This window comes from Pyrus communis, chromosome 11, assembly GCF_041283825.1.
Source record: "Pyrus communis isolate YQ-2024b chromosome 11, ASM4128382v1, whole genome shotgun sequence".
Classification (NCBI taxonomy): Eukaryota; Viridiplantae; Streptophyta; class Magnoliopsida; order Rosales; family Rosaceae; genus Pyrus; species Pyrus communis.
Genome location: NC_142575.1, coordinates 25,663,422 through 25,777,330, shown reverse-complemented (window position 1 = coordinate 25,777,330; position 113,909 = coordinate 25,663,422). Strand labels below are relative to the sequence as shown.

At 37.2% G+C, this 113,909-nt stretch overlaps 7 protein-coding genes, 2 long non-coding RNA genes, 1 other non-coding gene and 1 pseudogene across 14 annotated transcripts in view; 7 read left to right on the top strand and 4 right to left on the bottom strand.

The window, feature by feature from the left end:
• Positions 1 to 26,552: 26,552 nt before the first annotated feature.
• Positions 26,553 to 27,483, top strand: LOC137741919 (umecyanin-like). Its single transcript, XM_088680323.1, has 2 exons — positions 26,553 to 26,736; positions 27,167 to 27,483. The coding sequence occupies exons 1-2, from the start codon at positions 26,553 to 26,555 to the stop codon at positions 27,481 to 27,483; spliced, it is 501 nt and encodes a 166-aa protein (XP_088536449.1).
• Positions 27,484 to 30,778: 3,295 nt separating this feature from the next.
• On the bottom strand, positions 30,779 to 33,042 carry LOC137743638 (protein ACCELERATED CELL DEATH 6). Its single transcript, XM_068483566.2, has 3 exons — positions 32,253 to 33,042; positions 31,563 to 32,095; positions 30,779 to 31,468 (listed from the first exon to the last, which is right to left on the bottom strand). The coding sequence occupies exons 1-3, from the start codon at positions 32,845 to 32,847 to the stop codon at positions 30,872 to 30,874; spliced, it is 1,725 nt and encodes a 574-aa protein (XP_068339667.2). The 5' UTR covers positions 32,848 to 33,042; the 3' UTR covers positions 30,779 to 30,871.
• A 3,265-nt stretch (positions 33,043 to 36,307) lies between these two features.
• On the top strand, positions 36,308 to 41,163 carry LOC137743415 (putative F-box protein At2g02030). The gene is given in 5 exon segments (XM_088680505.1): positions 36,308 to 36,559; positions 36,898 to 39,936; positions 39,938 to 40,389; positions 40,391 to 40,608; positions 40,856 to 41,163. Coding segments are annotated over 4 exon segments (1,107 nt in total). The 5' UTR covers positions 36,308 to 36,559; positions 36,898 to 39,507; the 3' UTR covers positions 40,864 to 41,163.
• A 1,961-nt stretch (positions 41,164 to 43,124) lies between these two features.
• On the top strand, positions 43,125 to 48,942 carry LOC137741622 (polyubiquitin). Its single transcript, XM_068481319.2, has 4 exons — positions 43,125 to 43,265; positions 44,062 to 44,972; positions 47,315 to 48,031; positions 48,547 to 48,942. The coding sequence occupies exons 2-4, from the start codon at positions 44,062 to 44,064 to the stop codon at positions 48,749 to 48,751; spliced, it is 1,833 nt and encodes a 610-aa protein (XP_068337420.1). The 5' UTR covers positions 43,125 to 43,265; the 3' UTR covers positions 48,752 to 48,942.
• LOC137743946 (small nucleolar RNA SNORD14) lies at positions 43,621 to 43,745 on the top strand. The gene has a single exon (XR_011069552.1). It is a non-coding gene; the product is annotated as a small nucleolar RNA SNORD14 (small nucleolar RNA).
• A 971-nt stretch (positions 48,943 to 49,913) lies between the features above and the next one.
• LOC148693171 (uncharacterized) lies at positions 49,914 to 51,574 on the top strand. Its single transcript, XR_015953148.1, has 3 exons — positions 49,914 to 49,998; positions 50,518 to 50,584; positions 51,421 to 51,574. It is a non-coding gene; the product is annotated as an uncharacterized LOC148693171 (long non-coding RNA).
• A 5,521-nt stretch (positions 51,575 to 57,095) lies between these two features.
• LOC148693170 (uncharacterized) lies at positions 57,096 to 58,756 on the top strand. Its single transcript, XR_015953149.1, has 3 exons — positions 57,096 to 57,180; positions 57,700 to 57,766; positions 58,603 to 58,756. It is a non-coding gene; the product is annotated as an uncharacterized LOC148693170 (long non-coding RNA).
• Positions 58,757 to 60,923: 2,167 nt separating this feature from the next.
• Positions 60,924 to 65,930, top strand: LOC137741587 (putative multidrug resistance protein; annotated as a pseudogene). Its single transcript, XR_015953501.1, has 7 exons — positions 60,924 to 61,207; positions 61,317 to 61,371; positions 61,517 to 61,704; positions 61,839 to 62,296; positions 62,376 to 62,916; positions 63,461 to 65,387; positions 65,486 to 65,930. The product of XR_015953501.1 is annotated as a putative multidrug resistance protein (transcript).
• Positions 65,931 to 68,141: 2,211 nt separating this feature from the next.
• Positions 68,142 to 72,166, bottom strand: LOC137742578 (protein NDR1). The gene is made up of 3 exons (XM_068482488.2): positions 72,119 to 72,166; positions 69,879 to 70,120; positions 68,142 to 68,942 (listed from the first exon to the last, which is right to left on the bottom strand). The coding sequence occupies exon 3, from the start codon at positions 68,926 to 68,928 to the stop codon at positions 68,284 to 68,286; it is 645 nt and encodes a 214-aa protein (XP_068338589.1). The 5' UTR covers positions 68,929 to 68,942; positions 69,879 to 70,120; positions 72,119 to 72,166; the 3' UTR covers positions 68,142 to 68,283.
• Positions 72,167 to 90,526: 18,360 nt separating this feature from the next.
• LOC137741660 (gibberellin 2-beta-dioxygenase 8-like) lies at positions 90,527 to 98,364 on the bottom strand. The gene is made up of 3 exons (XM_068481356.2): positions 97,889 to 98,364; positions 91,374 to 91,695; positions 90,527 to 90,830 (listed from the first exon to the last, which is right to left on the bottom strand). Exons 1-3 carry the CDS (start codon positions 98,344 to 98,346, stop codon positions 90,597 to 90,599), a joined length of 1,014 nt encoding a protein of 337 aa, XP_068337457.2. The 5' UTR covers positions 98,347 to 98,364; the 3' UTR covers positions 90,527 to 90,596.
• A 14,587-nt stretch (positions 98,365 to 112,951) lies between these two features.
• LOC137742237 (uncharacterized) overlaps positions 112,952 to 113,909 on the bottom strand; it is a 5,410-nt gene continuing 4,452 nt past the window's right edge. For all 4 annotated transcript variants that reach the window (XM_068482051.2, XM_068482050.2, XM_088680390.1 and 1 more), the window contains one exon: positions 112,952 to 113,380. In XM_068482051.2, coding sequence (XP_068338152.1) covers positions 113,258 to 113,380 — 123 coding nt within the window. In that variant the 3' untranslated portion in view covers positions 112,952 to 113,257. The remainder of the gene's footprint in view (positions 113,381 to 113,909) is intronic.

Below are 113,909 nucleotides of genomic sequence, written 5' to 3'. Positions count from 1 at the left end.
AAAATAAAAAGCTAAAAACTACAACTTTGGGTTTGGAAGGAAACGTTTTAGGTTTTTCCCTCGTCTCAACCGTCTTGGGGGATAGATTTGCTTATGTTGTTCTTCCTAGAGGACAACGATGGCAACACCACCGCCGTTGTTGACGAACCCACTGAGCTCTTCTCTTCTTCCACTTCTTCACCGTTGTCCTCCCCCACCCCTTCTTCCTCCTCCAAAATATGCACAAGTTGTATCTCCTAGCACCTCTGCAACACCAATCAGTGTGCTAAAAGTAAGATTCTAAGATGATAGGCGTTAATCGGGCGGCGAGCTGGGATCTAGCGCCTAGGCGGCTAGGCGGGAATTAGACAGGTTAGGCAGATTTGAGTAAATTATTATATCTCATATAAATAGTGTCTATTTTTACTTAGAAAAAAACCCATACTAGTATTGGATGACATCACATATAATATTTCTTTATTTTTCTTGAAGTTACTATAAAACATATGAATAATTACATTCTTATACTTGAAATTTTCAAATATTAAAAACTTAATGTAGGTCCACTAAGTCTAATAAAAAACTAGAAATGAAAAAGCCCATTAACTTTCTTTTGTTATATTGTTGTTTTGGACGTTTTTGGTTGGGTCAAGAGGGCCATTCAATTTTAAAGTCCATTTAGCTTTGGAAAACGAAAAGTTGCGGATCCACTTAAATAGGCTACAACAAACGACGACGTATAATACAGGTCATTTAAACTATTCATCGTCTTCATCTTTTCACCCGCTGCTCCTGCTAATGCATCTTCTTGTCGGTGGCCACCAGACTTCACGCTTTTAATTCTGGATGCAATTCTTTTTCAGACAAACTCAATCGCCCAGGCAGATCTCCCAGCCGCCCAACCCCGCCTGCTCCGCCTAGCTCACTTAGACCCTCGCTTAGATGCCACTAAATGGGTTTTTCGACTTATCAAATGATTTGACCTTAATCGGAACGGTTGGCCACCACCCACCGCCTAGGCTGATTTTTAGAACACTGGCTAAAAGCCCTTAGAAATTTCTAAAAAGATTAAATCTTTGATTTTTATACAAAAATGCCTATTCATGAGTTGGGTGGGAGCTTCATGGGTCTCGATCTCCACTTTCTCTCTTTAATCCTCTTCTCTCTTCTCCACACCTCAGCCTCTTTCACTCCCTCCGGCTACTACCTCATCAACTGCGGCTTACCCTCCAACGCCTCCATTTCAATCGTGTCTTTCAACGGACCTGTACTGACCCGGGTCAGGATCCATTTCGATCGCCGACCAAAACCCACCTCCCAATTCGCCCGCCCTCTACCGCACGGCCAAAACCCATCATCCTTTTTCTCTTCTCTCGCTTCGACACCGTCACCAAGCTCGCCCTCAAATGTGACCGCAGATCCGTTAGCGTCGACGATGAGGAAATGTGGGTTTGGTTCATTGGATGCTCACGGTGGTAATTTGACAAGGGGGAAGGCTCAATTGCGATTGCATTTTTCTATAGTTCGCGCTCGATGATCCATCTTCCCCATAACAAAGACAGAAGATAAGGTAATTTTCTAGGGTTTTGCACGGACAATGATCTGTCTAGCTCAAAGTTCCATAACTCAAGATGATGGGTGGGGTGTGGAGGATATAAGGGATGAGGGGATTGGGGAGGGAATGAGGGGTGGATCGAAGTAACAAAAAAGGGTTTTTTTTTTTTATATGATTTTTTTTTTAATTTTTTAATGTTAAAGTGTGCCCAGATTGACACGTGGTGTCGGCGCCACGTCATCAGTTAACGGTTGACTTAATAGTAACCTTAACGAATGTATGAAATTGTCCCAAAATTTTGACTTCAGGTACCACTCTGGGATAAAAAAAACTTGATATACCAAATGTTGAAAACCAAAAAACTTGAGGGTAATAAACTGAGATTAACCCTAGTTATTTTATGTGTCACTTAGTAAATGAGAGGTATTAAGTTTGATTCCACATTATTGTTAGCACATTATGAGGCTTAGCCACTCTCTCACATGTAAATAATACTATTTGTTTAGAAAAAAATTTTTTTATGTAGATTTAAAGGGTGATTTGGTAAAGAATCAATAAAAAGTTACAATATTAATAATATATCAATAATATTTATATTAATTGTAAATAGGTCAATTATGTATTGGGATACTTAAATGCATTTAAGATAAACAAAAATTAATCTATCATTACAGCTGACACCCACTTTAAATGACACCCTTTTCTCATATTTTTTATATTTTGGAATAGGTCAACATGGATTTAGACATTGCAATGCAATGTCTGTTTTCTTATTCTAGTTTTATCAGATTTAGATGTTTTGTTGCAGTGTTTGTTTTCTGGTTTTATTTTTTTATTTTTTTTTATTTTTTATCACTCATGCGCCTCCTATGCTTCACACCTCTTGCAACTCATGATTTTTGCATTTGGGTTCGAACATTGCAACACAATGTTCCTTTACTGTTTATGAGAACATTGAATCTTTATTCTAGGGACATTTACTCAAGTTAGCATACATCAATCCCTATTGTACATTGACTCGCGCCAACATAAATTGACTCGCGCCAACATAAATTTACTCACGCCAACACTCACCCTCAAGATGGTTCGTAGATGTTTCCTACGACTAACTTGTCAAGTGAGTCATGAAACACTTTTGTGGACACCATATGTATTAAAACATATGTTGTTGTTCTGTCCCCATGTATGGAATGTTTGCTAACTGAATATCCAACTTCTCCTCCATAAAATGAAGATCCACTTTAACATGTTTATTCTGATCATATTGTACCAGATATTAGCTATCTCTCGTGCTGCTTAATTATCACAACATAAAAGCATAGGCTCATTGGGCTTGAAACCTATCTCCGTCATACCATGTCCCAATAAGCCTCCAAGAATGCAAGATGCTACAATGACTTTTCCCAGCGATGGCGGCTTTGCCCTAGCAACTTCAGCTTTTGTTATGGATGGTTACCAGGTTTTAAAGGTTTAGATGGTGGTGTTGGTGAAAACGCTGCAAAAGGACTCGAGGGAGGAGAAGCCGGATAGGTTGAGTCAGCAACAAAGGGTTCCATGGACAGTGGTTTATTGGCCAAAAACCTGGACTTGTTGGTGATTCCTGGCATGGGGCTAACTTGAGAATGCCGGTGGAAATGGGTATTGGGGGAGTTGCCCAGCTCAAGCAATTACATACATACATACATACATACATACATACATACATACATACATACATATATATATATATACACAAGAATGTCTGATACATTGAATCTCTATTTTAGGTACATTGACTTAAACTAGCATATATTGAGTCCCTATGGTACATTGACTCATGCTAACACTTACCCGTAATTTGGTGCGTAGATCCCTCATAAGCCTAACTTGTCAAGTGAGTCAAGAAACACTTTTGCAGACATGTATTAAAACATATGCAGATGTTCTATCCCACAATATGAATGTCTACTAACTGAACATCCAACTTCTCCTTGATAAAATGTCGATTCACTTCAACATATTTAATCCACTCATATTGTACCGGATTATTGGCTATCTCTCATGCTACTTGATTATCACAACATATGGTTATAGGCTCATGGGCTTGAAACCCATCTCTGTAATACCATGTACCAATAAACCTCCAAGAATGCACGCTGCTGCAATTGCATCTTTTTCTGGATGCGGTGGCTTGGCGCTGGTAACTGCAGCTTTTGCCATGGAGGGTTTGCAAGGTTTTAGAGGAAGGTTTTGAGGGTTTAGGCGATGGTGTTGGTGAAAACACTGAAAAAGGGTTCAGGGGAGGAAAAACCGAATAGGTTAAGTCGAGGACAAAGGGTTCCATGGACGATGGTTTGTCGGTCGGAAGCCCGAACTTGTTGGTGATTCCTTACGTAGGGCCTACTTGAGAAAGTTAGTGGAATATGGTATTGAGGGAGTTGCCCTGCTCAAGCAAGTGTATAAAGATAAGGTGGGTAGGGCTGGAATGGAAGCTAAACCCGCGCGAAAAATATTTTTGGTTTTTTAATTTTTTATGTTGTTTGTTTATTTATTTATTTTTTAAATTGTCTATTTGCAACCATAATGCCACGTAGATGCACAATCATCGTTTAGTCAAGCAGTCACATCAGCAGTTAAGTTAACAGAACTTTTGACAGAAAAACTAACAGAAGTATGAAAGTGTCACAAAAACAAAGATCATTTTAGAATAATAATGTTGAGAGAGAGAAAGTTATAGGTGAGACAGAGAAAGGTGAGAGATAGTGAACCAAAGCAAGATCCTTCGGTGGGAGAAAGAGTTACAGACACTTATCTTGAGATTTCAAGGTTGAACAAAATTTATTCTACAAGTGAAAGATGAATCTTTTGGAGAAAAGGTGAGACTAATAGAGATTACCAAACTCAAGGGTTACCAGATTTCTTTTGACTTGGGTTGTGCTTCCTGGCTCATAATCTAGTTGAAGGCAACGTTAGAATCATAAGGTCAGAGGTTTTTTAGATAGTATAGAAGGCACAATTACAGTTTGGGATGGAAAGTTTCAACAACAAAAATGGGGTCTTCTTAAGTATTTCCAAAAGTGAGGCATATGGTTTTGTAAGGAACATCATTGTTCCCAAAAGGATTAATTTTTTCGGCTGGAAGAGGTTAGTTGAATTTCTATTTAAAATTCTATGTGGAGGAAAGAAAGTGGAGAAATTTTGTTGCCGTTCTTCTCAGGTGAATAGGAATTTGTTGGAGTTGTGAAAGAAACCACAGAGAAGTAAGTCGAAAGTTGTCTCTAAGATTTCATTTAAAGATGCAACTCTAAGGGGAAAACTTTTAGCTGAATTTTATCTTAATTTGAATGAGAAAGAGAAATTGTGTGTAAAGAACAACTAGAATAAGAGAAGCAATCCTCTAGAAGATTTTAAATGGGGGTGCGTGATTGTTTGTGAGAGACAACTAGTGCATCAGCCTTGGAAAGAGATGGAGAAAACACTTCTGAATTTTCATGGAAGGGAGATTCGTTTGTCTCATTTTCAATGCCATAAAGCTTTATTTGTTTACCATAATTTAGATAAAGCAATGAAGATCGCAGAATTGGGTTTTTTTTTACTATGAGTGAGTATCCATATGTGTTGTTGTCTGGATGGTGGCAAGGCCTCAATACAGATGATCAAAATGTAGTGAGTTATGGTGGCTGGATTGCTGTTGAGGGATTACCGCCTCATCTCGAGACTAACTTTTGGTTTCAAAAGATTGGTGAAGTTTGCGGTGGTCTGGTGGAACTTGATCGTAGAACTGCAAAATTTGGTTTATCTGTTTGAAGCAAGGTTAAAAATTCAACATAATTTTACTGGTTTCATACCAGAGTTTGTTAATGTTGTTGATGGAAATCCCACTTTTAGAGTTAAAATCAGACAACTCTCACCAACAAGAAGACCTAAACCTTTGGTTTTCAAGCGTGGAGAATCTTTGAAATTTAAGTATTTCCGAAGGCTTGAGAATGGTGATCGAAATTTGCAGAGGGTGATTGGACATATTTCTCTGGCAAGTCCAGCTAGAGAGACAGTTCAAAAGTCAACATGGAATATATGGATACCTTATTATTCTCGAAATAGGGAGCTTGATTGTCAGATTATTATAGATTCTCAAAGAAAGGAAAGGGTGCTATCGGAGAATGAGCCTTTAGTGGATGGGGAAATTTGTCGAGAAAGATTAATTGGGGATAATTGTCAAAATTTTTGCCTTTAGTGGAAGTGGAAGAGGATGTTTCTCTCAATGAGATTGTCAAAATTTTTGCCTTTTGCAATCCTTGTGTAGATGGTAAGCTTATTCCTGAAGAGAAGAATGAGAGGATGACTGTCCCAAATAAGAGGGGTTCTAGAGGGATTTCTAAGAAGGGAAAAATGTTGGTGTTGTAAAACTCGTCCCGAATTGTGTATTTTGTCATATTTATGGAAGTATGAAATGACCATTTTGCCCCTATCACTTACCCAATCAAGTTTCCTTATTTGGATTTCCTCCAAATTCCCATCCTCTCTCTACCTGCCACGTGGTAGTCTCTCATCTCCCTTTCTCTTCTTCTCTCTTCTTTCCCCAAGACACACACACACACACACTCTTTCAGACCCCTCTGCCATTTCACCTTCCCGGCAACACACACACTCACCCGTACACCCAAATGACCACGACACCACCACCACCATCGAGTGGATATTCTCTTTTTCTTTCTCCATTTTCCTCTGTGGAGCACTGAGACACCTAGATGCCACCCCACTTTCTTCACGAGTGTGACGGCTTCAAATTAACTTCTAGGCCACGATGAGGGACCACAAAGGTATGAAACTCTCCCTTTTGTCTCTATCTTCATTTTTGGTAGTTAGATTGTACCTGAGGCCCTAACCGGGTCCTCTAGACCAGAGCATCGGGCCGGGCTTCCAAGCCCAAAACCCTTTTGAACTAAGGCCCTTAGGTCGTTTAACCATGGGCCTTCAGCCCGTTGAACCTCAAACCCAAAACCATATTTATGACCCATTGGACTCAACCCAAAACCCAAAACCCCAAAGCCTAAACTCCAAATCCATTCCAAACCCAGCCCAAGCCTTTGGGCCACAGAACCCGGCCCAATCATGGAGTCCATGCCTAATTGCCTCAGCCCAACCCAGAGAACCTTGGAACGCAGCCGCGCGTAAAGGGATGCCGCTGCCGGCGCGTGAAGCATACACATCGCTGACGACTTTTCTTGCCAACTTTCCGGCTACCCACAGCGGGGCATGGCGATGTGTGGCCGTCGGTCGCCACCTTATGGCGGCGTGTGGGGGTACTCAAGGTCCTCCCTCAAGTTTTTGACGTCCATTTCCTAAAATTCAATCGTTATGATAGATTTTTATTAATTGGACTCTTTATGTGCTTAGGTGCGACTATTAACAGTGATTCCGTCCTTTCTATTTCACACGGTTCATCGGCGACAAAGTATTTATAAGTAGACCCCTTCTAAAATGCATGTTTTAATAGTAGAAATGCATACATGAAAAACATGATTTAATGGAAACGTTTTATGAGTAAATTAGATTTACACTTTATGATTTATCATGCTTTACTGAGAATATTTTGGAATACCATACTTTATCGAATTTATGTTCTTTATAGTATATATGATGGATGACTATATACTATTTATGAACTTGTTTTTACACTCTTTGTAGTATATATGATGGATGACTATATACTATGAAGATGCTTTGAGATATATGTACTTATGTTGGAAAAATTATATTCAATGATTTTGTGCTTATCTAGTGGTTACTATATATGCCTTTGGGTGGGTGCTGTAGAAGCCTACGGGCAATTGATACTATATATGCCTTCGGGTGCCTTCGGGCGATTGATACTATATATGCCTTCGGGTGAGTGTTGTAGGAGCCTACAAGCGATTGATCTGTAAAGTGTTCTAAGTGAAGGCCTTCGGGCGAATGAAGAGTTCTATATGCCTTCGGGCGATACTGATACCACAGTTTAGCACACTATCTACGATATATGTTTTACGAAGGTTTTATGGCATACTAGGGTTTTCGAAAAACCTATCACATATTATGCTATTAGTTTTCATAAACTTTGGGGGTTAGTACGTTATTGAATGACTGTGTTTGTACTACTTATATATCAACTTGGTCCACTCATGTTTGTTTTGCGCCCCTTCAGGACATAGGAACGATGCTTACGATCCGAGCTACAAGACATTCCCCTACCAGTGACATCGTGCCATCCTTTCTACTTTGACATCATTGTAATCACACCTTCCGCTTGTATTATGAATTAGATGTATGTACTGAACATGTCATACATCATCACTATCATGATCATTGTTGGCAGTTGAATACTATTATATTATTTTATAAGGTTTATGTGGGAACATTACATTGCGTAGTTCGCGCGAAATTTACATGCATGTTTCACATGTTCTCAGCATATGCATTCATTAAATGGCTTGTGTCACCTTCGAGTGTCGGTTAGCACGTGACCATCCCAATGTTCCCCAGACATCGGGTTCGGGGTGTGTCAGGTGTTAGGAGTAGATGCCAAGAAGGGACCAAAGTCTTTAAGTGCGACTCTCAAGCCTTCCGTGTTAGGTTCCAAACCAAATATTGGTGATTCTGAGCAAAATCTGGAGCATGTGGGGAAGTTTTTGGTGAAACTAAAATTGTCACTAATTCCTTGGAAAAGGAACTTGTCACAAAAAAAATAAAAAATAAAAAAAATAAATTATAGGCAAAATTGTTAACAAGAAAAAGGAATCTGGAAGTGGTTCTACCTTAATCATGTACCAGAAGAAAAAGGTTAGAAGTGATTTGGGGGTTAACCTTCCAAAATGAAGATATTTTCTTGGAATGTCAGATGGCTATGGAGGAGAAATAAAAGAAGAGTTGTTAAAGAGCAGATATAAATAGTGGGGCTGACATTGTCGTTCTACAAGAAAAAAAAAAAAAAACTGAAATTTGCAAAAGACTTGTTGGAAGCATCTGAAGGTTTCGTTACATAGAATGGGTGTCATTGCCTTCTTTTAGGAAGGTCTGGGGGAATTCTTTTTTGTGGAATACTAAGTGTATCTTAGTTTTGGAATTTGTGGTAGGTGAGTTTTCTGTTTCAATCAAAATAAAGTTCTAACGGCTTAGATTGGTGGCTTTCGGGGGTTTACGGCCCCAACAAAGTGAGGGAAAGAAACAATTTTTGGGAAGAGCTGGCTGGATTGTTTGGCTTATTTGGACCTAGATGTTGTCATACAAGAGACTTTAATGTGGAATGGTTTGTGTCAGAAAAATCCAACAGCGATAGATTTATAAGAAGTATGAGGGCAGATGTGGTATGTTGAAGGCTTGATAGGTTTCTATGTTGTGCTAGGATAGCACCAAAATCTTTTGGAACCAACTCAAGCTAGCCCACAGGAAATATATCAAATAAAATGCAAGAACAAAATATAAAAGACACAAAGATTTTAACGAGGTTCCTCCACAGTCAGTGTAACTGGAGTACGTCCTCGGAGCAGTAGGAGCTCACCCAATAAACCACTATCAACCAAATGGGAGTTTACAAAGTGTTGGCAATCTCACAACCCAAAAGCCCAATACACCCAATAGCTCTCACACACCAAAGAAACAAATAGAGAAAGAAATATAATGAATAATTTCTTCTCTATACATATAGCTCAAAGCTATTACAACAACAACTACTTTGGTGGATGATTACTAACCAATTGAAGCAACAACTTTCTTCTTCTGTTTTAGGCTCTCTGCAACTCTCCCTTTTTCTCTGCAACTCTCCCTTGCTCTCTGAAGAAAAGCTCTTTTTTCTCTCTTCTTTCTTCTCTACCGAAATAAGCTCTCCTCTCTCTCTTCTTCAAACCGAAATAATGAGCACTCATCACAACTTTTCCAAAAGCAACAAACACCTTCCCTTTTTTTCTCCTTAAAACAAGGAAGGTGTTTCCCACCTTCTTTTGTTTATAATTTTTTATAGCCAAAGTTGTTTGGATTGTTGTGTAGCCGAAAGCAATGTTGGCCACTATCCAACAATCTCCACCTTGGCCAAATTCCGAAAAACGCCATGACAAGACAACCAACACAATTGATACACAACATTCCCAATCACTAGCAAGAGAACAACTCATACCGAGCCAAATGCTCCAAAACTCCTACTGCTCAACGCCTTCTTTATATAGGCAAAATGTGAGCCAAGTTCAAGCAATGAACAAACTTGGCTACACCAACAACCTTAGTCAACATATCAGCGGGGTTGTCTTTAGTTGGAATCTTCTGGAGAATGATTTCTCCTTCACCAACAACTTCACGAACAAAGTGATAACGCACATCTATGTGCTTGGTCCTCGCATGATGAACCTGATACTTAGCCAAATAAATGGCACTCTGACTATCACAATGCACCTCCACCTGCTTCTGATCAACCCCCAAATCTCTAATCAGCCCATGTATCCAAATGGCTTCCTTTATAGCTTCAGCAACTGCCATATATTCAGCCTCTGTAGTAGACAAGGCAACAGACGACTGCAAAATGGACCTCCAACAAACTGGCCCTTTAGCCATAGTAAATACATAGCCTGTAGTAGACTTCCTTCCATCCAGATCACCTGCATAATCTGAATCAACATAACCAACAGCAAAATGACCAATACCATAGTCATCTCTCTCAAAGCATAAACCAACATCTCGAGTACCATGGAGATACCTCAATATCCACTTAGTTGCATTCCAATGCTCTTTACCAGGATTATGCATATATCGACTCACCATGCCAACTGCATGAGCAATATCCGGTCTAGAGCATACCATTGCATACATCAAACTACCAACCAAATTTACATATGGTATATTTTTCATTTGCAGCTTCTCCTTATCAGCTTTAGGACATTGTAGAGAACTCAATTTAAAATGAGGAGCCAAAGGGGTACTAACCGGTTTGGTTGAGTCATGAACTCCAAACTTCTGAATCAACTTCTCAAGGTAGTGTCTTTGATTCAAGCATACCAAACCTTTCTCTCTGTCTCTAGTGATCTCCATGCCAATGATCTTCTTTGCTTCACCAAGATCCTTCATCTCGAACTCATTTTTCATTTGCTTCTTCAATTTCTCAATCTCTTCAACATTCTTTGAGGCAATCAACATATCATCAACATATATCAACAAATAAATGAAAGACCCATCTTGCAACTTCTTGAAGTACACACAATGATCATATTGACTTCTAGAATAATTTTGGCCTCTCATAAATTTATCAAACCTCAAATACCATTGTCTTGGAGATTGCTTCAAACCATAAAGTGATTTCTTCAACTTGCAAAACAAATTTTCTTTCCCTTTCACTTTATACCCATCCGGTTGACACATATAAATCTCTTCATTCAAATCACCATGTAGGAAAGTCGTCTTCACATCAAGTTGCACAAGTTCAAGATCATATTGTGCAACAAGAGCTAACATAATGCGAATTGAGGAGTGCTTCACAACTGGAGAAAAGATTTCATTGTAGTCAATGCCCTCCTTTTGTGCATACCCTTTAGCAACTAATCTTGCTTTGAATCTGACATTGCGTTTCTCATCAGCATCTTCCTTCTTGGCATACACCCATTTGCAACCAATAGCTTTCTTACCCTTAGGCAATTTAGCTAACTCCCAAGTCTTGTTTTTCATGAGAGAATTCATCTCGTCACCCATGGCATTGCACCACTTCTCATTTTCCTCACTCTCAATGGCTTCCTCAAAATTGGATGGAATCTCATCAGTGATAATAGGAAGAGCAAAAGCAACATAGTCACTATACCGAGCTGGCTTGGTAATTTGTCTTTTTCCTCTGTTCTTAGCAATAGACTCTTGAGGTGAAACTTGTTCTTCAACTTGAATAGAATCTTCAAGTTCAACTTCTTCAACATCCTCATGGTCTCCCACTTCTTCACTTGTAGTGGCTTCGACATCAGCGGAAATATGATTTGAAGTACTAGAGGCAACTTTCTCAAGCTCCACCTGTTGGACATTTTTCACATTCTTTTCAGAGTCTCTGAACATATTTTCTTCATCAAATGTCACATCTCTGCTGATTACAAGTTTCTTCATCTCCGGGCACCATAACCTGTAACCTTTGACACCACTACTAAAACCAAGAAAGATAGCCTTTTTGGCTCTAGGATCAAGTTTATTTTCAGTTACATGAAAATAAGCAGGTGAACCAAAAATACGAATATAATCATAATCAGTAGAAGGTTTTCCAGTCCATACCTCCATTGGCGTCTTACCCTGAACAGCAGCTGAGGGTAATCGGTTGATGATGTGACATGCATAAGTAACTGCCTCTGCCCAAAATGACTTGCTCAAACCCGACTGAGACAACATGCATCTAACCTTCTCAAGCAAGGTTCGATTCAATCTTTCTGCAACTCCATTTTGTTGTGGAGTTCCCCGGACACTAAAATGTCTCACAATCCCTTCCTCTTTGCAAACTTTAAAGAAAGGGTCGGATGTGTATTCACCACCATTATCCGATCTCAAAATCTTAATCTTTCTCCCAGTCTGGTTCTCAACCATTTTCTTCCAACCCAAGAAAATGCTCAACACCTCACTCTTGTGCTTCATAGTGTAGACCCAAGACCTTCTTGAATAATCATCAACAAAGGTCACGAACCAATGTCTACCACTCAAAGAGGGAGTCTTTGTAGGACCCCAAACATCCGAATGCACATAATCAAGAATGCCCTTCGTCTGATGTACAGCAGTACCAAACTTCACTCTAGTTTGCTTCCCCAAGACACAATGCTCACAGAAATCAAGCTTACAAGTCGTGGCACCTTTTAGAAGACCTTGTTTCACAAGCCCTTGTAGAGCTTTCTCACCGGCATGGCCTAATCTCGTATGCCACAATCTAGTAGTATCAGAATCGGATGTGCCCATATTTTCTGAGACTACAGACGCTTCACCTGTCACAGTGCTACCTTGCAATAAATACAAATGGCCACATCGAGGAGCTTTCATCACAACAAGTGCACCATAAGTCACTTTCAATGTCTGCCCATCTGAATGAAACCTAAAGCCCTTGGCTTCCAAAGTTCCCAAAGAAATAAGATTTTTCTTCAAATTCGGTACATACCGAACACCTGTCAACTCTTTAACCATGCCATCATGCAACTTCAAACGAACTGTACCAATTCCTTTTGTTGTGCAAGGATTGTCATCTCCCATGAACACAACACCACCATCAAACTCTTTCAAGCTTGAAAACCAATCCTTGTGAGGAGTCATATGATGAGTACAACCCGTATCCAACACCCACTTAGTAGCACAATCAAATGATGAGGAAGTGGTTAAAGCAAAATCAGAAAAATCTGTTTCAACCTCAGCAACATTAGCTTCAGAACTTTCTTTGCCTTTGGTCTTCAATCTAGGACAATCTTTCTTCCAATGGCCCTTATTACGACAAAAGGCACATTCATCCCTTTCCAAAGGTTTTATACCTTTAGAGTTTCCTCTAGGTCGAGACTGTGATTTTTTCCTGCTAGAAGAGGATCTCCTCTCCGATGATCTACCTCTAACAAATAAAGCTTCAGAGGTACTATCATGATTTTTATCTTTATGCCTCATTTCATAATTCATCAAGGCATTTGATACATCTTCAAATTTCATAGTTTCTTTACCATGCATAATAGTGGTAACAAAATGCTCATAAGAGTCCGGCAAGGAATTCAACAATATTAAGGCCTTATCTTCATCCTTAATATCCTCATCTAAATTTAACAAGTCGGCAATCAACTTATTAAAAGCATCAAGGTGTCTAATCATTTTTGTACCTTCTTTGTATTGGAAGCGGTAGAGCTTTTTCTTCAAGTGTAGCCGGTTCTCTGCACTCTTCGTCATATACTTGTCTTCCAATTTTTGCCACAACACACTTGCCAAAGTCTCCCGCATCACAAAATACTTCTGAGTTTTTGCAAGGCACAACCGAATTGAAGAGCAAGCCCACAAATTTTATTTCTCCCATTCCAGTTTCGACATAGCTTCAGGCTTCTCTCCCAAGGCGGCAAGAAGATCTTGTTGAGCCAACACATCTTTAACCTCACATTGCCACATCCCGAAGGTGTTTGTGCCATCAAACTTTTCCACTTCGAACTTTGCATTTTGCACCGTAGTTCTTGCAAACCCGGAGCTGCTTCCAAAAGGATTCTCATCTTGCCTGTCTGACATCTTTGGCAACTAGACAGTACCCAAGAGCAACCAGTGCTCTGATACCAATTGTTGTGCTAGGATAGCACCAAAATCTTTTGGAACCAACTCAAGCTAGCCCACAGGAAATATATCAAATAAAATGCAAGAACAAAATATAAAAGACACAAAGATTTTAACGAGGTTCCTCCACAGTCAGTGTAACTGGAGTACGTCCTCGGAGCAGTAGGAGCTCACCCAATAAACCACTATCAACCAAATGGGAGTTTACAAAGTGTTGGCAATCTCACAACCCAAAAGCCCAATACACCCAATAGCTCTCACACACCAAAGAAACAAATAGAGAAAGAAATATAATGAATAATTTCTTCTCTATACATATAGCTCAAAGCTATTACAACAACAACTACTTTGGTGGATGATTACTAACCAATTGAAGCAACAACTTTCTTCTTCTGTTTTAGGCTCTCTGCAACTCTCCCTTTTTCTCTGCAACTCTCCCTTGCTCTCTGAAGAAAAGCTCTTTTTTCTCTCTTCTTTCTTCTCTACCGAAATAAGCTATCCTCTCTCTCTTCTTCAAACCGAAATAATGAGCACTCATCACAACTTTTCCAAAAGCAACAAACACCTTCCCTTTTTTTCTCCTTAAAACAAGGAAGGTGTTTCCCACCTTCTTTTGTTTATAATTTTTTATAGCCAAAGTTGTTTGGATTGTTGTGTAGCCGAAAGCAATGTTGGCCACTATCCAACATTCTATTCATAAATGAGTGGGAAGTGTGCTTTCCTAACTCTCGCAGAGAGCTACTACCCGGTTAACTTCAAATCATTACCTAATTGAATTGGATACAAGTTTTGTAAAGTGGGGACCTACACCGTTCAGATTCGAGAATTCTTGGTTGGACCATCCGTCTTTTAGGGATGGGTTCAAGTTCATGAGGAAACTTAAAGAGTTGAAACCTAAAGTAAAGGAGTAGAGCAAGGAAGTTTTTGGCAATGTTGGTCAAGAAAAGAAGCAAGTGGAGGCTAAACTATTAGAGCTTGATGCAACGGAAATAAGGGAGGGTCTTGATCTCTTCTTGAAACTGGAAAAGGATGGTATACGGGCAAAACTTGAGAAGTTGTTGCTTAAAGAGAAAAGTCATTGGAGAATTAGAGCCAAAGTTGAATGGGCTCAAAAATGAGATAGTAACATTAATTTCTTTCACAAAATTGCAAACGGGAGAAGGAAAAAGAATTTATTGATACATTGGAGCTGGAAGGGGGAGGTATTGTGGAAGATATTGAAGTCATCGAACAAGAATTGATTCAATTCTTTGAAAAACTTTATTCCAGAAATTTGAAGGTGAGGTGGGGCTTAAAAGGCATTTATTGGAGCCTAATCAGGGAAGGGGAAGCAATATGGCTGTAGAGGGCTTTTGAAGAAGAGGAAATAAAAAAGGCAATGTTCGATTGTGGGGGTGATAAATCACCAAGTCCTAATGGTTTTACTGTGGAATTATTTCAGCAACATTGGGAGGTGGTAAAATCAAATATTCTGAAGGTTTTCAATGAATTTCATAGCAGCGGAATCATCATCACAATCACAAATGAAACATACATTTGTCTCATACCAAAGAAAGCAAATTCAATTGGTGTTGCCTATTATAAGTGATGCGAGATTTATACGCGCACAAATTAAACCCTCTTTTCGTCAAATTGTAGTATATGTATAAGTAGGGATCGTTCTGGACCGGGGATTAGGAGGGATTGTTAATCACTTGGATTTGACTCAAAAACGTAAAAACGTAATATAAAACACTAAACTAGACTCAAAGAATGTAAAACTAAACTTTAAAACACTAAAACAAACCAAAAGACTCAAACAGTACCCAAAGCACTCGAAACTGCCTTAAAAACACTTTCTGGGCAGTTTTGAGCACCTTGAGTACTTTGGACGAATTTTGGGAAACAAAATGAATGAAAACACTTATAAACACAAACTAAATGTAATTCTAACTAATCTAACACTTTAAAATAAATGGGGGATTGGTTTTGACGAATTTAAAACTAAAACAGAAACTTGGAAACAAAACAGATTGTACAAACGAAATTGATAGAATAGAATGATGAAAAACTAGTTAGAGGGTTCCTTATCCACACATGAACATAAGCATATAATTTGACTCCCAGTTATGACTTCAACGAACGATGAATGACAATGCTCCAAGTTAATTAGGTTCGCTTAAATTAACTTTCAGATTTCCCTAGATCATTGGATTGGATGATTGCATACGACAATCCAAAGCATTCCTAATCAAAGTCCCTAACCATGGAATATGCATGATAGAGACATTCAACAAAGATCATTAAGTTCAACGGAAATCATAAATATCGACTAGGCATTCATAACTATGGAATACGCATGTTAATCCAGCCTAGAGTTTACTAAACACAATCGTGACTAGCGATCTTTACTACTCATGAATATAAGTTCATAACGATTAGGTGAAATTCCCTTATATCCTAGCATCAAGTTTAGGCATGCAAATTAAGTGTCGACCCTCAACCCACATACATAAACAAGTTCTTAATCAAAACAGAAAAGTAACCCACATCTAAAGTTCATGAGTTCATAACTGGAGTAAATCAAATCATAACCAACATATGTCCATGGCTTCAAATTCGCCTCTAACTAAAAAGAAATTAGTTCCACATGTTTAACATAATTGAACGACAAGTTAAATTAAACATGAAAACAGAAACAAGAAAAGAAAGAACAAATGGATGGAAAGTTAGCTACGGGGTTCATCTCCACATATGTTATACTTGCATAATAAAATGATTTCCAATTGCGTTTCAATAAATCATTAATTCTCAATTCCCCAAGTTAACCGTGATGCACTAATTAACCTTCAAATCTTCCTAACGTTATTGAATTGGATGATTGCATACGACAACCCAAAACATTCCCCACAAGTCCCCTACATGATTGCATAATAGAGATACAAGCAAGAATCATTACGCTCTATGAAAATTATAAGTATTGACGAGGCAATTGTAACTATGAATGCATGATACTCTTGCCAAGAATTCATTTAACGCGATTGTTTATAAGCAACCTCCACTACTTGTGAATATAAGTTCGTAATATTCATGCATGAAAATTAAGTGTGCACTCTTAATAAACATACATAAATAAGTTATCAATCAAATAGTTAAACAAATTGAATCCACAACTTATGAAACGCAATTAGAAGTAATCAAATCAAAACGCAAGCATAAACATATATTTCGAATCCCCCCTAGCCAAGGGGGGTTTAGTTCCTCATGGTACAAAACAAAGAGAATGAAAGAAACAACTAAACATTCCAACAACTCAAACTTGAATTGTATGAACGTTTAGGCACTCTTCTCTTCCATGCCTCATTCGTACAAAACAAAGAGTATTGAAATTAAACATAGAAATCAAAGAAACACCTAAACATTCCAAGAACTCAAACTTGAATTGTATGAACGTTTAGGCACTCTTCTCTTCCTCTTCGTTGTAGCACAAGGTCTAAGGATAGTTTGATGGTGTGAATGGTTTGGGGAGTGGTGGAGGAATGGAAGAGGAGTTGTGGAGATGGAAGGATGGTGTTTGGATTGTAAGGGAGAGTCACGGCAAGGGTGGTTTATGGTCTACATTTCTGCAATGGATGAGTGAATATGGAAGAGTGTATGAATGAGTGAATGAGAATGAATGAGAATGCAAGGGTTTTTATAGGAGGAATGGAGGTGTAAATGGCTGTTTGTTTAAGCATGCATGTGGATGGTTAATGATGAAAAACAGCTAGGAAAGCATGTGAAAGCTGGAATTGCATGTGTGTGCATGTGAAATCTGCCAAGATGGGGGAAAATATGGAAAATGGAAGTGTATGAATGTGCACGGCTAGGTGGAGTGTGTAAGGGAATATGTGGTGGATGATTAAAGTGCATGTGTTGGCTGAATTGTTTGTAGATGCATGTGCAATGATGGAGAGTTTGCATGTGGAATAATGATCAAATAGTGAGGGGATCTCACGGCAAGGATGTGGATTTTCTGTAAATGCAAGGCATGGCTGGAATGATTGTGTTTGTTTGAATGTGCATGTGATTAAATTAAAGGATGCAAAGTAAATGAGTAATGAATGCATGTGTTGAATTATGAAGATGCATGTGCAATGAAGTGGAATGACAATCTGAAATGGGATAGGTACCCACGGCAAGGATGAAGAAATGATTATGGATGCATGTGTTGAATGATTTCTTGGTGAGGGATGTGGAAGATTGCATGTGGATTAAAGGGGTGTGAATGATTATGGGATGCTGGAAATCTGGAGGAGGAGCCACGGCAATGATGATTTCTGGTGGTGTTTGGGTGTATGTTTGAATGGTGCATGTGGGTGAAGGTGTGGCTGCATGTTTGAATGATTAAAGGGACATGTGGGGGTGGAAATGATGAATGAAATGCATGTGAATGACAGTTAGATATGTTGATGAATGCATGTGACTTGTTTGTGGTGAGTGAATGCATGTGCAAAGCTGGAAATGCAATGGGAACTCACGGCATGGATGTGTTTTGGGTGCATGTGTGTGTTGAATGGTGTCCTTTAATTATGCACGGGTTAGGGCTGTTAAGGGGAGAGAAATGGGAGTGAATGTGGCTTAATGATGAAGGGGGAAAGGTGGATGAATGATTAGGGTCTTGTAAGGGTGGAAATGCATGTGGAGTGCATGGTTGAATGATTATGTGTGAGGTGTGGCTGAGATGAAGGAGTGAAGTCACGGCACAAAGGTGAATGGGTGATGTGTGAATGTGTTGATGGTTTATGGAGATGCATGTGCAATGGATAAAGGAAAGGTTTAAATGTCCTAGAACTAAAGGGAACAAGGTTCCAACACTTTGGTCTTCAATTAGGTCTTCAATTTCGTCCAACACTTTGGCTCCAAGCATAGGCTATCCATCCTTAGCCCAAAAGTGCTCCAAAAGTCTCCAAAATGCATCTTTTTGCTCCTTTAGCCCTTTGGACCTACAAACACACGAAAATAGCTTAAAGTACTAAAATAACTAAAGAAACATAACGTAAATGCACGAGAACAAGCCATTGAAGTCGCATGAATATGCTCCTATTAATAAGCCTATAAGCTTGACAATGAGTTTATACAAGATTTTGTCAAAAGTGTTGGCCTCTAGACTAAAGGAGGTAATTAGTGGCATAATCTCACAGGTTGAAGGAGCTTTTGTGAAAGGAAGGCATATTCTTGGTACAATTCTACTGGCCAACAAAGTGGTTGAGGAAACAAGGGTGAAAGAGAAGGAAGGTATTGTGTTCAAAATTAATTTTGAAAAAGCTTATGATCACATTGATAGGGATTTCTTAGTTAATGTGTTGGAAATAAAAGGGTTTGGTGATAGGTGGAGAAAATGGATATTGGGCTGCTTGAAATCTACCAACTTTTCCATCATAATAAATGGCCGACCAAGGGGTAAGTTTGGAGCATCAAGAGGACTTGGACAAGGTGATTCTCTTTCTCCTTTATTATTTAATATTGTAGTAGACATCCTCAATAGATTACTGGGAATAACCATCGAGGGTGGCCTGATTGAGGGGTTGGGTGTTGGTAATAAGGGTGTGGAAGTTACTCACTTGCAATTTGCCGATGACACATTTCTTTTAATCTGGAAGTGAGTAAGGTTGGACTAATCTTTTATCAGTAATTGATTGTTTTTGTTCTATCTATGGATCGAAGTTGAATAAGGGCAAATGCTCTTTAATGGGTATTAATGCGGAGCAAGAAAAATTAGAGAGATTGGATGGTTTATGGGGATGCAAAGTAGGCTCTTGGCTTGTCAAGTATTTGGGTCTTCCTTTAGGAGGTAATCCTAGAGCTATCTCCTTTTGGAACCCGATTGTGGAAAAAGTTGAAAAGAGATTGCAAAGTTAAAAGTGTGCCTTTCTTTCAACAAGGGGAATATTAACTTTAATTCAATTAGTGTTAGGAAGTTTACCTATTTATTTTCTATCTTTGTTCAAGATTCCTAAAGGAGTAGTCAGGACTCTAGAAAGCTTAATGCCGAAATTCTTATAGGCTGGTGTTGGTGAAGATAAGAAAGATCAGCTCATTAATTGGCAGACAGTTTCAAAATCGAAAGAAGAAAGGGGTTTATGTATTGGCAATCTATTGGTAATAAACAAAGCTTTGTTAGCTAAATGGTTATGACGTTTTCGTCGAAAGTGATTCCATCTGGCATAAAGTGATTAGCAGCAATTATGGTCTTAGTGACAATGGTTGGGATTCCAAGATAGTTCAGTTTGGAACAAGTAGAAGTCCTTGGAAGGATATTTCCAAAGGGTATAGTTCTTTTCTGGAGTGCTGACGTTTTGTTCTTGGTAAAGGATATGAAATTAGATTTTGGGAAGACATTTGGCTAAGCGAAAGATCTTTACAAGTCTCATTTCCTAGGTTGTTCAACTTATCCATATTTCATAACAAGAGTATTTCTAGTGTTGCTAGTATTGCTAAACATTCTTTGAATTGGGACTTTGGGTTTCGAAGGAATTTACATGACGTGGAATTAGACGAATTGTCATATTTCTTGACAAGTTTGTATCGGGTTCACATTCACCCTTCAAGGGTTGATCCAAGAAATTGAATACTTGATTCTTCAAGAAGGTTCTATGTTAAATCTTACTGCGATTATCTTCTCAAAAGCTATGCTGATAGGCTATTTCAAGCTTATGGCTTGGTTTGGAAATCTAAAGTTCCTAATAAAGTGAAAGTCTTTACTTGGTTAATAGCTTATGGGAAAATTAACACTTGTGAGTTGTGACATGCTCCAAAAACGGCGACCAAGCTCGTGTCTATAACCTGATTGGGGTGCATTTTATGCAAGAAATGTTTAGAGTCTGTTGACCATCTATTTCTTCACTGTCCGGTGGTTTTAAATCTCTGATTGAAGTTGTTTAAGGAGTTTGGTATCAATTGGGTTTTACCCAGGTATTGTTATTCTCTTATGGTAGAGGAACATAAATTATCAGGAAAATGGAAGAAAATCAAGGTCTTATGGTGATGTATAGTTTCATCTATTTTTTGGGTCATTTGGATGGAAAGAAACAAGAAGATTTTCTAGGACAACGAAGGCAGTATAACGGAGGATATGTGGGATAATGTTTGGTTATTGTCATCTATGTGGGCTTCAATTACTATAGAATTTAGAGATTTATCTTCTTTTTTTTCTTCAGAAATTTGCATAACTGGAATGTGGCTATTAGTTAGTTTTGTGTTGTTTTTAGAGTTTCTTAATGTTTGGGTGATTGTGCTTTTATCTTGTTTTGTTTGTGCCTTTGTGGACTTCTTGTCTGCTTTTGTATTTTTATTGTTTCTTTGCAATAAAAATTAAAAAGTGTCACAAAATTCAACTTTAAGTACGAAAGTTTAAATTTCTCAATATTGGGGTAGTAAAGTGAGAATAACCCAAAAAAATGATAAAAATCCTTCTTTATGTTTGGCTTAAAACTGCAATTAAAGCCACTTAGTATGATTTAGAGAACTTCTACTGTAGGAAGGCCCTTAGACCATCTCCAATGGTGACCTAAAACCTAAAAATATTTAGCCCAGAAAATTTAGGTTTTAGCCCAGAAACAGCTTTTCTACTCCAACCCTTTTGGCTTAAAATTTTAACCCTAGATTATCAAAGAATGAATTAAGGCTATTTTTTTTTAAATTAACTTTTTTTAAAAAAAAAATTTTATGTAGACTATCCTAAATTAATTTTATGAACATTTTAACCTAAAAATATTTAAATTTTGATAAATTTTGAAAAATCACTAAATCAATACATGAAAATCAAGATAAACCACATAAACTTAATACCAACGACATTTAATAAACCATTCAATTATTCTAAAATTATTCTAGCCGTTGGATTTAAATTTGGACCGTTAGATCTTTTTTTTTTACAGTTATATTTAATTATATTTGATCTAAGCCGTTGGATTCAATAAATACATAAATATAAAACTAAAAAAAAAAAAAAAGTTGTCGTTGGATCCATTTAACATCACCATTCAATTACAAAAAGTAGCCGTTAGGCTGTTTTTTTCTTTGAAACATGAGGGAACAACCCCACGTGGGGTTGTTGTTTGGCAGACAGTCCTAGCGCGTGCAGCGCGTGCGTGCGTCCCAAAGTGGAAACTGGGCTTCACAGCCCCAGTTTCAATCTCAGTTGGTGGGGCCCATTTTGGTTTGTGGCTTAAATCTGGGCTGGTATTTGACCCTCAAATGAGTTTTAGGTTTTAGGTTAATTTTAGGTCATGGGTTGGAGTAGATTTTAGGGGGGGAAAAAAAGGGAAATTTTAGGTTTTAGGTCATTGTTGGAGATGGTCTTAGGGCAACTGCCTATTGAATCCCCTCTACTAAATAGTAACTACCTTTAATTAACAGTAATCACCTTTTGCATCTTCATCTCTAACTGAATAGCTATGGAAATAGGCAATAAAATATTAGTATTTTTTTATTTTATAAAATAATACAAAATAATTTTATTTGTAATTTTGGATAAGATTTTTAATCGTTCTCGTTGCGCTATATGTCATTATCCGAAAAGACAATTTTTGGTGATAGATTTCGATAAGATTTTTAGCCAATGCCGTCGCGCCACGTGTCGTTACCTTTTCGGAATCGTTAATGATAGATTTCCGATAAGATTTTTAACCAATCACGACGCACCACGTGTCACAATTGTTTACAATCTTTGAGGATAGATTTCGATAAGATTTTTAATAAATGACGGCGTGCCACATGACATTATCTACAACCTAATCCTTTCTTTTTCCTCCCTATAACCCACCATCCATCTTAAGAAATCACACACCAAAATCAAAATCTCTATCCTTATTCATAGTTTTTGCTTTCTTTTTACAATGTCTTCTTCAAGGATGTTGTGGGAAATCGATGAGCAAGAGAAAGATTTGTTTAAGCAAGGGGAAGAAATGTTCAATCTCTAGGGGGCGAAAATGAGATGGAAGAGGATGAAGATGATAAGCGTAAGAGGAGAGATGACGAAGCAAGAAGCTAAAGAGCCTCACATTCCCATCGAGTCATCCAAGTTGTGGCTGAGATCTCCAGGCCCAACCGTTCCGCAAACATTGATAGAAGCAGGCAACGATGAGGTAAGGATCTCTTAGACGATTATTTTGTCTGTAACAGTGTATTCCCTGATACGTACTTCAAATGTCATTTTAGAATGGAACGACATTTGTTCAACAAAATCATGATTGCTGTTTGCAACCATGATTCTTACCTTGTGCAAAAGAATGATGATTTTGGTGTCATGGGTCTCTTTCCTGAGCAAAAAGTTATTGCTACCTTGCAAATGCTTGCATATAGAGCATTTCAGACCAAGTGGAAGAGATAGCGAGGATGGGGAAATTAACCATTCTGGAGTCCCTGATGAGGTTTTGCTCCTTAGTCGAATCTATCTACACCATAGAGTACCTTCGGAGACCTACAACAATGGATTTGCAAAGGCTTCTGAAGAAGAGTGAGATGCGAGATTTTCTTGGCATGATTGGAAGCATCAACTGTATGCACTGGACCTGGAAAAATTGTCCAAGTGCATGACAATGAGCTTATGGGGACAGAAAATGAGCAAAAAATATCATTTTGGAGGCGGTGACATCATTTGATACATGGATTTGGCATGTTTTTTTTGGTGTTGTGGGAGCTCAAAATGACCTCAATGTTCTTACCAAGAGTCACGTATTGGGTCAACGGACATAAGTACCATGAACCATACTACCTAGCAGACGACATTTACTCAAGGTGGACATCGTTTGTCAAAACAGTGCCACATTCGTGAAGTGAAAAGGAAAAGCAATTCGCAAGCTGTCAAGAGGGGTGTAGAATGGATGTGGAGCGTTGTTTTGGTATCCTCCAAGCTCATTGGGCAATTATCATGGGTGCTGCTAGATTGTTTGATTTGGAGTCACTTCGATCCATCATGATGATGTGTATCATTCTTCACAACATGATTATGGAAGATGAGTATGATTATGATGTCATTGATGAATATGAGCCAAACACGATGAATAATCCCAAAACACAAATATATTGTGCTCATGACGCCACCGAATAACCTGTGCAACACGAGTCATTAGAAAGGGATAGACATTACAATGAAAGGCTCATTCAACGATATACTTCAATTCAATCCTCATATATTCACAAAGCCCGGCAAATTGACTTGATAGAACACCGGTGGAATTGAAACATGCTCAAGAAACTTAAGTTCATTTAGTGTTTTTTTTTTTTTAATTTTTAATTTTTTATTTGGTGTGATTTTTAAGTTCATTTGGTGGGTTTTTTTTTTTATTTTTTTATTTTTTTTATTTTGTGTGTTTGTAATTTTATTTGGTATGTTTATGTAATTTTATTTGGTGTGCTTATGTCCTTTGAATAAAGATTCTCTTAGATTAAATAAAGTACCAAATTAAATAAATATACTCTTAGTTTGAATAAATAACTAAATTCAATAAATCGGAAATTACATAAGGTACTCTATTCAATAAATAAGAAATTACAACCCAAAGTGATTGGAAAATTATGGGCTCTGATTAAAAACAAATTCTCTAGTCCCTCATGAATGGAAAATCATTACCTAATCAATTTGTGGTGCTAGGACCATCTCCTCTTGCTCTCGCTTCTCTTGCACGCCTCCTTCGCACCACGTCCGCTTTCTCTGAATTCCAAAAATATTTAGAATTCGGAGACATCGCCTCTACAGGCTCCTTCATAATGTCACGATCTTGTTGAGCCATTCTTTCGTCTTTAAGCTCTTCTCTTTCTTGCCTAAGTAGCTCTTTTTCTTTCTCATTAGCTTGAAATAATCTCTCAGCAGCTGCAACTTTTGCCTCATCTCTTGCCTTATCAGCCTCAAATTTAGCCATTTCCCGCGCCAAAGTCAATTCACCTTGGCGAGCAAGTTCTTCCATATATTTTGCATAAGCAATTCCTTTTCTCTTTGAAGCCTTCTTACCTTGAAGCCTAATTGGATCTTGTTCAGGGGTCGCTTCCGGCACTTGTTCTGTGTTGCTCCATGAACATGCAAGCCATGATCGGGCGTAGAGTGTAAAGGGGTGTTGTTCATGACAACTTCTAGACCGACAGGCACAACTTTGAATTTAGGACAATCTTTGACAATATTCCAACATTCTCACGGGGTGAATGATTTATTTTTGTTTTTGGCATTATACCAAGCTTGTGCTTGAAGTGTCTACACAATGCAGGAGAAGAAATAATTATAATCAAAGTAACTAATGTAAATTTGGGTATAGTACAAACAAATAAATAATATATAGTTACATGATCCACGAAATTTTCCCCACTTCGAATATTACTACTAGCTTGTGCCAAGGCATTTCTCCAATGAGTAAACAATTGGCTGAGTATTCTCCAACGAGTGGAGAGTGATTGTTCCGTTCTTTTCCTGCTAATTTTCTCAAGAAAAAGGGTATGAATATTGCTCCACATTTCTCGCAATTGCATCTCATTACCCGTAATTGGATCATGAATAACTTCGACCCAGCTAGAACACAACGTAACATCTTCAATAAGCGTCCAATTCGTACCTGCATCATTAGCCATTTTGTTGGAAACAAAAGTACATAGAAACTTTGAGAGAAAGATTGGAATGTGGTTGAAAGTACTTAAGAAAATATAAAATTGTAGTGTAAGGAAGAAGATAATAAGAATGTATTTATAGAAAAGTAAAATCAATTTTATTTTTAATTTTTTAAAAAAAATTCGGATTTTTTATTAACTTAATTAATTTTTGCTGTTGGATTAAAAAAAAATTGAAATCCAACCCTCCAAATTATGCCACGTGGCACAATGATAACATATGTGATTTTTTTTCCTTTTTTCTTTTTTCTTTTAATTTTTAAAGGCGAATAGCGTGGACTGTTGATCTGGAATTCAACAGCTGATATTGTGCCACGTCATTTAGCCGTTGGGGGAGGTTTGAAGATTTTTTTGATCGTTGGAAATTCAACGGTCCAAAAAAAAAATCCGTTGAAATCCAAAGGCCGAGAAGGTGCCACAAGCCCCGAGAAACGGTAACATTTCAAAAATCAAACTGTGGGCCCCATCGACTGAAAAGCTGTCGGTGATGCGCCCTTACACACACATGTTATGCACGCGCCTGACGCCAATGTTGTTGTAACGTGGTTGACGTTAGCCTTGCATCAGTGCGCCCTCAGGCGCTCGGGCCTTTGATTCATGCCTCCCCTCTCACACGAGCCCCCCTTAGCCCAATTGCCCGCATGGGCTAAAGCAAAGAAGGGAGGCAATTGGATTGAAAAGGTCCCTGGTCCACCGAGCATTTGCTGCCACTGGACTTGCTCTTAGTGGTAATCATTTTCACTTGCAATTGAGAGGTCTTAAATTCGAATCTCATGGATGATAAGTTCACAACTAATTTACTTGCACTCCCTTTAATATAAATATATCGGTTGTATTAAAAAAATCTGCCATTAAAGAATTATACTACTTTGGCATAATTTGTATCGACAGTCATTGACCCCATCATATATATAAAACAAAATGCTAAGTGCCTGCAAATAATCAATTCGTTTTGACGATGTCAACGTATCTATGATAATCTGCGCCAGTACTAATATAGACTAATTAAGCTTACAATTGCCGGAACTTGTACACAATGCTCGTAACATTTAGTTCTATAAATTGAGACACTTCAGGACCCCCAATATTGTATCGATCTCCTTCTTTACAAGAAGAACACAATTATTTAAGAGAGGGGAGTTGAAAAATGAGTATAAGCATGGATGTGAACGTGATGTTTCTAATCGTCATCGCAGTGGCAGCAACAGAAGCGACGTTACGTAGCGCAGAAGCTGCAGAATATGTAGTAGGAGACGACTTAGGCTGGACTATCCCTCCGGATGGCGCTGCCACTTATGCTGCATGGGCTTCTAACCATAGCTTGTTTGTTGGTGACATTCTTGGTAATCAACTACTGTGAAATTTTTCTTACTTTACGTTCTGTCTTTTCATTGTAGTTCGAAAATTTGTATTGGAATTTCATGGATCATATGCATAAGAAAATATTCTCGACAGTAGTGTAGAAATGTCACTATGTGTAGACATGCATGTAGCTATATTGCCTTGAGCAGTGACCTCTTATGCACTCAAATTTGGAATCTCCTTCTCATAGTTTAGATGAGAATATCGTTTCTCTCAGCATAAAAGAAAAAATTGTAGAAAAGCCACTCCCCTTTTTTATCTTCCGCATCCTAATTTTCATCCTGTAACTTTCATTAGCATTTGTATTTATAGGATGAATTCGCATTGAATGCAAAGACAATCCAATGGCTTGATTTTGATCTATACTCTATGGTAGGTGCTGATTTCTACATGGTTGTGTTGGCTTTGCAGTGTTTAAGTTTGCAGCAGGAGAACAAGACTTGGCATTCGTAACCAAGGAAGATTTGGGCACTTGTAACACCGCAGATCCCTTGCATGTATTTGAGAATGCAACCACAATAAAATTTCTTGGAACCGACACATATTATGTAACGTCAACTTTTGCCGGGCACTGCAGCAAAGGGCAAAAGATGACTTTTGACATCGCTCCCTCTTCAACCACCAGTACCATTTCACTAGCCAGTCCAAGTCCAAGTCCAAGTGCGGATAAAAAGCCCCTCCAGCAGTCTCTCAACTTTGTGTCTCAGATCTCCGGGCTGGTTTTCTAGTTTGTTTCTCCTTGTGCCTCGTCATACGATCCTAGCACATGTCTATTAACTACATTGAGAAAGATTCAAAGAGCAATAAGGAATGGAGAAAAAAAAGGAACTTGAGAGAGAAACAACGGAGAGAAAGAGAGAAAGAGTAAACTGCATGAATTGTATTTCAAACTTAATGAATTGGATCCTCACAATTACAGAGCTTCTACACACATATATCTAGCTTAAAACTTCCTTCTTACACTTCTAAGAGACTAACCTTTTTTAACAACCTAACAACTTTAGTATGACATGACATCCTCACTAACTAACCAATGTTAAGCTGCCATTTATTGATACTCTACAATGTCATGCCAATATCTTTTACGAGGATCCGTTTATTGACAAAAAAATAAACACCATGTACGTAGTGTGTGACTGTGAACTAGAAATCAAAATTAATGCACGTTTTAATACTTGGATCGTACACCTTTTTTTTATCAAATGAATTTTTGTTTCAAATTGAACTGATCTAATCAACTAGATCTATTAATTTCATCTTCGATAATTAAAGTCAGTTATTAGCTCTTGGTATAAGAATTTATAAATTACTATTTCATGATCGTGCAATAAAGATAGGTCTTGTCGTGAAGCTGTTACACATGCATGCAAGATGCAACCAAAAGAATGCTACAATTATTCTTGGGAGAAAAAGGAAAAACACGAAAACGGAATTCAAGTGGTTTGAGTCATTGATTCATGTGAAGTAGATTGTTACCCCGAAAGTATAGAAGCAGAAAACCGATGGATCGATAGGGATGAAAGGCTAAATACCGGAAGTAAACTTAAAGAGAGCAGGAAATGATGGATGAAGCACTGACCAAATTTACCAAGCCTGATCTTTTGGAGACTCGATAGAACTTGGGAAGATCCATACCCATTCAATTGACGGCTCTTGGATAACACCTGTGGCAAGAGGATTATGATAATATGCGTATGTGCTCATGCCCACATCAATGTCGTCTTAAGGGCTGTTTGCGATTATTGTGCTAATTTAAAAATAATCAATTGTAAATTAAAACAGCTGAACCTTTGATAAATTATATTTTAAAAGTGTCGTGAGTATGAAACCAAGTGTAAAACCGTTAGGTACATTCTAAGATTAGTAATATTATTGTACATAATGACAAAAATAGACATGGTAGTGGGGGGTGACTACGATAGTTGTGGCTGCGGCAGTGGTTGCATTTGTGGTGGTTGCATTTGTGGTGGTAGTGGTAGAGGCGTTGTTGGCGGTGGCGGTTGAAACGTTGTTAGTGGTGATGTCGACAGTGGTATAAGGTTGGTGGTTGCAGTTGTAGATGGTACATATGGCAGACGTGATGGAGGCGGTGGGGGCAACTTTTGTGATGGCAGCGGCAATGGTAGGAGTTTAGTGGGTGCCAATAGTGGTGTTAGGGGTGGCGACATTGGCAATAGTGGTAGCGTTTGTGGTTGTGGTGGCGGTGGTTGGCGACAACGATGGTAGTGGCAATGACAGTAGTGGAGATTGTTATGGTGGCAGTAGTCACAATTGTGGTTGTGGCGGTGGTGGTTGCTGTGGTAGTTGTGGTGGCGACGATTATGGTGGCATCGATGATGCCAACGATGGTGGTGTAAGGTTAGTGGTTGTAGTGGTAGATAGTGGTAAGTAGTTACGGTCACTCTGCTCTCAAATGGATAAAATGCGTTTTAAAGAATAAATAATGTCATCTTAAAAAACTAATGAAGGTATTACATGATTAAAATTATTCATTAATAGATTAATGGCTCAACTCCACTTTTTATAAAGCAACTTTTAAAAGCAACATGATGTCTGGAGACCACTGTTCTTCTTGTTCTTGTTCTTGTTTTTGTTCTCCTTCTTCTCACTTAGCTCTTTGAACACCGGATTCTTGGACGTCGTAAACACTTCGTCTCCATAATAAGGGTACACATATAACCAGAGTTCTTGGTATGGGATTTTGGCGACCATGTTGGACGGATAAAAAGCGGCCAATGAAACGAGGTTTGGAGATGACTCGGAGCCAACGCTTGGAAACACACTTGCATTGAACAATCAATATTTTGCAAGGAACTCGACAGAGGATTTCAACGAAATTAGGTCACTGTGTAAATGGTCAGGAAGATTGTCAATGAAATTAGGTCCGGGTTGGCCTCTTGGAAGCTGATCTCCTAAACCCTATCCGGTACAGAGGGATGGAAGAGAGTTTGGTTTATGCGTCTTGTGGGAAAACTAACCTACATATTTTTAAGAAGAAAGCTACACACTCAGTATTATGATCTAATGATATTCCTCTTCGCTTAAAAGTGAGAGGTTTTAGGTTCGAATCTTGTGAATGCAAATTTGATACCAAATTATTGTTCATTGTGTGGCTTAGCCAAACTTCTCATCCTACTATGTAAAAATATATCGATGTATTCATAAAAAGAAGAAAGGAAACAGTAAGAGGAAATCAACTAGGAGATAACATTCCGATTTATCAGAGGAAATTGATCACCTAAACTAAAACCGGAAAGTAAATAATATTGTAAAAAATGGATCACAAAAACTAGATCAATAAATATCTTTTCTCACCCCAGCATCAACGTTCAGCAGAAACCTACTGAAACAATGGGCATTCGGGGGACATCTGCCGAACCCATCAAAGTCGAATGTTTTCACTCTATCTCAACTCCAAACCTTACATTATCGATCCAAAAAGTACATTTGTACCCAACCCAGTCTCTAAACCAATGGATATGAATTTAAATCCAAGTTTTTTGATGTACTATCTCAGAACTAAACTACCAATCGCTTGAGGAAATCAATGAAATCAAGGGCAGGAGGGATGAATTAGAGCAACTTACATGTTCGGTAGCTTTGTCCCTAAATTATTGACCCAAAATTCTCGACATTGTTGATATATTCCACTTTAGGGATGTAAAATCACTACCAGCACCAGGTCAGAGTTCTCTTACTTTTGGTTTGTCTTACTGCTACATATATTAATCCTTGGCATTACTTCTTTGATTATCTTTGCTTGGTTCATAGAGTAAGGGCTTTCATGTCTTTCATTACATGGTTTTGGAATTTCGGTCGGTAATTTGGTAGGAGTCCTTTTTAGCAAACATAATGCAGCGGTGAAAACATTTTGTTTTCGGTATGAGGGGACCAGTCATCTGTATTTTTTGCTACACTGCTGCCATCAACATTCGTTGAAAGACGAAGTTTTGGATTTGGATACGATCAGATTCTATTATGGTAGACCGGATTGACCATGTTAAGAGATCACGAGACAATTGATACAACACTAAACGCTTATTTATCAATACAAAAAAGACATACATTGACAATGGGCACCCAAATGAATGCAAGTACCAAGTACTGTAGTTTTTTTCAATGTTTGTTCCTTATTTTGCAATTGAGCTTCCTGTAGAGATGCGAAAACAATAATCTACAGGCTTCGAGGTTGGAAAATATTTTCACCAATTGTGAAAGAAACAAGAGGGTACTAACATGAAAAGTGATTCCAACTATCAGTCCCAAGGTTTTGGCAAATTGCTGATGGGGCAGGACAGCCAGAATCCCGTGTGTGAATGCTGCTGCAGTACACTGCAGAGCAATATATGTAAGAGCACCAGCACCTGTTAAATAGTAAATATACACCGACTCATTGCTGTTAACAGCTCCCCCAAATAAAAGGCAAGCTGCATTTATTGAGCAAGTCATCGCAATGGTGTCTGAGATTATGAACCACTTGAAATATTTATTTGACTGCAGAAGAGCCACTCCTTGGTGTGGACCGACATCATTGTTATAGCCTCCGGGCATTGTGAATGCAGCTGTAAATGTTATAGTTGTAATAAGTGTTGCAACCACCAAAAGGGTCTGGCCCATTTCCCTGTAAGTTTGCACTGCACTGGCTTCTGCCCGTTCTGCTTTTTGGTAAAATTTGATGTTGCCTATCCAAGCATGAGGCTTACGGATTATATTCTGCACGTTAGCAGTTTACAGCAGATGAACTGTTGTAGTTAAGCATTTAGATCAATCATAAATAAAGGAGATTAGTTATGTTTTTGGTACTTACCATGGGAAATCTAAGACTGCATTCTTTGATTGATCTATCAACATCAGATGCTGTTTGGCCATATTTGTTCTTAGATCTTTGATTTACTCTTCCATCCCACGTCAAGTAGTACAAAATCCATGTTTTTCTCTCTATGGTTGCGAGATGCAAAGGCGTGTTTCCATCAACATCCGGCTGATTTATGAGCCCCTCCAGATCGGGTGTTTCCAGTATATACCTGACAACATTTACTTGCCCACCTTGGATGGCAATATGAAGAGTGTTTCGCCCAAAAGGGTCAACAAGTTCTCCCGAATCTGGGCAATGTTGAATAATTTCCCTAATGACACTGCCACGCCCTTCCCTTGCTGCAACATGAATTGGTGACTGGCCCTCTTTATCCAGAACATACGCAGTAGAAGTATCGATTTCTAGTAATCGTCGAACTGTTTTGTGATCTTCAAGGGATGCTGCATAGTGGAGAGGAGTCCTGCCTTGGTGATCAGTTTCTTTGACAAGTTGCTGTTTGAACCTTAGGAGTACTTCCATGATATCTACAATAACGAAATTAAGTTTTTATAAGAAAATACTGAACTTGAGCAACTAAAATAAAAGAGGAATTATGCTAGTACCGACTGTTTGATGATGAATAATTAAACCGTTAAGTGTAAAGCGAAGCTAAAACATAAAGGGAGCCAAAGTATGACGTACCAAAATGCTTCTCAATTACAGCAGCATGCAAAGCCGTTTCGCCTTCTGGTCCGCCATGAGCTGATGATGGAGTTGATCTTAAAATTTGATTCACGATCTCTACCACGTCCCCTCTTGCAGCCACGTACAAGGGAGATTCGCCGTTGTCATTTTCAAAACAGGCCAATTTGGGATCAACTTTGAGCAAGAACTCAACAATTTTTACATGACCATTCCTTGCAGCTTCGTGCAAGACCGTGTTGTTCCCCTTGTTTCCAATTCTCAGCGTCTCAAACACGCCAATGTTCGTGTTCACGAAATCTTCCTGTGACATTAATTGAATTTCACGAACCAGATAATACACTATAGAGAAGGAACCAACCCTTGCAGCCACATGTAAAGGAGTATCTCCATCCAAATTTGGCCGTGTGAGAAGGGACCTGCATCTGCTATAAATTTCAGTGACAACATTTTTATGTCCGAACTGAACTGCGACATGGAGGGCTGTGTTTCCTCGAGGTGTAAGTTGATACAGCAGGCTCCGATTGTCGTTAAGAAGTTGCTTGAGGATGTAAACATCCCCGGATTTTGCAGATTTGTAGAGCCTTGGATCCATGAAAGTTTATCAGGAATTAGCTTAAGCTAGTAGTGGTAAATAAGTATCACGTAACTATGGTCTAAAGTTCATTGGTTCAACTTCGTTGACGATATATATATGAACTACAGCAGAAGCCTTGCTAGATCTGACCATCACAATCCATTTGGAAAATCAAACTTTCAAAATCATGACCTGCATTAACTTTGTGACGTTAATAGTCAGAATTGCCAACGCGCTTGTGGGAGTCATCAAAGAAAGGAAAACGCCAAAAGAAACCTAAATTGTACGCTCATCAATTATAGGTTGTGAATGAATTCCACATTAATGGAAGGAGAAACCTTACAAAATGGTTTTACGGTAAAATCTCGACTTTCTTCATCATAATCACTATTTGATGTAATTGTAGTTTTTGTTTATTTCTTTTGATACAAGCTATATTCTAACTAAATTCATCAAAACTACAGGAATGAGGATTTGAACAGGTGTGCAAAGAAGATAACACACTGTTTTAGTTTACCTGGCTAAATCCATGTATTAATTTAGTTGTAAGTTTTATATTTTTTTTTTCTCGACATTCATATTAACAACATATATATCAAATAATAATAATCCGATTGAAGATAAATGGATCTATTAAAATAATGGGTTTATTATAGTTTATGTGATCAAGTAATCTTTTTGTGTTCTGGAGTCGTTACGGTGATTAGGTATTATGATTATACACATAAGTGTCGTATTTTTTTGTGTGAATATGATTTTGAGAGTCTTTCATGTTCGTTTTTCATGTTGTTCTTGTTTTAAATTCTCTGTGTTTGTTCTGCTTCTATCACATGAGTAGTCAGCTTGCGACTTCCAAGCCTGCTTCTCATTTTCTTCTTCTTTTGAATACCAACAGGATCCTCTTTGGATTCTTTTGGTAATCATCCCAGATATTCGTAAATTGTGTCTGTTTATCATACATCGTACGGTCAGTTTTTATCAGCTAGTGTTTGTATTTAATTTAAAATAAAATATTTAAAATGATTTATGATCGTACAATGTATGAACGAATATGATTCACAGATTCCTAGAATCCCCGTAAAGAAGATCAAGTGAGAATCCGGATTCTTTCAAATAAGCAGATCTTTCCCCCTTTAACTGTTATTTTCTCCTTTTTCACTCTGGTTCTTCTCCTATTTCTATTTGACTGCTTCTTCTCCTTCTCCACGATTTGCGTATTCCATGAACTACACTAGAAGCCTTGCTAGATCTAACCATCACAATCCATTTGGAAAATCAGACTTTCAAAGTCATGAGCTGCATTAACTTTGTGATGTTGATAGTCAGAATTGCTAACGCGTTTGTGGGAGTAATCAAAGAAAGGAAAACACCAAAATAAGCCTGAATTGTACGCCCATCAATCATGACCACTATTTGATGCAAGGGAAGTGCTATTGACATTCTAAAAATTTTATTCCACACTCCTCACAAGTGTATTTTTCTTTCTAAATATAGAAAATTTAAAGTGTAGAATGAGAAATTTGGAGTGCCAATAACAATTCCCTTGATGTAATTGTAATTTTTGTTTATTTCTTTTGATACAAGCTATATTCTAACTAAATTCATTAGAACTACATTGTTTTAGTTAATCTAGCTAAATCCATGTCTTAATTTAGTTGTAAGTTTTATACTTTTTTTCTCGACATTCATATTAACAGCAGTGTATATATAAAATAATAATAATCCGATTGAAGATAAATGGATCTATTAAAATAAAGGAAAACTAATGAAAAAGGCTTGAAAACTTTGAGTTTTAATAAGATATTGACGTGGTTTAACCATGACTGTTCAAATAGAAGAAGAAAGAAGGAAAGAGAAAAAAAGAGGGAAGAGAATCCTAATCAAATTTTGAGAGCCTTTCATGTTCCTTTTTCTATGTTGTTCTTGTTTTTAAGTCTGTGTGTTTGTTTTGCTTCTATCACATGAGTAGTCAGCTTGCGACTTCCAAGCCTACTTCTCATTTTCTTCTTCTTTTGAAGATCAACAGGATCCTCTCCGGATCATTTTAGTGAAAATTATAGAAATTTGTAAATTGTGTCCATTCATCGTATATTGTACGATCATTTTTTATCAGGTACGGTTTGTATTTAATTTTAAATAAAAATGATTTAAAATGATTTATTACTATACGATGTACAATAAACAGATATGATTTACAAATCACCTGAATTCTCACAAAGAGAATCAGACGAGAAAACGAATTCTATCGAATAAGCAGATCTTTCCCCTTTTAAGTGTTATTTTTTCTCCTTTTTGACTCTGGTGCTTCTCCTATTTCTATTTGACTGCCTCTTCTCTCCACGATTTGCATATTATTGAGCGACCAAAAGCCTATCAATTCAAAACGTCCACTTCACTTCGTGCATATAAGTAATAACATCAAGAAGTTGATTTTTACATTTTTTTTAGCCGTCTTTCTAGCATTGGGAATGAATAAAGTGAAAGATGAAATATTTGTTTGGATCTAAAAAAATAATTTGGGCAATAATGGATTACCTTGAGTTAAAAAGTCATGATTCTCGACGCAGTAGTGATTCTTAAGCTAGTGGGCTTTCAGCCCACAAGAAGACTGATACGACCTAGTCCTTTCAATACAAATAGTTTCTGAAATTGTCTAAAGTCTTCATTTTTGTTCCTCAATTTCAAAATCAATCAATGTCATTCTTGAAATTTACTATTTGACATCAACTTTGTTCTTCTGTTAGGATTCGGTCAACTATATGATTAGTGTGATGACATTGCATACATGTGGAATCTACAAGTCAAATGATATGTTAACACATGGATTACAACTAAAAGTAATGAATTCTTTCAAATTCTAAAATTTATAAAAATAAAATAAAAAGCAAAAAGAATCCTTAATCTTCCTCCACCTCCAATCCTTAATCTGCCACGTGAATACACTAACAACATAGCTGACAAAATCCTACCAGAAGAATCAAATTGATGTCAAGTTATAAACTACAAAAAAAATACTAAATTACATATCAAAAATCCCGAAAATGAAAGTAAAAATTCGTCCAAATTACACACCAAAATCATAATTTAAACACAAACCACTTGTTTAATTGGATTGTTTTAACTTTTGACCCACCAAAACCAACCCTCATGCTCACTTTTTTTGTTTGGGTTGAAATTTTTTTTATCATTGTATTTATACTTAAAATCTTTTTTTTTTTTTTTTTTTTGTCAAACAATAAATTTTGTTATATGTATGTTAAATTAGTATCGACGAAATTTAAATTCACGTTGTCATATAAGGATTTACCACATTTTTACCACTGTAATAAAAGACCACTTGTTACTTAAAATCTATTTTGATCATCATGTTTTTCTTGACAAAATTCACACAGTGGTCAAAGCGTGGTCCAAATTAAAACTAACCCAAAATCAGGTTGACCCGATCCAATAACTAAAGGACCGGGTTCGGACCGAGGGAAAACCCAACCCAATGGTGTTAACAATGGTGTTTTCAATTGTTTCTGGGCAGCGGCGGCAGCAGCAGCAGCCGCAGCCTCCTGCAGCTGCAGATACTGCTATTTGTCTGCTACCTCCAATGTATGTCTCCTTCTCCACCTTTTTTCTGTAAATTCATTGCTTCAGTTCTATGCCTATCAAAATTCTCTTTGGTGCCCTCCATGGCAATTTTGTACAGGCCAGGGGATACCATTTTCACCTTTTCTTTGCACAGGTAAATTCAAAATTCAATTTATTTTTTACCTTTTTTACCTGCCGTTTCTTCAGTTACTGCAAAATTTTGCTTTTTTGTGAAACGGGGAAGGTCTAAACTTTATATTGTTTCTCAATTTAAATTTATTTTTTTGAATTTGATATTTCTTGTAATGTATATTGATCTTGTATGATCGTCCAAAGCAGAAAATTGGAAAGAGAACAAATATATGAACAATGGGAACCCACAAAGTTTAGAAATTTTTTACCATTATTAAATTTAATGGCAGTGTTTAATTCATATGAATGGATTATACCCATTTTTCTTATTTCAGTTGGGTCTGTGTCTAAATTCTACAGGATAAGAGGATTTCGGTTTTGGTTGAGTTAAGAGGCTAGTTATTTGGTTCCGAAGTTGATAAGACAAATAGGGAATGAAACGGAAAGTAATTTAGAGTAAAGAAATGGATTTTTGTTAGGTTGGATGAAAATTAAAGGATTCGATTCAAGCTTCTCTTGTTGAAGAAAATGTACATTCAAAGTCCTTATCTTTTTTATAATCTATCATCCAGTCTAACCACGGGATTCACTTTACTGTGGAAGGCTTTATGAGGTAGCGATGTAACATGTAATTGCGTTTGAATGAGTCTTACTGTTGATTTCTGTGACGCGTCGATGAGTTTATGAGTTATAAGCTATGGATGTCAATCTTACTACTAGCAGAAACCCCTTCGTTACTTTATAGTCATGATTTGATGCCTCCCCTACCATGACTTCAATTGGCACATGCTAAGTGAATTGTATATTTATCATGAGCAGTTGATTTGTTGTAAGCAACCATGTATGAACAGAAGCATTTATTTCATCAATTTTGTTTCTAGGGTTTGTGAAAAACTGATCATTGTCTTTTATAGGAGGCGAATAAGAATTGATCCATGTTTGATTAACTAATTTCGGTACATCATTACAAAAGATATGCCCGTTACTAACATGAATGGTCATTTTTCTTTTGTTCTTTACATGGATGTAGAGAAATTTTTTGTTATCCCAAATTTTTCACGGAGAGATATTTCAATGGTGGCAACCTCTCCATGCTTATTTCATCTGTTCTATAGGTCATTGCATATGGACATTCCTTTCAATGATATGTTCGGCCTTGTGGTGTGTGGTCTTTTGTTAGGTGAGGCCAATGGTGGAATAATTTTTTTTTGTTGAATTTGTTTTATTTCTGTAGAAATGAAGGAAATAAAAGAAAGTTAAAGAATGTGACTTGCAATGGCTTATGAAGGCAATGATCACGACAGAAAAGTTCTCTATGCGATTTGTGTGAATACTAAATATGAAGACGACAGAAAAGTTGAAATTCATGTGAAAACATCAGCATAAGCCCATGTCCAACCAGGAAGTGAATGGTAATGTTAGAACATTGTCAATAAAAAATTAATTTAGCAATGAACATAGCTTACAAGCATTTCATTTCTTAGCAGAAATTATCTTGACCTTGGCATTGGTAAAACCGTGTTAAGATATAAGTATGAGTTACACAGTATAAACAAGCATTGCATTTCTTATACATAATACTTGAATGAATAACTATTACAAAATTGTTTCTGCACAATGCTATAGTATTCATCGTATTTAGAGTAATTTGTTGGATATATTAGTCACTATTATCGCAAAAGGTAAAAAGTTATTTACCGGGTAAATATTACAACTAGGTTAAGAAAAGAATCCGAAAGATTGGCTCATTACGGGAATGAGGGTGCTCTGATTTCGTTGTTGGTCCCCTTTACCTATGAGTGCTGTGATCTTCCAAACTTGTGCATGAGGTCATACCTTTTCTTGCACCAATTTAAGAGGGATTTGTATCATATGTTTGTTTCTGATGTAACTATCTCTTCGTAAACACTGTCCAGCTCTCGGAATTAAAATTGTCAGTTTCATATTCTCTAGATATCTGAATTGTTGTATGATTATAATTGGATCTGGTTGACCACATGAATGTTCTTAACGCATTGGTAAAGAAAATTTCAGCGTTTGATGTTTATGTCCATTTGTATTAGTTTTACCCTTCCTTTTTTCGTTTGTGATAGAGTTCTCGGTTACTTTGTTTTCTTTTGACCTTTTTTGTCTGTCAATATAAAGCTAGGAAAAGTTCAAATAATTATCAAAACATCTACAAAAAATTAAAGGAAATAAGTGGAAATGCTTCTGAAACCATAACCGGCTGATAAAACAAGCAACCGAGGACATGGTCAGGGATTTAACCCAGGTTGTTCCCTTGGAAAGCAAATGTACCACAGAGCTGTGCTCACAGCCTCACAGGGACATACTTCTGAAATCACTCTACAATGATTGCACAATCTCATTAAGCTATGGGATTGTTGTATCCAATAACCTCTCTCTCTCTCTCTCACACACACACACACACACACACAAATATTATATGATAAAATTGTTGACTCTGAGAATGATATATACAACCAGGAGAATAACTTGCAAGATGCAGTTCTACATGGCACTATGGCTTGCTCAATTTGATAGTTTAAAATGATTATTTGTTACTGTGAATTTGTAAGTGAGAATTGGAACGGGTTTCCCAAGATGAAATATGGTATTATTTTTGTCATTTGTAAATACTGATATTACTGTAAAAAGACAATTGTTTGTTAACAATTTTTGTTAAGAGATACTACTATCAAAATTTTGAGATGCTCTCCATGTATAGTGTGTTTATTTATTGGTCCAGATTTTGCAATTGCTTTTGAAATAGAAGTTTGGACAAATAAATAACTTAGCTGAAGTATATCTCTCTGTTTTTCTGAGCTTCGGATGTTGTCATTGTTTCTCCATGATAAACATATGAAACAAAAGATTGACCTATTCATGCTGCAGACGGGCTCATTTGGAAAACTGTCCAGGTGGTATAGTTTATTACTCTTGAAACAAAAGCCCTGAGAGCAGAGTGAAATGGATAGAGCTGTTGCACAACGTACCTCAAATGTTCTGCTCAGAAATCGCAGTGCTTGGTCTCATGTGGAATGTCTGGAAGAATTGTTCGGGGATATTCTGTCAAGGCTTCCTGTTCATTGCCTCTTAAGTTCCAAGTTTGTTTCTAGACATTGGCGTGGACAGATTCACAGAGCACAATTGGCTGAATTGCATTTTAGCCGATCAGCAGAAGATGTGCTCTATATAGTTTATTCTTGTACGGATGCTGTGAAAACTTTGCATTTGATTGATGGTAATGGGGTAATCACCGAAGTAATAACTCTTCCTCATTCTGAAAATCTGTCATCTCTTAGAATGATTTGTTCCTATAATGGGTTGACATGTTTCACCAACTATCCCTGGTATATTCACTCGAGAAGGATTCAATGCAATCCTGCTACTCATGAAACTAGGGCAACTTACAATAGGTAGCCCATCAGAAGCGGAACTGGGCATGGGGGTTGCCTTTGGCCCAGGAGCCAGTGAGTACGAAGTATTTCTCTTTTTCTCCACCAACTTCGACGACAACGACGAAGAAGAACTCAACCCTGAGTGTGAGATATTTTCATCAAGCACTGGAGCCTGGAGAGGCATAGGTCGTGTTCAGCAAAGTCCTCTTGGTGCACATCACATAATTTGTAATGGAAAAGTTTACTGGTTTATGGCTGAAGAGGAAGACCGCGAAACTGTTGAAGACGTTCTTTCAGTGGATATGGAGGGGAATTTTAAAACTATCGAACTTCCGGATGATACAACTGACTGGTCCTACCTAATTGATCTTGATGGTTGCTTATCATTTGTTGTTGTAAACTGCGATGATCGTCTGTAGATGAAGGTATGGATTTTAAAGGATGAAAATGAGTGTTTGGGAGTTGAAGTGCTGGGATTATACTCCATTCGCAGATGATTATGAGTTGCTCAACTCTGTAGCTGCTAGAAAAAATGAAATTATTTTCATGACTACAATTTATTGTTACATTCTTAACACCGACAGGACTACCTGGAAGCGAATTTATTTTGCTGAGTTCGTTGAACGGGATTTTTTTATTGTCTTTCCATACAAGAAAAGCCTTCTCCTTTGTAAGTACTCTAACTGCTTTCAATTTATATGTTTTTGGAATAGTTATTCATTGATTTTTGTGTCTCTTCTGCTTTAAATTAGTGGGTGTTTATCGAAAAGTATTTTGAATTGCGATCTTTACCCAGTAGAATCCTATCTTGAATTGAACCAACTATTTACTTGTAGTGCAACCATTTTGATAGCTTGGGCTTGGCTTAAACCAAGCAGTTTTTGATATCTATTACTTGTGAACTTTTCTTAAAACAGGTAACTGATTCTACATTCATCAAGAGGAGATGGAAATAAAGCGAGAAGCATGATGCTCACTCTGGTGGGTTTCTTTTCAGTTTGAAAACATTTCTGGTGGGACTCTTATTCTCCAGTTTTAAAAGTTTATTTTACTTTGGTTATTTTAGTTTCCCTGCTCTGTACTCGAGGAGTAACAGTTGTTTATGTATTTCTTTTGTTGCATATCCTGGATATGTTGAGCGTTTTAACATTATCCCGTATGAACTCGTAGAGTAACAGTTATGTATTTCTCTTGTTGCATATCCTGGATTTGTTGAGTGTTTTAACATTATTGTCTTACCCTTATAATTCTACCTTGTGTTTGATTGCTGTCTTTCCCACAATGATAATAGTATACATCATTCTAGCACCGACTACTAGTAATTCAAGTTCACTTGTTTCTCTATGATCCCGTGAACTTCATGGAAAACTGACTCTTCTTTTACACATCGATGCTTCTTGCCTGTAGTAGTTTGAGGTTTCCAGTCCGTTGTACCAAATTTACATCTCCTTTGTTGCATTGTCTAAAAGCTCACCCTCCTCTTGTTGTTTTCACATCAACAATCTCATTGAACATCTGAATGCACTTCCTAATATGTTTCCTCTTGATTACATTCAAAGCGTATATCGAATGGAGCTCGGTTTTGGAGAAAGAGGCGAACTCTGGGCGTTTTCTTCTTGATCTTATTGCTCTTTTATTTGATCTGCCTTCCAACAGCTCCTCACCTTTCCACTCTCAATTTATCTTTCTTTTGGCCAAACCTTGTTCTCTCTCTTATCTCTCTGCCTTAATGATTCGATCTCATTAGATAAAGGTTCCGCTCGTCCCATTTCTCCTCCTGCACACTCTTGTTTATTATTGTCCGTTGATTTCTCCGTTAGCTTATCTATCAAAAGGCTACAAACAAGGTGTGCAGGGAGAGAAGCATGGTGTGCGCAAATTACTTCGCTAGAAAAAATCATTAAAATGTTCAATGTTAGTCAAAACTAGGGAACATTTATCGAGTAGTATTCGACATTAGCTAGTGTTGTTGGAGATGCGCTATGATATTTGGAGGGACTACTTTGTTTCTTGGTGCTTGATTATTCGACTTATATATACAATATAACTCGAGTTAGCTGTCAATCTTCTTTTTATTCCAAACTTGAGTTTTGTTCTGCCTTCTCAATGTTGAATTCAATTTATGGGTTTTAAGAATAGACAGACGTACAAATGTTCAATCTATGTAGTGAAAAAAATGCAAGCTGTTCTTGTGCAACTAAGCGTAGACTTCGTTTGTTTCTTTCACAAGCCAAATTTTAATGAGTCAAAAATAAGTCGAATCCGATACAAACTCGAGTTGTTTTGAGCAGTCAAACATGATAAAATCATAATTTACAATGAATACTTTTCTAACGGAAATTAAAAGAAAAAAGGTGAGATAAATTGCTTGAATTTGTGTAATCGACTAAGAACAAAAATTGTACTTAATGGCTAATGGATTCTTGGTACGTTATCATGGCAATTTCCAAATAAATTGTAAATCAATACATGTTTGACCTATATATGTATCTTTTCTTAAAACAAATGTATTATTGGAAGAAAATTTAGATTTAGTCAAGTTGGATAGAGCAGTGCGATCCACTTTATGCATTCAAGTTTGAATCTCTTTGCATTTAGTTGACATAAATTTAGTGAAATTATCATATTGTTTGTGAAAAAAAGAAAAACGTTGTGTATTGTTGAAAAAACTATCCGACTAAAATTTAAAGAAAGATTAAATTCTTGGAGATGGCGCTTTACGTAATGTCGGAATGTAATTATGTTTATGCACCTTGTTACGGATTTAATCTTCATTGATTCTCCTCCTCACTAACAGCTAATTACTAAAAACAAAATTCTCAAGTGCAAAATTAGGAAAAAAGTAAAAATATATTTATTTTTATTGCTTTTTATGTAAATTTATTTTGTTTGTTAATTACTTTTGCCAAGTAAAGGGAAAAAGAAATCCCCTCTAAATCTGTCCCATCAAATCCTAAAAATCTGGATCCTTGAAATTTGATCAAATGGCTACAAACAGGTGCCCCTCTAAAAGTTATAATAATTGTAGTCGTTTGATCAAATTTCAAGGGTTCGGATCTTCGGATCTCTAAGATTTGGTAGAAGAGATCCGGAGATAATATCTTCCCATACTATTTGACTAATCCTGGCGTGCAAGAATAATCCCAACACGTGGCGGTGTTCCATTGGATTAGTCCTCGAAGGAATCCCTAATTAAGTCGGTAATCGCTCTATAAAAACACGACTGCCCCGGTCCTCATGCGCTCCATCGTTGAGAATTCAGAGAAAAATCAGACGCACGCCAATTCCTTCAACCTCTTCAAACTACTCTCTCGATTCGCTTCCTAGGTTCGTATTCTGTTATCTTAAATTCCTTTTCGCTTTTCTTTTTGCTGTTGATATACTATTTGCGGATGAAAGTTCTGATTTAGGGATGCTATTAACCGAAATCTGCTTGAAATTATTGTTTAATTTGCCGAGAATCCACGAGTCTGTAGGGAATCCTTTGATTTAATTATTTATGTTTTTGTTTGATTATTTGCCGCAATCCAAATTTGTTTGTATGAATTCCAAGAAATACTACGGATTATCGACCGATGTTGGATGGAATTCGGTCAATTTTGTCTAGATTTCCCAAGGTTTTGATTATTCTGTTGTGATTTGAGATTTTATTGTGAATTAAATTGTGTTTTTTCATATATATTATCGATGATGATGAAATCTAAGGCTTGTTTCTCAAGAACATTCGCAGTGGCCGCCTAAGAGCTTTCGCCTTTTGCCAGGCTTGAGAGCTAATGCTGCTTGACTCTTCCTTGGATGTCTGCGATTTTTTAAAATTTAATGCTAATCTGTTTTGAGTCTATTAGTATGATGATTTTTGTTGATTTAGATCTTAAAATATACGGTGTGGAATTTTGGGTTTTGATTTGTGTTCTGCTATTTACTATTGTTTTAGTCATTCTTTAGTTTTTGATGCTCGCGTACTGGTATTCATCAAATTTTGAAAGGAACTCTTTAGGATCTTCAACATCTTTATGAATTTTTTTTTTGATTAAATATTTGTGTGATTAAATCAGTTATATTTGGACATTCAGTTTTGCTTCAAGAATGAACACTGATTTTTAGGGATGTTATATGTGAACAGATGCAGATCTTTGTGAAAACCCTCACAGGCAAGACGATCACCCTCGAGGTTGAAAGCTCTGACACAATTGATAATGTCAAAGCCAAGATTCAAGACAAGGAAGGCATTCCCCCAGACCAGCAGAGGCTGATCTTTGCTGGCAAGCAGCTTGAAGATGGCCGCACACTCGCTGACTACAACATCCAGAAGGAGTCCACTCTCCACCTGGTGCTTCGTCTCCGTGGTGGCATGCAAATCTTTGTCAAGACACTTACCGGAAAGACCATCACCTTGGAAGTTGAAAGCTCGGATACCATTGATAATGTGAAGGCAAAGATCCAGGACAAGGAGGGTATTCCCCCAGACCAGCAGAGGCTCATCTTCGCTGGTAAGCAGCTGGAGGATGGTCGCACGCTTGCCGATTATAACATTCAAAAGGAATCGACTCTCCACTTGGTTCTCCGACTGCGTGGTGGTATGCAAATCTTCGTGAAGACCTTGACCGGGAAGACCATCACTCTGGAAGTTGAAAGTTCTGATACAATTGACAATGTGAAGACCAAAATCCAGGATAAGGAGGGCATTCCCCCAGACCAGCAGCGGTTGATCTTTGCAGGTAAGCAGCTCGAGGATGGAAGGACACTTGCTGATTACAACATTCAAAAGGAGTCCACCCTGCACCTGGTACTTCGTCTGCGTGGTGGGATGCAGATCTTTGTGAAGACATTGACTGGGAAGACGATAACGTTGGAGGTAGAGAGTTCTGATACCATTGATAATGTGAAGGCAAAGATCCAGGACAAGGAGGGCATTCCTCCGGACCAGCAGAGACTCATCTTTGCCGGTAAGCAGCTGGAGGACGGAAGGACTCTTGCGGATTACAACATCCAAAAGGAGTCTACCCTTCACCTTGTCCTTCGCCTCCGCGGTGGTTTCTGAATTCTGAATGATGCTTGTGATCTCAACCTGCACCGAACAGGGAAGAGTTTAATTTTGGGATCTTCAACATCTTTGTGATTCGTACTCCAACTTTGACCAATGGATGGATCACCCTAATACTACGTAGTTAATGAATAAAAGTAGTTTTATATGCATCTACTGGGTTTCCGTTTCCGTTTGCATTAGAAATTTCTATTTTACGTGCCTCTGTATTGCTCCTTGATCTTGTGTTTGGGTGTTTGGAACTGAAGATGTCGATACCTCTTCACTTTTCCTACGCAGGCCGGTCCTGAGAATTTGGGGCCCTAGGCGAGCTTTCGAAGTGGGACCCTTAAATTCTCTGATTTTCGGTTATTTGTATATTGATTTGTATAAAAAAGAATTCGCTAAATACATAAAAGGTTCTATTTTTCACATCAAATGTCATTAAAAATTAATATCAATAGAAGATAAATATACAAACATTATTTAAATATTACACGATTCACGTTTTTAGACACAAATGTACTAAATGTTTGAAGTCAATTGTTTAAGATTGAGAGTGAAAAACAATAAAACTTGATTGACGAGTGTAATAAATTCAACGCCAATTGTTTCTCTTGTGTTTTTTTTCTTCTTCTAAAATCAACATCACACTAACGAATTGAATATTAAAATAATTCATTGAATAAAAACTTATTGAAAAGAAAAATATATAATTCAAAGTTTTGATTACCTTAAAGTACAATATTTAAGACCATATGATAGTTGGTTTAAACATACAATAGAAATGGAAAGAATGAGAAGTTGGTTTAAACATTCGATAGAAATGGAGAGAATGTTGAAAGAAAAAAGATTTCAAAAGACTTGAGTTTTATAACTTTATATGCATTTGGACAGATGAATTGACAGTAAATTTGAAAAACAAGAAAAATTAAGAAAAATCTAGTGATTGAAAGGCAGCTTCGTGCTTCGAACTCAACGTTTCCACTGCACTAGTAAATGAATTATGATATTTCTTACTTTTTTTAATATTTATATATTAATTACAGGATATAAATTTTTTTTTGAGGCCCTTCCGAAGTGGGGGCCCTAGGCAGGCGCCAACTTGGGCTACCCTCAGAGCCGACCCTGTTCCTACGTGACAGCAGATGATTTCATTTGGGATCTGCACAAGTTGTTTGCCAATATTCTTTCAAGTATCTGTTGTTCTACTTGGACCTTGGTGTTTGCTTGTACATTTCATTAAAAATAACGTAGTTTAGTAGACGAAAACAGTAGACGAAAACGTTGTGTATTATTAAAAAAAACCATGCGACTAAAAGTTAATGAAAGATTAAATTCTCAAAGATGACTCTTTACGTAATGTCGAAAACTTGTACATTTCATTAAAAAAAACCGTGCCTCTGTATTGCACCTTGGTACATATTTAATCTCCACTGATCTCCTCCTCACCAACAGCTAATTACTATAAATAAATTTAAAAAAAAAAAATTCTCAAATGCAAAATTAAGAAAAAGTAAAAATATATTTATTTTTATTGCTTTTTATGTAAATTTATTTTGTTTGTTAATTACTTTTGCCCAGTAAAGGGCTACTATTTGACTAATCTTGGCGTGCAAGAAATATCCCAACACGTGGTGGTGTTCCATTGAATTAGTCCTCGTAGGATTCCCTAATGTGTAGAGACTTTTAAAAAGTATTTGTAATCCTCAATACATCTAAACTTTTATAAAACCTTTTAAATTTCTAACTGAATACCCTGAAATTATTAAATCCTTGAAACACCCTCAGAATCTCAGTCGGTAATCGCTCTGTAAAAACACGACTGCCCCCGTCCTCAACCCCTCCATCGTTCAGAATTCAGAGAAAAATCAGACGCACGCCCATTCCTTCAACCTCTTCAAACTTCTCTCTCGGTTCGCTTCCAAGGTTCGTATTCTGTTATCTTGAATTCCTTCAACCCCTACATCTAAGAGCTTTCGCCTTTCGCCGGGCTTGAGAGCTAGTGCTGCTTTATCCTTCCTTGGATGTCTGAGATTTTGTTAAAATTCGAGGCTAATCTGTTCTGACTCTACTACCACCTGGATTTTGTGTTGATTTAGATGTAGAAATATATCGGATGGTATTTTTGGTTTTGGTTTGTGTTTTGGATTGCTTGTATGTCTATGTGTTTTCACTTTTCACTCAGTTGTTTAGTAGTGGATGAAATTGTTAGTATACTCGTATCAAAGTTGAACAAAACTCTTTAGAATCTTCAGTCTGTCTTAAATAATTTATATTAAGAAGCTAAAGCTGATGCGATTCGAGAATCTTCAACTTCTGAAGCATTCCCTAGGGATTTTTTATGTGAACAGATGCAGATCTTTGTGAAAACCCTCACAGGCAAGACCATCACCCTCGAGGTTGAAAGCTCTGACACAATTGATAATGTCAAAGCCAAGATTCAAGACAAGGAAGGCATCCCCCCAGACCAGCAGAGGCTCATCTTTGCTGGCAAGCAGCTTGAAGACGGCCGCACACTCGCTGACTACAACATCCAGAAGGAGTCCACTCTCCACCTGGTGCTTCGTCTCCGTGGTGGCATGCAAATCTTTGTCAAGATGCTGACTGGAAAGACCATCACCTTGGAAGTTGAAAGCTCGGATACCATTGATAATGTGAAGGCAAAGATCCAGGACAAGGAGGGTATTTCCCCAGACCATCAGAGGCTCATCTTCGCTTGTAAGCAGCTTGAGCTTGGGGATGGTCTCACGCTTGCCGATTATAACATTCAAAAGGAATCGACTCTCCACTTGGTGCTCCGACTGCGTGGTGGTATGCAAATCTTCGTGAAGACCTTGACTGGAAAGACCATCACTCTGGAAGTTGAAAGTTGTGATACAATTGATAATGTGAAGGCCAAAATCCAGGATAAGGAGGGCATTCCCCCAGACCAGCAGCGGTTGATCTTTGCAGGCAAGCAGCTTGAAGACGGCCGCACAATCGCTGACTACAACATTCAAAAGGAGTCCACCCTGCACCTGGTACTTCGTCTGCGTGGTGGGATACATATCTTTGTGAACACATTGATGTTGAAGATCAACACCAGCCCATTTGGTGTTTGGATTCTAGAAGATTCTAGCAGCAAGTCTTCCATAAGGCTGCAATGGATCTAGATTTTTCTAGTTCAAATATGCATGGAAGGTGGTCGGTGAAGAAGCATTAAATATAGAACTATCTAAGCTAAGTAGTCCTTTGTAGAAAGGACTAGAAGGTTGTTTCTTAAGTCGGTGGAAGGGTGTGTGCATGATCAATGCACTAGCAAATTCTAGGATAGTATAAGTCGGCAAACATGCCTTATAAATATGTATGCATGAGTGTTGTAACGCAACCAAGTAGCCTACAAGTGAGAGTAGTCTTGTGAAGAGTGTGAGTGGTCTGGAGTGTCTCTAAAAAGAGAGTGTCATAGCTTCTAAGTTGTGTCTTTGAGAGTTCTTGAGTTGTAATATTTTGTGAGTGTAATATAAATGATTTGTTTACTTGTTTTGTCTTTCCAACGCTTGTGTGAGAGTTGTGTACTCAAATTTTTCCTCAACAATTGACTAGGAAGACGATAACGTTGGAGGTCGAGAGTAGTGATACCATTGATAATGCGAAAGCAAAGATCCAGGACAAGGAGGGCATTCCTCCGGACCAGCAGAGACTCATCTATGCCGGTAAGCAGCTGGAGGACGGAAGGACTCTTGCGGATTACAACATCCAAAAGGAGTCTACCCTTCACCTTGTCCTTCGCCTCCGTGGGGGTTTCTGAATTCGGAATGATGCTTGTGATCTCATCCTTCACTGAACAGGGAATAGTTTAATTTTGGTTTTGGATTTTCGTCCTCCAACTTCGACCAATGGATGGGTCACCCTAATACTATATAGTTAATGAATAGAAGTACTTTCATATGCATCTGCTGGGTTTCCGATTCCGTTTGCATTTGAAATTTCTATTTTACGTGCCTTTGTATTGCTCTTTGATCTTGTGTTTGGATGTTTGGGACTGAAGATGTCGATACCTCGTCACTTTTCCTGCGTGACTGCAGATGGATTCATTTGGGAGTGTTTGTTAATATTCTTTCAAGTATCTGTTGTTCTACTTGGACCTTGGTGTTTGCCTGTACATTTCATTAAAAATAACTTTGTTTAGTAGACGAAAACAAAAAGGCTTGTTTGGTATCCTATCCAAAAGCGTTCATCATTTCTCAAGAACCCATTTGGTTTAAAATGTTAGTCTACTTAACATTACTATTGAAAGAAATAGAAAGAAGAGAACAGCTCCACGAGCACAAGTCCAAGAAAAGCAAATTAATTTTGAGTTTTTCGGAGTAGGTATTCTTTGTCTCCAATTTAGGACGATCATATGTTGTTCCAATAGACTCTAAAAAGACCGTCTTGCACTTCAATTGATTTTTTTTTTTCCTTTTAATTTTTGCACATAAAGAGTGCACCAATGACCTTTTAGGACACCAATTGTAACATCCCGTCCCGAAACTAACGAAACGTACGTGTGAATTTACAATTTTACCCCCTAGCTGTTATTTTACGTGTATTTTTGTGTTGTGTGGTGTTGTAGGACCACACACAATCATACATTTTCTTTTTCTTCCCGGGATTCCCTCCCTCATTCCCTCACTCTGTCTTTCTCTGTCTCTCTCTCTCTCTCTCTCTCTCCCCGAGTCCATCTTCTTCTTCTTCTCTTCTCAACATAAGGATATACACACAAACACATTCAAATCTTCACCAATCGAGAAACCAAGACCACCCTCGTGCTCGTGAGGCTGAGAGGAGTCCAGTGGTGCCAATTCCAGGTAAGAACTTTGACGTTTTCACGTCGTTTCGATGAGGTCCGATTTGAACACTGTTCATGCAAACCTAAACTAGCTTGTTTTTGCAATTTCTAAGCTTGTAGATGTGTTTGTGAGGTCCCAAGGAGCCTCGGAGTGGTTCGTTGGACGAGTTTGGACGTCGGGATCGTCCTGTGCAAAGTTGGCCGAGTTTTGACCTTGAAGACAGGTGAGATTCCTTAATTTTTAGGCCTTAAAACTAGTCTAACGTTGTTCTACTAGTCCTAAGCTTCATTTTGGTATAAAGAACGTGAAAAATGGTTGAAAAACGAAGGAGAAAACTTAGTTTGAAAATTACCCAGTTTTCCGGCGCCGGAGTCTCGCCGGAGAAGACAGGGGAATATTCCGTTAAGTTTAACGGAATATTCTTAACGGCAGTGACGGAATCTGGTTAGATTTAACAGAATATTCCGTCAGTTTGACGGAATATTCCTGACGGCGTCTGTTGACACCGTCAGTGTGCAGTGCACGTGGCCGCGCGTGGGGGCACGTAGGTCCGTGCCTGTTCAGGCGCGTGGGGGCGCGTGCGTGGTCCAAAAATTATTTTAAAAATATGGGTGTGATCCTGAGGTTGTGTAGGTCACGTTGGTATATTCAATTGTCCAATTTGAGCAATGTATGAGAAGTTATTACGAGAAGTTGCTTAGGTGCTTTTAAATTAACGTTTTCGTAACTTTGTCGCGTTTAGGTGATTCGTATTCCGAGGACGAGCGTACACACTCGAGGCAGGGGGGCTACGACCCTTCTAATTATCAGTGAGTGGGCTTTTGTTTTCCGTATATACCTATATGCATATTAATTCCCAGAAATAGATTAAAAAGAATAATTGTTTTATGCCATACATTTTATTATTAATACTTATGCATCATCACATGCATTAGTAACGGCATACATTTATATATGTGTATTGGTGCTGTGGACGCACAGGTAAGTGCCAGGTAAGTGGTATTTATGTTTGTATGCAATAGTAGTTTGAGATGCTTAGAGAGCTCATAATCTGCACCCCCGGTGTTAGTGCTCCCGCCCAGAGAGGGGCAGAGTCCTTCACGTGATGTTCACCCGCACCACACGCTCGCCTTGGATCCAAGTTAGGTGCAAGCCTTGTCGTGCAGACCACATTAGGTGGTTCCGACTCGTAGGTGACCCGCGATTATTCGCATAGTCTTCACGTGATCGTAGCACTAGAGCGTATGTATTACACCCAGTCCTGTCGTACAGACCACGTTAGGTGGTGCCGACTCGTGTGCAGATTCAGATGTTGAGTTGAGATTGGAGCTCTATAGGCAGCGGTACATGTCACGTTAGGTGACTCCCGGCTGCCAGATTATATGTTATTGATGTGAATTTACGCTTGAGCATTCATATTTGATTATGAGATTCTGTTGTGGCATATTCTCAAGCATGAATGGCATATTGTGAGCATGAATGGCATATTGCAGAGCATGATTGACATATCTATACATACGTATATATGTTCATTTTCTGGGAAGTATACAGGTTTTACGGCGAGGGGTTAGAATGTATTTTGCTAAAGAGTTTTCAAAGAACTTTGTTTTTGCCCACTCACGCTTTTGTTTTTGCGCCCCTCCAGGTTCTAGTGGTCTAGCAAGTTCGGTGGTTTATCCCAGAGGGCGTCCCGGCATTTCTGACAGACATTCACCATTGTAGGGTCACCTTCGGGTGTATATATGTCGTATCTTTCCTTTTCGACTGCTGTAGACTTGCTCTGAATTGTGTCTCACATACACTAGTACTTTGTATGCTATTAGGATTTTAATTATTAGTACTTTTATATTACCTTCTCATTAGCTTCCGCACGCGCACATGGCTACGTCACCTTCGTGCGACGGCCAGCACGCCCTGATCTCGGTCGGGGTGTGTCGGCTTGGTATCAGAGCCTAGGTTTGGCAGTCCTGTGTCTTTGTGAGTATTCTAATAGTTGGTGTCTTCTGTCAGAATCATGCCGCCTCGTCGGGAACCACGTCGCTCAGATGAGTCTAGTTTCCCCGATCTTACTCAGTTGGGGGAAGTGATTGCCACAACCCTTCAAACAGTGATGCGCCCTCCCCAGAGGACTCCTCTGGAAACTATTTATAACCTGAAGTTAGAAAAGTTTAAAGGTAATGAGGGTCACGAAGGCGCAGAGCGTTGGTTGGAACACATAGAGAAGACTTTCCGTGTGTTGCATAACCAGGGGAACCTTCCGATGGAAAGGTGGGTTGAGACAACCTCTTGGTTTCTGGAGATGGAGTCTGCAGCTTGGTGGGAGCAAGAACTTCGTAGGTTGACTCCAGCTCAGAGGACCGATTGGAATGTTTTCAAGGACGTGTTTCAGAGGAGATTTGTACCCCCTGAGTATATCGATCGTAAGAAACAGGAATTCACTGAGTTGAAACAGCGAAAGATGACGGCTAACGAGTATTATCGTAAGTTCACTGATTTGTCTCGTTACTATCCTGATGTCGCTGGTAATCCGGCGGAGATGCTTCGTCGTTTTCGCTTGGGCACTAGAAAGAGATGGCGTTCTATGGCCACTACTACTCACTGTGAGTCCTACCAGGAGTTCTATGAGATACTGTTGAGGGTAGAGGACTCAGAGAATATGTCGAGTGACAGTGATGAAAAGAAAGATGACAAAGGGAAAAGTCAAGTGTCGCTTGGGCCTCGCCAAACTCAGAACTTCAAAAGGGGTGGTGCCAGTTCGAGTTCGTCTAGTGGTGGTTTCAGTGCCTCTGGACAAAGACGTGGAGGTAGGTTTTATGGAGGTGCTCGAGGCCAGAGACAAGGTGATGGTGGTCGAAATCGAGTTCCATTTTGCCGTAGGTGTAATAACCGACACTTCGGCGAGTGCAGGCAGATTAGCGGTAGTTGTTTCACATGTGGACAGGTGGGACATAGAGCGGTGAATTGTCCCCAGGGTCAGCAGCAGAAGCCGCAGCAGACCTTTATGCCGCCACCTGCACCGATTCGACAAATCCAAGGTCCGAGTAATTATGGTCAAGCAGGTAGAGGTGGTGCCTATCACTATCAGGGTGATGTTGTTCCCTATGCTCCGGGACCGTATCAGTACCCCCAGGACCCGTATTCACAAGGTGGTTATCCCCCGTATTCCAACAACTACATGCCGTATCCTCCAGCTCCAACGGGTGGTTCTCAGTGGTACCAAGGATGACAGTATCAGCAGGGTGAGATTGCCACTAGTAGTGCAGGGTCTTCGAGACAGATGGGTCAGCACAGTCAGGGGCGTGGAGCTCAAGGTCGCGGTGTTCAAGCGAGCAGAGGTCGTGGCGGACGACAGCAGGGCCAGGGGCGTATTCACAATATTTCCCTGCAAGATGCTCAGAACAACCCGGACTTGATAATGGGTACGTTAAACATTCTTGGTTATTTTGCTAGAGTCTTAATTGATTGTGGAGCTACACATTCCGTTATTTCTCATACATTTGCTCAAGTAACGCAACCTCGCCCCACACCTCTAGGGTACGATTTAGAGTTCGCTATGCCTAGAGGAGAGAGATGTGTTGTAGATTGTATGTACCCAGGATGTCCAGTGATAGTAGAGGGTGTTGTTATGCCCGCGGATCTTATCCCGTTAGATATTGTCGATTTTGATGTGATTTTGGGCAACGATTGGTTGCACTTCTATCGTGCCAACATTGATTGTTACGGGAAAGTAGTTACGTTTCACCGTCCTGGATTACCTGAGGTTACTTTTGTGGGTGAGCAGAGTGGAGTAAGACATGGTGTTATTTCGGCTTTGCGAGCAAAGAAGTTGTCTAAAGGTTGTCAGGGATATCTAGCTCATGTGGTGCTAGAGGAGGCCGTTCCTAGCAGAATTGAGGATGTGAGAGTGGTTAGACACTTCCCTGATGTTTTTCCTGAAGATTTACCTGGTTTACCCCCAGATCGAGATGTGGATTTCACTATTGAGTTACTTCCAGGTACTAATCCTATTTCATTAACTCCTTATCGTATGGCTCCTGCTGAGTTAAGGGAATTGAAAGTGCAGTTACAGGAATTAGTGGATAAGGGATTTATTCAGCCTAGTACTTCACCTTGGGGCGCTCCAGTGTTGTTTGTGAAAAAGAAAGATGGGACTTTGAGGCTATGTATCGACTACAGGCAATTGAATCGGGTGACGATTAAAAACCGTTATCCATTGCCTCGTATCGATGATTTGTTTGATCAGCTGAGAGGTTCTTGTGTATTTTCTAAAATAGACTTGAGGTCTGGGTACTATCAGCTGAAGATTAGTAGGGATGATGTTCCTAAGACGGCGTTCAGGACTCGTTACGGTCATTACGAGTTTCTGGTTATGCCGTTTGGGTTGACGAATGCACCAGCAGCTTTTATGGATTTAATGAACCGGGTATTCCAGCCTTACTTGGATAGATTTGTTATTGTCTTCATTGACGATATTCTGGTGTATTCTAAGTCCAAAGCAGAACATGTCTGACATCTTACTTTGGTGTTGAAGAGGTTGAGAGAACACCAATTGTATGCTAAGTTTAGCAAGTGCCAGTTCTGGTTAGATCAAGTTGCATTTTTGGGGCACATCATTTCTGCTCAAGGTATTCTTGTTGATCCTCAGAAGGTTGCAGCTGTGGAGAGTTGGGAGCAACCACGAACTGTCACTGAGGTGAGAAGTTTCATTGGTTTGGCGGGATATTATCGGAGGTTCGTTAGGGATTTTTCAGTAATTGCCTTGCCACTGACGAGGTTAACAAGGAAAGACGTTAAGTTTGAGTGGAATGATAAGTGTGAGCAGAGTTTCCAGCAATTAAAGCATTGTCTCACTCATGCACCTGTTTTGACACTCCCGGACGATAGTGGTGATTTCGAGGTTTATAGTGATGCTTCCTTGAATGGTCTGGGATGTGTATTAATGCAGCATGGTAGGGTGATTGTTTATGCTTCGCGGCAGTTGAAAACCCATGAGATGAATTACCCTACACATGATTTGGAGTTGGCTGCTATCATCTTTGCGTTGAAGTTGTGGAGACATTATCTTTACGGAGAGAAGTGTAGGATCTTCACAGATCACAAGAGTCTTCAGTATCTCTTCACCCAGAAGGAACTTAATCTTCGTCAACGGAGGTGGTTGGAGTTGCTCAGCGATTACGATTGCACGATTGACTATCATCCTGGTCGTGCGAACGTAGTAGCCGATGCACTTAGCAGGAAGTCACATGGCCGTATCAATGCGTTGTACGCTAGTCGTGTTCCTCTTTTGGTGGACTTGCGTGCTACGGGAGTAAGGTTAGAAGCAGAAGATCGAGAAGTGGCATTGCTTGCTAATTTTCAAGTTAGGCCAATCTTAGTTGATCGGGTGCTTGAAGCTCAGGTAGCTGATGAACAGATTCAAGAACTAATTCGAGCTCGAGATCAAGGAAGGAGGCGAGATCTCAGAGTTCGTGATTCTGATGGCATGTTGATGTTAAAGGGTAGAATGTACGTGCCTAGTAATGCGGATTTGAAGAAGGAAATTCTCGATGAAGCACATATCTCGGCTTATGCCATGCACCCAGGGGCAACTAAAATGTATCATACTATTCGACCATTTTACTATTGGCCGGGTATAAAAAGGGAGATAGCCGAGTATGTGAGCAGTTGTGCTGTTTGTCAGCAGGTTAAAGCAGAAAGAAGGAAACCGTTTGGGTTGTTGCAGCCGCTTCCCGTTCCAGAGTGGAAATGGGAAAATATCACTATGGATTTTGTGTACAAGTTGCCGCGTACACATAATGGCTTTGATGGCATTTGGGTGATCGTTGATCGGCTCACTAAATCGGCACATTTCATTCCAGTGAGAGAGAAGTACTCTTTGAGCCGGTTAGTGGAATTGTTTATCTCAAAGGTTGTGAAATACCATGGTGTCCCTGTAAGTATCGTCTCAGATCGTGATCCACGGTTCACATCGAAGTTTTGGGTAGCTTTTCAGGAAGCTTTGGGTACGAGACTACTTTACAGTACAGCATATCATCCACAGACGGACGGACAGTCCGAGAGAACTATTCAGACCTTGGAAGATATGCTACGAGCATCAGTGTTACAGTTCAGTGATGCTTGGCACCAGCGGTTAGATTTGATGGAATTTTCTCACAACAACAGTTTCCATTCGAGCATTGGCATGGCACCATTTGAAGTCTTGTATGGTAGATCTTGTCGCACTCCGTTATGTTGGTCAGAGGTTGGCGAAAGAGTCTTAGTAGGTCCGGAGATTGTCGAGGAGACTACTCAAAACGTTCAGGTAATTAGGTCTAACCTGAAAGCAGCTCAGGACAGGCAGAAAAGTTTAGCAGATCGACATGCTACGGACAGAACGTATGAGGTCGGAGATTGGGTATTTCTGAAGCTTTCACCGTGGAGAGGTGTTGTGCGGTTTGGAAAGAAGGGGAAGTTGAGTCCCAGGTACATCGGACCGTACATAGTCACAGAAAGAGTTGGTGAGGTAGCTTACAGGTTGGAGTTGCCTCCGGAGTTGGCTAAAGTGCATAACGTTTTTCACGTGTCTATGCTCCGACATTATGTTGCGGATTCGTCGCATGTGATACCTCCTCAACCGTTAGAGATAAATCCAGATTTGACGTACGACGAGGAACCGTTAACGATCTTGGATTGGAAAGAAAAGGTTCTGGGGAACAAAACGGTGAATTTGGTGAAAGTTCTGTGGAGGAATCACTCGGTTGAAGAAGCGACATGGGAGACAGAAAATAGAATGAGGGATTTGTATCCTAGATTGTTCTTTGACCGTTAGGGGTGTAATTAGTTATTTTGAATTTCGGGACGAAAATCTATTAAGGTGGGTAGGTTGTAACATCCCGTCCCGAAACTAACGAAACGTACGTGTGAATTTACAATTTTACCCCCTAGCTGTTATTTTACGTGTATTTTTGTGTTGTGTGGTGTTGTAGGACCACACACAATCATACATTTTCTTTTTCTTCCCGGGATTCCCTCCCTCATTCCCTCACTCTGTCTTTCTCTGTCTCTCTCTCTCTCTCTCTCTCTCCCCGAGTCCATCTTCTTCTTCTTCTCTTCTCAACATAAGGATATACACACAAACACATTCAAATCTTCACCAATCGAGAAACCAAGACCACCCTCGTGCTCGTGAGGCTGAGAGGAGTCCAGTGGTGCCAATTCCAGGTAAGAACTTTGACGTTTTCACGTCGTTTCGATGAGGTCCGATTTGAACACTGTTCATGCAAACCTAAACTAGCTTGTTTTTGCAATTTCTAAGCTTGTAGATGTGTTTGTGAGGTCCCAAGGAGCCTCGGAGTGGTTCGTTGGACGAGTTTGGACGTCGGGATCGTCCTGTGCAAAGTTGGCCGAGTTTTGACCTTGAAGACAGGTGAGATTCCTTAATTTTTAGGCCTTAAAACTAGTCTAACGTTGTTCTACTAGTCCTAAGCTTCATTTTGGTATAAAGAACGTGAAAAATGGTTGAAAAACGAAGGAGAAAACTTAGTTTGAAAATTACCCAGTTTTCCGGCGCCGGAGTCTCGCCGGAGAAGACAGGGGAATATTCCGTTAAGTTTAACGGAATATTCTTAACGGCAGTGACGGAATCTGGTTAGATTTAACAGAATATTCCGTCAGTTTGACGGAATATTCCTGACGGCGTCTGTTGACACCGTCAGTGTGCAGTGCACGTGGCCGCGCGTGGGGGCACGTAGGTCCGTGCCTGTTCAGGCGCGTGGGGGCGCGTGCGTGGTCCAAAAATTATTTTAAAAATATGGGTGTGATCCTGAGGTTGTGTAGGTCACGTTGGTATATTCAATTGTCCAATTTGAGCAATGTATGAGAAGTTATTACGAGAAGTTGCTTAGGTGCTTTTAAATTAACGTTTTCGTAACTTTGTCGCGTTTAGGTGATTCGTATTCCGAGGACGAGCGTACACACTCGAGGCAGGGGGGCTACGACCCTTCTAATTATCAGTGAGTGGGCTTTTGTTTTCCGTATATACCTATATGCATATTAATTCCCAGAAATAGATTAAAAAGAATAATTGTTTTATGCCATACATTTTATTATTAATACTTATGCATCATCACATGCATTAGTAACGGCATACATTTATATATGTGTATTGGTGCTGTGGACGCACAGGTAAGTGCCAGGTAAGTGGTATTTATGTTTGTATGCAATAGTAGTTTGAGATGCTTAGAGAGCTCATAATCTGCACCCCCGGTGTTAGTGCTCCCGCCCAGAGAGGGGCAGAGTCCTTCACGTGATGTTCACCCGCACCACACGCTCGCCTTGGATCCAAGTTAGGTGCAAGCCTTGTCGTGCAGACCACATTAGGTGGTTCCGACTCGTAGGTGACCCGCGATTATTCGCATAGTCTTCACGTGATCGTAGCACTAGAGCGTATGTATTACACCCAGTCCTGTCGTACAGACCACGTTAGGTGGTGCCGACTCGTGTGCAGATTCAGATGTTGAGTTGAGATTGGAGCTCTATAGGCAGCGGTACATGTCACGTTAGGTGACTCCCGGCTGCCAGATTATATGTTATTGATGTGAATTTACGCTTGAGCATTCATATTTGATTATGAGATTCTGTTGTGGCATATTCTCAAGCATGAATGGCATATTGTGAGCATGAATGGCATATTGCAGAGCATGATTGACATATCTATACATACGTATATATGTTCATTTTCTGGGAAGTATACAGGTTTTACGGCGAGGGGTTAGAATGTATTTTGCTAAAGAGTTTTCAAAGAACTTTGTTTTTGCCCACTCACGCTTTTGTTTTTGCGCCCCTCCAGGTTCTAGTGGTCTAGCAAGTTCGGTGGTTTATCCCAGAGGGCGTCCCGGCATTTCTGACAGACATTCACCATTGTAGGGTCACCTTCGGGTGTATATATGTCGTATCTTTCCTTTTCGACTGCTGTAGACTTGCTCTGAATTGTGTCTCACATACACTAGTACTTTGTATGCTATTAGGATTTTAATTATTAGTACTTTTATATTACCTTCTCATTAGCTTCCGCACGCGCACATGGCTACGTCACCTTCGTGCGACGGCCAGCACGCCCTGATCTCGGTCGGGGTGTGTCACCAATAGCAGCTCCCTTAACAAAAGAGAAACTCTAAAATTCGAAAGATGCTAGCTTTTATTAAGTGTAAAATTCTTCCACCCCAAGAGATACAATTTTAATAATAAACGTGTACACTATCACATAACATTCCGTATTAACCAAATAAAAATATATATAACATTGCATCAATATATTTTATTATCATATAACACTGTCATGAGTTGTACCAGTGTCCTGGAAGCCATTCTCTTATCGACATTTGCTATGTGAAAGGAATGGTAAAGACTCATTATCGAGCACAAATGTCCTAAAGACTGAGATACAAGGGCAACATTCGTCCGACCCACCTTTGAGAATTACAGCAAAGAAAAAAAAATAAAGGGAATTGTTATTAACACGCTAAAAATCTCATTTAGCACTCCAAACTTTCTATAATTAGAAAGAAAAACACATTTGTAAGAAGTGTAAAATAAAATTTTTAGAGTGCTAATAACAATTTCCAGAACAAAACAATGAGATCGCAGATTATTTATTTTAATAATAATTGGGTTGCTTTTACAAAGGGTAATCTTACAATTAATAAAAGAATCTAAAGTCGAAAACAAATTGAATGGACTTCGTGAATGAGAGATCTTTTTCAATGTCAACGGAATACTAGGTAGTACATCATGTATTATTATATAAATATTGAGATATGTATGTTAAAAAGTTAATAATTTGAAAATTATAATTTCTCACCACTTATATAAAAACACGTGATGTACCATCTATGTTCCAGTTACAATAAAAAATTTCTTGTCTTTAACCTAATATTTGAGATTTGGATTCCATCCGGATTCTCTTTGTGAGGATCCCTAGATTATTATATCTTATCCATTTATCGTACATTGTACGGTCATAAATCATTTTGAATATTTTTTACTTAAAATTAAACACAAACAGCACCTAATGATTTTTTGCCGCACGATATATGATAAACGCATAGAATGTGAGGATCTCTATGATGGAGAGAATTCTTATCCTAATATTTGGACTTAATTAATTTGAAAATTGTAGACTTTGGTATCTAATGATTGAAAAAGAAAACAAACCATATAGTTGTTGTTAACCGAATTGAAGTGTGTGACTTTTATACCCATTTGTAATAATGCAAAAGGCAAAAGAATGTTACAAAAAACGATCGAAATCCTTACTTATTGTTAATTGGTTTGTTACTAGATGTGATGCAGATACATAAGTTGGCCAATTAAACTTTTGCTCCTTGTCGATTAGAGAATCTTTAACTTTGGTTCTCGTGGTTTCGACTTTAGAAAATTTAATCATGTAGTTTGCTTACTTTTACAGTTATGATCCATAATGGTTTACCCCAATAGAATTGAAGACAGAAATATGATGTTCTACCACGTGACCATTTTCAACATTTCAAGTGTGTTGTTCCATGTTAGAAAACAGAGAATTTTATGCTCATAACGTGAAGCTTTCTGGAATGATGGTTCAAGCATGTTCTCACAAAGTCTTTGTATTTTAAAAGGGGATAACTGGTGATAAATCACGATTATCTACTTTTTTTGAGGGTCGAGAAAACTCACAGAGGTATTTCAGTCTTCCCTGGTGCACTTCAAAATTTCAAAGATGCTCATACACGACACACACACATCTTGTCACATCAAACTTTCGTCGTCGATTCTAAAGGAGTTAACGGTTGGGACCGAAATTGTAAAGTAAGCAAACTATATGACCAAAATTTAAAAAATAAGTAGACTATAGGGCCATAGTTGGTCAAATTGAAAACTCCGGGGAACAAAAGTCTAGTATGTCATTTTCAAATTCAGCAACTCTAAAGTGGAATATTTCTTATCATATTGAATGAATGCATGAAGACAAATTAAGCCTTGGATTATGAACTAATTGGAATTATACCAACAAACATTCATTGCTTACCAACGTACAGGATGGGACTGCCGGCTTGTTTAAAAAATAAAAAAAATATAACAGATAACAAGCTGCCGATATTCTGCCAAATTAAATTACTAAAATACACATTATATTACGCATTATAAATCTTTCTTCTTTATATCTGTGGTTAAATAGGTGATGAAGTTGTATAAAACTCGATGGCCTTGAAAGTTCTAACGTTTCAAATCCTACAACAAAAATGGGGCTCAAAAACAGCATGTTTCGATACGCCGATGGCACCGATAAGTTGTTGATGTTCTTCGGGACGTTAGGCAGCATCGGTGACGGGTTGCAGAACCCTCTCATGATGTATGTTCTTAGTGAGGTTATTAATTCTTATGGAAAGAGTCAGGTGACAAATGCAGATGTGGACAAGGTAATTAAGCATGGTAAATTTTCTCAGCAACTCTTTCAGTACAAGGCATTTCACTGTGTTGAATATTTGCAGCACTTGCTACTTTCGATTTTTTTTTTTTTTCTTCCAGTTTGCACTCAGGTTATTCTATGTTGCAATTGGAGTTGGATTAGCAGCATTTGTTGGTACGTAAATTCGAACTTTTGTTAGTAATTACTACTTTTCGGGTTATCTGCAACTTTTTCCAATAATCTGTCTTGAGTTTTCTTGCTTGAAGGAAAGAATGAAAGATTGAACCTAATGCTCTTGTGGTGATTACTATTTCTGCAGAAGGGTTATGTTGGACACGAACGGCGGAGAGGCAGACTTCTAAAATGAGAATGGAATATCTGAAATCTGTTCTTAGACAAGAAGTTTCCTTCTTTGACACTCAGACTGCTGGTTCTTCAACAGCATTCCAAGTTATCTCAATCATCTCCTGTGATGCCACCGCAGTCCACGTTTCCCTGTGCGAGAAGGTAAGAGTTAATTTCATCATAAATCCAACTAAAAATTAAAAACTCTATGAAAACTACATTTTCCTGCACCGAATTGAAGAAAATGCGCATGAAGCTGGGGATAAATTAAATGTTTGATGTTTTCTTTGATGCAGATACCTGACTGCTTGACTTACATGTCAACTTTCTTCTTCTGCCATATTTTTGCCTTCAAGCTGTCATGGAGGCTGACATTGGCAGCTATGCCTCTTTCAGTCATGTCCGTAGCTCCGGGACTTATATTCGGAAAGATCCTGATGGGGTTGGTAATGAAGAGGATTGAAGCTCATGGAGTTGCTGGGGGACTTGCTGAACAAGCAATTTCTTCAGCAAGAACCGTGTACTCATACGTTGGAGACAACCAAACGCTAAATAGGTTCAGCACTGCACTTCAGACAGTTACTGAACTTGGAATAAATGTAGGTTTGGTAAAGGGATTGCTGATGGGAAGCATGGGAATCATCTATATCCGTTGGGGTTTTCAGGCCTGGGTCGGGACTTATTTGGTTACTCAGAAAGGCGAAGATGGCGGTCATGTTTTTGTAGCCGGGTTCAATGTCCTCATGGGAGGCCTGTGAGTTAATTTAACACAGCATTTCATTTCAATAGTTCACTTTTGATCTTGAACTTATAATCTAGCTTTGCTATGGCAGGAGTATTTTAAGTGCACTCCCAAACTTAACTGCCATCACGGTGGCATTAGCAGCTACAACTCAAATCCTTGAAATGATTGATCGAGTTCCTAGTATTGACACTGAAGATAAAAAAGGGAAGGCTTTGTCACATGTCAGATGAGAAATAGAATTCCAGGACATTTATTTCAGTTACCCGTCGAGACCTGATACCCCGTCTTACAAGGCTTGATGAGTCAAGATTCCGGCTGGTAAGAGTGCAGGTCTAGTTGGGGGCAGTGGTTCTGGAAAGTCAACCACCATTGCATTGCTTGAAAGATTTTATGACCCCATTGAAGGAGAAATTCTTCTGGATGGACACAAAATTCGAAGACTTCAGGCAAAATGGTTGAGATCTCAGGTCAGTCTAGTTAATCAAGAACCTGTTCTGTTTGCAACTTCCTTGAAAGAGAACATACTTTTCGGAAAGGAAGTGGCATCAATGGAAGAAGTAATAATCGCAGCTAAAGCTGCAAACGCACATGACTTCATTGTTAAGTTACCAGACGGATATGAAACTCAAGTATGCTATCTTCCATTCTTGGAATCTATTTTGGTTTCCATGCTTAGTTCTTAAACCTTGAATTATATTTCAAAAATGTTATCGTAATAAAAAAAAAAAAAAAAAAAACTGTACAAATTGACCTGATATGAACTTTGAAACTGATCTCATTGTTAGACGAAGTCAGTATTGGAAGAAGGACAGCAGGCCAAACTGTACAGACAGCACAGCAAGCATTTGCTGACTCATGAACAGCAAGTATTCCCATGCGTGCTTGGTTACTGCTAAAGCTTTTTCCCATGTGTGCTGTCAGAAGACAGCAGATGGTGCTGCTGCATGTGTGTGTAGTTTAATATGTAAAGGTGTATAGATGGTGGTGAGGCATGGGTGTGCATGCTGTCACCTAGTAGTTTAATATGTAAAGATGTTGTTGTAATGTACATATAAAAGCCTTCCCGTAAGGCTTGGAACTGCGTGAGATTTTGAAGTATTATAATTGAGATCAGAAATTCTTTCACTCATCACATGATTACTGCTCATAACATCATTTTTATGGTTTCCCCAGGCTGGTCAATTTGGATTCCAACTGTCTGGTGGGCAAAAGCAGCGAATTGCCATTGCGGTTGCTCTGCTTAGGGATCCAAAAATCCTGCTTCTTGATGAGGCAACTAGTGCACTGGATGCGTAGTCCGAAAGAGTAGTGCAGGAGGCAATTGATCAGGCATCAAAAGAGAGGACAACAATCATCATTGCCCACCGCCTGTCTACAATCCAAACAGCAGACTTGATTTTTGTTCTTCAAGCTGGGAAAGTAATTGAGTCAGGCTCACACAATCAGCTAATGCAAAAGAAGGGACAACAGGGAGGCGAATACTTCAAGATGGTACAAATGCAGCAGACAGTGGCCCAAAACGAGGCTTCTGATGATTCCAGTTCTCAAATATATGAAAAGCCTCGCCGTAGGAGGAGTGTTGCACCAAGCCCCATTAGTTTCAGATCGGTTACTCCTTCTCCAGCCTTCAACCCCACAACAATGTCTATGTCCATGGGAACACCCTACTCATTCTCTGTCCAATATAATCCTGATGACAAAAGTGACGATGAAGACACCAAGCGCCCCAATTATCCTCCTCCATCCCAATGGCGCCTGCTGAAAATGAATGCACCAGAATGGGGACAAGCCTTGCTCGGATGCTTGGGTGCAATAGGTTCCGGGGCATTGCAACCTATAAACGCCTACTGTGTTTGATCACTTATATCAGTCTACTTCCTCCAGGACAAATCTGAAATTAAGAGACAATCCAGAGTCTTGTCCCTCGTTTTCTTAGGAATCGGTGTTTTCAACTTCTTCACCAATCTCCTCCAACATTACAATTTTGCGGTCATGGGAGAAAAGTTGACGACAAGAGTAAGAGAGCAACTGCTTGAAAAGTTGCTGACTTTTGAGATCGGGTGGTTTGATCAAGATGAGAATACAAGTGCAGCTATTTGTGCAAGGTTCGCCACCGAAGTAAACACGGTTCGATCTCTTGTTGCCTTGTTGGGGACCGGATGTCATTGCTGGTCCAAGCAGTTTTCGGGGCTTGTTTTGCTTATGCAGTAGGACTTTTGCTGACATGGAGGCTAGCATGATAGCAGTGCAGCCACTAGTCATCGGGAGCTTTTACGCAAGAAGCATCTTAATGAAGAGTGGTGGTGAGAACGTACAAATAGCTGAAAAGCAAGGAAGCCAATTGGTGAGCGAAGCTGTCATTAACCACAGAACTATAACCGCCTTGTCTTCTCAGAAAAGAATTCTGGGGCTGTTTGGTGCAACCTTGAAAGGTCCGATGAAGGAGAGCATCAAACAGTCCTATGTTTTGGGTGCTGGCTTGTTTAGCTCCCAACTCTTCAACACTGCTGCTACAGCTTTAGCATACAGGTATGGTGGACGAGCTGATAACTCCAAAGGAACTTTTCCAGGCATTTTTGATACTGCTATTCACCGCTTATATCATTGCAGATGCCAGAAGCATGACTTCTGATCTATCTAAAGGAAACAGTGCCATTCAATCAGTTTTTGCAATGGTAGACAGGAAAAGTGAGATTGATCCGAATAACCAATGGGGTTTGGAAATCAAGAGGAGGATAAAGGGTCGGGTTGAGTTCAGAAATGTTTTCTTTTCGTATCCAACAAGACCTGACCAGATGATCCTTAAGGGATTGACCCTCAGAATTGACGCAGGTAAGACAGTGGCGTTAGCTGGGGGGAGGGGTTCTAGAAAATCCACCGAGAGGTTTTACGATCCAATGAAAGGAACGGTATAAAAAGATGAGCAGGATGTCAAGAACTATAACTTAAGGATATTGAGGTCACATATTGCATTGGTCAGTCAGGCGCCTACTCCTTTCGCTGGAACTGTCTGTGAAAATATTGCATACGGTAAACAGAATACAAAAGAATCTGAGATAAAGAGGACTGCAAGACTGGCTAATGCTCATGAATTCATCAGGTATGAAATTACAGCTGACATTTACATACGAAAAAATATTGTGTCGTTTTGCAGTTTCATAATATGCTGACATTTCTCTCTTTTCATATATTTTGCAGTGGAATGGACAATGGTTATGATACGTATTGTGGAGAGAGAGGAGTTCAGCAATCAGGAGGTCAGAAACAAAGGATTGCAATAGCTCGGGCAATACTCAAGGACCCGTCAATCCTTCTACTGGACGAAGCTACCAGTGCGATTGACAGCATGTCGGAAAAGGCAGTTCAAGAAGCGCTTGAAAAGATGATGGCTAGCAGAACATGCATCGTCATCGCTCACCGGTTATCTACAATACAGAAGGCCAACTCCATTGCCGTGATCCAGAACGGGAAGGTTGCGGAACAGGGTTCACATAACGAATTGATTTCTTTAGGGAGCAATGGAGCCTACTACAATCTGATAAAACTACAAACTGGTAGCTCACCTCCTAGGTGAACCAGAGAAATGGTGACATAATATTTAAGGATGTTGCATTGTGATATTATGCAGATTTGCTTTGAATTAGTTACCTCATTTTTTGTTAAATATGAGAAGGAATTTGATTGTAGGTTGTAATTTTTAAGGTTTAACATGGCAGATGGAGATTAATATATATAGGCTTTGATATAAGAAATCCTATTGCAATTAGTATATGTGTTACGGGGAATTATACTAAACTTAAACCTGACCCATTAACTTATCGTGTTCAAATATGTAAATACAAACTCATTTGCAAGTTTAAAGCGTCGTGTCTCGTTTGACCATTTTCTTTCTTATTAACTAAACTAAATAATATCAAGTTCAGTATAAAATAAAATAAAAATCTTACAATACTAAAGACTTACAGTACTGGTGTAACACATTACATAACCAAATATCCGAACATATTCCACAAAAGAAATGCGTCCAAAAAATTGGAAGTATATACAACATAGAGATGGGGGACAAGGGAGTCGTTCTATTGGGAAGCTAGCCCTTTCTAATCACTCTGAGTGGGAAGTAAGTAGCCTACTTTTATAGTTCAGCAAGCCTTATGGGTAGTTCGACTCTCCTAATCCTTCAACGTCCTCATTAATAAAAAAAAACTGTTAAAAAAAAATGTGACTATCGTGCGGAACCGTGTCAACCCATCACAAAATTGACTCGTTTAACTCAACTATTTTCCATGTGTATTTGTATCATATTAAATTATTAAACGTGACCATAACTAAATTCGCTCCAATTAAACAGCTTTTGATGGACTCTCTCTAAAAAGTCTTCCCTTTTCTCTCTCTAATTTTCTCTTTGTGAAAACCTCCTACCAACTTCGCCGCCAGCCCTAGCCTTTGGCTTGGGTGCCGGAGGCATCCTCCTTTCCTCCCTCCCTTCCTTTCTTTCTTCTTTTCCTTGCTCTTCTCCTTTTCCTTCTGAGTTTTCTCAAATTCTCCTTCCCTTGCCCTTTCCCTATTTTCCTTCCCCCCTCTTCTCCTTTGCTCCTCCCCCATCCCTGCTTCCCTCCTCATCTTTCTTCATCTTTTCCAATTTTCTCCCTTCCTTTTTAATTATCGGTTCTCCCCTGGGTTTATTCTTTGTTTTCCTTAAGCTGAGTCTCAACTATATGGGGCTGCTTGCCTCTTTTCTAGCTTTTTTTCGCCTACTTTTACTGCTTTTCGGTCTTTTATTTCCCTTCCTCCCTTCTCTTAGTTATGATACTTCATCCCCATCCCACCATGTACTTGGATCGGCAAGCTCTAATAAGAAATTGGATATTAGATCCACTTCCCTCCCTCACTTTCCCTCTCCCAACCGGCATGCTGGATCCCCATCGAGGCCGTGTTGGGTATCTTACATACCCGTTAGCCTCATCCTCTTCCCATATGTTACTTTCTTTGTATATATTTGTGGGGGTTCGTGAAGGGGATTTGGATCTAATGTTTACTCTCTGTTTAGAGTTTGGCTTCTTCTGAGGATATGATGGCAAGGGCGATGCGGTCTTTGCGGCTAGAGATTAGGGTTTTTTATTGTATATTTTTGTTGCCTTTGAGCCTAAACTTTGTGGGCCTCCCTTTGTATGTTGAGTTGCTGCTCTTCCCAATCATTTTTGGACCTTGTATTAGTTTTTATTGTAATAAAAGTTGTCTTGTGATAAAAAAAAAGATTAAAAAAAAATTAAAAATTGGAAGTGTCATGATTTTGCCAGATCCACTAACAAGAACATAAATTCATGGTCTAATGCCAATCTAATCTTGATACTACCATTTCAAGTATTTTAGGCTAATAAAGTGGTCCAATGGCTCCATGTCACAGCCTTTACAGCCTCAATTGAAATCTGATTCCGAAAGCATCAGAATTGGTCGCCAATTGAAATCCAACCACGTTTTTTTTGTGGGACTACCTACTTTTGCAAAACCGTACCAGGAGTTCTTCAAAAATGTATTTTTCTTCGTGGCATCATTATTTCCAACCCGTTTAATTTTCCCACCCACACACACCACTCATCAACTCCAAAATTTAAAATAAATGGTATATAAAGAGAGGCAAATTTGATGGTGCGGTCGCAGATTTGGGTTAGGCCGATTAGTCAAGTCAGTGTGTTTGAAAAATAAACGTCACGGTGTGAAATTTTCGGTCCTTAGGCAAGCGGAATTGTGATTTGACTAATATTACATTGTCTACAGTCCATCTAAACAACTGCCAAAAAATTTGAAATGCAAATAACAAGAATGAATATCCAATAATTTAGGCAACCCAAATAAATAGACACCAAAAATTTGAAATTCCAATTCAAGTAGAAAATATTTTGGGCACAAAAAGTTAGCACTAATTTCTTCCCAAGTTAAAGAATAGCACTAAATGCAAATCAACATATGGAATTATAAAATAAGAAAATATAAAAAAATTACAGAAAAATAAGGAAAATCAAAACCAAGAAATTGGACAAAACCCCCACCCGTCCGGAAAAGAATCCAATCAGGTGATGATCTGGTGCAGCAGAGAGCTTGATATCCTTCCTGTTGACTTTTCCACCAGAGTCATTGACCAGCACATCAGCCCCAACGTCCAGCCTATGCCTCTTGGTCCTCCAAAACATGATCTTGAACCTCACAGCAGTGGCCAAATCCACCCTAAAAATCACACTCCCATTGGCGTAGACCCCACTGGACACCGCCGTCCAGTTAAGCCACTCTTGGGGCCCCACGACCGCTGGCTTTGTGGCCGTCTTCTTGTGCCCCTGGTAGAACTGGGGCACAGCATAAGTTGCCACCGGTATGCCGGTGGCGTTGGGCTGCAGCCGGAAGGTGAGGTTGACGGCGTCGTAGTAAACGCCCTTGTCCTTGTTGGTGTTTCCGAGCCGGAGGGTGACGACGAGGGTGTTGTTTTTGGTGTCGTTTAGGGTCCGGTTGAGGGCAGGAAGGTAAAACGAGCGGATGGTGCACTTGGGGTTGGAGGTGCGGAGGCTCAGCCACACGAAGAGGGCTGTGAGGCCGAGGGTGAATATGAAGCTGAAGCAGCACCTGCAGCACCCGCCTGGTTGATCCGGCATGTTTGATTTCCACACTTTTTTTTAGAGAGAGAAATGTGAATAGGGTTAGAGTGAGAAAATGTGCGTGCGAAGGAAATGATTGGAAAAGACATTATTGATGTTCTTATTTAATATTAATTGAAGTCTTGGCACTGTTTTGGTTTTTGGATGCTTTTACTTTTCTTTGAATGGTTGGTGCCTTCAGAATACTCTCCACTATGTTGTAACTTATTAGAATTTACGGTATCCGATGTACATGCTCTTGTATCAATCTCACTCGTTACAGAGACGAGTGAAATTGACACAACAGAGTATTAACTTGAATCTCGAGTGTGATAAAATCTGTGGTATCCGATGTATATGCTCTTAATCAATCTCACTCGTTACAGAGAGGCAAGTGAGATTGATACAACAAATCATTGACCTGAATTCTTGAGTGTGAGAAAATATCCGAGTACGATTGACACAAAAGAGCATTGACTTGAATTCTTAAAGTCATTGAACGTAAAAACTTGGCAATTTGCTTTCTCTATTGGACGTTTTATTCAAATCTCCCATTATTTAAAGGAAATAGCTACTTCCACCAAAATTCTTGGAACCTTCCTTTAATCTTATTTTTTTATTTTTTTCCTTTCTTCCGAAGTCCTTTTTGATATTTTATTTGAAACTAAAAACAATTCTCTAAATTTCCTATAAACTAAATAATAAATAAATAAAAGAATGTAATAATTTCTTATAAAGAATAGGAAGGTGTGAGTCGCGTGATGAACATTTTTTGTGAAGCTTCTCTAAGTTTCACATGAAGCGTCTAATTTGATGGGGACTTAAAAAGCACCGAGTTTAGTTTCTATGGAGAGAATCCAAACGAGCACTGACGATGAAAATAATGCACGATGAATATTGAACATTGTTTTTCACAGTAAGGGTTACCTTGTCCTTGGCTACATTATTGCACAAATAAAAGATCAAACCTTTGATGCCACGCTTGCTTCAGCCTCTATTGACCTTTTTCCTCCTCAAACTTGTTTATAGCCACTTGTAGTTCATCTGTGCCTCCAACAGCTCTCATGGTGTAGAAATATACTACGAAAGCAAAAGCTGACAAGCCCCCTGCAACGATAGCATTCTTTGTTTTAGGTGCAACGCTCCTAAATCCCGAAATCCCAGCCATTTACAGCTAAATTCTGCATCAACTTCTGCTTTATGCTTCCATCTGCAAATCCGAAAAGAGAAAGAGAAGACTAAACTAAATTTGTCTGCCCTCTGAAAGAAAGATGTTGTTCAGGCTAAAGAAAACACCGTAGTGCAGTACCCTGTTCTTTTTCTGTTAAGTATGGAAGAATGATTCCGCCGAGCAATTGAAAAGGCAGAGAAAATATAGACACATCAAATATCAAACGGTTGGGAACATTACATACAGCAGCCCAAATTACTCCCTTATACCCCATTGCTAATAAGAAACCCAAAACAAGAAATTAAGATTAAAGGGGCGCAAATAATGATCAATATCAAGCACACTGAAAATACATTTTCGAATGACTAATGCAAGGAAAATGTAATGAAGGATCTAATGGATATGCACTTTCAAGGCCTATGTTTGTGAGTCAAAGTGATTTTATGAACATAATGCTCAATGATCCAAAAGACGGGATAGAATAGCTAAAAAACTTTTGAACTATCCTTTAGCTCATAAAGTTAAACAACTTTCAACCTAGACTTCCACAGTTTTCCAACGCTTCAGGAAACTGGTTGAGGAAGGGCTGGACCTCTCTTGGTTAACCGAAGGCCCTACTTCTCTTCCCGAGCTCATGGACTGTTCATGGAGGGTAATAGGCAACCGCGAAGTCACAAGATGAATTGCCAAAAGAATGTTTCACATTCCATACCACTGGAAAAAGATGGAGCACGGGGAACAAGTATTTGACTGCCCCAAAGGCTGCTATGGCCTTCTTGCCATGGTTACTTAGCGCTTGCGCGAATGAACAAAGAATAGATAGGGTTGACGACAGAATGATCAACTCCTACCCTACTAATTTAGTGTATAGAAGGTGAGCGAGTTAGCATCTTACTTGGATGAAGAAAGACATAGCTCTTTAGCAAAGACGTGTCGAAAACCCCCTGGGATTATTGAACGTTAACCCATCACTCTTGGAGGGCGGTGCAAAAGCTCTAATGAGGGGAAATCTCCTATTTATATCTATTGATGAGACAAAATGAATGCACGTAGGTAAACAGCAGGGAGTTGTCAAACAGAAGTCATGTTGCTTCCTCATCCACTAATAATAACATTCTTTTGAAGCTTTAGACCACATAACAAAGCATGGAATCTGGCTTTCATGGAGTGGTAGTAGGTATCAGCCAAAAATCATACCAAAATTTAAAAACACAAAAAATATTATATGCAAGTTCATTCATAGCCTTGTTAATATAAGCCAGACTTTCTCTACCCAAGTCCTTTATTGTGTTTCCGGTGTTTACAGAACATAAGAACAAAATGCAATATCCTTATAGCATAAGCTTAACCAGAAGTGGAACTTTACATAGATATTTCTACTTATATCCCTTTTCTTTCAGTTTCTACAAGCTTAAAGGATAGTAGTTTGTTAAAAAAATAAAAAAAATACTACCAAGAACACCTAAATTTTCAAATTCCACCTAACTTCTTGTGACATTCTTAGCTCATGCTTCTGCCGAAACAATAAAGGGATTCTCATTCAAAAAACAAGAAAAAAAAAACACTATACTATATTATCAAATTCCAAAACCTAGTTGCGATTTGCCTAACTCGTGCTTTTGTGGAAACAGTAAAGGAAATCTTATATTTATATAACAAGAAACGAACATCTAGCTTTTATCTGCAAGAACAATTATAAGCTTAAACCCTGTATGGTTTGCTAAGTCCATAAATCCAGTTTGATCCAACTTGAACAGATAGAAGAAGCACTTCAAACCCAACTTCTAAAAACTCCCAAGAATCGAAGACTTAATGACAACAACAAGAATTCAACTTGCCCATGATTACATTTACTTTCAGTAAAATGCAATCAAATTTTGCAAATGAGGATTGAAACCTTCACTTTTAATGCCAACGTTTCAAATTTTCAGACAAACAGGCAAAGATTTCTAACAATATTGATCACCATTTTCAAAATTGATTCAAACCCAAAATTTGAAATCAACACAACTAGAGAGAGAGAGAGAGAGAGAGTACCTGAAAGTAAAATCGACCTAGATGGAGAGAGGAAATGAGAGTGTCTTTCTGCTGTGTTCTTGTTTTAGGTTCTTTGGTTTTGTATAGTGTGGTTTTCCATTTCGAATTTGGGCTTTTCATCTTCGGTTTCCATTTGGGCCCGTTTTAGTTCCTTACGTTTGGGCCCTGTCAAGAAAATAAATCCCTAAACAAAAATTAGAAAAAGATAAAATGAACTATCATGTAGTAGACTAGTAGTACGATTTTACACAAAATTTGCCCTTTTTCCGCAGTTAAAACCAAAAGTATCACGATAAAGCGGGCTTTTTTTTCACGGTTAAATATAGAACGATTACTGTCAAAGCCTCCATGACCAATGTTTCTTAGCGATTAAAACTAAAAGGATCACGACAGAACCATCATTGCAATTTTTTTTTTTTTTATTTATCAGCACTTGGGTTTTAGAGATGTTGGAAGATTTCTATTTTGGACCTGAGGCATCCACAACAAGACGTCAAACTGGACTCGATGATTAAGAGTTGTTACTTTTCTACATTGTGGTTTTGCCTTGATTAGTTAATGGAGATCAGAATCTTTGTCAGTTACTTAATTCTCAAGCTAATCAGTGTTTGAACTTAACTGTTTGGTTTCGATAATTATTTAGTCTGATAAATTAAATAAAAAGGTGGACTTTACTGTGTGCGCGAGTGCATTATGTTTTTATACAACAATGTATTTACACTAAGTAGTGGGAGAATAAATGGGTTGCAAATTTATCATTCACGAGATTCAAATTTAAAGTCTCTTACTTACAAATGAACAAAAATACCATTAGACCGCTATAGTCAGTGGCGCGTGCATGTGTTTAGAAGAAATGTAAAAAGATAACAATAGCTATTTTTCTGAACATATTGGATTTGAGGTAGGAACGTCCATGTTCAATACCTCCAAGGAGTTTCTATAAATGCATGCTTGTTGCAATTTTTGTTTCATAATCATGAAATTTTTTAATTTTACGAAACTTCATTTTATGATAAAATATTATTGTTATACAAAAATATTATTGCTAAGGATGAGGAATTGCACTAAGCCACACTATGGACAAATAATAATTTGTTATCGAACTAGTCAATCGTATGAATCGAACATAGAACGTCACACTCATAAGTGGCAAAGAATACTACTAGATTGTTTGAATAATTGAAGAAATTATAGGTAATAATTTGCAACACCTTATTATGTTATATTTTACATGAAACTAATGCACACAAATGCATAGGAAAATGGAATCGAAAGAAGGCCTTTAACTTCTACCGTTAAAAAGCCCAATGAAAGAAGTGAGAGAAATGACCACATTCAATAGATTCAAGAGGTACCCTTTCAGTTTGGAGTTTTACAACCATGGGAAAACAAATGAAATTCAGAATAGATTACAAACACTGGATTTAAGAGATAAATGCTCCTTATTTCTTGAGTTACAAGTCCCCTGCGATCGGTGTATATACTTCATTGCTTACCAAACAATAAACTAACTTGGTCCAACTCATGTGACTAGAGTTGATTTTTTAGTACAATCGGAGGTATTAGTTGAATGTATGATCACATGTATTGTCAGATTTTCTAGATCACTACAAAAAAAAAAAAAAAAAAAAAAAATATATATATATCAAAAGCAAACACGAGACTAATTGAATAGCCATCAAAGTTGAAACTTATTATATTTCAGTTAGACAGAGAGCAGGAACTATCATCAAGATAAAATAGACAATACCAATAACTATTGCAAGCTCTTAGGAGTTAGGTCTACCTTTAAACAAAGTGCTTACAGGGAACAAAAGAAAGGTGGACATTAACGAGTACATTAATAATATTGCACTCGAAACTTGCTCATTTCATTTTGGGAGGTGATTTTATGCACTTTTTCTAGTTTCTCACACACCCTCTTTATTTATTGCAATCAATCGAAGAAATCAAAAGAAAACAATGGACAGGATTAAACATGAATGTTTGAAAAGGTAGAAAGAGTGTTTATCGTTTTGCGTTCATTTTTGCTTCTCTAAATAGAACATGACGATTTACCCGAGGGTCATATTTTCGGAACTCAAGCGCCTCTTGCAGCCTTTTCGGCTTCTTCTTGACATAGTAAAATCCAGTGTCAGCCGCTAAGAGAAGTCGGATGAAAAAGTGGGTAGCCTTCTTCTTTTTCTCACTCATTCCTAATTTAAACAACAGAAAGAGAAAACCAATAAAAATGACAGAAAACGCAATGTTTCACTACACAATAAGGATGAAAAGATGTGTCCAACTAAAGTTGTGCATCTTAAGGGAAACGTGAAACTCCTACCTAGATTTTGCTCTTCACATGAGATCTACAAAAACACATAAGAGGAATTTTGCAAATGACTGCGTGGAATGCATCATTTACCAATCTCATACACATGAGTTGTAATGTTCATGAAGTGCATTTCTAATCACTTTAGTTGACTATTTCTTCCTTATCCAAAATTTCTTGGGAGTTGGTACTTGGAAGCCCCTCAAAAGTATGGTAAATGTGATCACATAATTTCATAACTCTAAATAACATCCGAAAAGTATGTTGTTATATTATGTAACTTGCCTCAACTGGTATGAAATTTTATATTTTGAAATTATGATCATATGATGCTTACCTCTAAACAAATGCACTACTACCAACTATAAATCAAAGACAGACGTTGATTCTGTAACAAAAAAATAAATGCTCAAATGGTTTCCCACCCAAATTTCACAATTTATTAGGAACTGTAAATTTACGAAAATAGAAAAAAATGACATCTTCAACAAGCCGGATGCAAAAAATAATGGTTCAGTTTTTCTATCTTCCATCAGTACACCACCATCCAATTACAGTTACTTTCAGTAAAAAAACAATCATCTAATTAATTTTGGAAATCAGGATTGGAACCTTCACTTTGGATGTCAAAGTTCCAAATTTTCCAACAGAGGAAAGATTTCTAAGAATACTTCAAAACCCTAAACCCTAAACCTGTTGAAAACAACAGTAGACATCCCAGTAAGAGAGACAGCATACTTGAAAGTAAAATCGACAGTGATTAAGAGAGAGAGGTAGTGAGAATGTCTTTCTACTGTTCTTGTTTAGGTCGTTTGTTTTTGTATTGTGTGATTGTTTGGCGTGAAAGAAATCCAATAAAAAAGAAAGAGGCGATAAAATATTTGGAGAGTTTTTTCTTGGCATCCAAGTCAAAGAATGTCCTAATAATCCAATAAAAAAGAAAGAGGCGATAAAATATTTGGAGAGTTTTTTCTTGGCATCCAAGTCAGAGAATGTCCTAATACGGACTAAATAATCTCAGCAAAAATCTGCACTATCGGCTAGCTATTTAATTATTTGATTTGCCCGCAAGGTAAATCGTCTTGCCTTGCAAGTAAAGCTAAGTCCACGAAATTCGAATAATTAAAGAGTCACGACTAATGTGCCAGATGCTGTCAAGCCCCATGAATTTCTAGGGGATGGTACCCCGCCAAAATTGAAACAAATTCACTTTGAACCGGTGCTCTCTTTTGCTCCTCCATGCCAAGAAAGAAAACGTCAGCTTTCTTCGTTTCCGCAAGCTGGATTCTACAAGAGAGATAGGGTTTGAATATCCTATGCGCAGAAGCTGTTCAGAAGAGACTGTCTTCTCTGTTCCTGTCGAGCCTCCGCAGTCAGAAGCTTATTTTCGTTCGTCAAATCCGTTGCAAACCTGGTTGTTGAGAAAGTCAAAGATTATATGAAGATACTCGTATCAATTAGTATTATAGGGCAAGTATTTTGTATTGATTACCTTCCTATCATGTAATATAGCAAATCAATTAGCTAGTCTTTAGGAGCCTTCCAAAATTTACATGGCATCAGAGCCCCTCCTGGGTTCTTAGTTTTTTTCCTTCTCTTTTTTTTTTTTTTAAGGCTATGGGAAGGATTCTACGTCTGAATACATTTCCAGCGTTGAACAAAAATCAACGATGTTCAAGCCTCTAATAGTGATCCCACCAGCCCCTTCTACATTCATCATTCCGATCACTTGGTGCCGGTCTATGTCTATTGCATTAAGTGTGAAGAACAAATTCGGGTTTGTTGATGGAAGTATTGAACAACCATCCGCAGAGAAGAAGCCCAAAGAATCTGCTATTTGGCAACGGTGCAACGACATGATCCTTATGTGGATTCACAATGCGCTTTGCGGAGACCTCGCCACCAGTGTGGTGTACATGAAGACAGCCAAGGCGGTTTGGGATGATCTCCGAGAACGTTTTTCTCAAAACAAAACGTGTCTTGTCTCTTTGAAATTCAGCGTGACCTTGCACGCCTTTTACAAAACCAACAGCCCATCAACGTGTATTTTACCAAGCTTAAGAGTTTGTGGGATGAGATGGATTCCTACCAAACGTTTGAGCATTGTTCTTGTGGCGCCGCCAAGTCCAACCATGAGCGGGCTGAGAGAACCAAGGTGTTGCAGATTTTGATGGGATTACACGATTCATATTCAGCGTTTCGTGGCCAAATATTGTTGATCCAACCTCTCTCTTCCATAAGGTTTGTTTATTCCATGCTCACGCAGGAGGAGAAACAACGGTGTATGGCTGCTGGGCAGGGCTGATCCTGAAATTTTGAAGGCCATGTGCGAGACTCAAACGGGGGCCTTACATGATTTAAAATTTTGATTGCTAAATTTTCTTTTATATTTTATATTATGTATACATTGATATAAGGCAAAAAGAAAAAAAAAAAAAAAAAACATGAAGCATAGTGTGGTGGTATGCACCTATCTGGAATCCTATATTTTTTTTTGTTCAAAACTCCTTACTTTTTAAATACAAAAAGCATGAAGTGATGGCCATATAGTTATCATATCACCGTACAAATACCATAATGATAACCATTAATGCTCTTTATTATCATCTAGAGTTCATCTCATGAAAAATTTGTGTTAAATGAATCACTGGTTATATTGATAGCATCTTATAATGAAGTGTTATTTTTTAGGGGTGTGATATCCACACACCCCATTTTACTTCTCACACACCCTCCTCATTTTCGGCCATCAGATCAGATGAATTGAAGAAGATCAACGGACATAAATTAACAAGAGGTGTGTGAGAAGTAATTTGGGATGTGTAGATAGCACATCCCATTTTTTATTGCATTTTTGCTCATGCCCCAAAGCAAGGATTATTCTCACCACCCCCCTCGGTTAACTGCTGTTAGATTAGTTGAAAATTCAAGATTCGTGACTTCAACAATTAAACCAAATAATCTAATGGGAATCAGGATCCTCTTTGTGAGGATCTTGGGGATTTGTGAATCATATCCATTCATCGTACACCGTACGATCAGAAATCATTTTAAATATTTTTTATTTAAAATTAAATACAAATAGGTACCTGACAAAAACTAACCGCACGATGTACGATGAATGGACACGATTTACAGATCCCCAGAATCCTCACCAAAATGATCCGGAGAGGATCCTGTTGGATCTAACGATAGGTATGAGCAAAGTTGTATTATAATTTTCTTTTGATATATGGAAGACTAAAGTCTTCAAATGGATGAAAATTATAATTAGATAACTTTTAAACGGTGACCAAAAGAATAAACGGTTCTTATTATTACATGTATTCTATTAAATGATGTCATATAAGAAAATGAGCTTTTAAAGATGATATTTTTAGACTTTTAAGAATTTTAATTTATTATGATATTCCTAATTACAGGTTTATTAGCAAAAGTTATGTTATATAATCAAAGAAATGTGTTTTTTTTTTTTGAACAAACCTAATAAATGACAGTATCCGGGCTTGACAAATAAATATGAGCATGTGAGGATTCGAACCCGTGCGTTAGTAAATGACAGTATCCGCACTTGACAACTCTGCCTAGAAAGCATTGTAGTCATGTGTACACTTTTACGTGTGTATATATAAAGTTTATTAGAATTTGAGGGCCCCAAAAAATCAGGGGCTTATGCAGTTGCACACTTTGCACCTCCTCAGGGCCGGCCCTGCTACTGGGCCAAGTCTCCTCGAACCCGCGACCATGGTTGTCCAAATTGGACACAGTAACAAGAGCGGGAAAAGCCAATCCTCTGAGAAGAAACCAATGTACTGTTCGTATTGTGATCGTGACTACCACACCATCGAAACATGCTGGAAACTTCCTGGTTATCCACCGGAGCATCGCCTTCATGGGAAATTAAATGGTTTTGGAGGTTTTGGAGGACGAGAGAAGAAGGATGGCAAAAAGCCTAATCTCACGGCAGGTCAATTTCAACAACTTTTATCCCTGATGAGTCAAAAATTACAAGTTGATGCTAAGGCCAATGTTGCAGGTGGATCTCTTACAAGTTCTCCTCAATGGGTGATAGATAGTGGTGCCGCTGACCACATATCTTGTCTCATGTTGACTTATGCCATCACAAATCCGCCTTTGCAGCCAGTGGCATTGCCTAATTAGACCGGGGTTCCTATCAATTTTATTGGAACTTATCATTTTGGATCCAAAATACCACTTTACAATGTTCTCATGATAGCTTCATTTTTTATCAATTTAATTTCCATTAGTTGGATAACCCAATCACTACGATGTTTAATAACCTTTTATCCTGATTTTTGTATTTTATAGGACCTGGAAACGAGGACGATGATTGGTTGGGGGTGACAACGTAATGGGCTCTATTATATGGTGGATTCTAAAGGACGCACGTCATCTCCAACTACCTCACAACCCAAGGTATTCTCAGTTACTTGGCACCGCTGACTTGGCCACCCTTCATCTTTGTAACTACAATTGTTAGCTAAGTTTTCCATAAATTTCTCATTCATCAAATAAACCTTGTGATGTTTGCCCTTTGGCAAAGCAAACTAGATTGTCCTTTGGATTAAGTCGTATTAATACAAAGCATGCTTTTGAACTTATACATTGTGACACTTAAGGGCCACATAAAATTCCATCTCTTTCTGGTGCCCCTTATTTCCTTACTATTGTTGATGATTTTACATGTTGTGCTTGGATCTATCCTATGCATCATAAATTAGATACCTAAACATTACTTAAGTCTTGTATTGCCTATGCCGAAACACAATTCCACCACCAAATTAAAACAATTCGAAGTGATAATGGGAGTGAGTTTGTTTCCATGCATGCTTTTTTTTTTAGTGATAAGGGTATCATTTTTCAAGTTCTTGTGTTTCCACTCCTCAACAAAATGGGGCCGTGGAACGTAAGTATCGACATATTCTTCAAACCGCACGGGCTTTACTTTTCAATCTCATATACCTTTGCACTTTTAGGATGAATGTATTCTTACAGCTGTGTACCATATAAATCGCATTCCTACCCCACTATTGTCAGGCCAAGCCTCATGAGAAATTATTTGGACATCGTCCTTCATATAAACATCTACGTACTTTTGGGTGTTTAGCTTATGCTACTAATCTTCACCCTACACACAAATTTGATATATGGGCTACAAAATGTGTTTTCATTGGTTATCTTTTCAGACAAAAAGCATATAAATTATATGATCTTAATTCCAAACAAGCTTTTACAACGAGATGTCATATTTCATGAGCATATTTTTCCCTAACCTTAACCAGACCCCCTCCATTAGCTCAAACACCAACCCAACCAAATCATTTTCCTAATTGAGCACCAATGCCTATAATTGCTCCATCTAGCACCTTTAATAGCCCAACACCACTCCAAATGTCAACCCTGCCTGCTGCACTTGCTAACCTTTCCACTGACCCTCCTGATCAATGCATGTTGCCTTCACTGATCAGTGCACTGCAGCTAATCTTACTGCTACAAATGATCAGAGCACTGTTGCTGATTTTTCTCCAGCACCTTTGCGTCATTCTAGTCGCATTAGAGTCCTGCCAGCTAAACTGCAAGACTATATTTGGTCCAATAATACGTTGCCCCGACTACTTCATCGCCATTCTGCCCTAGTACAAGGTATCCCCATTCCAATTACTTATCTTCTAAAGGACTCTCAACTCAATATCAATCTTTCATTGCACAATTATCTTTTGTTCCTGAACCTATCAGTTATGGAGAAGCTATTAAACATCATCAATGGCGATAAACCATGCATGAGGAAATTCAAGCTCTTGAAGCCAACAATACTTGGACCCTGTCTTCATTAGCTCCCGACAAGGTGCCTATTAGTTGTAAATGGGTCTATAAGATACAACGAAAATTCGATGTTAGTATTGAGCGCTACAAAAATCGTTTGGTGGCTAAGGGTTACACTCAATTGTAAGGCATTGACTACCATGACACTTTTTTCCCAATGGCCAAACTTGTTACTTTTCCGCTGCTTGCTCTTGTTGTTGCTTACTCATGGTCTCTTTATCAGCTTGATGTCCATAACGCTTTCCTTTATGGTGGTATCATGAAGGAATTTTATATGCTCCCACCGCCTGGTCTTCGGCGACAGGGGGAGGATCTAGTTTGTCGCCTTAACAAGTCACTTTATGGATTGAAACAAGCTTCCTGACAATGGTTCTTAAAGTTTTCACAAGCTATCCAGTCCACCGGGTATGTTCAGTCCAAAGAAGACTACTCGTTTTTTACTAAGCGAAAAGGAAAGTCATTTATTGTGCTTCTTATTTATGTCGATGACATTTTAATAACAGAAAATGATTTGGTAGCCATTAATGATCTCAAAGATTTTTTAAATACCAAGTTTTGTATCAAAGATTTTGGTAATTTAAAATATTTTTTGGGAATCGAAGTGGCACAATCAAAGCACGGTATTTTCATTTTGCAACGAAAAGATGTACTGGACATTTTGAATGATGTGGGGTTTTTGGGTTCACGACATGTAAGTTTTCCAATGGAGCAAAATCTTAAATGCTTCCAGATGATGTTGATGCACTAGATGATCTAGCCAAGTATCGACGATTGGTTGGCCATTTGATATATCTTACCATTACACGACCGGATATTACGTAGTTCATTCATTTATTAAGTAGATTCATGCAATCTCTGTCACATCCCGGCCCGGGGGGACCACTTCCTGGGCCCGCTCCACCACCGTAGCACGATATTGTCCACTTTGGGCCCTAACCACGTCCTCACGGTTTTGTTTTTGGGAACTCACACGAGAACTTCCCGATGGGTCACCCATCATGGGAATGCTCTCGCGCGCTACTCACTTAACTTCGGAGTTCCCATGGAACCCGAAGCCAGTGACCTCCCAAAAGGCCTCGTGCTAGGTAGGGATGGGAATATACATTTAAGGATCACTCCCCTGGGCGATGTGGGATATCACAATCTCCCCGAAAACCTCACTACAAAGCAGCCTTATGTATTTTGAAGTATTTGAAAGGTACACCGGGGCAAGGTATGATGTTTCCATCTCATTATTCATTAAAATTAAAGGCATATTGTGATTCAGATTAGGCAGATTGTCTTACTACACGATGCTCAACAACTGGCTATTGTGTTTTCCTTAGAAATTGTCTCATTTCATTGAAAAGCAAACGTCAAAAGATGATATCTTTATCCTTCGTTGAAGCTGAATATAGATCAATTGCAGTAGCTTGTTGTGAACTCACATGGTTACAAAGTCTTTTTCGTGATTTACACATTCAAGACAAAATGCCAACCACCTTGTTTCGCGACAATTAAGCCATTCTTCATATAACAGCAAATCCAGTAGTTCATGAACGTACAAGACATATTGAGATTAATTGTCATTTTGTTTGTGATAAGATTATGGAAGGAAAGGTTATAACAGGATTTGTTCCATCTATTTCTCAACTAGCTGACTTGTTCACCAAGGCTCTTGGAAATGAGAGATTTCATTCTTTGCTCGGCAAGTTGGGTGTTCACAATATTCACTCACCAACTTGAGAGGGAGTGTTGAGAAAGTCAAAGATTATGTGAAAATACTCGTATCAATTAGTATTATAGGGCAAGTATTTTGTATTGATTACTTTCTTATCATGTAATATAGCAAAACAATTAGCTAGTTTGTAGGAGTTGATTGTATAGTCTTACAACTATTTATACTTGTAGTTTGTAGAAAGAAAATTATCAGTTAATGAGAGGAAATATTCACTCAAAGCTTTTCAAAATTTACACTGGTCCCTGTAAAAAGGCAACCAGGGAGTAACTGGAGCGAACAACCAAAGCTCTATGCCGGAACAGCCAGGGAGCAAGCGGAAAACAGTAAAAGAAAATAAAGAAGCAGCAAAAACAAAGTGACCTCTAGGAGATGTCATTTTACAAACAATTCCTTCAAAAAGTCCACAATTTTGAACGAGGAAGCACTAATAAAGGCACCAGATCCAAGTTAACCTGTCAACAGTGGTATTCCATTTCGATTTGGGTTTTGATCTTCTAGACTTTTATTCATTCTCATTCTTCAATTCCCAATTGGATCCATTTCTGATCCTTGCATTCAGGTTTATGAAGAAAAAGAAAACCCTAAACAATACAAAGTCTATGCTCCATCATCCTCAACCTTAATATCACTAAACCATAGTACTAAGTGTCCATTACTAGTAAATACAGCTTGCCCTACAATATTTTGCGTGATGGAAGAAATTCTTTCAAGTCAAAAACCTTTACGTGATGGATGTTTGAGTTGGTAGGGTGAAGACGGTTAACATTTAGAGTTTAATGAAAATCTTTAAGTAATGGCACACCGTTGTTGGGCAAGTAATACGTCGTCGGGCAAACTTTTAGCACAAAGATGGAAAACTTTTGCCCGACGATGTGGGGAAATGTTGGCTAAGAAAAATTTGCCCGACAAAACAGTTCGTCGGCTAAGTGTAATGTCGGAAATAAAAAAAAGTCTAAAAATGGTGGTGTGTAATAAATATCCTTTGACAAAACTTTTGCTCAACTCTTACCTATTCCTTGCCCAACGGAGGGTTCATCGAGCAAGCCCTTATGCATAAATTTATAAGTCTGTGCCTTCCTATTTCTTTTTCTCCTCAATACCTTCATTTTCCACTTTCTACTTTGTGCCTCCCTATTCATGTTTCTCCCTTCTCCTGTTCTTATTTGCTTCAATACCCTCTACGTCATGAAAAACACCAGCAACAAAGGCATGACTATTGTGGCCAAAGGTTTAGGAAGTAAATGGAGATGATAGTAGGATACCACCGTAGTGTCAAAGAAGGTGGTGAGCAAAAGTTACTCGGATATATTGCATATGGAGTGTTGGAAATATTTGGCGATATGAATGCTACTTCTCCTACAATAACACATAAAATAAATATTAGTACATAGTAATTTATAATATTGCCACAACTGATTAGATAAGACAAACAAATACTTATCTTTTATAGGGTAGAAACAGCTCTTCATCAATACTTGATTAGAACAAGATTTTAGGTTGAGGCGTGCAAGTTCACTATCATTACGAGTAGATTTCACCCCTTATGGCGCCCTACCCTCCAAGTTAAAACAACATGTAATTCTTGTAAGCATACACTCACAAGACTTGGGTCGAGTGAACAACTTGATTCCTCAATTGGTACAAAATAATTGAATACATATCAACATTTGAAAGAATGAGGAATCCATAGATAAGAAATGAGAGAATTCTAGAGAAAGAGAAATAGATGATAACAAATATAAGAAATAAAAAAATAAAAAAAAGGTCTAATATAGGATAATGGGTAATTAAATATTAGACATATAATTACAAATTGAATGAGGAAAACGTTACTATATAATTGCCCAATAATGAGTTAATCAGTGGCATCTTTAAAGACAAAATGTAGTTAAAGCCCTAACATTATAACCCTTTTAACGCATCAATTTTGGTTTGCAAACAAAACTGAAATTCAGATTAAAAGAAATCATTAAGAATGATATTAAGTTATTAACATGATCAATGAGGAGTTGTATTTTGAAATACCTAATTAAAATTCCAAACTCACATATTACAAATTACAAATCGAATCATCAAAAGGGAATTGGAGTAACACAAGTTTAAAGAGGACAATGAAGTACCAAATGAGAGTGAGAATCCAATGCATCAGGTAGCCCGAATTGCCCAGGTAGCCACCGACGTGCCACTACGACCGAGTCAGCCATCGACGTGCGTTCGTCTGTGCCATTGCCCAGGTAGCCCGAATTGCCAGGAGACTCCACAGCAATCGTCGCCACTAACCGCCACCACCATCCGCCTCGATCACTTTCCACCCTTCCCAGGATAGGGTAGAGATCGAATCAATGCCCGTGGAGGAGGAAGGGCACCTCCCTACAGACTAAGGAGTAACAAGGCTTGAGGCATTTGTTAGGGCTTGAAGACAAACCGAATCACTTGGACCACGCAATAAAGGATTCGGATTGTATACCTCCCTAACCACCGTCGAGCAAGTGCCAATGTTAACAGTTTGTTGACTCATGACTACAGTGCCCTCATTTGCAACAAATGCCCCATAGACACCGAATCATGGATTACGCTTAGGGATGAGGTTTGTAAGGAGATGAACCGCCAACTTTTGGTAAGTGTACTATTACTTGCTTAATTTAATATTATTTTTTCTTTAATTTATTTTATGTGGTTTTAAACTAACCATTTATTTTTTTTAGAAATTGCAATCTGACTTCGACTTGAACAAACAGGACAAAGGTTGTGTCGATTACATCAAATCTGAAGCCTTAGGCAACGCTGGCAGAACTACCCAAGGAGATTGTGGAGAAGATGCCGAGTGGGAGTGGCTGTGTACTCATTTTGAGAGTGAAAAGTATCAGGTAATCAAATTTAATTGAATTTATATTGTTTTTTACTTAAGTTAAACTATATATTTGTAATAAACAGAAAAAATCGGCGGCAAATAAAGGAAATCAGGACAACAAGTTGTAAGATCACCACTCCAATTCTTGACCTCTATCTTACCGAGTTGAGGAACAATATGAGACTGGGGAGAAGTTCCCAGAAGTTGTGGTTTGGGTGGAGACGCACGTGATTATAGTAACGAGGTCACAGACGGAGTTTATATAAGTATTTACTCTTATTTTTCAATTATAATTTTCATTACAATAATTATGGTTTGACTTAATATTGATATCCCTTGTTTATATGGTACAGAAGAAGGACGAGTAACTCGCCAACCTCTCCTAGCAGCATCTAAACGTTCCTATAGAAGAGCTGACACTAGGCTTGGCAAATGGGTTGTGTCTGTCGTGTTCATGTCGTTTTCGTGTAACACATGTTATCTTAACGGTTCCTTAACAGGTTCGGTCACTTTACCCACCTGACCCGTTAAGAAAAAAAAAAAAAAAAAAAAAAATCTTAAATTTGCACTTGCCATACATTGCCACATAAAATATTGCTTCAAAACATTATAACACATTTGTTGTTTAAGTACTACATCTACACTCGAAAATAAGAGTCTAATAAACAAACATCCAAACACTACTAGTCTATTACAAAATATTAAATGTGCAAGGATATGCAAAATGAAAGAGTTTTTGTTTTCAAGGTTGTGAAGCCTTACTCAAAAGTTTAAACCTTGCCAATGGAACTCAAAACTTGCATGTTATTCCTTTTACAAAATCCTCAATTTTCATCGATCATCATGACATAAGATTTTGTGGTATCCACTAGTATAAATATTTTAAATTGAAGATCGAATTTATTCATTGTATTCATACAGGGTCAAGGAGTGTAGCTGTAAAAAAAAATATCAAAATCGGAGTTAAAATAACCGTTAAATCGTAATTTTTCATTGATAACTGTCGAAATGTTTTGTCCCGTTACTTGATCTCTGAATATTTGTTTTTGTGATTTTTGGTGTATGTGATCTTGAAGCATATACAAACAAGTTTGACAGTTGGATCGTTGAAATTAGTTTCATAGAATGCGTATCCCATCAAAACGATAGATTCACTAACACTTAGTGTTTATTTATACTTTCATTAAGTATAACATAAGATTTTATGGTATTCACTAGTGTAAATATTTTAAATTGGAGATCAAATTCATTCATTATATTCATATAGGGTCAAGGAGTGTAGCTATAAAAAATCATTAAAATCGGAGTTAAAATAATCGTTAAATTATGATTTTTCGTTGATAACCGTCGAAAAGTTTTGTCCGTTACTTGATCTCTTAAAGTTTGTTTTTTGCAATTTTTTGCATATGCAATCTTGAAGCATATACAAACAAGTTTGATGGTTAGATCGTTAAAATTAGTTTCGTAGAATGCGTATTCCATCAAAATGATAGATTCACTAACACTTAGAGTTTATTCGTATTTTCACTAAGTATAACATAAGATTTTGTGGTATCCACTTGTGTAAATATTTTAAATTGAAGATCGAGTTCATTCATTGTATTCATATAGGGTCAAGGAGTGTAGCTATAAAAAAAATCATCAAAATCGGAGTTCAAATAACCGTTAAATCATGATTTTTCGTTGATAACCGTCGAAAAGTTTTGTCCTATTACTTGATCTTTGAATGTTTGTTTTTTATGATTTTTAGTGTATGCAATCTCGAAGCATATACAAACAAGGTTGACGGTTGGATCGTTGAAATTAGTTTCGTTGAATGCGTATTCTATCAAAACGATAGATTCACTAACATTTAAAAGTTTATTCATACTTTCATTAAGTATAACATAAGATTTTATGGTATCCACTAGTGTAAATATTTTAAATTGAAGATCGAGTTCATTCATTGTATTCATATATGGTCAAGGAGTGTAGCTGTAAAAAATCATTAAAATCGGAGTTAAAATAACCGTTAAATCATGATTTTTCGTTGATAACTATTGCAAAGTTTTGTCCTGTTACTTGATCTTTGAATGTTTGTCTTTTGCGATTTTTGGTGTGTGCGATCTTGAAGCATATACAAACAAACTTGACGGTTGGATCGTTGAAATTAGTTTCGTAGAATGCGTATCCCATCAAACGATAAATTAGCTAACACTTAAGAGTTTATTCATACTTTCATTAAGTATAACATAAGATTTTTGTGGTATCCACTAGTGTAATTATTTTAAATTGAAGATCGAATTCATTCATTGTATTCATATAAGGTTAAGGAGTGTAGTTGAAAAAAATCATCAAAATCGGAGTTAAAATAACCGTTAAATCGTGATTTTTCGTTTATAACCGTTGAAAAGTTTTGTCCCGTTACTTGATCTCTGAATGTTTCTTTTTTGCGATTTTTGGCATATGTGATTTCAAAGCATATACAAACAAGTTTGACGGTTGGATCGTTGAAATTAGTTTCGTAGAATGCGTATCCCATCAAAACGATAGATCCATTAACACTTGGAGTTTATTTATACTTTCATTAAGTATAACATAAGATTTTGTGGTATCCACTAGTGTAAATATTTTAAATTGAAGATTGAATTCATTCATTGTATTCATATAGGGTCAAGGAGTGTAGCTATAAAAAATCATCAAAATCGTAGTTAAAATAACCGTTAAATCTTGATTTTTCGTTTACAACCGTCGAAAAGTTTTGTCCCGTTACTTAATCTCTGAATGTTTGTTTTTTGCAATTTTTGGTGTATGCGATCTCGAAGTATATACAAACATGTTTCACGGTTGGATCGTTGAAACTAGTTTTGTAGAATACGTATCCCATCAAAACAATAGATTTACTAACACTTAAGAGTTTATTCATACTTTCATTAAGTATAACATAAGATTTTGTGTTATCCACTAGTGTAAATGTTTTAAATTGAAGATGAGCTCATTCATTGTATTCATATAGAGTCAAGGAGTGTAGCTGTAAAAAATCATCAAAATCGAAATTAAAATAACCGTTAAATCGTGATTTTTCGTTGATAACTGTCGAAAAGTTTTGTCCTGTTACTTGATCTCTGAATGTTTTTTTTTTTTTTTTTTTGTGATTTTTTGTTGATGTGATCTTGAAGCATATACAAACAAGTTTGACAGTTGAATCGTTGAAATTAGTTTCGTAGAATTCGTATCCCATCAAGTTCAATGGTGTGTGTGTGTGTGTATATATATATTTATTTATTAAGTAGATTTAAATTTATTTATTTTGTACGTATAACACTTAAGAAATTGAATGGTATGTATATTTAAGCCGATCCAATGGTCACCAATTTTTAATATTTAATTTAATATATATATATATATATAATTACTATAGTTTTTAGGCGTATAAAATTATTAAATTAATGTATATAATTATTATAGTATTTTTTTAGGGTTATAAAATTATAAAATTAATATTTTGCTTATCGTGTATCATGTTACCCACGTGTATACCCAAACCAACCCATTATCTTAATAGGTGCTTATCGGGTTACCCGGTAACGACCTGATTCGTTATCGTGTCGACTAGAACACCTGTTAATTTCGTGTCGTGTCATGTTTGATTATTGGGTCGTGTCAGGAATTGTCAGGCCTAGCTGACACCTGAGCCAAAGGTGTCTCTCCAGATGCTGATAGACGGGGTTGGACGAAGGAAGGGCAAGAAAGTTAGCAGCCTAGGAGTATGTCGGGTTCGGGAAGTCGGGCCTTCTTCTTCATCCAGCTCTACTCCATCGACCGAGACTGATTCTAAACTTCAGCATGTGGAGATGGAGCTGGTGCGCCAAAAGAAATTAGTGTGCTTGTACTTCATTGCCGTATCCCAGTCTTAGTCAGCTTCTGGGATTATGATTACCGGGCAACCATACTAGGAGCCCCCTAGCAATAGTATCAAGAGCTGTCCTAAAAGCCGCCTCAACAGTCACGGGACCCCCTAACACAATAGTTTACTATTTCCTTTTTTTAATTTTTCTATATTATAATTGTACGAACAATTGTTTTTGGCTGTAAATATTAATTTTCATTTTTACAATTTTTTTTTTTTAAATATTCGAATGTAATATTTTTTTTTTCTTTCTATTTTTGTACTTATTACTTTTTTTCATTCTTTTAAAATATTTCCAAGTTTTATAGACTTTTGGCCAATGGAGCTGTTATCGCTCAAAACCTTCTTTTACTTGACGACCCCTCCGTCGGGATAAGCTCACCCCATTATTTAATTATGTTCTAGTGGACGAGGTATATTTCGTCAGTTAAACACGCTATTGCCCGACAACGCATTTCGTTGGTTAAACCACCACTTAATCAACGAACTTGTTCATCCGTTATTTAAGTCAACGCGCGACAAGTTTTACCCGACTACTCTTTTTCAACGAACGTCCGTTGATTAAGATTTATGGCGACGAATTTTTCATTTTAGCCGACGAATTTCTTCCGTCTGGTAATTAATGTGTTTTTTTTTTTTTGTAGTGGTCATTCGTATGTGTCGAATAAATCGATATTTATGGTAATAAGTAGCATCGTCATAATGAACTAATAATTTCTTTGATTCATATGGATGACTAAACGGTCTTCAAGTCAAATGAATTTTCTTAGAAATGATCTTTGAATGATAATAAAATTAAAATAAAAAGATTATCTCTAGGAAAATTCATTGAGTTAATTAGTGGCATACACTCTTCATTTTGTTAGAGAAGGATGAGAAGATCTTCAAATTCAACAGGAAGACAGTTGACACTTATTAATGAACTAGCCTTCATGCATTTGCTTACGCGTGTGCAAAAGTATTTTTATAATCACTATGTGCTACGCTCGACTTACACATTTTAAATGTATTTATATGCGTGAATTGCTTCAATATTTTTATTTTTTTATGACAAAAAGAAAGTCAAATATTTGGACTGAATGAATAATATTAGACCATACTAGAAGAAACCTCTCATAAACCAATCAAAGCAGTCGAATCCACATAATAAAATTGGTCTTTCAATTTGCATCTACATTCTATTGAATTTACATTAAAAATAGAGAATAATATTTAACAAACAACTGATTGAATCACATTATTGTGCGCGCACGAAAGACCTTTTTTGTAACATCCCACATCGACCAACGGAGAAGGGGTGATGTGCCTTATATGTACATGTCCACCTCCGTATAGCACGAGGCTTTTTGGGGACTCACTGGCTTCGGGTTCCATCGGAACTCTGAAGTTAAGCGAGTTCTGGTGAGAGCAAGCCCAGGATGGGTGACCCACTGGGAAGTTCTCGTGTGAGTTCTCAGAAACAAAACTGTGAGGGCGTGGCCGGGGCCCAAAGTGAACATTATCGTGCTACGGTAGAGTCGAGTCCGAGATGTGATGGAGCCCGGGTCGGGATGTGACATTTTATCACCGGCGCTACACACCTTTTAAGATACTTTGAATGTATTTGCAAATAGAGAAAATAATATTGAATAGGAATGTTATATTTGGTGAAGCCGTGTCCTCAAAAGGGGCTGCTGGCTTTATATATAAAAGATAAAAGATAGAAAAAATGGTTCACATCACATATATACCATACTTCGTCATTTTATGATTATTGTCCTCTTTTACATATATCAAGTAGAAAGATAATATATATATATATATATATATATATATATATATATATATATAATTTTAATTGCCATCAGCTTTGAGATATGTTTTTCAAAGGAGAAATCTTGAGAGCCCTACTTTCTCACCAGTTTCCTGAACGTCAATTTGAGTTTGGAGTTTATACTCCCTCAAAGTGAACTGCCTATAAGTTGATGGTTCATCACCGCAGCTTCGGACCACTACATCGTAGGAGGGGCAGTAGAAATATGCCACAGAAAACCTCTCAACTTCTTGTCCGGTAACCACTCGGTGTTTGATGCTCTTGTATATGCCATTGCTCAAGGCCTGCGTTATGTGACACATACGAATACACATATATTAGGGTATATGTTTTCCAAGAGACATTTTTTGAAGCTGGAATTGGAACATATGTAGTAAATATTTATGATACTATTTCCCCAATATGTATGAGAAATACCCATATATATATTCGAAAAATTGATATGTTGAATTTTAATATATATCAAAGTTCCTATTTAACTATAAAAAAAATAAAAAAATTTGAGTCAAACCTAATCCCAATATCTAAAATCCGATTATACACTTATTTATTCTGTTTTTTTTTTTTAATAAAAGTAAGGGTAATGCTAGAGAAACTAAAATTTTAAATTAAATTTGCAAACTAAATGATGTGCCACCAATAAGACATAAACACATTAAAATCAACATTTCAATAATAATTCAATTATCAACAACCACATCATTTAGTTTTTAATATCCTTCAACAATCATCCTTGTTAAAACCCTACTAAAACTGAAACTTTCACCCCTCTTAAGTTATACAAAGTATAATTTGAACAATATAACTTAAAGATATATGAATATTACCTCAAACAAGTCCCCAATGTTGACAATGAGAGCTTCAGGATTGGGTTTAACAGCCATCCATCTTCCATCTTTAAATATTTCCAGACCTCCTACTTGGTCCTGGTGAACTATAGTTAGGAAATCGGTATCAGTGTGCGAGACGAGGCCAAACACTTGCGAAGGAAACGGACGTGGAGCGTATCTATTCAGTCGAAGATAACTACTTCTTGGTGGGCAATTCTCTTCAAAGTAAATCGATTGGACACCCAAAGGCTGGGCCAGAATTTCAGCTAAGTTTTTAGCCAAACCAGATACCACCTTCACGAATGCTTCAATTGTTGACCTATAAGACGGTAATTAACCAAACATGGAAAATAATTGGGGGGAAATAATAAACTAAGGTCGTTTGATAACCATTTCGTCTACAATTTTTGCTTTTTTGACAACTGAAAACCAAAAACTTTTGGTTAATGTTTTCAATTTTTATTCCAATGAACAGAAACAAAAAACTGAAAGATATTTTTTTTAAGCTTTCAAAATTTATATAGTTTGGTTTTGATTTTCAATTTTCTCTTTTTAAAAAAAAAAAACTAAAAATAATTACCAAATAAAATTTCAAATAAAAATTAAAATAATTATCAAACGCACCATAAATAATTTACTAGTCTATGATCATAAGCATATTGCGGTGACAAAATACTTGGGGTAGGAGCACAGCATTTTCACGTGGTTTTGTTAGCTCATGTGATATAGTTACGGTTGAGAAACATATGAATTTTTTTTAGCAGGTGACGCTAGCTTTTATCACACTGACAAAAGGCAATTACAACTATGCACTTCGATTCCCGTTAGTTGTCGTCCTTCTTAACAACTAACTATTTAACTCACAAACGTTATTGTTATCTTAAACAAACACACGACCTTTTGTTTTAAGCCATGATATCAATCAATAAAACAAAGACATGTTTATAATATTTGTTGATGAAATTATCACAGTAACAAAAACACGGATTATAATATTTGTGAATGACAAGTAGGTTATGCAAGCAACATAAAATACAAATATTCGTACTTTACATCGCTTGCATATATACCCGATTAAAATTAGGATAATTTTTTTAAACACGTATTTCTCAAGCTAAGTAAAGTATGAATATTCGAATTTGTGAATGACCTCTATTGAAATTTACCCAAAGCCTGTCGGGCCAAAGACATTCATGCATGTTATGCATATGTGGTAATCACGTGATAACGACTGATCCATGCATGTGGCAGGCCAGGCAATGGATGGTGCCTGCCTGCAAGAACGTAGTAGGGTTAGACGTCCCCCTGCTGGATTGACAAATGACAACATGTCTCCCTTCAAGTACGAAATGCGACATATTCAGGTACCCTACAATCCCCATCCATATAATGCAGATGGATTCTAAAAAAACGTACTTTATCCATCCACATATAGGCTATAGCTAACAATGAGTCCTCATACCCAGCTAATGAAATGTTTCTTCACTGGCCGAGGTATAAAGGGACCAAGATGATCCCAGACCTAACATGAATTTGAAAAAAAATAAGATTAGTATACACCTATTTCTATTGCTTTGCAAACCCTTTTATTAGGCAATGCTTGAAACAAATTCAATCTTTCTCTCTTTTTTCATTCCAATACATCTTCCTCCTATTGCAGAATTAAGTATATTTTATCAGTACTGCTCTCCTAAAGTTCTCATTTTGAAGACTTATGAAGTCCAAGTGCATACTAGTTACAAGATTATATTAGTTTAAATTTAAAGGCTTGAAATATTTATCAACTTAATAAACCAAAACCAACTTAAAATCTATGAACCAATGGAAAACTCAATTTTTTGTTTTGGTTTAAGTTGCCAAATATTTTAAGCTATTGAATCTAAACTAATATAGTCTTGTTGCTATTACGCATTTAGTCCTCACAAGTCCTCAAATGAGGACCTTAAGAGAGTAGGACTCATATTTTATATGATCATTTATCATATATCATCAATAACCTATAAATTAAAACCCATCATTCAGTTTTAATTAAAAAAAATTCTTCCTTCACAATCTAATCTCTTTCATGATGCACTGCTGACGATTCCCCCTCTTCTTTTGAAATTTGATATGCATTTTACCATTCCAAATTCTAAATCTATTAAATAAGCAAACAATAAGGTTTGTAAAACTCTGTTATTTTCTATAAACTTTTATATGTTTCTACTCTACTCTACTCTACTCTACTCTATCTCTTACTTTGAGTACTAGGATTTGTAAATTTTTATTAACTATCCTTATTGAGTTTACTAATTATTTCAATAGTATAGATGACATCATGTAATAGTTTCAAAATATGAAAACTCGTCTAGAATAGTTATGATTATTTTAAATAGATAAGATTGTTGATGAGATGTTAACTTTAACTTTTAATTACTTTGGATGGATATTATGGTATTTTGGTTAGTAATTTTGTAAATACTATTCCTTTTTTTTTTTTTTTTTAATTTTATCTAACCCTCTCACATGATACCCTATGAGTCTATATATTCTCCAATGACCAATTGTGAAATCTTGTCCTCGGATTTCACTATTTAAAATTACATATTTTGTATTCTTAGTTTCGACGCATTTATAATTACGGCGTATAGTTTTTTTTTTTTTTGATAAGTAAAAAGACGAAAACGCCCTTAATGAACAAAACAGACTTTTCGAGGACATATTTAATTCCTATATGTTTTGTCATTTTTATTTACATATTTGGATAGAGCTTGACCTCACAAGTGCGTAGATGAAAACCGTTCGTGAAACGAAGTTTTAATGAAGGAGAAATTAGCGGTTAAATGTAGGGGTAAAATAGTAATTAACCACTAATCTGAAGGCTCCAATTTTGCTAGAGCAGCAATCTAGGTGCCACGTGTACGACTGAGTTGGGAAGAAGAGAAGAGAAAGGAAGGACAGGAGGGGAGAAATTGGCAAACCAAAAAGGAGAGAAATAAAGGAAATGAAATGAGGGAGGAACCAGCCAAACCCAGACCCCCTTCGACCTGCCGACCAGACCTAACCGTATCTTCCTATTTCGGCCATCGTTGACTATGGGCCAGTGCCATATTGATCCTCACTTCGAATCCAGTTGATCCCTATTCCATTTTCACCCAAACTCGACAAAGATTGGCTTTCTTTTCTCAAAGAATAACGTCGGTGGTGCCGAGAAGTCTATGGCGGTGATTCACCATTCCTGGAAGTATTACAGTCAATTACCACCATCAATCAACTCCTTTCAACCCCAGGAACAATGCCCATAGTTTGGTTGAGGCGTCAGAGCTTGTTTTGGAGTCGAATCTAAGGTTCTGACGGATCGAGGTTAGTTTCAAGTATTTCCCGGCCGAATTGAACTTCAGCCCATGTATAAAAGTTCTTCCCCTTGGTGTGTTCTACAATTCTGTAAAAGTTGGTAATTTTTGGAGTTTGTCGGAAAATTGGGTTTCCATTCGCCGGAAACTGGCACATGCAGCGACGCATGGCCAGTGGGCCGACGATGCCTTTTTAAGTTAAATTAGATGTCCTAATTTCATATTTGATATCCATTTGATGTGATTTGATTGTTTGAACCTAGTTTCATTATGGTACGCCACTTTATCATTATATGAATCGACGATTCGACCGCTGGATCGACATAAAATTTGACGTACAGATCTTGATGAATTGAATTACTGGGGTTGACTTTGATCCAAATGTTTTTAACCATCCTTAAGTTCTAAAATTAGTATTACTAGAGACTCAATGAGGCTTTGCGGACCTATCTCGATGAGTGAATTTAATATATATGATATGGTTATTACCTTGATTTTGTATTTAGTATCCTTTGTGGATATGACTTGGTTTTATAAATGTGATTTCTATTAAAATGTGATTTTTAATAATTAGCCATCGATCTAGTATTATGAAATGTGATTTGACTTACGCATTGGGAATATTTGTGAAATGTGATTGAAACGCATGTTGGATTGTTTGTTAAATGTGAAGGCTAGCAGTGGACCGTTAACCTATTGTCATGGGGATTCGTTGCTTCAATATCGTTTCATTTCTTACTTATTTGGTCCGTTCTAAATTTAGTACTTGTGCTTGTTTCATTTCGTTGAGCCTTCGTGAATTGAGTAACTTGATTCATGTCTTGTTTCTTCTAGCCGTTGTTATGTTTCTTGGACTTCTGCTTGATTCCATTGAGTGGTCTGGAACTGGGTTCTATTGAGTGGTCTGGTTCCCTGCTCCGTCTGGATTCCGTTGAGTGGTCTGAAATTGTATCCTGCTTTGGAATTTCGTTGAGTGGTTTGATATCCATTGTACTCCGCAATTTCGTTGAGTGGTCTGATATCCATTGTACTTTGCAATTCCGTTAAGTGGTCCGGAATCGTATCCACTCGGATTTCATTGAGAAGTCTGAAATCCCTTCTACTCCGCAATTCCGTTAAGTGGTCCAGAATTGTATACTGGTTTGAATTCCGTTTAGTGGTCCAAAATCCCACTTAGTATTTTGGTTTCATTGAGTGGTCTAAAACCTGATGTTGTTGGATTCGTTGAGTGGTTCAAAATCACATCATTGACTTCATTGATTCGTTGGATTTGGTCTAAATTGAGAAAACTTCATAGATGTAGGCTTTGGCCGAAGTGTGTCGCTCTAGGTGTATTGTATGGATTATTAATTGACGTGATTGTGGAATGGTGTTGGAAAACATATGTGTGTTTGAATGGCAAGATGACAACTTTTGTTTGGCCTATGGTTGATGTGTAGTGTGGTACTCTATGTTTTCTGCTAGGAAGTGTTTTACGAAAAGTTCAGAGTTTAACAAATGGTGAACTACGAATGGCTTGATCCCGTCAGAGGGTACATAGGCAGTCTAACAAAGAGGTTAGATGCAGCCATAGAGTAAACAAAAAAATTACTATGCAATTCAAATCTTGAGTTGTGCTTTGTCCATATCCCGGGGGTGGGGTATGTTAGATATACGGGTACTTGGTGACATCACGTGTTGATCCTGACGTACATCGGGATCAGGACGTGACACCAATACATTGATCTGAAGATAATTCACACAAAAATACATAAAATTAAACTCCTAAGATTACCACAAATACAAACACCTCCATACTATAGCGCAAGCTCCACGATACAAATCCACCACAAAGACCACAAACATAACAGTAGATATGCTGCAGTAGGGGTTGGGATTTTTCTCATTTTCCTTGGTCACTGGTCAGTTGTCTTGCAAATGTAGATATTATTAAATCTTAGAAAAATACTCACGCAAGAAGTTTAGTTTAGAGTTCAATAATATTGCTAAAAATAACTAATTTTACTAACCAATGAAAATATATATGGTCCAATTGGTAATGCGTATGCTTTTAGGTCCTTCAAGACTAAAAGTTTTTATGTGTAATAGTTCCACTGGTATGTTAAGCAAATGATTCATGTTATAAGCAATTTATTAATTTCATATTCTACATTCACAGTATATCAATTATGTCTTTCACGCATATTATAATATGCCAATAAATAATACATTACGATAATGTCGCATTAAAATTTAATTCAATCGGTATGTTGTTACTTGATAATAACCAAGATCATCTGTCCTATATTTTCCAATAGGTTAATCCAAAACTTCCCATGTTATTAATTGTTACGACATGTAGCATTGTAAAAATGAATATAAATATACCTACTAAAAGCATATGAATCTAAATATATACATCGTCTACTTGGTTTTTATAAAGCGTTTATGTATACGTACATGATATATATTAAATAGTTTAAACTAATTTTAAGGGAGTGATTTTTTATTTCAAGGGATTTAAGGCAAACGAGAAAGAATGTACTACAAAACATTAATTGGATATGAGAGATAAGAAATGCACTATATGATTATTACAAAGATATGTAAAAGGCATTTGCAAATGACTCCTTTTAAGTGGTCAATTGTAAATCTCTCTTGTGTATATTTGTAATGCTCATGTGGTGCATTCTAACTTCTCCTATCAATATTTTCTGATCCATTTCTTGCTAATTTGGCCACAATCTCAGGGACCTAATAAAATTCCTTAATCACAGAAGTAAACTTAAGATTTATAGTTCAAACTTCGAAGTTTATGATGATTTAGTACTCAGATTATTGCAGTACAAGAAAGTGACTATTTAGTCACAACACGTTAATCTTTTAATGAAACTTCTTGTAACTAAATACATATTAGTCGACAATTTAAAAAACATGAGTCGCATTCTTAATTTTAACAAGATATCATTATCAAGGGTATATGCTTATTCTATACATAAACAAAGTACCATTCTTACATTATCCACGTCATCTTCATTCTCGGAAATTTAAGTAAGCATCTAATCTGCTATTGTGTTTCTTAGTCATAAGCCTGGCTAATTAATTAACAAATATATTATCATATATTTTTGTTCCTTTTTCTTTTCAGAATGTATTAAGGTGAAAAGAAAATTTTAAAGGTGAAATAGTAAAAGTACGTACTTGAGACTCTTGTGAAGATCATTCATTGTTGGAATTTCGTTGAGTGATATATGAAATGCTTCTGACCATAAGAACTGCCTCAAACAAGTAGCTTGTGGATTTCCCCAGCGGTAACAGTTGCTGGATAAATTCAAGAAATTGTTTTCAACCTTTTCTGCAAAGGGCATGTGAAATAGCCTCTTTTGCTCATATTGCATGCTCTTTATAACTTTTTGTGAAACTCCATGATTCACAACTTGGAAGAAACCCCATTGGTTTGCAGCTTGAGCGATATCATTCATACACTTGTCTCTCTCTAAGTGACCCAAATTTAGATGGCTAAGATCTATCACAGGCAACTCACATTCCTCAGCAAGAGAAAGCTTGTCATAATCATGACTTGTTAATAATGCTTCATGGCTGGAATTCTGTAAGAGTGTTGCCTTCCAGGTTTGTTGGAATGGAGGTTCGAAATCCATTAGTACTGCCTTGGAATCTGAAACATGCTTTTAAACCCTCAGAATTTGAAATATTTGAACCCTAAGAATAAGGATGTAATTAATTGAATACATCCCACGAAATTAGAAACATTATGAAATTAAGCCATATGCACAAACTTACTATTTAATATGAAGCACAAGCAAATGATTTATAGCTCAGTTATATATTAAGAGCACACACTCTTTCTTATGTCTTCTGATATCGCTTGTATCACATAAAAGCAGCAAATCCACAACTTTTACAATCCTATATTACCTTTGTGTTCACAATATATAGGGTCAGGTATATATACCATCACATAGGAAAGGGTAACATTATACAGTTGAATTTCCAAAAGAATAAAGTTTTTTTTTTTTTTAATTTTATAATTTTTTTAACAAATGTTGCAGTTATAAGGTTACTCCACAATGCAATTTAATGATCGGAAACGTTAAAATGTATTTAGTTCTTTCAAGGATTATCCTTGTAAAATCATCAAGCTAGATTAGAAAACGAGAAAATTAGAATTAGATGCTTCATTTTAGACTTTTGTAGACTAAACATTTATGCTTTTTGAGTTTTTGATTAAGCTTTTGAAACATTTGATTAAGATATTCAGACTTGAACTACTTCAGATTAATTGAAATTAATTTACATTTAAATATATGCTATATATTTTAAATAATTTCAACTATATTTAAATCTAAAAATTTAAACTTTTCGAATCTAAATGTACACCCACGCCAAATGGAAACGTACCAACATTAAATGAAAACGTACCAACGTCAAACGAAAACGTACCAACCCCGAATTAAAACATACCCAATTATAAACTATATTAAAATGAATATTCATCTTTTTGGAATGTTTAAAAATATGTTTGATTCATACACAATGCTCTAGATAGTCTTGTTTTTTGGTAGATAAGTCTCTAGAATAAATTTTAGTTGATTAGAGATAAATCCTTATTATTGTAGATAATGCTAAACAATAACAATAAATCATATAATTTTGTATTAACAAAAAGGCTATTGTCCGTTAATTAATGACTTTTTCTATAAAAAAAATTAATTAATTAAAGTAATTTAAACTTTTACATTGTTAACGACTCTTTCTATAAAAAAAATTTAATTAATTAAAGTAATGCCTCATTATTAGGACAAAAAGTAATAAAACTTATGTTTTGAAAACAAATGTACCAAAAATTCAAATGTACCAAGAAGCCAAATGGACCAAAAATTCAAATGATGTACCATTATAATCAAACGTACCGATATAACCAAACGTACCTAGCAATGAGTTTTGTTACATTCTATTTAATTTACTAAAATAAATATTTTAATAAAAATTAAAAAAAATCTTAAATCATCCTAATAAGAGATGCATAACAATAGAGGAAAAAAAGGGAATATAACGTGAATAGACTTCTAATGAAATAAAATTAAAGTACCAAAATTGTAGGGAAAATGTTTAATCAAATCTGCAAAAGGAATAGATGTTTAGTCTATGATATTTAAAAACGAGGCGTCTATATCAAAACATCCCTTAGAAAAATTGTTTGGTCAGACAAATTATGCCTATAAGCATTTGTGCGTTCATCAAATACCTGAAAAACTGTTAAACACTAGTCTCATTCATATTGCCATTTGTTGGCTATTTATATGTATATACACACACATGGCGATATATATGTATATACAAACACATACTTTAAAACCATTAAGACAAATTCATAATCACTAGGACATCTACTTTTAGCAATAACAAATTAATATGCGAGGTAATGCTAGGGAGACTAAATTTATAAACAAAATTTTGAAAACTAAAAGACATGAATATTAATGATTGGTTTATTACTTAATCGTTAATAAACGTGATCATTCTTATTTATTAAAATGATAGCAATTTAATTGAGGGATTTATTGGTTTCATACTAGAGTGGTTTTTACAACAATGATCATTGAAAGAATACCTAATTTTATAAGTGCGTGTGTGTGTGTGTAAAATAGTTATATATGTACGGGTCTGTTGAACTTATCCATCCACCAGCTTAACCGGCGAAGCTAACAAATTTATTAGCTTCAATTTTTTATTTTCGGCGGGTCAGTTGAAAATTAGATTCAACTAGCCACACATAACTATGATCTTCATGTTTCCATTTCTCTTGCAGACGATTTTAGGAAGATGGATGATGAAACCCTAAGACTAGGGTTGAAGAGACCAAGATAAACAGGAATGCATAGAAAGTGAAAACAGGTGTGCGGACTTTTCCTGTTTTTATCATTCTTTTTGTGCAATAACTAAATGAACCGTGATGATCAATAAGTGCACCCGATTACCTGTAACCTTCTGATGTTCTCCTCAGAGCTCCAAATTAAGTCATTCTTGAAAAGCAATACTTCGAAATTGACTAAATATGACAGAAAATTCTAGGATTCCAGGACATTACGAAGAGAAATGTATAGTGATCTACGCCATGAAGTGTGGAATAGAATTGACAACAGCTTAGGTGGAGTGATTAGTAGTAGTGTGTTGATTAGGAATCTATGGCTGAAATGGATAAGACGCGTTTGAATATGTCAACATACAAAATGTATAGATAATATGATCATGTTTTAAAAGTGCAAGTACAATTAAGCCTTGAACATCTGGTGACTTTACAGAATTTTTATTTTCTTTCTATAAAACAAATTTTCAGAATTTTATTTGTTGTTTTTTCTAAGATTATTTTTATTTTGACACATAAAACTAACACTAATATATATATATCAAGTGCGTATGTTAAGTGGTGCATTGTCTTGGTTGATAAGATTTTCATTTTTAACTCACTTCGTTTGAGTTCAAACCCTTCTCTCCCTTTAGTCTAAGAATTATTTTGCTTGATAAAAAATATGAAGGTAGGTCTCACATACAATGTTAGGGCTCATTCTTAATTAGTTAACTGGAATTTCTAGTGGAAATTATAAAATTAAAATCATCATTCAGTACTTTTTTATACAACTGTATATAGGAGGCTGAGAATTTGTTCTAAATCACATGTAAGTTATTTTTATAATTATGTATCGAACTCATTATTTATAATAGTCAAAATTCAAAACTCTCATTTACAAATAAAAAAAATTACTTACGCTTAAGTGTTCGTTACTAATGACAAATAATAATTTATTTTACAATCTACAAATTCGAAATCCAAATGCAATCCAACTATCCAAGTCTACCTGTCACAATGGGGCCAAATAATTAAGGTTTGCCAATCTCTTAGCCATCTCTTTAACAAAAAATAGGTGCCACGAATCCATCTTTTGATATTATAATAGGGTAATGCTAAATAAATCATCTATTACAGTTGTTGAGTTGAATTATCACTTAAATTTTAATTAACGTGTTTATTTTTTACTGTATCACATTACATAATTTACAAATTTAATCTAACACATTAATTTATCCAGCCATACTTTTCTATATATCTATATATCTCAAATGTAGTTGTGATTTAACATCGGAGCTGTACTAGAAAAGTTTGATTGAATCCAAACATCCCTTCTTATCCAAACATCTTGGTCTGGGCCGCGCCCGCCCCCCCCATATCAACTTCAGTTTGTCTTTTTTCCTTTGAACAGTTTCTAATCCCCCCGTCCCCCCGTGTCCCCCCACCAAAAAAAATATCAACTTCAGTTTGTCTTTTTTCCCTTGAACAGTTTCTAATTAACAGTTGCAGAGGAGTCCAATACTGTTAACAGTTATTTTCTACAGTGCTTCGAGATATAAGATAATTTGAAGAATTTTGGGCGTTTAGATTTAAATGCGTCATTATTCTATTTGTTAAATTAAACATTTGTACTTTTTAAATCTTTTATTAAATATTTTTCTACATTATAGGTGTCACATGTATTATAAATTGCATTTTTTAATGCTCAACAATTTAACATTATCTAATGTACCAATAACAACTACAACAAAGTCTTTTTTCCACTTTTTCAGTTAGATCTAAGTACTTTAAGTCTTTTCTTAGAATCTCTTCCAAAGTCTTCCTCTACCCTTTCGGCCCTGAAACTCTGTCCCGTAATCTCATCTTCTAGCCGGAGCGTCAATAGGCCTTCGTTTCACATGTCCAAACCACCATAACTGATTTTATCTCATCTTTCTTTCAATTTCAACTACTCCTACTTTACCTCGAATATCCTCATTCCTAATCTTATCCTTTCTTGTGTGCCCACACATCTAACAAAGCATTCTTATCTCCGCTACACCCATTTTATGTATGTGTTGATGCTTCACCGCCCAACATTATGTGCCATAAAGCATTGTCGTCCTATAAAATTTTCCCTTGAGCTTACGACGGTCACACAACACACCAGATGCACTCTTCCACTTTATCCGTTCAGCTTGTATTCTATGGTTGAGGTCTTCATCCAACTCTTCGTTCTTTTGCATGATAGATCCTAGGTAGTGAAAGCGGTCGCTCTTTGGCACTTCCTGATCTCCAATTCTCACCCCTAACTCATTTGAGCCTCCGTTTGCATTGAACTTGCACTTTATATACTATGTCTTTGACTAACTTAGGCGAAGACCTTTAGATTCTAACACTTCTCTCCAAAGGTTAAGCTTCGCATTTATTCCTTCCCGAGTTTCATCTATCAACACTATATCGTCTACGAAAAGCATACACCAAGGATTATCATCTTGAATATGTCCCATTAACTCATCCATTACAAATGCAAAAAGGTAAGGAATTAAAGATGAGCCTTGATGTAACCCTACAGTTATAGGGAAGCTTTCAGTTTGTCCTTCGTGAGTTCTTATGGCAGTCATACGTATCCTTTATAGCTTGGATATATGTTACTCATACTTCTTTCTTCTCTAAAATCCTCCAAAGAATGTCTCTTGGGACCCTATCATACGCCTTTTCTAAGTCTATGAAGACCATGTGCAAATCCGTTTTCATATCTTTATATCTTTCCATCGATCTTCGTAGAAGATAAATTGCCTCCATGGTTGAGTGCCCTGGCATGAACCCAAATTGGTTGTCCGAGACCCGTGTCTCTTGCCTCAGTCTATGCTCAATTATTCTTTCCCAAAGCTTCATTGTATGACTCATTAACTTAATACCCCTATAGTTCATGCAATTTTTTACGTCACCCTAATTCTTGTAGATAGGCACCAAAGTTCTCTTTCGGCTCTCATTTGGCATCTTCTTCGTTTTCAAAATCTTATTGAAAATGATTGTGAGCTATGCTATACTCGTCTTTCCCAAGACTTTCCACACTTCAATCGGTATATCAAGGGCCCACTGATTTTCTATGCTTCATCTTCTTCAATGCTACAACCACTTATTTCTTCCTAATTCGGCGGTAAAATGAGTAGTTTCTACACTCTTCTGAGTTACTCAACTCCACTAAAGAAGTACTCTTTTCATGTCCTTCATTGAAAAGATTATGAAAATAACTTCTCCATATGCCTTTGACGGCATTCTCTATAACAAAAACCTTTCCATTCTCATCCTTGATGCACCTCACTTGATTTAGGACCCTTGTCTTCTTTTCCCTTGCTCTAGCTAGTTTATAGATATTCAACTCTCCCTCTTTGGTAACTAGTCGCTTATACATATCGTCAAAAGCCGCTAGCTTAGCTTCTCTCACAGATTTCTTCGCCTCCTTCTTCACTATTCTATACATGTCACTGTTTTCATCGGTCCTATCCTTGTATAAGGCTTTACAATATTCCTTCTCAGCCTTAACCTTTGTCTGTACCTCCTCCTTCCACCACCAAGATTCCTTTTGGTGTGGAGCAAAGGCCTTGGACTCTCCTAATACCCCTTTTGCTACTTTTCGGATACAACTAGCCACATAATCCCACATTTGGCTAGCTTCCCCCTTTCTATCCCAAATGAATTGGGTGATTACTTTCTCTTTAAAGATGGCTTGTTTTTTCACCTTTTAGATTTCACCATCTAGTCCTTGGGCACTTTAAGGTCTTGTTCTGTTTTCTCTCTCTTTTGATATGTATATCCATCACCAACAAGCAATGTTGATTAGCCAAGCTCTCTCCCGGTATAACTTTGGAATCCTTACAATTTATACGATCCCTCTTCCTCATTAAAAGCCCTCTTCCTCATTAAAAGAAAATCTATTTGTGTTTTTGACGGCCCGCTCTTGTAGGTGATCACATGTTCTTCTCTCTTCTTAAAGAAGGTGTTGGCTAAGAAAAGATCGTATGACATTGCAAAATCCAAGATGAGTTCCCCATCCTCGTTTCTCTCCCCAAAACCATGGCCACCATTAAAACCTCCATAGTTGTCCATCTCCTTGCCCACATGTCCATTTAAATATCCTCCTATAAATACCTTTTCCGTCTGAGCGATTCCTTGCACCAAGTCTCCAAGGTCTTCCCAAAATTTCTCCTTCAAATTCATATCCAACCCCTACTTGAGGTGCGTACGCACTAATCACATTGATGAGTTCTTGTCCTATTACAATGTTGATTGCCATAATTCTATCTCCTACCCTCTTAACATCTACAACATCTTGTGTCAAAGTCTTGCCACAATGATGCCAACACCATTTCTCATTCTATTTGTGCCCGAACACCAAAGTTTAAAACCTGAGTTTTCAAGATCATTTGCCTTAAGACGAACCCACTTAGTTTCTTATAGGCACATAATGCTTATCATTCTCCTCACCATAACTTCCACTACTTCCATGGATTTTCCCATTAAGGTTCCTATATTTCATGTTCCTAAACGCATTCTACTCTCTTGAACTCTACCCTCATGTCCTAACTTCTATACCCTCCCCCGTTTAATAAGGTCAAAGTACTTCTTTTGCGTGTCCTGTGTAAAATTGATAGGAGCATATGCTTCTAAGCAACTTTGAGTGGAGTCGTTTAAAAAGAAGTTTCTATGGCCCCCTTGCTCATTTAACACTGCATTTGGGCGCCGATCGAAATACAGCGACCCTTGCTCACTTGTCACTGTGCTCGGGCCACACAGCGCACCACTTATGGGTGACGACCTAGCTTTAGCACAATTTCGTTCAAGATTCATTATCATAAGGATTCAACATAAGATAGAAGTGCCAGTTGTTGACTACCTGACGCCCCCTCCTCCTTTATCCTTGTTTGGGATCGACAATGTAAGATAAACTTACACAGGCGGAGTTTTATTTGATGTACCAATTAAAAAAAAATTATAATTATCCAAATTTCCTACAATCTAGTAGAAGTATGTTTTAAAAATATAAAAACATATCAAATTGATCCATTTCATCTACTAACGTGATATATACTTGTGCCATTTCTTTGCTCAGTCAATCAATACTTTTCTGTCCTCATTTGTTAGTCATATTTCTTACGAATTTGAGTATTCGTACCATGGTACATTTGGAATATATTTTAGTGGTAGATGGTATTGTGTACGTTTCAATTTAGTATTGGTACGTTTCTAGCCGATATGTTGGTACTTTTCAAGTTAGCATGAGTGCATTTCAGATCAACATCGGTACCTATTGATTTGGCATGGTACATTTCTAGTTGATATGTTGGTACGTTTCAAGTTAGCATGAGTACATTTCATATTAGTATTGGTACTTATCAATTTGGCATCAGTATGTTTTCAGTCAATATTGGTATGTTTCAACATGGCATGGGTACAATTCAAGTTAGCATTTATATATTTAAATTTGGTTTCAATTTAAAATTCACATTCATATATCTCATGCCAAAGGGCACTAATCTCAGTCCAGGTTGTCCTACTTGACGATCCACCACAAGTTATTGTGTGTTTATAGAAAACTAGCTTGTCTCATGGAAGAGAAAATGTCAGAAAACAGTATCTCTATTGTTAGCCGAAGCAAAGTATCAGTTTATGGCAGCAATGTGTTGTGAAATAGCATCGTTGCAAAGTTTGTGTCATGATTTACGGATTAAAATCAAGGGCTAGCCACCCTTTTTGTGATAACCAAACGGCCTTCCATATTACTGCATGTCCCTTGTTTTATGAATGAACAAGACACAATGAGATTGATTGCCATTCTGTTTGAGACAAGATTATAGAAGGAAAGATTGTCACCGGTTTCGTTCCATCCACATCGCATTTGGCAGACTTTTTTTATTAAGGCCTTATTAGGCAACGCTTTTGTTCTTTGTTAAGCAAGTTAGGCGTTCATGACATTCACTCTCCAACTTTAACGGGAGTGTTGAGAAAGTTAACAATTATCAAAGATATTTCCTTGGATTAGCATCTAATCAGTGTTGCTTTGAGCAAATATGGTGGAATGATTACCTAGATATGTATCAATTATAGGAATCAATTATGGTAATCTTTCCTATAAATACTTGTATACTATAACTTTGGAAATATTCAATAAAAAAACTATTTAGAATCAATTAAACTTGAAACGACCGACCAATTTCTCGATGGTGGAGGCTGACATTCAAATCCGATTTCCCGTAGTCATCCAATTTTGGAGTTGCTATCTGAAATTTATGGCTGCTTTCTGCGAATTTTGGGACTCAAATTTGTGGGTTCTTTAGGAAGGAGGGAGATTTGTCGACTTGATCAAAATATCCTTTAGTTTTTTGTCAAATAGATGCCACATAAGCAATGTTTCTTTCACCTTAGCATATTTGATGACCTTTTGACTGAATCAACGGAATTTCTCTGTAATGGAGCGAAAATTGGATTTTAAAGTATAAAGTGACGATATTTTTATTCCAAGAAAAAAAAGATTAAAGTTGAGTTGCAAGCGTACTGCAAAAAATAAGTCTTTTCTTTTTCTAACTAGGGTTCCTCTGTTTCTTTGTCCCTCGTTTTATATGGAGGCCACCGAGACCCATGTCAACTGCATAAATCCTATCCATGCTTGCTGAACTTAAGGGCCACCACTTAGAGAAGTTATTAAACAAAATAGCAAGTCACACACGCACATAGGTAGAATTAGAAATTTAGAAATGTTGTCTTTCAGAGGTTCAAAATGGACAACCACCAAGGGGTGGTCCAGTGAATGGAGACAAATTCTAGATCTGTATTCCACACAACGCATTCCAGGTTCAATTTTTAGCGCTGGTGAATCACACGATTATGGCCAGGGGGAGGCTAAAAGGCCTCTATAAGTCTTCGCGGCCTTCGAAATAGTGGACTGTTGTAGTGAAGCCACCAGCCACTGATGGAGCCAAGTACAAGGCTCCCCTAGGCTATAGCATAGGGAGAGTTTTGGTTCTTCAAGCTTAAAATTAATAATCTTTTGGTCTATTTTATGATTTTTAATTGTCACATTCCACTTAGCAAATGAAAACTTTGAATATTAAGACTACTTTTGAGGAAAATGGAGATAATAAATGTTAAATAAACTCATTACTTTAACTAATATTATATTTTAATAGTAATAAATTAAAACTTCCATATCACAAATGATTCCTTATTTTACTCACATGACAGTTTCGAAGACTTAAAGCCTAGAAAACATAGCATAAAATTCTTGCTTCAAATTATTACATTCAAGTTTTTAATATTATACTAGCCTTCATGCACGTGCTCATGAGCGTGCAGAAGACATTTTTTGAATTACGGCGTGCTACATGCGACTTACACGTTTTAAATGTATTTATATGCGTGATGGACAAAAGGAAAGTCAAATATTTGAAGTAAATGAATAATCTTAGATCATGCTAGAAAAAACCCTCACAAACCAATAAAAGCAGTTGAATTCACATAATAAAATCGATCTTTCAATTTCTATCTACATTCTATTGAATTTACATTAAGAATAGAGAAAATAATATTTAATAAGCAACTGATTGAATCACATTATTGCTAGCCCATTGTAAGGCTAAGCTCACCCCCTCCCCTTTAGTGTAGATAATATCGTTTGTTCAAAAAAAACAAAAAACATTTTTGTCCAAATTTTTTTGGTGAAGCTTGTAACCCCAAAAGGGGTTGTTGGCTTTATATATAACTAGCCTTCATGCACGTGCGTGAGTGCGTGTAGAAGGTATTTTTTAAATCACGGCGTGCTATGTGCGACTTACACGTTTTAAATGTATTTAGCGTAAACTGACAAAAGGAAAGTCAAACATTTGAAGTAAATGAATAATCTTAGATCATGCTAAAAGAAAACCCTCGTAAATCAATTAAAGCAGCTGAATTCACATAATAAAATCAGTCTCTATAGAATTTACATTAAGAATAGAGAAAATAATATTTAATAAACAATTGATTGAATTACATTATTGCTAGCTCATTGTGAGGGTAAGCTCACCCCCCTCCCCCTTAGTGTAGATAATATCATTTGTTTAAAAAAAAAAATCCATTTGGCAACTAATTTAATCACATTATTATCCATGTGTGAGAAATACCTTTTTTATAACCGGCATTACACGCCTCTTAAGATGTTTTGAACGTGTTTAAAAATAGAGAAAATAATATTTAATAAACAACTGATTGAATCACATTATTGCTAACCCATTATAAGGCTAAACCCAACCCCTCCCCCTTAATGTAGATAATATCGTTTGTTAAAAAAAAAAAAAAAAAAAAAAAAAAATAATCATTTGACAACTAATTTAATCACATTATTATTCATGAAAAACCTTTTTTTATAACCGGCATTATACGCATCTTAAAATGTTTTGAACGTGTTTAAAGATAAAAGAAATTGAATCATATTATTGCTAGCCTATTGTGAGACACTAATTAAAAAAAAAAAAGCACAAAAAAAAAATTAATTATTAAAAAAATACTGTTAAAATGTCGAAAATGCCCTTGCCCTTTTGATGCATTATTTTGGGATGCCTTTGAAGTTTTTTGTCTTGGGGGCATTTTTGTCCAACTATTTTTGTTGAAGCTTGGTGACACCAAATCACCATTGGCTTTATATATTACTAGCCTTCATTCACACACTCACGTGCGTGCAGGAGGCATTTTTTGAATCACAGCGTGTTACATGCGATTTACACGTTTTAAATGTATTTTGCGTAAATTGACAAAAGGAAAGTCAAATATTTGAAGTAAATGAAGCCATCATGAACCAATTAAAGTAGCTGAATTCACATAATAAAATCAGTCTATATAAAATTTACATTAAGAATAGAGAAAATAATATTTAATAAACAATTGATTGAATTACATTATTGCTAGCCCATTGTGAGGCTAAGCTCACCCCCTCCCCCTTAGTGTAGATAATATTGTTTGTTAAAAAAAAAAAATCATTTGACAACTAATTTAATCACATTATTATCCACGTGCGAAAGACATTTTTTATAACTGACATTACATGCCTTTTATGATGTTTTGAACGTGTTTAAAAATAAAGAAAATAATATTTAATAAACAATTGATTGAATCACATTATTGCTAGCTCATTATGAAGCTAAGCCCACCTCCTCCCGCTTAGTGTAGATAATATCGTTTGTTAAAAAAAAAAAATTCATTTGGCAATTAATTTAATCACGTTATTATTCATGAAAGACCTTTTTTTTTATAACCAGCATTACACATATCTTAAGATGTTTTGAACGTGTTTAAAAATAGAGAAATTGATTACATTATTGCTAGTCTATTGTGAGGCACTGATTAAAAAAAACACAGAAAATACTTAATTATTAAAAAATACTATTAAAATGACAAAAATGCCTATGCGTTATTTGATGCATTATTTTGGGATGCCCTTGAAGTTTTTTGTCTTGGAGGCATTTTTGTCTAAATATTTTTGTTGAAACTTGGTGACACCAAAATACTATTCACCTTTTCCATTCTCTAAAAAAAAGGCACAAAAAAAATTACTTATTAAAAAAATAATGTTAAAATGAAAATGCCCCTACCTTATGCATTATTTTGGGATGCCTTTGAAGTTTTTTTTGTCATGGGGGCATGTTTGTCCAAATTTTTTGTTGAAACTTGGTGACACCAAATCACTATTCACTTTTCCATTGGCTTTATATATTATAGATAGATAAAGATTTGACAACTAATTTAATTACATTATTGTGCGCATGCGAAAGACTTTTTTTATAACTGGCATTACACGCCTCTTAAGATGTTTTGAACGTGTTTAAAAATAGAGAAAATAATATTTAATGAACAACTGATTGAATTACATTATTGCTAGCCTATTGTGAGTTACTAATTAAAAAAAATGTACAAAAAGAATTAATTATTAAAAAAACACTGTTAAAATGATGAAAATACCCCTACATTATTTGGTGCATTATTTTGGGTTGCTTTTGATTTTGTTTTGTTTTGGGGGCATTTTTGTCCACAAATTTTTGGTGAAGCTTGTCACCTGGAAAGGGGTTGTTGGCTTTATATATAAAGATAACTTTATTTGGGCAACAAAAGATTAAAAATTTGGTCACTTAGTACTACGGTTTAGTGGTCTTCCTCTTCACTTGTAAGTGAGAGGTCTTAGGTTTCACCACATTATTGCTAGCTCATTGTAAAGCTTAAGCTCACCCCTCACCCTTAGTGTAAATAATATCGTTTATTCAAAAAAAAAAAAATTAAAAATTTGATTTCGTAGTATTAATTTTAGCTTAGCGCACCCATCGAATAATTCTCAACTACGTCATTGCCACCAGCTGGTCCCGTTTTAAGAAAGAGATGTTCAAAATGGACGTATGTCGTCATTTAGTACTACGGTTTAGTGATATTACCGAAATAGACGTATGCCGCCGCTTAGTACTACAATATAGTGAAATTCCTCTTCACTTGTAAGTGAAAGGTCTGATGTTCGATTTTCGTTAAAAACGAATTTAAACCACATTATTGCTACCAACCAGAATCGACTGTTCAAGTATTCAAAATTTCATCATGATCCTAATAAGAAAAAAGGATAATTTATAACAAAGTTTCCATGTTTTGATTCATAGGAGAGTACTTCTTCCCTATGCCCTCTCCTACTCTCTTGCTTATTTACTGTAAAACACGTCAACACAGCAAAGAAAAGTACTATATAATCAAGATGACGTGCCACAAGGATAAACCACGAAGTCGTAGTACTATAGCGTGCAATCTGACGAGCCACCTAATTAGTGGTCCAAGGAGCATGTCTTAGCACAAGCTGACGGTGTTTGGACAAGACAGAAAACAACATGGACGTGGGATCCCTCGTTTGCCAGGCATTCATCCTCTTGTGGTACCAATGTGACAGCATCAAGGAGTCTGACTCCACCACCACCAATGGCAGCAAACCTGACAGCATTCAACGAGTCTGACTTCACCACCAATGGCAGCAAACCTTCAAAAATGAAAATGAATATGAACCTACATAAACAAATTTTATAGAGCACACCCATTTTTACATCTTATATTTTTTTTAATTTTTTATGTTCAGATCGAATGAATTAAAAAATATCAAATGACAGAAGTTAACAATAGGTATGTAAAAAATAAAAAGAGTTGTGTGGATAGTACACCCATTTTATAATGTCCCTGACATATGAAATGATTTAGAATCTTCAAGAGTTAAGAAAGCGGAATTATACTGATACGTACACAATTAGTAGCAGAGTCAGAAATTTATAACAATGGAGTCATAAAATAAAAACTTCCAAAAATTGATCATACGTTTCTTATAATTGCCAATTTATACATATAATTGCAAAAATTTCATTCGAAATCAATAAACCAATACGCAAACACTAAAGATCTCAATAAACTTAAGATGAGGAAAAATACTGATATGACTGGAATTTTGTGGACAACCAAGTGTGATAAAGGGTGCTGGCCGAACTTGAACACCAGAGAAGCATGAATTAATTAGGAGATATGAAATCTAGACAGAGAAGACGTTTGCGTGTTCGACTAGTCTTCATCTTGTTTGAGAATTAGTTTGCTAAACCTTTTTTTCAAGTGAAACAGAACACAAACGACATAGTTTTGTTTGGTGTCAATTTAAAATACAAATTAAAGGTCTCCCTACTTCATTTGTATTTAGCTAGTATAAGAGTCAAACGAAATTATAAAGGGAGGATTTTATCAGTTACTGGGGTCTACATCAGCCTTGGCTCCGACAATAAGACTTCTTGTCAAGAACACAATGGCTCATAAGCCAATGTCGTTAACTAGAATTAGCGCTAAGGATGATTCCAAGTGAGCAAAGACGCAAATTGCAGGAAGGAGGGAAGTCGAAGGAGAGATAGACAAGTGAAAAATAATAACCATAAAATATCTCTTTCTTCCCCTCGTATACACTTTATACGAGTCATTATGTTTTTTACAAGAGTTCTTATTGCGTATTTATAGGTGGTATTTGCTTTCTTAATTCTCAAAGATTCTAAATGACTTTGTATTTATTCTCGTTAAAGACAAATTCAGACTAAATTATTATGACTAGTCCATTTTGTGATTTAGTCCACTCCCTCGCTCATTAGCGTAGATAATATCGAAGGTATTAAAAAAATTAAAAAAAAAAAATTGCTCTAGTCCCAAATTAATTCAAAAGCAAATTGACAGTGACCATTAGGTTAACAAGGCTAATTGGCAAGCAATTGATTGTCTTGATAGTTAAAATCTTTCTCTTCAACCTAGTGCGTCTAGTGTTCAAACTCCCCTCCTGTCTTTTCATGTTGTAGAATAATATAAGAAAAAAGGAGCAGATTAGTCTTGGAGGATTGATGACAAACTTTCTGGTTCGGTAAAATAATGCATTGTTAGTTCACGTTACAATACACTTTCTTGAAAACATATATGTTTTTCTTACAACCCATTACATGAAAGAAAAATATGGTTGAGGGTCACAAAACATGCAAATTGCACATTTAGTCGTTTCCATGGTTCATCGGAATGGTAAAACCTAACGGAGGGTAAATAAAGACACGGTTATCGATTCAATGTGCCCGCGAATGCATATTAAATATATAACATTTGATTTCATGGAATAAAACAGTTTACATCTCAGGTTACGCTGTGCAAGCATTTTACTCATCATCTTTGTACGGGTACTCTTCTGGAATTTGCTTGAGGAGCTTAACTTGCAACTCGAATGCATCATCTCCTCGAAGCATATCACGGATCCAACTGATTTCAGTCTTCATCGATACCTGACCACAGAATCAAGGTAACTGTAAGGCAAGGCAAGAGAAAGAGTAAAGACGCGGAGAAAATTCAAGTATGTTTGACGACAAAATAGACCCTCCACCACCCTTTCACATTTTTAGGTTTTAATAGAACCTTCAAAACCCCTATATTCCAATCAGGAAGTAACTTTTAGCCTTACCATGTGGATACCCTCAATCTACAGCGATACAAGTCTTCTTTGATACTTCGAGTAAATGTGCATAAGGGAATAGAAAATAGGGACCCTTCGATTGGCGAAGCAATGGAAAACTTTATACGAATACATTGTGTAAGAAATGAATTAATAAAACTAAACTATGTCTGCAGCTGAAAAAGTCAATGCACGGTAGATTCATGTAATTGTGAGGAATATAACTACAGCAGGGTTTGAAAATATATAAATATAAATAGATAGATAACGAGTTTACTAGCAGCGAGCTAGCTTTCTCAGTTGCAAGTGCTGTAACTAATACTTTTAATAAAAGGAATAAAACCAAAACCATCCATGTTTTT

Bases quoted from the DNA above. Each gene is read 5' to 3' on its own strand.
- LOC137741919 (XM_088680323.1), top strand. From the start codon at position 26,553: ATGGATGTGAACGTGATGTTTCTAATCGTCATCGCAGTGGCAGCAACA. The intron at 26,737-27,166 runs GTAATCAACTAC...TTGGCTTTGCAG, and splicing joins GTTTGTTGGTGACATTCTTG to TGTTTAAGTTTGCAGCAGGA.
- LOC137743638 (XM_068483566.2), bottom strand. From the start codon at position 32,847: ATGGATCCAAGGCTCTACAAATCTGCAAAATCCGGGGATGTTTACATC. The intron at 32,096-32,252 runs GTACGTCATACT...TCGTTATTGTAG, and splicing joins TGTAATTGAGAAGCATTTTG to ATATCATGGAAGTACTCCTA. The intron at 31,469-31,562 runs GTAAGTACCAAA...GCTAACGTGCAG, and splicing joins GCAGTCTTAGATTTCCCATG to AATATAATCCGTAAGCCTCA.
- LOC137741622 (XM_068481319.2), top strand. From the start codon at position 44,062: ATGCAGATCTTTGTGAAAACCCTCACAGGCAAGACGATCACCCTCGAG. The intron at 44,973-47,314 runs TTTCTGAATTCT...TTTATGTGAACA, and splicing joins GTCCTTCGCCTCCGCGGTGG to GATGCAGATCTTTGTGAAAA. The intron at 48,032-48,546 runs GTTGAAGATCAA...ACAATTGACTAG, and splicing joins ATCTTTGTGAACACATTGAT to GAAGACGATAACGTTGGAGG.
- LOC137742578 (XM_068482488.2), bottom strand. From the start codon at position 68,928: ATGCCGGATCAACCAGGCGGGTGCTGCAGGTGCTGCTTCAGCTTCATA.
- LOC137741660 (XM_068481356.2), bottom strand. From the start codon at position 98,346: ATGGATTTCGAACCTCCATTCCAACAAACCTGGAAGGCAACACTCTTA. The intron at 91,696-97,888 runs GTACGTACTTTT...ACCGTCTTATAG, and splicing joins GATCTTCACAAGAGTCTCAA to GTCAACAATTGAAGCATTCG. The intron at 90,831-91,373 runs GTAATATTCATA...CACATAACGCAG, and splicing joins ACATTGGGGACTTGTTTGAG to GCCTTGAGCAATGGCATATA.